This window comes from Oncorhynchus keta, chromosome 23, assembly GCF_023373465.1.
Source record: "Oncorhynchus keta strain PuntledgeMale-10-30-2019 chromosome 23, Oket_V2, whole genome shotgun sequence".
Taxonomy (NCBI): domain Eukaryota; kingdom Metazoa; phylum Chordata; class Actinopteri; order Salmoniformes; family Salmonidae; genus Oncorhynchus; species Oncorhynchus keta.
Window position 1 is genome coordinate 41,856,217 of NC_068443.1, and position 143,626 is coordinate 41,999,842.

Consider the following 143,626-nt stretch of genomic DNA (forward strand, 5'->3'; position numbering starts at 1 on the left):
TAATCATTTGGGTACAGAACTCTCAAGTTATGAACAGTCCATAACTCTACAAACACAACGAAGACCGCACCTTTTCACCGAAATAGTTATTTATTTGTACCTCCAATTTTTTAAAACTTTCAAATAGGGTACGTAGAACAATTGAATGTCAGCTGAGAAAAATAAAATGCTAATTATATCTAAAGAGACAATCTAATCAAATTGTTGGCCTATTTATCACAGGCGCTGAACCTACAACAGGATTAGACTTTACTGTCAAATGCTCATTTACAAGCTCTTTCCCAACGATGCAGAGTAAAAAAACAAAAAACACAAGAGGAATACAATACACAAGAATAAAGCTATACAGTACCTTTGTTACGTTACAGCCTTATTCTAACATAGATGTTTTTGTTATCCTCAGCAATCTACACACAATACCCCATAATGATAAAGGGAAAACAGGTTTTACAAATGTTTGCACATTTATTAAAACTTAAAAACAGAAACAACTTATTTACATAAGTATTCAGACCCTTTGCTATGAGACTCGAAATTGAGCTCAGGTGCATCCTGTTTCCATTGATCATCCTTGAGATGTTTCTACAACTTGATTGGAGTCCACCTGTGGTAAAGTCAATTGATTGGACATGATTTTGGAAAGGCACACATCTGTCTATATAAGGTCCTACAGTTGACAGTGCATGGTGGAGCTAAAACCAAGGCATGAGGTCGAAGCAATTTGTCCGTAGAGCGCCGAGACAGGATTGTGTTGAGGCACAGATCTGGGGAAGGGTACCAAATAATTTCTGCAGCATTGAAGGTCCCCAAGAACACAGTGGCTTCGATCAATCTTAAATGGAAGAAGTTTGGAACCACCATGACTCTTCCTAGAGCTGTCCGCCTGGCCAAACCGAGCAATCAGCAGAGAAGGGCCTTGGCCAGGGAGATGACAAAGAACCCGATGGTCAATCTGACAGCGCTTCAAAGTTGTTCTGTGGAGATGGGAGAACCTTCCAGAAGGACAACCATCTCTGAAGCACTCCACCAATCAGGCCTTTATGGTAGAGTGCCCAGACAGAAGCCACTCATCAGTAAATGGCATATGACCGCCTGCTTGGAGTTTGCTAAAAGGCACCTAAAGATTCTCAGACCATGAGAAACAAGATTATCTGGTTTGATGAAACCAAGATTGAACTCTTTGGCCTGAATGCCAAGCGTCACGTCTGGTGGAAACATAGCAGCATCCCTACAGTGAAGCATGGTGGTGGCAGAATCATGCTGTGGGGATGTTTTTCAGCAGCAGGGATTGGGAGACTAGTCAGGATCAAGAAAAGATGAAAGGAGCAGAGTTCAGAGAAATCCTTGATGAAAACTTGCTCCAGAGCTCTCTGGACATCAGACTGGGGGGCGAAGATTCACCTTCCAACCGGACAATGACCCCAATCACACAGCCAAGATGACGCAGGACTGGCTTCGGATACAAGTCTCTAAATGTCCTTGAGTGGCCCAGCCAGAGCCCGAACTTAAACCTGATCTAACATCTCTGGAGAGACCTGAAAATAACTGACAGAGCTTGAGAAGATCTGCAGAGAAGAATGGGAGAAACTCCTCACATACAGGTGTGCCAAGCTTGTAGCTTCATACCCAAGAAAAGAAGACTCGAGGCTGTAATCGCTGCCAAAGGTGCTTCAACAAAGTAATGAGTAAAGGGTCTGAGTAAAGGGTACTTATATGGAATATTTCATATTTACATTTTTATAAATTAGCAAACATTTCTAAGAAACAGTTTTTGCTTTGTGATTATGAGGTATTGTGTGTAGATTGATGAGGGGGGAAAAACTATTGAATCAATTTTAGAGTAAGGCTGTTACCTAACAAAATGTGGAAAAAGTCAAGGGGTCTGAATACTTTCCAAAGGTAGTACCAGTACCATATCAATGTGCAGGGGTATGAGGTTGATATGTAGGCAGAGATAAAGTGATGACCAGGATAGATAACAATAAGATTTTAAAAAGCAAAAAACAAAGTAGCAGGAGTGTACGTATATAATGAGTGTACGTATAAATGTGTGAAAGTGAGTGTGTGTGTGTTTTTGTCATCAGTATGCGTGTGTGTATAAGTGTGAGATGTTCAGTGTAAGTGTGTGTGGGGGTAGTCTCGTGACTGTGCATAGAGTCCGTGCAAAATAGAGACAATGCAGATAATCCGGGTCGCCCACTTGATTAGCTATTCAGCAGTCTTATAGTTTAGGGATGAAAGCTGTGTCGTAGACTGTTGGTCCTAGACCCTATGCTCTGGGACCACTTGCCTGATGGTAGCAGAGAGAACAGTCCATGACTTGGGTGGCTGACATATTTGGCAATTTTTCAGCCCTTCCTCTGACACTGCCTGATATGTACTGGGCCGTCCGCACCACCATCTGTCGCACCTTGCGGTCGATGACGGTGCAGTTGCCGTACCAAGCAGTGACGCAGCCAGTCAAGATGCTCTCGATGGTGCAGCTGTAGAATTTCTTGAGGATCTGAGGGCCCATGCCAAATCTTTTCAGCCTCCTGAGGGGGAAGAGGATGTTGTCGTTCCCTCTTCACGACTGTGCAGTTGTGTGTGGAGCATGTTAAGCTCTTATGATGTGGAAGCTAGGAACTTGAAGCTCTCAACCCGCTCCCACTACAGCGCCGTCGATGTGGATTTTGAGTAGAAATAGCCATGATATCGAACATGTTAACTTATGAACAATTTGGCCCGGGTAATTGTTGGCTGTGTTTTTGTTTGTTGTGATGTACCAAATGCCTTTTAAGTGTTACATTTACTGTTATAGGCTAGCCTTTCATATTTGCCTATACGTTTTTCAGTTGACACTATCAGAAAGTGTTTTGAACATTGAGAAAGAATGTTAATTAAAGTTGTGTCTTCCTTGCAAATGTGTCTTGTTTTTCACTGAAACCATAAGTACTGACTATCAAATAAGGGGGAGCACACTAACTGCAATAAATACAATTGGCAAGTATAATAGCATTGCAGGTTTTCAGTAAGAAGTGAGTCTTCCAACGCACAAATTGAAGAGAAGAGCTATGAGAAGCACCTGCCTGTCTGGTGCTGCAGACCAGGTCCATGATTGATGGAGGTGGTCCTCACTAGCACAGTTTACTGTAGTTTCACACCTAATCAAGCATTTGCTTTTGTAGCTTAATTATTTCCTTTACACAGTATATCTTAGTTAAAAAAAAAACACATTTAGCTAAATAAAGGGAGTTAGAAGTGCCCCGGGATTTTTAACACCAGCAATTTTTCACCAAGGAACCTTAATACATTGCAATAGCGTAGCTTTCCGAGTGGGTCCGTGCTATCTGGGAGTTAGCCGGGGGAACCATCTCTGTCCTTTTCACTATAGCGCGTCAGTGTAAAGAAGCCCAGACGGTGCCCTACTACCTGAACACAGAGGCCTGGGCCACAGATGGTGAGATAAGACCGGGTGTTTTTATTGAATAACCACCCCGTTATAAGACCTCTAAATGCAGGGAAGGTTTAAAGGAATGAATGTACAAGAAGATTGATAAGACTGATGCAAAGCTATACTGAGAATGGCAAAATTCGGGACACCCGCGGATAATGACCGCACCCCCAAAGGATGTAGGCAAACTGAAACTGGAGTGTGCCTACAGTGTATTTTCTTCATAATTTGGTCCATCTCTGACCTCTTCTCCTCCTTCTCCCAATATGCGGTCAGTGCTGGTCAGAGGGTCAACATGCTGCTGTGTGTGGTGGCACCTGACTCCAGCCTGGTGTACCAGAGGATGTGCGATGGCCTGCTGACCCCTGTACTAACCGTGGGCATCCAGGTCCAGGACCAGGGCCGCTGGCAGCACAGCAAGAGACGCCAGCAGGAGTGAACCGCAGAAGAACCAAAGTGGCTATGGAAGTGGCCACTGCGTTCTCATTATTCATTCTGCAATGAACCACAGGGGACAGGGACCGTTAGTAGATGGCTATGGTCTGGGAATGAACACTGCAGTGATCAGAAGTGAACCACAGGGGACAGGGACCGTTAGTAGATGGCTGTGGTCTGGGAATGAACACTGCAGTGATCAGAAGTGAACCACAGACTGAATGGCAGGCTGTGGTCTCGTAATGATGAACCAAAGTGCACCTGGGAGATTATTGTTGAGAATTTGCCAGTGTTTTCCCTACCTCAAATTTGTCAGGGAGGGCCTCCCTAGCCTAGCTTTCATTGCTCTCTACCTGAACTGTTTTTGGGAACCCGGGCATAGCAACTTTGATAGGGTCAACAGCTAGCCAACCAGACCTTTACATCAACAACATAGCTCAGGCAGTAGGAAGCTCTCTCATCCATTTATATGCAGATGATAGTCTTATACTCAACTGGCCACTCCCTGGATTTTGTGTTAAATGCTTTACAACAAAGCTTTCTTAGTGTCCAACAAGCTTTCTCTGCTCTTAACCTTGTTCTGAACACCTCCAAAACAAAGGCCATGTGGTTTGGTAAGAAGAATGCCCCTCTCCCCACAGTTGTGACTACTACCTCTGAGGGTTTAGAGCTTGAGGTCGTCACCTCATACAAGTCCTTGGGAGTATGGCTAGACGGTGCACTGTGCATCTCTAAGGACATATCCAAGCTGCAGGCTAAAGTTAAATCTCTACTTGGTTTCCTCTATCATAATCGCTCCTCTTTCACCCCAGCTGCCAAACTAACCCTGATTCAGATGACCATCCTAGATTACGGAGACGTAATTTATAGATCGGCAGGTAAGGGTGCTCTCGAGCGGCTCGATGTTCTTTACCATTCGGCCATCAGATTTTCCACCAATGCTCCTTATAGGTCACATCACCATACTCTATACTCTTCTATAAACTGGTCAGCTGTGTATACCCATCACATTCTGTTAAAGGTCCCCAAAGCGCACACATCCCTGGGTCGCTCGTCTTTTCAGTTTCGCTGCAGCTAGCGACTGGAAAGAGCTGCAACAAACTTAAACTGGACAGTTACCTCAATCTCTTCATTCAAAGACTCAATCATGGACACTCTTACTGACAAGTGTGGCTGTTTTGCGTGAAGTATTGTTGTCTCTACCTTCTTTCCCTTTGTGTTGTTTGTGCCCAATAATGTTTGTACCATGTTCTGCTCCTGCAATGTTGTGTTGCTCCCATGTTGTTTTGCTACCATGCTATGCTGTCGTCTTAGGTCTCTCTTTATGTAGTGTTGTGTTGCTCCCATGTTGTGTTGCTGCCATGCTATGTTGTTGTCTAAGGTCTCTTTATGTAGTGTTGTGTTGTCCCTCATGTCGTGATGTGTGTTTTGTCCTCTATTTTTTTTATTCCCCGTCCCCGCAGGAGGCCTTCTGCTTTCTGGTAGGTCGTTGTTGTAAATAAGAATTAGTTCTTTAACTGACTTACCTGGTTCAATAAAAGGTTCACTTTTAAAACATGTAATAAAAAGCCTACATAAAATATAAGACACTGAGGCTGCGAAATTATGAAATATGACGGAAATACTACGGCAGCCATAACCGCCGTCACAAGGTGCTACAGTCTCTGTGGGCCTGAGGGTTCGTTGTTTTAACTTCTCTGACAATTGACACATAATCGATCATCAAAGACACTGTGAAATGCAGTTGGACATTACCCCTGAGAGGATACATAAAGCTGTCTGGAATTGAATTAAATGTCCATACAGTACCTCCATTAAGCAACAGGTTAATGTAGCAGACTGCAGTAGGCCACTACCAAATGGCACCACTCAGAACATGTACAGTCCACTGGGAAAGACGAGCTAGAATAACTGTAACACGACGTTTTGTTGTGTGATGTCTCGCTACCCATTTACTTCGCATTTTTAAACTGTAGAGGGCAGCATTAAACCTACCGTGGATGCTTCATTTAGATCATTGCTACGCCATCATTTGACATTGACAGATACCGACTATAGTAACAAAAAAAAAACTTGGCTGTGCCTCTGCATCATTAGGTAATAGTAACACCACAAGAACTGTATGTGCAACCATTTTCTTGGACAAATTATATTACAGTGACCTGAAAACATTTCTTGTTTTTTATTTGACTATAATAAAATAAAAAACATTTGAACATGAAAAACAAGCACAGACAAATGACCATGACAACAAATGCAAAGACCATTGCATGATCTATGCTCCTAATACAGTATACTGCCTGTAGATTTAACACTGAGATGGTCTTGTTAACAGGTAAGAAGAACAGATAGTGACAGTAGGGTGCTAGGGAAATAACTGTGTGTGTGTACACACAAATGGGACAACAAAGCCTAATGAAGAGGTAGGCTCTCCTACAAAAGACAATGACTAGAACACTTCAACCCTGAGCATTAAAATTAAACAAGAATACCCTATGTGGTGAAGTAAGAAGACATAGATAAGACTATGAATCACATATGAACATACTGTAGAAAAGAAGATTCAAAAAGTGTATTGGAATGCAGGAAGTAAGTAACCCCGGTTTCCCCTCCAAGGGTGTGTTCATTGGGGTGGCACGCTTGGAAGGTTGCAGATAGATATACACTACATCGAGATAAGGATATAATGCAATGATAAGGAGCATCAGCAGCGGTATTCGTGTTTCTATCTGCAATGCTCAATGTTTCAGCCACCTGGATCGCATTCATTAGGGAACATTGTAGAAAAAAACATTTTGCTATGGAAAATGTCAACTGCCGCTTCTTATTCGAAGGCCCTCCCTGTTTCAGAACGTTTTCTTCCATTTGGTGCCCAATGAATACGACCCCTGGAATAATTCCCAGATTCGTTTTCCTCTGCTCTCCATTACCTCCACTGTTCATAATCCAATCAGAATCAGATAAGGATTGACAAATGTTCTTTGAGACTGATACCATCATGGTTATTGATCGTGGCTTTAGTCAATCCATGGGTTCAAAATGACTGGAATGCCAGTGTCTTTTAACGGACCACAGTCACAGAGTCGAGAGCAGCTGCTGTACTTCGTGTGCAGGGTAACCATGGCGACAGACTTTGAGAGTTGTTCAAAATTATACACCTGGTGCATGGAAGTGGTCCTTGCTCCTTTGGGGGCATTGTCGCAATGGACTCAAACATCTGTTACGGGGAGACGGTTGTAGATATAGACAGTGTGGTGAGCAAAGGTGCTTGAGGGTCAACGTGTCTCCCACTCCATCCACGAAATGGGCCAGTCCAAAAGGAGGAGGGGCCATTGGGTAAGGTATATGTGGTACAGTCTGTCCATGCCATTGGAAAAATCCAGTGGAGGCAAGTGGAGGATGGGCTCATTGTAATGGCTGGAATGACACCAGCCTCCAATGGACAAATCCTTCCTGTCAGGGGAGCAGATAGCGGACGTCAGCGCTATGTCATATCCTCTTCCTCTGAGCAGTAGTCCTGCCCCTGAAAAAGCAAAGCAGAAGATGCAGTTGTCCCCAGACACTGACCCCCAGACACTGACCCCCCCCACACACACACACACGCACGCATGATTTCAGCTCTGCCCCAGATCAGTTTGGCTCTCTTGCCAAACCCTAAGGTCATTGTCATGCTGAAGTTAACAGATCTGGAACTAGGCTCTCTCTCCTCACCTTTTCTATCTTCTCATCCAGCATCCTGAAGAACTCTTGCTGGCTCTCTGAAGAATGGATACTGTGGAGAAAGAAATGAGTCATTCACACTAAAGGGTTATGGTTAGTTGCATTTCAACTCCGTTAGTTCAGGGATGGAAAGGGACAACAAACACTGCATTAATTTGTGTCACGATGACAACAAAAATAGTTCAACTTACTGTGTCTTCCCATTGCCATTTGATCCTGTGTCATCTGTGCGTTGGACCCTAGTGAGCAGGGCAGTTTTCTCCTGAAACACACAGGGGGACATCATACATCACTGGCAGAATCATTTTGTAAGTGTACAGTATGTAGGTGTAGAGGTTTACCTTTGACTAACTTCCCTTACTGACTTTTGAGGGTTCATGAAAAAAAATATACAATTCTGGCAGTTCTCACCGTGCTGTCCTGGTTGCAGGTGTTCAGTCTGTCCTCTTCTCCATTGATATACTTGACCTTTTCCACTCCTTTTTTGTACTCGTCTGTAAAAAAAACAAAACAAAAACAAAACAGTGAGCTATCGGAGGATGTGGCGCTAGTACTACAACTGAACACATCCCTTTCAGTCCAACTCCTGATGCAGAAGCTAAACGCAGTGTAGGTGAGAACGGGTGGGTCTTATTAACGTTGGCAACCAAGTTGCAATAAAGACTTTCTAACTTTTTGACACGCGAGTGCCTTTATATTTCTGTTCTTATGCGATTGTTAACACTACCAGCGACATCCACTTCTTTTTTGCTTGTGACAATACATTTTTACTTGACAGCTCCATGCTTCGGATTAGAGCATGACTGGAATTAGAGCAGCCACTCCTGATATTCCCGATCCATTCAATTTAAATGTTGCCCAGCAACAGCCCCAAAACATCACTGCCTCTAGAGGAGATCTGCATGGAGGAATGGGCCAAAATACCAGCAACAGTGTGTGAAAACCTTGTGAAGATTTACAGAAAACGTTTGACCTCTGTCATTGCCAACAAAGGGTATATAACAAAGTATTGAGATAAACTTTTGTTATTGACCAAATACTTATTTTCCACCATAATTTGCAAATAAATTCATTAAAAATCCTACAATGTGATTTTCTGGATTATTTTTTCCTCATTTTGTCTGTCATAGTTGAAGTGTACCTATGATGACAATTACAGGCCTCTCATCTGTTTAAATGGGAGAACTTGCACATTTGGTGGCTGACTAAATACTTTTTTGCCCCACTGTACATGTTAACGGTCTTGGAACTGTGGATAGCATGCTTGGGACTGAATGGTTTAGATGTATGACTCTCCTCTCGGGCTACTCCCTGAGGTTGCTGCACTATCATTAGCAGCACCACCAGCCACTATTTAAGTAAAGCATGTGGGTAGGTATGCTAGTACTCAGTGTGTTGTAAACTCTGCAAAAAAGAAACATCCTCTCACTGCCAACTGAGTTTATTTTCAGCAAACTTGACATGTAAAAATATTTCTATATGAACATAACAAGATTCAACAACAGACATAAACTGAACAAGTTCCACAGACATGTGACTAATAGAAATTGAATAATGTGTCCCTAAACAAAGGGCAGGGGGTTAGTATCTGGTGTGGCCACCAGCTGCATTAAGTACTGCAGTGCATCTCCTCCTCATGGACTGCACCAGATTTGCCCATTCTTGCTGTGAGATGTTACCCCACTCTTCCACCAAGGCACCTGCAGGTTCCCGGACATTTCTGAGTGGAATGGCCCTAGCCCTCACCCTCCGATCCATCAGGTCCCAGATGTGCACAATAGGATTGAGATCCGGGTTCTTCGCTGGCCATGGCAGAACACTGTCATTCCTGTCTTGCAGGAAATCATGCACAGAACGAGCAGTATGGCTGGTGGCATTGCTGGAGGGTCATGTCAGGATGAGCCTGCAGGAAGGGTACCACATGAGGGAGGAGGATGTCTTCCCTGTAATGCACAGTGTTGAGATTGCCTGCAATGACAACAAGCTCAGTCCCATGATGCCGTGACACACCACCCCAGACCATGATGGACTCTCCACCTCCAAATCGATCTCGCTCCAGAGTACAGGTGTCGGTGTAACGCTCATTCCTTCTAAGAAAAATTGTGCGTTCCTAGTGTAACTCGGGCAGTTGTTGTTGCCATCCTTTACCTGCCATCCTGTAAAAACAAACCGACCAAAACAAAATAGTTTCATAACAACAAGTGTTTTACTGAGTCCTTTTTTACTGCTGTATGCTATGTTGGTCTCAGGTGTGATGTTCGGATGTACCGATCCTGTGCAGGGGTTGTTACACAAGGTCTGCCAGTGCGAGGACGATCAGCTGTTCGCCCTGTCTCCCTGTAGTGCTGTCGAAGGCGTCTCACAGTACTCATATTGCAATTTATTGCCCTGGCCACATCTGCAGTCCTCATGCTTCCTTGCAGCATGCCTAAGGTACTCTGGGAATTTTTATTTTGGTGTTTTTCAGAGTCAGTAGAAAGGCCTCTTTAGTGTCCTAGGTTTTCATAATTGTGACCTTAATTGCCTACCGTCTGTAAGCTGTTAGTGTCTTAACGACCGTTCCACAGGTGCATGTTTATGAATTGTTTATGGTTCATTGAACAAGCATGGGAAACAGTGTTAAAACCCTTTACAATGAAGATCTGTGAAGTTATTTCTATTTTTACGAATGATCTTTCAAAGACAGGTTCCTGAAAAAGGGACATTTTTTTTTTTTTGCTGACTTTGTCAAAACATTGCCAAAATGTGTACGAAATGTAACAAATGAAGCTAACATACCATTCAACATTCTATTTTTCCACACAAGCATATCTGTTTATTCCATTTGGACGACACTTTCATCCAAAGTGACTTACAGTCATCTGCGCATAACCCTACATTTTAAGTACAGGTGGCCCCATCGGGAATTGAACCCACAACCCGTAGCATGGTAAGCGCCATGCTCTAGCGAATGAGCCACACAGTAAAATATTGTCCCATATGAACGTTCTGCAAGTCTGAACATTCAAAACATTCTTTAACCCTCCAGAATAGGCCTGTACAGGTGAATGTGTACTGACCGGAAAGAAGGTCTCCATTGCTGTAGGCTTTACTGCGGCCCTCCTCACCACTTGGCACTGCCGACACCTGCTTGGCCGAGGTGCAGCCCATCTCCTTACCCGCTTTCCTCCTCACCCACGCACACCACAGGCTGACCTAGAGGAAGGAAGGGATGGAGAGAGGTTGGTTTGATAGGGAGAAGGAGATTTGAATGATATTAAGGATGAGGGGAGTATCTGACCTTGTGTCAGTGGCAACATGCCTAGAAGCATTCCACCCGAATGAACAATCCACCATCATTAATCTTTTTTACATTTGTTTTAATCATAAATATCTAAGAATAACGCACTGGCCAAGGCCTTTCACTAAGCCTGCCTAGTTTTGCGATGCGCAGTTGAGAACTACAATCACAACACACGATCGTACCAGCTGCACCTCACACAATAGGCCATTCAAAGGTGCTCGCGATGCCAATGGTGCCAAGGCACCGTATAATCTACTGCGAACCGGTTAGATTGTTGGGCACCAGCGAATGAGCGGGATGTGACAATTAGGACTATGCGTTCGTGACCCAATCAATTTACCGTCCAAGTATTGACATGGTAGACCGAGAGAGTATGCAAATAATAGCTTGCTGTGTGTGCTATTGAGGCATTGTTGTTGTTAGTCAAGAGCAGATACATTTTCATAGCATAAAGCCCTCGAATGGAGACTGGTCTGACGACCTGATTATTATTGGACAGACGGGTCTCTGGTTGAGCGCACTGATCTGATGAGCCGTGTCCAGCTGCGGTGTCAGCTGACCGATTGGACTGTCATCACGTTTCGATATTCTACTGTATTCTACTGATTTAGCGCGATGACATTAGAAAGCTATATGAAAATGTAGGCTGTGTTATCATCATGCTATTTCAGTGCATCGATGATGCTATCAATTGAGCTTTATTTATAGTCAGGCGGCTGGCAGCATCCATTGCTATTTCATTTAATAACAGAAAACTGAAAAAACGGCACCAATATTGACTCGAATATCATCGAAAAACTGAAGGCTGAATGTTTGCTATCGACTATAATAAAAGAAAATGCAATAGAGCACGGTTTCATTGCACAACGATCCAAGCAACATCCACAAACAAACAAAACGACTGGACCAATACAAATATCCAATGTTATTCAAAGTACAAACATTAGCAAATTTACCATTTTTTACAGGATCTGTCCATGGTTCTGCCTGTATTGGTTCTTGGAGTTTCGACAGGCTTCAAACGACAGGCGCCCGCATCGGGGACAGCATCTGCATCTCTCAATACACCGTCAGACATTAGCAATCGAGATGCTATCCGCCTGGCTCACTGTCGGGTCTGGAGAATTAGTGAAACTGATGACACAAATGGTTGTTTCTTGATGATTTTCAGATATTACCCAGAACATTTTTAAAAATGTAATCGAGCCTCATGAGACTTAACTATATTCTAATATTATGGCTGAAAAAACATTCACATAAAACATCTGACTTGTGTTTAGTTTCGGTGGAAAGAGCTGTGTGGGTCAAGAGAGTCCGTTTGAGGTTGCCAGTTTTCGAGCAGTGCAGAAAGTGTTATGCTGAAGCAGTGAGGAAATTAACCATGGTCATTCATTGTACCTCATAAATGGAACGGAAAATCCAGGAAGATTGATGAGGTAATAGCAGCAGCAGAGAAGCTTTCTTTGGGTGTCAGAGATTTTGGTGAAGAAGAACTACAGGAGGTTCTGAGAGGATCTGTTAGGGCCAAAAGAGTGGGAACGGGTGGTGGGTTTGTTGGGGGATAGTGGCGTTCATGTAAAGTTAGATGGTGGGGCCATTTCTTTTTCCCATTGCCCTTTTTTGTGAAATCTAGAGGGTACAATTTTCAACAAATGTGCAATTCACACTCCGACCTGTGACAGGCAGCTGGAAAACCACACTAAGAATAAGAAGAAAGTTTAGAGCATAGAGATAGATAGAGGGCTCGTCTTTGTATCTGTGCCATTATAATTTATGTGAGAGCATGGGCAGCGCCATTGAGGCTATCTCCATTTTAAAGTAGTCAATTTTCTTCTTCTCGATTCGCTGATCCCTTCATGTCCCGGTCGGGCATGACTCCAACAGGGTCACCAGGAGGGCTCAGCTAATGAAGTTGGACGTCTCACCCAGTTGACTACATTACAGTGGTGGAAGCACTCAATGGTCATGCTCATGCTAAAAAAGGACTTTGGCCACTACAGGCCTCTCTATCAGAGTTGCCGTCGGACCCAATTCCAGGGCGCAACAACAAGATCTTCCACTAGTTACCACAGCCACAAAGTAAAATGGGCCTACATATTAAAAATGTATGAAACCTAATATTATATTTTTGGTCTTAATTGAAGGTTAGGGCGAGGCATACGGTTAGCAGTGTGGTTAAGGTTAGGGTATGCTTCAAAATCACATTTTAAAAAGATAAATTGTAGAAATGGGCGGGGTTTATTTGTGGCTATGATAACTAGTGACGACCCCTCGCGCATTGAGGGGTTGTGTGTCTTGAGGGAAGGACACAGAGATATTGGAGAAATGTGAAAATACGAATCCAATTGCGCCATAAATTGAAAAACGTAACGCCTTAGCCAGAAGACGGTCGACCAATCGTGTCCAAGTTGTCATGCTGCGTCACCCAGTTGATAAACTAATCTTATCGCAATCACTTCTTGACGTCAGTGTATGAGTCGAGAAACCTGCATATTTTCCTAAAAGTACGTCATATCACGATTCCAAAGCTATACGATATTATATAGGACAATTTAATTATCTCACATCTCGGAAAAGATTTGTAATGTTGTAATTATTGTTGACGAAATGCATGCTTATGTTGGGTTTTTGAGTATGCGCCCAATTGACTCCCATTCACTCCCTGAAGGAGAGCTCTCCTCGTTCCAGAATGCACCGCGCGGGCAACGTACAGAAAAGAGTTATTAATACGATTCCAATCTCCCCAAAAGTATCTCTGGAGTACAGCTACGACCAGAAGTGACTTTTCGTAGCAGGTTAGGAGAGCATTTTAGCTAACCCTAACCTAAGTCTCCTAACCTGCTACGAAAAAGTAAATTCCGAAAAGTCTAAAATGTTCGACCTGCTAACTGGTTGTAGTTACACACGTGCCGCGTTCCAACGAATCAGCGAGTCGGAAATGGTGAACGCGGTGTCAGCACCCGCATCGAGCTACTCGGGCGTCAGATTTGACAGCAGAAGCCACGCAGCCAAGTTTATTTGAAGTGTTTACACAGCCAGCAAAAACCTACGACTCAAGTCTGTAGTGTGGATTGTAGAGGTTTCAATCAATATGGTTTTACTGACAATGATCGCTCGAGTAGCAGATGGTCTGCCGCTTGCTGCATCGATGCAAGAAGACGAGCAGGTTTGAATGAACCACATTCTCCTCCTAGCTAGCCTTGCTAACTTAACGGTTTACAAACTATTTAGCTAGCTAAATGACATAATATTCTGATGAATACTACTAACACTTATATTGCCTTGTTTTAGAGGCACTTCTATCATACATAGTGTAGGTGTTTTGTTTTAAAACTGAAAGAATGATTTCATAACCCTTTAGCTCTCCCTGTTTAGTCAGGAAGAGACTTGCAACATTACCAGAGCCAGGCTAAGCAGCTGTGCCGCAAACTAAATGCCCAGAGTCCCAATAGATGTACTCTGGAGGCTGGGGCCATGTCCTTCCAGTAAGTATGAGCTCTATGGAGTCTGTGTCATTGGTGCCGAGTTTCCATTCCTAACAAGGCAAAACTCGGGTTTAATACCACTTTAATAATGTTTACATATCCTACACTACTTATCTCATATGTGCATATACTGTATTTTAAACTATTGCATCTTGCCTATGCTGCATGGCAATTGCGCATCCATATTTATGTACCAATTATTTTTCAATCCCTTTACAGTATGTGTATAAGGTAGTCATTGTGAATTTGTTAGATTACTTGTTGGTTGTTACTGCACTGTCAGAACTAGAAGCACAAGCATTTGGCTACATTCACATTAACATCTGCTAACCATGTGTATGTGACCAGTAACATTTGATTTGGTTACGTGTTCAGGAAAAACTGTCTCAATAATGTGACTGTGACTAGTCTAGTCTGTGACTGGTCGGCCGCTGTGCTGTATGTAGAAATCTTAATCGGCCTATTTGAGAAACTAATGTATTAAGTGTTTCTCCCACTAATGGTTCACACCTGTGTTCGTCTCACCAGCTATGTAATAGAACATGGCGTGTGCTACTTGGCCTTGTGTGAAGCTGTGTTTCCCAGGAAACTGGTATTTGGGTACCTGGAAGACCTCCAAACACAATTCAATGAACAGCATGGAAAGAAAGTCCCCACAGTCTCCAGGCCGTACTCTTTCATTGAGTTTGGTGAGAACTTCTCTTTTCAATCATTAACATCCAATTCAAGACACCCTAGGCAAGCAAAACATATTTGAAGTAAGGGTGCATCATAGCTGATGTAAAAAAGACAACTAGAAAAGACTGGCAAAAGAAAATCCCAGTAGACATCCACCATATTGCATTTCCCCATCCCTTGTTTTTCAATTCGGCGCAAATGTGAGTAATGACGAGCGGATGCCACATTAGACTTGAGATGCACCCTAAACCAACACGTAGTCTTATTTGTCTATATTCCTTCCTCAGACGTGTACATCCAGAAGACAAAGAAGAACTACATTGACAGCAGGGCACGGAGGAACCTGGGCAGCATCAACACAGAACTGCAGGACGTCCAGCGTATCATGGTGGCAAACATTGAAGAGGTCCTGCGACGAGGAGAGGCCTTATCTGGTAATCATCATGCCCTGGCATCAAACCCGCCATAGACATAAAATACACCTAATTCATTTAAAGGGATGGTTCAGTCCAAAATCTACAGTACAGGTCAAAAGTTTGGACACCTACTCATTCAATGGATTTTCTTTATTTTTTTACTATGTTCTACATTGTAGAATAGTAAACTATGAAATGACGCATATACAACGTAGAAAATAGTAAAAATAAAGGAAAACCCCTTGAATGAGTAGGTGTCCAAACTTTTGACTGGGACTGTAAGTTTGTCAGATGTTGAACATTGAGCTGAGTCCATATTCAATGCTATCAGTTGTTGAACCACAATATCAATTAAGGTAAAACTGCAGGCCTCAATCCCAAATGAATGGACAAGATGGGCAAACATCTATTTCCATATTTTTAAGTGGTGCCTATCTTTCCCATTTAAGATCGAAGCTTGCATACAGTGCACTCAAAAAGTATTCAGACCCCTTCCCCTTTTCCACATTTTGTTAAGTTAGAACCTTATTCTAAAATGGATTAAATTAATAAAAATCTTAAATCTACACACAATACACCATAATGACAAAGCGAAAACAGGTTTAGAAGTAACTTATTTGTATAAGTATTCAGACCCTTTGCTATGATACTTGAAATTGAGCTAAGGTGCATCCTGTTTCAATTACTCATCCTTGAGATTTTTCTACAACTTGGGAGGCCACCTGTGGTAAATGTAATTGATTAGACATGATTTAGAAAGACACACCTGTCTATATAAAAGGTCCTACAGTTGACAATACATCAGAGCAAAAACCAAGCCGTGAGGTCTGTGTCAGGATTGTGTCGAGGCACAGATCTGGGAAGGGTACCAAAAAATGTATACAACATTGAAGGTCCCCTAGAACACAGTGGCCTCTATCATCCTTAAATGGAATAAGTTCGGAACCACGAATACTTGCTAGAGCAGGCCACCTGGCCAAACTGAGCATCGGGGGGAGAAGGGCCTTGGTCAGGGAAGTGATCAAGAACACGATGGTCACTGACAGAGCTCCGGAGTTCCTCTGTGGAGATGGGAGAACCTTCCAGAAGGACAACCATCTCTGCAGCACTCCACCAATCATACCTTTATGGTAGAGTGGCCAGACGGAAGCCACTCTTCAGTAAAAGGCACCCGAGAGCTTGCTTGGAGTTTGCCAAAATGTACCTAAAGGACTCTCAGACCATGAGAAATAAGATTCAGACCATGAGAAATAAGATTCTGGTCTGATGAAACCACAATGGAACTCTTGCACCTGAATGCCAAGTGTCACGTCTAGAGGAAACCTGGCACCATCCCTACGGTGAATCGTGGTGGTGGCAGCATCATCATGCTGTGGGGATGTTTTTCAGTGGCAGGGAAGATGAATGGCGCAAAGTATAGAGAGATCCTTGATGAAAACCTGCTCTAGAGCACTCAGGACCTCAGACTGGAGCAAAGCTTAACCTTCCAACAGGACAACAACCCTAAGCACACAGCCAAGACAACGCAGGAGTGGCTTTGGGAGTCTCAATGTCCTTGAGTGGCACAGCCAGAGCCTGGACTTGAACACGATCAAACATCTCTGGAGAGACCTGAAAATAGCTGTGCAGCAACACTCCCCATCCAACCTGACAAGAGCTTGAGGATCTGCAGAGGAGAATGGGAGAAACTCCCCAAATACAGGCGTACCAAGCTTGTAGCTTGATACCCAAAAAGACTTGAGGCTGTAAACGCTGTCAAAGGTTTTTCAACAAAAGTACAGAGTAAAGGGTCTGAACTTATCTAAATATGATACTTACATTTTTTTTTTTTGCATAAGTCTTAACCTGCTTTAGCTTTGACATTGTGGTATTGTGTGTAGATTGACAGGGGAATTTAAAAAAATCCATTTTCGAATAAGGCAGTAACGTAACAATGTGGGAAAAAGTCAAGGGGTCTGAATACACTCTAATACAGCTATTATTGGTCACACTAGTACTCAAATTTGATTAATATTTTTCCCTCCAGCTCTCGACACCAAAGCCAGCGATCTGTCCAGCCTTTCAAAGAAGTACCGCAGCGACGCCAAGTACCTCAACACCCGATCCATCTATGCCAAGATAGCAGCAGGGGCAGTCTTCTTCATTACGCTCATCGTCTATATGCGTTTCTGGTGGATCTAATTGGCATAAGGACTTTGAAGTTGGTGACAGTCTGAATTCCCATTTAAACTCGCTGGTACCTGTTAATTATAGGATGCCATATTGGTGGTTTCTGTTAACAGAAAAGCTTAAGTTCCCACATCGATGCCTTAGGGAGAGACCTTGTAAGTAGTGGATGGAACTGTGCCTTCTTCAGCTTTGTCATGTCTTGTACCTAGGGCACTGTTTGGTTAATAATGTCAAATGACCTGGATTTTAATTTGAAGCCTTTTCCAGAAAACAAAGCAATTGTCTGAGGATGGTGCTGGACCATCTGACAAAAATAAGGGGACAGATTGATGGAAAATGCTTTAAATCCAGATGACATGATTAACCAAACACAATTCTTCAACACCTGTATAAAGATACTGCCCTGTGGTTTGTAATGTGAGCAAAGTAGAGCTTTCTGAATTCGCAGTAGAGGTATAATCCCATTAGTTGGAATATAAAAGGGATTGAAAACTCAATAGTTTACATTATTCCGTTTAATTAGTTTTTTTTACAATGTCACTGAAGGACAATTCTATCTATATGCAAATGGTCTTAAGTGTGAAACAACCCTTTACCATGGCAAAAAAGTTGTATATTGTTTTCAAAGGTTACATAACTGTAAAAAAGGATTTGTTGAAATGTATATTTATCTTAATGTTTATAAAAAGTTGAACACTACATGTTGAAATAACACTCCTTCCCTCTTCAAAAAATAGTCCCATACACACTCAGTCAAACACACACCATGTTCAAACATGGGCTCACCCATACAAATGCTCATACTTCTTATGCACACACATGCAAGCCTCTGCACATTCCTCTTGTCCTTCCCATGGGCGATGAATACTGTAGGTCTATACCACAAGATCAAAGTCATCCCTCTGGAAAACAAAGGGCACCAATGAGACAGTCAGAATCCCCATTTGTACAACATGATTTACCATCTTATATCCAAACAAATATGCCTGGGACCTTTGAGCTATTCAAACAAACTGAACTTTGTCAGACTTCTTATCTTAGACCGTGGTCTCTCACCTCATCATTGTAGGTCATGACGTGCTGTTTGATCTTTGAAGAGTCAACCCATGTTACAAAGTCTTCCATATTTCTGATGAAATAAAACATTTAGGATTTGGGGGGGGCTGACAAGATGTCAGAAAGGAAGAAAAGTACCAAAAGTAGTCAGACAAAACCCTACACTTACCTAGTGACAAGGAAAGCTGCATCTGTGACAATCTCTGGTCCCACACGCACATCTAAGGTACAGTCAAGGCCACTAAGCACTACATAGATAATCCAACACAGAATAAAAATCTAATTGACATTTCAGTCTATGATCCCTACAAGAGGGTAAAAAAAAAACACCATTGCCACAGCATGCGCACAGGTGCTACATCACTAGTACTGTTACCATGTGAAGGATACGTCCCTGTTCGATGAAGGTGATGGCTGTCTTCAGGTTCTGAGCCATTCGTAAGCTTACCATTATGGTGGGTAGCCGCCTCCTGGAAATCAGAGAGATGGAGAATTGAGCCAGAGGTATTGCAAGCGATGGATAGAATGCAACATCTACTTTTACTGTTGTTATTGGGAGATGGAATGGGTTTGTTTATTCACCTGCAGAATGAAGAGGCGGTGACTTTCTCTGTAAGGGCCAGGTTCTGTTTGGTGGGGATCAGCCCAGTACCGTACCTTTAAGAGATGCAAAATGCTCGATACCATCATCACTCTGTAGTACGTGTGTGTTACCCACATTACTTTTAGAGGACAGACAGTTTCCTATGGGCGCAGGGGCCCGGGTTCGAATTCAGTTCCACTGATACTCACAGTTTCTCAAGTAGTTGACCTGTGCTGTGGGCTCTGAAGCCATCCTTCTCGTCCAGATCACGTATCTTCTGAGCAAGCTCTCTGATGTTACGGCTCAACTTATTGTACCTATGGATATAACGTCAGCAGATTGTGGCTAATCAAAACACACGGAGGCTGCTGAGTAGGGACAGTCTTCTAGGGGTTGTCAATGTGCTAAAAATGCCTCCACATAGAACAAATTTGAATACAATAGATGGAATAATATGGTTGGTTGTTTGCCCATATCGAAGCCATCATAATTAAACTAGAATGCTTTCTGTAGGTAGGCCATTTTAGAATTAGGAATAGTCACCCTTATTATACTATATACCAAATTAACAATAACGTCCGCATCAAAACCTAAACTGATTAACTTCAAACACATTTTACATATAGCTGGAGACAAAATAAAGGCCATAAAACTGCATACTCACTTGGTGTAGTCTTCTCTCTTCTCGATGTGATACCTCCGCAATACTTTCACCTCGTGCAGGTTGTTGTCTACCTCCCAGTTGATAAAGTCAACCTTCTTCAAAAGCTTCTGCTCATGAAATTTCAATTTTCGAACCATTTTGCCGTAATAATTTTGTGACTAGAAAACTAACATGTATTTACCAAGATACATTTACTTCCACGCTTTCCGGACCAAAAGGAAGCGCATGTTTTTCTTCTTCGGCGACCTGGTGCTGATTCGCAAACAAAGAGAATCATACCTCCAAAAATAAATTAATAAATTGTGTGATACCGCCATCTACTGCGCAGGAGTATGTACTTGTAACTGCACGTACATGTCGAACGCCGAACTCTTTATTAAGACAATGCAGAAACCCCAATCCGTGGACGAGTGAGTGCCCCATTTTCATTTGTGCCTAAATTTAAATAAAATAAAAGTTATCTGGCTAATTCAGCAGGCTGTGGTGTGATGTGAAATCGCTTGTTGAAATGCTGTCTTCTTTTTATTATTACTTAACATTAATAACGTGTTTGAGGTCCTTTGGTGTGCTTATCAATGCACAAGTACTCTTTTGCCCCACTCCTATCATTATAATAATTTTATTAATTCCAATGGTGTAAAGTGCTTAAGTAAAAATACTTTAATTAAGGTACTACTTATGTATTATTTTTGACTACGTGTACTTTTACTTCACTATATTCCTTAAGAAAATATTGTACTTTTTACTCCATACATTTTCCTTGACATCCAAAAGTACTAGTAAAAAAAATGGTCAAATTCACGCACTTATCAACAGAACATCCCTGGTCATCCCTACTGCCTCTGATCTGGCGGACTCACTAAACACACATGCTTCATTTGTAAAGGATGTCTAAATGTTGGACTGTGCCCCTGGCTATCCGTAAATAAAATGTAAAAAATACAAGAAATGGAGTTAGCCTGCCCGGGAGCAGATTATTTCTGAAGGATTTTTTATCATAGAAATGTACCTGGCTAAAAGTTGAGCCACTGTCTTGGTACCGGTTATCCCAATTTGAACTCAGAGTTGACCAAAGTTACCTCACAAACTCCTCAAACCACATATGTAGTACAGGGCTCTGGGAATAGACTTCAAGACAATGTAATATGTGAGAGACTCAACTACACTGCAGACCAGAAGAGGCTGGTGGGAGGATCTTTAGGAAGACGGGCGAATCGTAATGGCAGGAACGGAATACATGGTTTCCATATGTTTGATTTGTTTGTTACTGTTCCATTTACTCCATTCCAATCTTTACAATCATCCCTTCCTCCTATAGCTCCTCCCACAGTCTCCTCTGCTGCAGACAGACAGTTCATGTTATAGGGCCACTCCAGAGTGGCATACTATGAAGCAAGCTAGGTCTACTCAGTCTTTTATAAAGATAATCAGCTTCAGTTAGCTTCACATTCCAGATCAGGCTTCATCTGTACTATGACGGTGGATATTGCCACTAACTCTAGCAGGCTTGTAACTGCGCGTGCATGTCGCACATGGCTTGTTGAACGCCTAATACCCCGACTACACCGTCGCGAGCGTTGCAAAAATAAATGTAGGAATCTATGTTATTCAATTATTGCACCCACACTGCTCGCGCATCTGCTTTGCCAATGGTTAAAATAAAAGTCATTCCTATTTCTGATGCAGATCGCGCTGCAAGTCCTGCCTCTCCCATCTCCCCATTGGTTTATAGAAGCAGGTACCCACGTTCCATCTCCTCATTGGTTATACCCACGTGGGTGATTGAAATATGAACTTAGTTGCCGGTCGTCGTGGTAATACTATGAAAGTTTAGATGCCAATCACCATATAAGTTCAAAGATGAAAAAGCCTGGAAGGTGGAGAGATGAATAGAAACGATTCGGTTGACCGTTTTATTAATTGTCGGAGTAGAGGACCTTGTGCACTTCAGGTAAAATTACAACTCAATGTTTATATCCCAGGACAAATCAGCTAGCAACAGTAAGCAAGATAAATAGGACACAATAGCATGCAAGTACAAGCTAGTTAGCTAAATTGCCATAAATGTTTAATGCTTTTCGACCTGTCCCTAATTGAATATAATTGGTTCAGAGTTTGTTTTGATATTTTAACCTGCGTGTCGTGATCGCGTTTGGTGTGGGGGGACAAAATACATTTATGCACGATGGCGCACGAGCATTGCAAGTTTGGGTTATGTGTAAGTGGACTGTGCCTTTAAACAGCTTGGAAATGGCTTTAGAAGAAATGTCATGGCATTAGAAGCTTCTGATAGGCTAATTGACATAATTTGAGTCAATTGGAGGTGTACCTGTGGATGTATTTCAAGGCCTACCTTCACGTTCATCTGTACAAACAACAGTACGCAAGTATAAACAGCATGGGACCACGCATCCGTCATACCGCTCGGGAAGGAGACGCATTCTGTCTCCTAGAGATGAAAGTACTTTGGTGCGAACAGTGCAAATCAATCCCAGAACAACAGCAAAGGACCTTGCAAAGATGCTGGAGGAAATGGGTACAAAGTATCTATATCCACAGTAAAACGAGTCCTACATCAACATAACCTGAAAGGCCGCTCAGCAAGGAAGAAGCCACTGCTCCACAACCGCCATAAAAAAGCCAGACAACGGTTTGCAACTGCACATGGGGACTAAGATCATACTTTTTGGAGAAATGTCCTCTGGTCTGATGAAACAAAAATAGAACTGTTCGGCCATAATGACCATTGTTATATTTTGAGGAAAAAGGGGGAGGCTTGCAAGCCGAAGAACACCATCGCAACCGTGAAGCACGGGGGTGGCAGCATCATGTTGTGGGTGTGCTTTGCTGCAGGAGGGACTGGTGCACTTCACAAAATAGATGGCATCAACAAGCATTTCGCTACACTCGCATTAACATCTGCTAACCATGTGTATGTGACAAATACCATTTGATTTGATTTGAGGAAGAAAAATTATATGGATATATTGAAGCAACATCTCAAGACATCAGTTAAAGCTTGGTCGCAAATGGGTCTTCCAAATGGCCATTGACCCCAAGCATACTTCCAATGTTGTGACAAAATGGCTTAAGGCCAATCGAGTCAAGATTTTGGATTGGCAATCACAAAGACCTGACTTCAATCCTATAGAAGATTTGTGGGCAGAACTGAAAAAGCGTGTGTGAGCAAGGAGACCTATAAACCTGACTCAGTTACATCAGCTCTGTCAGGACGAATGAACCAAAATTCACCCAACTTATTGTGGGAAGCTTGCGGAAGGCTACCCAAAAAACGTTTGACCCAGGTTAAACAATTTAAAGGCAATGCTACTAAATGCTAATTGAGTGTATGTAAACTTCTGACCCACTGGGAATGTGATGAAAGAAATAAAAGCTGAAATAAATAATTCTCTACTATTATTCTGACATTTCATATTCTTAAAATAAAATGGTGATCCTAACTGACCTAAGACAGGACATTTTTAACACATTGCTGTTTAGGATTTTGATTGACAGGAGGATGAAGGAGTGCTTATATCTGTTCAGCTTACACAGAGGGACCCATGTTGCGTCTGCCTGAAGGGAAAAGCTGAAACTCTGGGTGGAGTACATGGGAGAGCTCTGATATTATTTTCTTAGCCTGTCTCCGATTGTTTGATCAAAGACAGTCTGCAGTGACTGGTGCTACCACACACCTTTCACCTTCATGGCTGTCAGGACCAAGGCCATTGATTTGTGATTTTAAGGTAACTGACAAGAACAGGAGCATGACCTTCTGTTTGACTCCAAAAGTCCTGAACCTATGTAGAAAATAACAGCGTTGATGGACCCTGGAGCATTTGTAAGACTGGACCTGAGTAATGTCCACATTATAGACCACCACAGGTCACCAACAGATATGGGGTCAAAAACCGTTTCCTCAGTTTGTTTGACCACTACACAAACCTCTGTATCTCTGACCTATACACAGTAGTGTCAGTCAGTGTCTATACATTAGACCAAGAATGGAAGTATCATCAGAAAACTGGACAATATAGTTGTCAGAGTGTCTACTTGTACATTAATTTGTATACAGTGTGAATAGGATGGGTGAACTCTCAGCCTTGCGGGGCACCCTAATGACCTTGGGGCTCAGACAGGGTCCTGTTGTTCAGAAATGAGTGATACCACCTGATGGTGTAGGGTTTGACTGACATCTGTCTGAGCTTACTGAGGAGGATGTGTGTGGCTGCAAGATCTTAGACGCCGAACTAAAATACACACATCGCAGTCGAGCAATAGGCCTCTCCAGATGTTGCATTTCAAAATGCACTACGCTGAGGATTGCTTCATCAGTGCCACGTTTTGTATTTGGACGCAAACGGATACAGGTCCAACTGTGTGTTTGGTCTGACTGAAGCTTGCTCACTGTGACCTTTTCAAGACACTTCATTACAATAGAGGTCAGAGCAACAGGTCTACGGTCTTCTTTGGGAGATCAAAGGCTTTTTGGGAAAGATGGGTGATGATTGGGAATGTACAGACCTCTGAAAGACAGGGACCCAGGCTAGTGTAAGTTCCTCAGCATAAAGCAGAGATGCAATTGGGTCCTGTTGCCAGTTTGCCTAAAGACTCTTGTGGTATCTATATGGGTTAAATTCTAACTTAGGGTCACAGCCATCAATAACAATGGTGTTGAGCATGTAAACACACTTGGCAGAGAAGTAAATATCAGTCAAACGTTATGTAGAAGTCATTACGTTAACTTGCCATTGTCTTTTCATCTGTTGTGTACAGTAGTTTTCTGGTGGGAGTCATATTAGTGATGGCTTTTATTGTTGACCCTTGTCCTTGAATACTCTTATTCTAAGCTGGGTTGCTGGCCAATTCCACAAGAGTAATAATACTGAGCCAAACACAATTTTATTGTCATCATCTGATTATAGTCAAATAAATGCCATGAGTTATAATAATTGGTAACACTTCCTTTTAAGCAGTCCTTATTACAGTGCAATTACATGTGTAATTACACTGTAACAAGTATTGTAGTTGACTGTAATGACTCATAGTTACAATGTAATAACATGTACCTGGTATTAGTTGCAGTCTGTAATTACAGAAATTACAGAAGGATCTTGCTAGCTCATGCGTTGATTTTATACGAGTCACCCCAGATGAGGATTAAGATACTATTGCCTAAGTACAATGTAATCACTAGTTGTAATTACTCATTAAAATGAAGTGTATCTTGCGGGGTACTTACTTGTAACTAAAAGGGATCTTATACCCATCCAGACATCCTGGCCCTCATTTTTTACATTTCTGGAAGCACCATCCAACTGTGAGAATAAACACACTAGTACACCATTGAGTACATGCAATATTCACATAAGTACAATGTAATTACTAGTTGTTACACAGGATTTAGCTAGTTCAAATGAAGTATATCTTGAGGGTACTTACTAGTAATTATAGTGTACCTGCAAAGTACGTTCTGAAAGCGCCATTCCAAGTGAAAAATAAAGACACTAGTACACCAGAGTACATTACATATCTACATAAGTACAATGTAGTTACTAGGTGTTACACTTCATTTTAACTAGCTAAATCCTGTGTATCTTGAGGAGTACTTACTTGTAATTAATGTGTACTTTACAGTACATTACCCATCCTCACAACCTGGCCCTCAATTTAAAGCTTATGGACGTGCCATCCAAGTGGGAGAATAAACACACTAGTACATCACAGAGCACATGTTATATCTGTATAAATACAATGTAGTTACTAGGTGTTACACAGGATTTAGCCATTTCAAAAGTATTCAGACCCCCTTGATTTTCCCCACATTTTCTTACATTACAGCCGTATTCTAAAATTGATGAAATAAAAACATGTCTCATCAATCTACACAAAAAATGTATCACAAATAAAAAAACAAAAATACCTTGTTTACACAAGTATTCAGACGCTTTACTATGAGACTCGAATTTGAGCTCAGGTGCAGGTGTCTGCAGCATTGAATGTCCCTGAGAACACAGGGGCCTCCATCATTCTTAAATGGAAGACGTTTGGAACCACCAAGACTCTTCCGAATGCTGGCTGTCCGGCCGAACTGAGCAATTGGTGGAGAAGGGACTTGGTCAGGGAGGTGACCAAGAACCTGTTGATCACTCTGAAAAAAAGCTCCTGAGTTCATCTGTGGAGATAGGAGAACCTTCCAGAAGGACAACCATCGTTGCAGCACTCCACCAATCAGGCTTTTATGGTAGAGTTTATGGTAGTGACCAGAGGCTAAATGATTCTCAGACCATGAGAAACAATATCCTCTGGTCTGATGAAACCAGGTTTGAACTGATGAAACCAAGATTGAGTCACGTCTAGAGGAAACCTGGCACTATCCCCACCACCATAGACGTTTACAACTGACCCAAGATAGACCGCACCTTGATGTTTCCAATGGGACACTTGTGACCCCCCCACACACACACACACACACTTTCAGACACTCCATGTAATTGCGGTCAGCCAGCTGGTCAAACAGATGACTGAAATGAACGAGTCACTCTGAAAAAAACGAATCATGCCTCTTGAGTCAGTAAAGAGACTCGTTCAAAAAGAACGAGTCACTCGCGTACAGCACATCACTAGTATAACCGTGTGCGCGTTGAAATCTACGTCCACCATATGACTTTTAACATTGCCCAACAACGGGCGAAATAGCGCGAAAAGGGTGTGTCCCCTGCTAGAGTTTGCGGACAAGCAATATTCACCATCGTAGAACGGATGAAGCCTGACCTGGAATGTGACGCTAACTGAAGCCGGATAGCTTCATAAAAGCCTGAGTACATCTAGCTCGTTTCGCAGTATACCACTCTGGTGTCGCTTTTTAAAATATTTTTTTAGGATAAAGTATTTTCAACCGACTTTACGTTTCCCCTGAAAAACGGATGAGGGAACTGAAACATGTTGATGGTTTGTGGAGGAAGGTTTCAGCCAGATGTGCAAAGAGAAATACTGAGAAAGAAACCCCACATTCCTGGAATGAACGTCTTGACATCAGCATCTCTGCCATTTAGACTATTTAATTCTGCCAGAAGTCTGTTAGACCAGTCGGAAGAGTGGGACAGTGAGAGAGAGAGTTATTTGAATAAATTGTCGTCATCATAAGTATCTCCCCCTGCTCACCTCTCCTACTACAGGTATGTTGCGACTCTATTCAAGTGTTTACTGTCATTCTCAACACGTGTGTATATGTCAAGATTCGCACGCCAGCAAGAAGCCTACTGTTGTATCTGCAACATGAGTACGGTTACATGCACACAGTAACACGATTATTGTGGTTAGTCAGATTAATATCATAGTTGGTTTGAAACGTTTACATGCTTTGCAAGAAGGACGATTTCCATAATAACCCTGTTTACATGGACACATCTAAAATCAGGCTACCTGATGGGACTTAAAAGGGGAATAGAAACAGGTATGGGTAGCGCCATCTTGAATTGCCATAATAAAGACTGATGTCAATGCATCAATTGGTAGGAGTGAGCAAAAATTGTGAGTTTTAGCATAGAGAATGAAACTGAATGCCGCCAACGGGAGGTGTCTCGCCTTTACTCATAGACTGTAAAAAAAAAAATTCAAATGTATGAAGCCATCGATGAAGTCACCCAATTGTTTCCTATCGGGATACTCAGTGGCCCATTTGAAGATCAGGAAGTGTCATTTTAGCAGGTCACCATCTTGTTATATGGAGAAGTTTTTGGAATCATCACATGCGCAGTTCTAGTTATAGGAAGTTATGTGGCAGGCCAGCTCAGTGCTCCCCCTCTCATTGAGCATCTCAAGTTGGCCGACTGAGGTACTGAAGGGCTGCCATTAGCAACTAAATTATTCTTTTAACGTAGTTTTATTTAACCTTTGTTTAACTTGGCAAGTCCGTTAAGAACAAATTGTTATTTACAATGACTAACTTAGTCTGTGTGTGATTTTAAAGTGATCGGTTCAAGGACATACATCTGGTGAAATAGAAGCAATTATTGTTACCATGATTGTGTTTGATGATTTGTTTTATATCCAAGAATATTGACCATGAAGATCACCATTTCCCCATTCACGATAATGGGGCATCCTGTTTTATGGAACAATGCCTGCAGTACCGCGGACTGCCTTCAACGTCAAAATCTTCGTGGTGAGGGCGCAGTTGCTCTCCCCTGCCTTTACTTTCAAAATACAGTCATCCCTGTATGAAGCTTTTTGCATCACATGACGCAAAATGTATCATACGGGAATGATTTCTCTATTTTGAAAGTTACATATCATGACAACTTGATTGCTGACAAGCAAAACATTTTTGAACTACGTCAACAATGGACTAATAGTTTTGGGGTGGAATTTTTCTTTAAGGGTTCCAGCTTTAAATGGTGTACGACAAATGTAATTCCAAATAATAATAAGGTACAAGATTTCAATCACATTAAATATCTAAATACTTACAGTGCATTAGGAAAGTATTCAGACCCCTTCCCCTTTTCAACATTTTGTTAGGTTACAGCCTTATCCTAAAATTGATTAAATAAATGTTTTTCCTCATCAATCTACACACAATACTCCATAATGACAAACCGAAAACAGGTTTTTAGACATTTTTACAAATGTATTAAAAATAAACAGAAATACCTTATTTACATAAGTATTCAGACCCTTTGCTATGACACTCAAAATTGAGCTCAGATGTATCCTGTTTCCACTGATCATCCTTGAGATGTTTCTACAACGTGATTGAAGTCCACCTGTAGTAAATTCAGTTGATTGGACATGATTTGGAAAGGCACTCCATCATTCTTAATAAGTGTAAGAAGTTTGGAACCACCAAGACTCTTCCTAGAGCTGTCTGCCCGGCCTAACTGAGAAATTGGGGGAGAAGGACCTTGGTCAGGGAGGTGACCAAGAACCCGAAGGTCACTCTGACAGAGCTCCAGAGATCCTCTGTGGAGATGGAGGCAACCATCTCTGCAGCACTCCACCAATCAGGCCTTTATGGAAGAGTGGCCAGACAGAAGCCACTCCTCAGTAAATGGCGAAAGGACTCCCAGACCATAGGAAACACAATTCCCTGGTCTGGTGAAGCATGGTGGTGGCAGCATCATGCTGTGGGGATGTTTTTCAGCGGTAGGGACTGGGATCAAGGGAAAGATGAACGGAGCAAAGTACAGAGAGACCCTTGATGAAAAACAACTCCAGAGCGCTCAGGATCTCAGACTGGGGTGAAGGTTCACCTTCCAACAGGACAACAACCCTAAGCACACAGCCAAGACAACGCAGGAGTGGCTTTGGGGCAAGTCTCTGAATGTCCTTGAGTGGCCGAGCCAGAGCCCGGACCTGAAAATAGCTGTGCAACGACGTTCCCCATCCATCCTGACAGAGCATGAGAGGATCCACAGAGGAGAATGGGAGAATCTCCCCAAATACAGGTGTGCCAAACTTGTAGCGTCAAACCGAATAGGACTCTAGGCTGTAATCGCTGCCAAAGGTGCTTCAGCAAAGTATTGAGAAAAGGGTCTGAATTTTTTTATTTAACCAGGCAAGTCAGTTAAGAAATTCTTATTTACAGTGACGGCCTAGGAACAGTGGGTTAACTGCCTTGTTTAGGGGCAGAACGACAGATTTTTACCTTGTCAACTCAGGGATTCGATCTAGCAACCTTTCACTTACTGACCCAATGCTCTAACCACCTGCAGACCTAAATAGTTATGTAAATGTGATATTTCAGTTTATACATTTGCAAAAATGTCTAAAAACCTGTTTTTGCTTTGTCATTATAGGGTATTGTGTAGGTTGTTGAAATCTATATTTTTAAATCCATTTTAGAAAAGGCTGTAACGTAACAAAATGTGTAAAAAGTCAAGGGGTCTGAATATTTTCCGAATGCACTGTACTTCAAAATGTTTGAAATGAATGAATACAGTATTTGAACCCAGGTCTGGTTCTTAAGAAGGCAGAGTGGTGTGTGTGTGTGTTAAGATGACTGTGTATGCATATGCGTGTGTGAAGGTCGGCTTTCTTGCAACCCAGTGCTTTGACATCCCTACACCCCTTCCCCTCCCCTTCCCGGTATACACACACAGAGAGGGATTATGTGGCCACTCCCCACTAGCAGCAGCTGGAGAGTGTCTACATAATGAGGCCACTGTGTTGTTGCCTCGTCACCACTCTGCTCTCTCACCGTTAGCCCGACTTGCTCTCTGCACCTACGTTACCTACTCACTAGTATTAGAGCATGTACACATTTATTTTCCATTTTATGCTACAAAGTAGACCTAACTAATATTTACTTCTGAAATTGCTGTTTCTCTCCCAGATGAAGTTCCAGTGGCTGTTGTGTGCAGTTAAACTGGAGATTACTTAGCCTACACAACTGGGCTTACTGAGAGTGAGGGTGAGACTTTACAAATAGTTGAGCACTCATTTCCATCGTTTGCATATACACTACATGGCCAAAGGTATGTGGATATGCCTTCATATTAGTTGCTCACGAGTGTAAAAAATTGGGCACACAGCCATGCAATCTCCATAGTCAAACATTGGCAGTAGAATGGCCCGTACTGAAGAGCTCATTGACTTTTTCAACGTGGCACCGGCATAGGATGCCACCTTTCCATCACGTCAGTTCTTCAAATTGCTGCCCTGCTAGATCTGCCCCGGTCAACTGTAAGGGCTGGTATTGTGGAAACGTCTAGGATCACCAACGGCTCAGCCATGAAGTGGTAGGCCACACAAGCTCACAGAACGTGGCCACCGAGTGCTGAAGAGCGTAGCGTGTGAAAATCGTATGTCCTCGGTTGCAACACTCACTACCGAGTTCCAAATTGGCTCTGGAAGCAACGTCAGCACAAGAACTGTTCGTCGGGAGCTCCATGAAATTGATTTTCATGGCCGAGGAGCTGCACACAAGCCTAAGATCACCATGCGCAATGCCAAGCATTGGTTGGTGTGGTGTAAAACTTGCCATCGTTGGACTCCTCCGGAGCAGAGAAATATGTTCTCTGGAGTGATGAATCACGCTTCACCATCTGGCAGTCCAACGGCTGAATCTGGGATTGGCGGATGCCAGGAGAATGCTACCTTCCCAAATGCATAGTGCCAACTGTAAAGTTTGGTGGAGAAGGAATAATGGTCTGGGGTTCCAGCTAGGAATAATGGTTTCATGGTTCAGGCTAGGCCCCTTAGCTCCAGTGAAGGGGACATAACTCTACAGCATACAATGACATTCTAGATGATCTGTGATTCCAACTTTGTGGCAAGTTTTGGGAAGGCCCTTTCCTGTTTCAGCATGACAATGCCCCCGTGCACAAATGGTTGCTAAGCTTTCGGTCGGTCGACCTTCATCAGAGCATCACATTTTTGCCCTTGAAATTAAGTTCCCTGAATGCACTCAAAAGAAACCCAACGCCTGACAATCTTGGTTGGTGACATTGTAGTGGTGGGTTGAGACAGGGGAGCCTGAAATAAACTAGGACTATGGGTAACAGAGTTAAAAACAGTGCCTGCCTGTGAGTGTGCTTACAGCTGGCCCAGTCAGCATGCGTAAACAACTTACAGTCCACGACTGGGGCCCTGCCCTTACAGGATTTTGACATAGCTCTTGCAACACCACTGAATATCCTTCTCCCATCCGGCTCACCAGTCACCGAGCGCTAAGCACATGGGAAGGAGTGGCAGCCTGCCTCTCTCTCCTCTGCTCAAATCTCTTCTCTAGCTGGCCAAGGTGACGCAGCTGACTTTACCTCCAGGAGCCACGTTGCCTCCTCAGCCGTCCTTCTATGGTTTGTCTTGTTTTATTGATTGGGGGTGGGGAAGGGGGTTGACGGAGGGTTATTAGCTCAGGAGTGGATGTTCCTAGGTGAGGCCAACCGTAGCCTAAGGTTATGAGTTGCTCAGGAAAGGTTTGGGGAGTTTTTTTGTGGGACAAGTTATAGCTCAAGACACACCGGTCGGATTGTCAAACATTTGCCTGCCGACAGTACTCTTCTGTGTTCACACAGCAAAGACCTGAAGTCGTCAGCCACTCAGCCGTGTTAGAATACTCCAAACCAGAAGGTGGTAGTACCTTTGTTTGGCGATGCAAGTCTGTGTGTGTTGCTTATGTTCTGGATTCCAATATTAGCTATTGCAGAGAATTATCAGGGACTGAACAATATGATATTATTATGATACTATATGTATTGCGGTTCAATACTGTGTTTTTATTGCGATTCGATGTTCCATACATTGCTCACCAAATGTCTGCTGCAGAGGGATAAGCGAGAGCCAAGATTGAGATTGAGAACAAGCTATGAAGGAAACATACTGAACTTTTGGTTCATGTACTGCCAACTAGCGCAGAAATAATATTTGGTATTGTCCATTCGATATATCGTCAAAAATAATATCCTGATATGTAACTGTATAGGTTTTTTTTTCTCCCCCCCCCCCCATCACAAATGTTAGCTAGCTGTGCTAATGTTGCTATTTTGTAGAAAGCCCTTGTTGATCGTAGCCAGATGGCCACAGCTAGATGTCTACCTAGCAAGGTGACAAAGAAACTATTTAATTCACTGTCACAGGAGTCGCTACAGCGCGATAGGACAAGGACATCCCTGCCGGCCAAACCCTCCCCTAACTCGGACGACGCTGGGCCAATTGTGCGTCGCTTTTTGGGTCTCCCGGTCGTGGCCGGCACGGGTCTCGAACCAGCATCTGTAGCAATGCAGTTTGCACTCCGATGCAGTGTCTTAACACCATGCCCAAACCGGCAACTTGATTCTGTCCCCCCCACACCAAATGCGATCACGACACGCAGGTTGAAATATCAAAACAAACACTGAACCAATTATATTAATTTGTGGACAGGTTGAAAAGCATTAAACATGTATGGCAATTTAGCTAGCTAGCTTGCTGTTGCTAGCTAATTTATCATGGGATATATAAAACGGTTAACCGAATCGTTTCTAGTCATCTCTCCTCCTTCCAGGATTTTTCTAAAAGCCGATGGGGAGAGAGAGGCAGGACTTGTATCGCGTTTGGTGTCACAAATAGAAGCAACTTCTATTTTAGCGCCTGGCAACGCAGATGCTCGTTGGCGTGCACAAGCAGTGTGGGTGCAATGATTGAATAACATGTATGTGCACATTTATTTTGCAGCGCTTGCGCACGCGACACGTCCAGTTTGGGTAGTGTGTTAGACCGCTGCATATGGTTCCATAGCTGATTTGGCTCAAACACATTAAGAAGGAAATAAATTCCATAAATTAACTTTTGACAAGGCACACCTGTTAATTGAAATTCATTCCAGGTGATTAACTGATGAAGCTGGTTGAGAGAATGCCAAGATTGTGCAAAGCTGTCATGAAGGCAAAGGGTGGCTACTTGAAGAATCTAAAATCCCAAATATATTTGGATATGTTTAACACATTTTTTGGTTACTACATGATACAATATGTGTTATTTCATCGTTTTGATGTCTTCACTATTATTCTACAATGTAGAACATAGTAAAAATAAAGATAAACCGTTGAACGAGTAGGTGTGTCCAAACTTGACGTTGATGGAGATGTCATTTTCCTGACACCACTCCCCCAGCGTCACCATTGTACCAGGGCCCTTATTTGTCTTCTATAGGTTTGAGAGATTTTGCCTTGTTGTCTGTTACCAAAAACCCACATCATTTTTGGATTTTTTTCAGGGAGGATAAAGAAAAGTTCAAACAAGTAACATATAAAGGTAGACCTACCAAATAGTTATGGTATTTTTACTGATCATTTGGTTTATGATCTATGAAGTGATTTAAAACTTGTAATAACAGAATGACCAAGAAATCGGTAACAGAATGACTGAATTGGCTACAATGGGAATTCATGGTAATCACAAATCGCCTTTGGTCACTTGCTACTGTCCTCCCTTCCATTGTATTACTGTTATGTCCAGCTCATAACTGTTCTCTTTCTGTTATGTGGTGGTCAAAGCAAGAGTGTGAGTCTGGACAACCCCTCCCCCTTTCTCTCTTCTCTTTCCCCAGTTAATGTCACCTCTCCCGGCTCTTATTGACACCTACCCATGGCTCTTATTGACACCTACCCATGGCTCTTATTGACACCTACCCATGGCTCTTATTGACACCTACCCATGACTCTTATTGACACCTACCCGTGGCTCTTATTGACACCTACCCGTGGCTCTTATTGACACCTACCCGTGGCTCTTATTGACACCTACCCGTGGCTCTTATTGACACCTACCCGTGGCTCTTATTGACACCTACCCGTGGCTCTTATTGACACCTACCCATGGCTCTTATTGACACCTACCCATGGCTCTTATTGACACCCACCCATGGCTCTTATTGACACCCACCCGTGGCTCTTATTGACACCTACCCGTGGCTCTTATTGACACCTACCCGTGGCTCTTATTGACACCTACCCGTGGCTCTTATTGACACCTACCCGTGGCTCTTATTGACACCTACCCGTGGCTCTTATTGACACCTACCCGTGGCTCTTATTGACACCTACCCATGGCTCTTATTGACACCTACCCATGGCTCTTATTGACACCTACCCATGGCTCTTATTGACACCTACCCATGGCTCTTATTGACACCTACCCATGGCTCTTATTGACACCTACCCGTGGCTCTTATTGACACCTACCCGTGGCTTTTATTGACACCTACCCATGGCTCTTATTGACATCTACCCATGGCTCTTATTGACACCTACCCATGGCTCTTATTGACACCTACCCGTGGCTTTTATTGACACCTACCCATGGCTCTTATTGACATCTACCCATGGCTCTTATTGACACCTACCCTTGGCTCTTATTGACACCTACCCGTGGCTCTTATTGACACCTACCCGTGGCTCTTATTGATAGCTACCCATGGCTCTTATTGACACCTACCCATGGCTCTTATTGACACCTACCCATGGCTCTTATTGACACCTACCCATGAGGCCCCCCCTTTGTTTTATGTAACCACCCCTCTCACCCACTGAGCACCAACTGACAAAGGAAAAGTTGACATTTTATCAGTCCAACTCTGAACCAATCATAGACATCCGTTTCTTAATTTTGGACAGCACTGTACTGTACTGAAATATGCTGTACTGTGATCTGTGAGACATATTTTCAATCTTAATTTGGAGTAGATATTTAAGAGTTTTTGGGAAAACATGGTCACGTAAAAAACTGAGGGAGATTTGACCGTCATTCTGTTACCAAACTTCACATCTGCATTGTTTTTTTTTTTTGTAAATGTGTTTGTGTAAAATGGGCAGTTGTATGGTTTAACTTTGCTATCAACGGTTCTTGTTTGGCATACATTTCTCGTAAAAAAAAAAAAAATCTTGAGTCTCAGTGTGTCATTCTGTTTCCGTGGAATTGCCCCGAAGTCTATCATTGTATTTATATAATTAAGTTCTAACTCTCAGTAGTTAATAGTTGAATGACTGTTTGTCTTTTTGGGGCTTTTGAACCACTGTACACAGATGAGACTGATTGTTATAGTACTTACTGTATGCATGTTTGAGTTGGCATGCCATGCATACTGGTATTTCAAGTATGCATGTGGTCTGTTTGTGTTTTGCCTACTCTGTTGTCATCGTCAAGCCAAACATAGCATGACAATTCCATAAGGAGTTGGAAAAAAGAGGAGAAACAGTCTGGCACCCAGGACAGTCTGTCCTCCATTTCTTATTTTTTTGGTGTTCACCATGTTTCTTGTGGGTTAGACTCCTCCACCGTTAATGCATATGTTTACTGTGTAAGGCCTAAATACAAGTGATTGTGCAATTTGGGTTGATGAACAATGTTCCCTGCGAATATGTATTTGGCAGCTTGACTTCTCAGCAACATTTTTCATTGGATATTGATGCATAAACCATACCGAGTCAAATCAATCAGTTGGTAGGTAGCACTTATCGAAACGAACAACACAGCTTCATAGTATTCCACCCAACTGCCTTAAACTCACTATAACATAAATTAGATTTTTGGTCATGCGTTAACAAAATCTTTTCGAAATGCTATGAAAATTCAGAACTTTTATTTATAATTACCAAGGGATCGCGTGTGTTAAATAGCCGCCTTCCAGCCTAACCCAGCCTGTGTCCTCACTGTCCTGTATGTGTGTCCCACAGCCTGTCTCACTGTCCATCTCTCCCACAGCCTAACCCAGGGTTGTCCCCCCTGACCTCGCCCCCTGGCTCTGAGGAGTCGTCCTGCCACGTCTCCATGTCGTTGCCCTCAGCCTCCCAGTCCCAGTCGCGGCTGAAGTACGTGTCCCTGGGAGTGCTGGTGCTGCAGACCACCTCGTTGGTGCTCACCATGAGGTACTCGCGCACGCTGCTGGGCGAGGGGCCGCGCTACCTAGCCTCCTCAGCCGTGGTTTCGGCCGAGCTGCTCAAGATCCTCACCTGCCTGCTGCTCGTCTTCTACGACCACAGTGGGTATAGTGATCGATCTGGCTGTCCGGCCGCCTGGCTTTCTGTCTGTGACACAGTGAATGGATAAACAATGACAACACAGAAAATACAGTCTCTTTGTCTATCTATAGGATCTATGCTACAGTCTCTTTGTCTATCTATCTCGTTCTTAGGATTCAGTGTATGGGTGTTAAATCTCTGTTTCTCTTCCTGTCAGGCTTCAGTGTTCGGGCATTGAATCGTGTGCTGAATGAAGAGATTCTCAACAAGCCCATGGAGACGTTGAAGCTGGCCATCCCATCAGGCATCTACACACTACAGAACAACCTGCTTTATGTCGCCCTGTCCAACCTGGATGCTGCTACCTACCAGGTGAGAGACGTGACGTGTGCGCGCTTGTGTGTAGCAACATGTATAAGGGGAACAAAAGTGGACCAAGAATGGCGCCCTGAGGGACTCCACACTGCATTTCTTGACCAGTTTTGACTGGCAGGAATTTAAATCGATATTGTCCCCAACCAGGTGACGTACCAGCTGAAAATCCTGACCACGGCCCTGTTCTCAGTGTCCATGCTCGGGAAGAGACTGGGGCTCTACCAGTGGCTATCTCTGCTCATCCTCATGACTGGTATCGCTCTCGTACAGGTGACAAGATTAAACACACCCCACAAGTCAATAACTTCTCATTCATACCAAATCTAATTGGTTGGTCTGTTTGGATGTGTTTTTGTCAGATTAGTCAAGTATTCACATTAGGGAGGCAGAAGTCTAAACTTTTCACAGGTTCACAGGTTTTTCCGAATCATTTGCATAAATCAGTGGTAACACGATCTCCATGAAAGGTTTCCAGGATTTTGCAACCATACTCCACATGCGCATCCTTGTTTGTGGATGTGACATACTGAATGTTGTTGATGTACTGTGTGTTTGTCTCCACAGTGGCCTACAGAGTCTCTGGGTGGGCCATCTTCGAAGCCTCTGTCTGCAGGCTCCCAGTTAGTCGGTGTGATAGCCGTACTAATAGCCTGCTTCTCCAGTGGCTTCGCTGGAGTCTACTTTGAGAAGATCCTCAAAGAAACTAAACAGAGTGTATGGGTCCGCAACATCCAGTTAGGTCAGCATCACTGAAATCTGTGTGTGTGTGTGTGTGTGTGTGTGTGTGTGTGTGTGTGTGTGTGTGTGTGTGTGTGTGTGTGTGTGTGTCCTTGTGCGCTCGCGCACACACACACACACACACACACACACACACAATCACCATATACACAGCTGATACTATTTATAATATTTATCCTGCTGCTCAGTCACTTCTACCTCTGATTACATCTACATACTATAACTACCTCAACTATCACCAGTATCCTTGCACATTGATATTGGTACTGGTATTGACCTTGTATATAGTGTATATTCTCATTTTTTTCTTGTTTGTATTTTACCTGACTTAGTATTATTGATTCTATGCTCTTTTTAAGACACTTTTCGATATCGTTTTTTTATATTGAATACTGCATTGTTGAGTAAGAGCTTGCAAGTAAGCATTTCACTGTACTGTTCTTCACCTGCTGCATCTTGGTCAGATGATTTAGACCCTTTAAGGTTGCTGCTCCTATCATCGCAAAGCCTATCTCCAGTTCGTCCTTTATTTAAAGGGGAAGATCAAGCTGATCCTAAATGTTATAGGCCTATTTCTATTTTGCCCTGTATGTCAAAAGTGTTGGAAAAACTTGTCAATAATCAACTGACTGGCTTTCTTGATGTCGATAGTAACCTCTCGGGTATGCAATCTGGTTTCCGCTCAGATTATGGATGTGTCACTGCAACTTTAAAGGTCCTCAATGATGTCACCATTGCCCTTGATTCTAAGCAAAATTGTGCTGCTATTTTTATTGACTTGGCCAAAGCTTTTGATACGGTAGACCATTCCATTCTTGTGCGCCGGCTAAGGAGTATTGGTGTCTCTGAGAGGACTTTGGCCTGGTTTGCTAACTACCTCTCTCAATGAGTGCAGTGTATAAAGTCAGAACATCTGCTGTCTCAGCCACTGCCTGTCACCAAGGGAGTAGCCCAAGGCTCAATCCTAGGCCCCACGCTCTTCTCAATTTATATCAACAACATAGCTCAGGCAGTAGGAAGCTCTCCATTTATATGCAGATGATACAGTCTTATACTCAGCTGGCCACTCCCTGGATTTTGTGTTAAATGCTCTACAACAAAGCTTTCTTAGTGTCCAACAAGCTTTCTCTGCCATTAACCTTGTTCTGAACACCTCCAAAACAAAGGTCATGTGGTTTGATAAAAAGAATTCCCCTCTTCCCACAGGTGTTATTGCTCCCTCTGAGGGTTTAGAGCTTGAGGTAGTCACCTCATACAAGTACTTGGGAGTATGGCTAGACGGTACACTGTCTTTCTCTCAGCACATATCAAAGCTGCAGGCTAAAGTTAAATCTCGACTTGGTTTCCTCTATAGTAATTGCTCCTCTTTCACCCAAGCTGCCAAACTAACCCTGATTCAGATGACCTTCCTACCCATGCTAGATTACGGAGACATAATTTATAGATTGGCAGGTAAGGATGCTCTCGAACAGCTAGATGTTCTTTACCATTCGGCCATCAGATTAGCCACCAACGCTCCTTATAGGACACGGCGCTGCACTCTACACTCCTCTGTAAACTGGTCAAATCTAATGTTATTGGTCACATACACATGGTTAGCAGATGTTAATGTGAGTGTAGCGAAATGCTTGTGCTTCTAGTTCCGACCATGCAGTAATATCTAACAAGTGATCTAACAATTTCACAACAACTACCTTATACACACAAGTGTAAAGGAATGTATAAGAGTATGTACATATAAATATATGGATGAGCGATGGCCGAACGGCATAGGCAAGATGCAGTAGATGGTATAGAGTACAGTATATACATATGAGATGAGTAATGTAGGGTATGTAAACATTATATAAAGTGACTCGTGATACATTTATTACATACAATTTTTTATTATTAAAGTGGCTAGAGATTTGAGTCAGTATGTTGGCAGCAGCCACTCAATGTTCGTGACGGCTGTCTAACAGTCTGATGGCCTTGAGATAGAAGCTATTTTTCAGTCTCTCGGTCCCAGCTTTGATGCACCTGTACTGACCTCACCTTGTGGATGATAGCGGGGTGAACAGGCAGTGGCTCGGGTGGTTGTTGTCCTTGATGATCTTTATGGCCTTCCTGTGACATCGGGTGGTGTAGGTGTCCCGGAGGGCAGGTAGTTTGCCCCCGGTGATGCATTGTGCAGACCTCACTACCCTCTGGAGAGCCTTACGGTTGTGGGCGGAGCAGTTGCCGTACCAGGCGGTGATACAGCCCAACAGTATGCTCTCGATTGTGCATCTATAAAAGTGTGTTTTTGGTCATCTCTGTATACCTGTCGCAAGACCCACTGGTTGATGCTTATTTATAAAACCCTCTTAGGCCTCACTCCTCCCTATCTGAGACATCTACTGCAACCCTCATCCTCCACATACAACACCCGTTCTGCCAGTCACATTCTGTAAAGGTCCCCAAAGCACACACATTCCTGGGTTGCTCCTCTTTTCAATTCACTGCAGCTAGTGACTGGAACGAGCTGCAACAAACACTCAAACTGGACAGTTTTATCTCTTCATTCAAAGACTCAATCATGGACGCTCTTACTGACAGTGGTGGCTGCTTTGTATGATGTATTGGTGTCTCTACCTTCTTGACCTTTGTGCTGTGGACTTTGCCCAGTAATGTTTGTACCATGTTTTTGTGCTGCTACAATGTTGTGTTGCTGCCATGTTGTTGTCATGTTGTGTTGCTACCATGCTGTGTTGTCATGTTTTGCGGCCTCATGCTGTCGTCTTAGGTCTCTCTTTATGTAGTGTTGTGTTGTCTCTCTTGTCATGATGTGTGTTTTGTCCTATATTTTTTATTTCATGTATTTTTAATCCCCCGTCCCCGCAGGAGGCCTTTTGGTAGGCCGTCATTGTAAATAAGAATTTGTTCTTAACTGACTTACCTAGTTAAGTAAAGGTTATATAAATAAATGCAAATAAAGTATCCTGTGCATGTGACAAATAAACGTTGATTTGTTCTCCCTCCCTCTCCTAGGTTTGTTTGGTCTGGTATTTGGTCTTATTGGAGTGTTTGTGTACGACGGAGAGAGAGTGAGGGAGTCCGGAGTGTTCCAAGGCTACAACTCACTCACCTGGACCGTTGTAGCCCTGCAGGTACTGTAAATATGCTTAAGTTATAGTTTCAAAAAGCGCATACATTTAATTATAACGTAGGCCAGGGGTCGACAATCTTTTTTTGTGTGGAGTGCCAATTTGCCAATTTATCCTACAAATTTCTAACGATCTGCGTGCCAGTTATGATTTTCATATGTGCATTACAACTAATTGTGTCTCTTGAATATCTAATTGCCCGAATAATGGAAGAATTCCATAGCTTGCTGAACAGAGGCGCGCTGTCCTTTAGCTCCACGGACTTAATCTTGGAACACAGATTCTCTTGGTGAGTGACGCAGTGGCATTTAACCACGGGGTGGCCAATCTTCTCTTCAATCAGCTTTGCGAATCCTTTGTTTCCCCACCATAGCGGGGGCACCATCAGTTGTAATAGCGAATGTGTTTTTAATATCGACAACCTCTCTCAAAATGATCGGTGAAGGCTCTTGCTACGTCTTCTCCTTCAGTAGTACCATGCATGGGTTTAAGACAAAGCAGCTCCTCACGTACCTGCTCAGAGTCACAGTGTCTTGCAACAACTGTCAGACGTGGAATGTCATTCACATCTACACTCTCATCAAGAGCCACACTAATCACAGGTGCATCTATTTAATATAACAACAAAAAACTCCCCAAATGGCTCAGGAGGCGAAGATCGAGTCATATGTTCTCTGAAACATGACCCCCCAAACCGTGATTCTTAATACCCGCCCGCTTAACCCGAAAGCCAGCCACAACAATGTGTCGGAGGAAACACAGTTCAACTGATGCCTGGGGTCAGCCTGCAAGCGCCCAGCCCACCACTAGGAGTCGCTAGAGCGCTTGATTTTTGACTGCATGTAGATTTGTAAACACACTGCTTTGCTTTTCATACCTGGACAACGCCCTTGTGATTCCTTCTGCCTTGTCCCCCTCAACCTTGACGTTTTTCCTCATGTCTCGTTTCAAAAGGATGGGGAACACACTTAATGCCCAACAAACAAGTTTTACAACAGACCGGTCCTTCAGTGCAACAAATCCATATTCCTTTGTCCAAGAAGCAATATATTTTTCTTTGCTGATGACATTTTGTGCCCTGAACTTTTCAAAATAACTAAAGAAGGCTTGCTAGTTGCTAGCAATGTGAAAATTAATCTCATCTTCAGCGCTGCCTTGGGATTTGAATTTGGCCGGAGAGGCGAGGTGGGTCGTCTTGCCTTGAACTAATAATATGAAACTCCTGCAAAATCATGAAAGCCCATTGGCTAATCAGGAATTACATACCTTGGGAACTACTACATTGCAGTGAATACCAATGCAATATCAAAACCATTGCATTCAATTTCAAATATTTTCTCCAGTTAAAAAAATAAACTGGCAAAAATAAGTGAGGAAAAAATATCTATACCACTGTTTTAATTTTGTGGGGTTGCTTGCCAAGCCTTGGTGTGCCAGGGCAAATACCGTCGCGTGCCAAGGCTGGCACGCTTGCCTTACGTTGCCGACCCCTGACGTAGCCCATACAAACCTGATTTACTGTAAACTGAGGTAAGCCAGCGTAAAAGGAAGTGAACCTCCTTATAAAAAATACCTTAACAACCTTTACTCTGCCTATTCTGACTATTCACTCTAGGTGTGTGTGCACACTTGTGTGTGTGTGAGAGAGAAAGCAAGAGTAAATGAGAAAGAGAGGCAAAGTAAGTGTATGTGTGTTCATGTATGAACGCCTATGTATTTGTGTGTATTTTTATGTGTGACTGGTTGTGTGTATTGTGTCTTCCATCAAACCCCATGTCCTTTTGTGTGTTTCCAGGCTCTGGGCGGGTTGGTCATAGCAGCAGTCATTAAGTATGCAGACAACATCCTGAAGGGCTTCGCCACGTCACTCTCCATCATCCTGTCGACACTCATATCCTACTTCTGCTTGAAGGACTTTGACCCTACCAGGTACACAAACACACTTTCATAAATCATTTGGCCAGGTCCATATTGGACTAAAGGTTCACGTCTCCACAGACTTCAGGGGTAAAATATAGATAATAATAATGAGAAGAAGAAACGATACAAATCAAGGACATTTTCACACATACCTGTATTTTCTAGATCCTGGAGCATTTGATACCCTGATCTGTGCTATGAAGCATATTTGAAACGCAAACAAATCCTGGCCTAAACCGATCCCTGTCCCTGCCCAATTTCCAGGACCAGAGTACCAGCAGTCCTTCAAGGCATCCGCACCAGGAAGCTGAATTCATATGTGAAAACGCCCTGATTATGCATCTCTGCCCATAGCTCTAACAACGTCTTCTTTCTCTCTCTCCCAGTGTGTTTTTCCTGGGAGCAATGCTGGTCATTGCTGCCACCTTCCTCTATGGCTATGAGGGCAAGAGGCCTGCCATCAACCACAGCAAAGTATAGAGGGTCTCCCCTCCACCACCCCACAGCCCAGGAACCCCAAAGAAGAGACACACGGAGCAAGATGGAGGGAGGAATATGTTGCCAAGAAGTGGTGCTGAGCAATTAACCAAAATGTCGGGTTATTTTTCAGTTTTAAAACAACTAATTGACCGACCTTAGTTCAATTATTTGAATTTCATTTCATTCCATTTTATTTTTTATTTCTTTGCTCAATACACACAATGCGCTGCAGTTTCTATAGAGATAAATAAGACCGTGGCAGAACTGTGCGATGTAGTAAGGAATTGTAGTTTCCAACAGGCCAATGTTCTTCATAGTTTAGTGCAGAAAACGTGATAATTAACTACAAAGACCATAATTCATTGCGCGGCTAGTTTTCTGGTCTGTTTCTTTTTACGCCAGCAACGTAAGAGACAGAGGGATGAGTGATCAAGAGTGCATACATCCGAGAGTAGTTGCTTCGTGAGGTATTGGTATTTTAGTGGTCATAAAAGCATGCCTTATTTACTTTGAAGATCTACAAAATAGAGATTTGTCAGAGAGCGTAGGCAGCAGCTCTATAGAGATGAGATGATGACTTAGAATGAAATAATAAAGTCATCAAATAAAACAAATGCAATATACACAACTAAAATATTTTATTAAAGTCATGTGAATAACTGATAGTTAATAAGCAATAATGTGCAGTCACTACCATCATAGGACTTTTTTATTTTATTTTTTATTTTTTAATATTCTGTGTTCCAGCATTCAACCCAGATAACATACCTGCTAAATATCTGTATGCAACCAATAACATTTGATTCGATGTAATGCATAGTGCATTTAATGTCTTTTTTTTTTTTTTTTTTTGAATTTTTCTTTGAAAATCTGAAACCAAAACGACCTCGAAAAGCAATAATCACTCAGAGCTTACTGAGCAGGTCCGCGTAGTCAAGGAGGAGCAGAACTCCAGGGAAAGGAGTCTAGGCGGAAGGAGTCGTAAGATGTTTCATGTACACAACAACAGGTGGGAGTCGCCTGGTTTCAAAACAAGGTTTTGGTTGTCCAATACTGGTACTAGTAGTCAAGATGGAGGTCATAGCATTTCTAAAGCTCTTTATTGAAATTCGAAGCGCTTTACGTTGCATGGGGTTAGTAATGCAACCACACTCTCCCATAGTGACGCCATCAAGTTCTTGATCGAACAGGCTCATGAATGTGACTCCTCCACAGTTCACACTTGTATTCACGTCACACACACACACACACACACACACACACACACACACACACACACACACACACACACGTCATGGAGCTGAAGACACTATGATGCCTATGCAGGGCATATGAAGGGTTATGCTCACATGTGACCTCTCACCTCAGGGGTGATAGAGCCAAACTCACCAAAGCACGGAATCATAGGAAAATGGATTTTACAGGGAACAACGAGAATTCATCGACGAATCCAAGAATTCACTGCCAACGTTACTGTTTTTTTAATGCTCTATTTAAAAAATATATTTGATCATGTATTTGGGGAGTAGTGGAATGGGAATTTGTAGTATGAATGTATTTTAGGGGTACTGATGGTCAGTAAGGGGGAGGACATTTAAATGAATGTAATGCCTCACAGGTTTACCGCCCCTCATTTGTTTTTGAGTGACAGCTCCACCTAGTGGGAACGTTGGGTTGTAGCACATTTACTGCAGAGGGGAGGGGTTGAGACCAATGACTGTAGAGATACTGGATGTCCTTTTATTGGGGACAAGGAAGAAAAAGATTAAAGGAAGGAATGCTTTAAACTTGCTGCTCATTGTCCGGCCATTCAGATCCAAAGAATTACACATCCAGTTGCTGATGTTTTTATTCAAAAATGGCCTGTTGTGCAAGATAAAATGAATAAATTAAGTGATCAAATGTAAAATAAGGGTTTAAACCGATGTTTTGTATATTGAAAGAGCTTGTATTGTGGACGTTGTTTCATCTAGGTATGAAATCCCAAAGCAGGATTGTTTGATGAGTAAAGAGGTAATAAATTGTTTGATGTTTCTCAACAACTGGGTCATATTCATGAGGCACTGAATGGAACAAAATGGGCGGAAACAGGGACAGACTGCCCGAACCCGTCCAATAAGAAATGCGTTGTGTGTTGGAAAAACATTTGGCTGTGGTGTGCCCTAATGAAGGCAATCCTGGTTCCTATCGAGCCCGAGATCACTGAATATGTTTGGTACCAATGCAAAAGTTCATAAACTGTTCATATAATATATTTTCATTTCATTGTGTATCTAACATGGAAATAGCTTCCATCTTACACAAGAAGGACAATTTGTGAACGTGGATAGAAAGAGACCCAATCAATGGCAGCTATTTTGGGGACACGACAAAGCCGCCATTGTGAACATTACCACCACCCTGTCTTTCCTGATCATGTATCCTTCTGTAGCTCAGTTGGTAGAGCATGGCGCTTGTAACGCCAGGGTAGTGGGTTCGATTCCCGGGACCACCCATACATAGAATGTATGCACACATGACTGTAAGTCGTTTTGGATAAAAGCGTCTGCTAAATGGCATATGTATGTATGTATGTATGTATATGTATGTATCCTTCTATCTCTCTCGGTCAACAGTCCCTCTGTGTTTGCATAGTCTTGAAGTGGAGATGAGGGATTGGAGGCATGCAGAGAGGGGAGAAAATGATGGGAGTGATGAAAGGGATGGACAGACAGATGGGAAGGTGACGACTGAAACTGGTGAGCAGCGCAGATGGAGCACGAGTCTTGTGACATTGTGTCATATGGCAGGGGCCCCTCTGAATGAACCCGCTTGCCCAGGCTATTGCCTTGATAGTGTACTGTGGCGCTATGGCCCAATCCCAAAATCAACCACTTGCCCCTAACACAAGGCACTTGGTGTAGATCTGAAACGATTGTATAGATAAGCAATATGGTTAGGGGCAAGCAGGTTGGATTGAGACATTGGACATCCATGTAGATACTCAACTCACAGCAGAAAACCCACACTGTTTAAACCTTTCTATGTGAGTGCATAGACATGGCACATTTAAATGAGACCACAATCAGCCCATTTAGTTTTAGACTTTTATGCCAAGTAGGTGCTCTTAATACAATCTGATGGATGGTTAAGTTTATCTTAAACTAACAGAAGATTCATATAATCTGATTTGCCTCATCACTGAAATATCTTAACAAAGTGTTCTTAAAAGTGTTCTATGTTAAAGGCTGTTACGTCCATAATTGGCTCTGAGGGAGTTTTCCAGCTTTCAGGATATCATGACCAATGTAAGAAGTTCCATTCCATGTCCTAAGTGTGATCAGCTGATACAAAATACTATTCTTATTCCAGTCAAAGACCGTTTTCTCTCTCATGCAATAAGACCTACTGTACGATAGGTTCTGTGTTCAGTCCACCTCAGTAGAACTCCGATAGCTCTGTTCCTTTCTTTCCAAAGGCAGATAGATAGAACTCTAGTACAGCACTGTGGCCGTCCAAAAACAGTCGGACTCAATCAAACGCTGATGCAGTGCTGAACCTGCCTCTGAAACCAGTCTAGCTCTATAGACTTCCGCTGTGTCAATTCCAATGCAGTCCAGTCCAGAGAAAAGACCTAAACTTTGTCACGATTTCTATCATCCATTGAACCCTGACAGTAGGTGCGAGTGAAGAGCTGCAGCTGCCATGTTTAATAAGGGAGATTCCCTTATCAAATTTCCCTAATTTCCCTCTCCTTCGATGGGCCACACTTCCTCATTACCATGAACTAATCACATTGTGTTTTCTCAGTCTTTACAACCTTATTTGGGCGGTATCACCACTAGGGGTGCCCCTCTGCGGGGCCTCCACATCAGCACTTGGGCGTCATTGGCATTGGGTCGTCCCAGGGCGTTGGGGGGTATTGGTTCCTGGTAGTTGAGAATATGGGGCTGCTCCTGGTGAGGACGGCCTACTAGGGAGGCCCGGGAGCCCAGGGGCATGTCAGGGTCCACGGCGAAGTCCACCCGCATCCGCCACCGCACAGTCTGCAGCACGATGCGCTCCTGGATAGTCCGAAACATAATAGTGAAGTTAACTATTATATAGCAACTTATATGTAATATGCTGCAACCCAAAGTGCTTTACAGTTAGCACTTAGAGCATTGCTTCACAATCTGTAGCCTTTATTTATTTTTTATTTTTTTTTCATTTCACCTTTATTTAAACAGGTAGGCAAGTTGAGAACAAGTTCTCATTTGCAACTGCGACCTGGCCAAGATAAAGCATAGCAGTGTGAACAGACAACACAGAGTTACACATGGAGTAAACAATTAACAAGTCAATTACACAGTAGAAAAAAAGGGGGAGTCTACATACAATGTGTGCAAAAGGCATGAGGTAGGCGAATAATTACAATTTTGCAGATTAACAGTGGAGTGATAAATGATCAGATGGTCATGTACAGGTAGAGATATTGGTGTGCAAAAGAGCAGAAAAGTAAATAAATAAAACAGTATGGGGATGAGGTAGGTGAAAATGGGTGGGCTATTTACCAATAGACTATATACAGCTGCAGCGATCGGTTAGCTGCTCAGATAGCTGATGTTTGAAGTTGGTGAGGGAGATAAGTCTCCAACTTCAGCGATTTTTGCAATTCGTTCCAGTCACATGCAGCAGAGTACTGGAACGAAAGGCGGCCAAATGAGGTGTTGGCTTTAGGGATGATCAATGAGATACACCTGCTGGAGCGCGTGCTACGGATGGGTGTTGCCATCGTGACCAGTGAACTGAGATAAGGCAGAGATTTACCTAGCATGGACTTGTAGATGACCTGGAGCCAGTGGGTCTGGCGAGGAATATGTAGCGAGGGCCAGCCGACTAGAGCATACAAGTCGCAGTGGTGGGTGGTATAAGGTGCTTTAGTGACAAAACGGATGGCACTGTGATAGACTGCATCCAGTTTGCTGAGTAGAGTGTTGGAAGCCATTTTGTAGATGACATCGCCGAAGTCGAGGATCGGTAGGATAGTCAGTTTTACTAGGGTAAGCTTGCCGGCGTGAGTGAAGGAGGCTTTGTTGCGGAATAGAAAGCCGACTCTTGATTTGATTTTCGATTGGAGATGTTTGATATGAGTCTGGAAGGAGAGTTTGCAGTCTAGCCAGACACCTAGGTACTTATAGATGTCCACATATTCAAGGTCGGAACCATCCAGGGTGGTGATGCTAGTCAGGCATGCGGGTGCAGGCAGCGATCGGTTGAAAAGCATGCATTCGGTTTTACTAGCGTTTAAGAGCAGTTGGAGGCCACGGAAGGAGTGTTCTATGGCATTGAAGCTCGTTTGGAGGTTAGATAGCACAGTGTCCAATGACGGGCCGAAAGTATATAGAATGGTGTCGTCTGCGTAGAGGTGGATCAGGGAATCGCCCGCAGCAAGAGCAACATCATTGATATATACAGAGAAAAGAGTCGGCCCGAGAATTGAACCCTGTGGCACCCCCATAGAGACTGCCAGAGGACCGGACAGCATGCCCTCCGATTTGACACACTGAACTCTGTCTGCAAAGTAACTGGTGAACCAGGCAAGGCAGTCATCCGAAAAACCGAGGCTACTGAGTCTGCCGATAAGAATATGGTGATTGACAGAGTCGAAGGCCTTGGCAAGGTCGATGAAGACGGCTGCACAGTACTGTCTTTTATCGATGGCGGTTATGATATCGTTTAGTACCTTGAGTGTGGCTGAGGTGCACCCGTGACCGGCTCGGAAACCAGATTGCACAGCGGAGAAGGTATGGTGGGATTCGAGATGGTCAGTGACCTGTTTGTTGACTTGGCTTTCGAAGACCTTAGATAGGCAGGGCAGGATGGATATAGGTCTGTAACAGTTTGGGTCCAGGGTGTCTCCCCCTTTGAAGAGGGGGATGACTGCGGCAGCTTTCCAATCCTTGGGGATCTCGGACGATATGAAAGGGAGGTTGAACAGGCTGGTAATAGGGGTTGCGACAATGGCGGCGGATAGTTTCAGAAATAGAGGGTCCAGATTGTCAAGCCCAGCTGATTTGTACGGCCCCAGGTTTTGGAGCTCTTTCAGAACATCTGCTATCTGGATTTGGGTAAAGGAGAACCTGGAGAGGCTTGGGCGAGGAGCTGCGGGGGGGGAGCTGTTGGCCGAGGTTGGAGTAGCCAGGCGGAAGGCATGGCTAGCCGTTGAGAAATGCTTATTGAAGTTTTCGATAATCATGGATTTATCGGTGGTGACCGTGTTACCTAGCCTCAGTGCAGTGGGCAGCTGGGAGGAGGTGCTCTTGTTCTCCATGGACTTCACAGTGTCCCAGAACTTTTTGGAGTTGGAGCTACAGGATGCAAACTTCTGCCTGAAGAAGCTGGCCTTAGCTTTCCTGACTGACTGCGTGTATTGGTTCCTGACTTCCCTGAACAGTTGCATATCACGGGGACTATTCGATGCTATATTGCAGTCCGCCACAGGATGTTTTTGTGCTGGTCTAGGGCAGTCAGGTCTGGAGTGAACCAAGGGCTGTATCTGTTCTTAGTTCTGCATTTTTTGAACGGAGCATGCTTATCTAAAATGGAGAGGAAGTTACTTTTAAAGAATGACCAGGCATCCTCAACTGACGGGATGAGGTCAATGTCCTTCCAGGATACCCGGGCCAGGTCGATTAGGAAGGCCTGCTCACAGAAGTGTTTTAGGGAGCGTTTGACAGTGATGAGGGGTGGCCGTTTGACTGCGGCTCCGTAGCGGATACAGGCAATGAGGCAGTGATCGCTGAGATCCTGGTTGAAGACAGCGGAGGTGTATTTGGAGGGCCAGTTGGTCAGGATGACGTCTATGAGGGTGCCCTTGTTTACAGAGTTAGGGTTGTACCTGGTGGGTTCCTTGATGATTTGTGTGAGATTGAGGGCATCTAGCTTAGATTGTAGGACTGCCGGGGTGTTAAGCATATCCCAGTTTAGGTCACCTAACAGAACAAACTCTGAAGCTAGATGGGAGACGATCAATTCACAAATGGTGTCCAGGGCACAGCTGGGAGCTGAGGGGGGTCGGTAGCAGACGGCAACAGTGAGAGACTTATTTCTGGAGAGAGTCATTTTCAAAATTAGTAGTTCGAACTGTTTGGGTATGGACCTGGAAAGTATGACATTACTTTGCAGGCTATCTCTGCAGTAGACTGCAACTCCTCCCCCTTTGGCAGTTCTATCTTGACGGAAGATGTTATAGTTGGGTATGGAAATCTCTGAATTTTTGGTGGCCTTCCTGAGCCAGGATTCAGACACAGCAAGGACATCAGGGTTAGCAGAGTGTGCTAAAGCAGTGAGTAAAACAAACTTAGGGAGGAGGCTTCTGATGTTGACATGCATGAAACCAAGGCTTTTTCGATCACAGAAGTCAACAAATGAGGGTGCCTGGGGACATGCAGGGCCTGGGTTTACCTCCACATCACCCGCGGAACAGAGAAGGAGTAGTATGAGGCTAAAGGCTATCAAAACTGGTCGCCTAGAGCGTTGGGGACAGAGAATAAGAGGAGCAGGTTTCGGGGCATGGTAGAATATATTCAGGGCATAATGCGCAGACAGGGGTATGGTGGGGTGCGGGTACAGCGGAGGTAAGCCCAGGCCCCGGGTGATGATGAGAGAGGTTGTATCTCTGGACATGCTGGTTGTAATGGGTGAGGTCACCGCATGTGTGGGAGGTGGGACAAAGGAGTTATCAGGGGTATGAAGAGTGGAACTAGGGGCTCCATTGTGAACTAAAACAATGATAACTAACCTGAACAACAGTATACAAGGCATATTGACATTTGAGAGAGACATACAGCGAGGCATACAGTAATCACAGGTGTTGAATTGAGAAAGCTAGCTAAAACAGTAGGTTAGACAGCAACAGCTAATCAGCTTGCACGACAACAGCAGGTAAAATGGCGTTGACTAGGCAACGGGGCCAACAGATAAAACAAACAAGCAGAATTGAGTACCGTGATTAATGGACAGTCCAGCGTGCATCAGCTATGTAGCCAAGTGATCAGAGTCCAGGGGCAGCGGTGGATGGGGCAGGGGGGCTGGACTGGCGAGTGTTATCCAGGTTAAAAAAACTAACAATGACTAAATAGCTTGTAGCTAGTTAGCTGGTTAGCTTCTGGAGGTTCTTGAGTGTGTTCTAAAAAATTTAAAATAATAGCGATTCCGTATCACATTGGGTGAGGCAGGTTTCCGGAAGGTATAAACAAATTAAAAATCAAAAAGAGAGTAAATATGGGTGTTTGGGACGCGGCGATGCAGACGGTTAGCAGGCCTGTGCTAGCGAGCTAACAGTTCGTAGATAGCTAGATAGCTAGTTGTGAAGATCCAGCTGAAAATTGTTCCGTTTGCGGTGGGAATCCGGGGAAGAATCCGGGGATGAAAAATAAATAGGTCCGTTATGCTCTGGTTAGAGTCGCGTTGTTCGAACTGGCGAGAGCTTTCCGGGCTGAAGGTTAGCTGATGGCCGGTTAGCTGAAGACTGCTAGCATGGCTGGTGGTTAGCTGGCTAGCTTCAGTTGAGCTTCAGTTGAGGGGTTCCGGTTCCGAAGTAAATATAAATACTTTAGGAAAAATAGCTACATTGGGTGAGGCGGGTTGCAGGAGAGTATTTGGAAGCTTAGGTTTAGCAAAAAGTTTTTAAAGAGATATGCGAAGAAAAATATGTAAAAAACGAAAAAGAAACGATATAAACAGGGGACACGACACGACAGGACGACTTACTGCTACGCCATCTTGGAACTACTTTGACCCCAAGGCTGTACATTTCTGTTCTTGTCTAGAATTAACACTGAACGACAACAAAAAAATGTACAGGGATTGTTCACTTCAAAATCACAGTTTGTCAGATGTTTTCAGACAAAAGTCAGACCTCAAGTATGTTGGGATGAGTCCACATTGCACACCATCCGTTGTGTCGCTCAAACTAGTTAGATGGGGCTCTTTACCATTCATTTGGGATTGAGGTACATATTGTTGGATCCACACAACAGATGGTGTGGGATGTGGATTTATCTTGAGATTAGATCACTTTAGAGGTCTGAAAACATCTGACAAACTTAGATTTTTCTAAGTTTAAGATAAAAAAACATACAATTTAACAGAGCAGTTCACAAAATCCAAGAAAGTCCATCTTCTGAAGCCTACCTTGGTGACAGAGTTGATGGCAACCAACCAGGTGATGAAGCTCTGGTCTCGGGTGATGTGTGACAGCATTGGTGTGTTGCTGTTGCTGATGGGAACGGCCCAGGTCACACTGGGGTAGAAGTTGTCGTTCATGCTGACTGTGAGGTGCGACGGTTTGGACGTGGGACCCGTAAGGGTGACCGTCTCAGTGGTGTTGCCGTACCATGGGTAGCTGACCCCGTCCGAGTCGCTGATGGCCTTGACCCGGCCCTCACGGAGCTCTGGTAACTCCCAGCTGGACCTGGGGTAGTGGACATGCAGAATGTCTTTAGTAATACACAAAACAATACAACAGAACATGATACATGTGCAAAGACCTCACTTAATGGGACTCTGTTTTTATAGTAGGCCATGCACGGCTAGAATTTCACCGGCGCTCGAAATTCACCAAGGTCTACAACTGATACAAACAGACAATATTACAGCTCACATGTGACAGACTAGGATTGTCTGGCCAAGTGACTCAAGACTATGTTAGCCCACTGAACTAAATCCTAGGCCAATACACTTAAGTGCTGTGGGCGTAGTGTGTGTGTGTCATAGAGAGAGAGAGAGATAGTGTGTGTCAGAGATTGAATGAGTGGCACTTCGAGATGACTGATGGTGGATCAACTCAGAACTTACATGCCAATGTCCCCATAAGTATTGTAGAACTCCATTTGTGTACAAGCCTGGATCCAACCCACCACCCAGGTCTCATTGCGGGGCACCGGAGGCATCACGATCCCTGCGGAGGCCCTGAAGTAAGGTGTCTTATACCGCAGCACTATGGGCGAGTTCTCCTCTATCACCGTTGGGCACTGGTCAATGGAGGCCGATACCTCGTAGACTACAATGTTCTCCCTTCTAATGCGAGGCTTGCAGGAGATGCTCTGTATACAGCCCATGGTGCTGGCAAATAGCAGAGTAAGCAGAACCAGAAGACGATACCTGACCAGTATGCACATCAGTCCCTCTCGGATTCCATCCAGCTTTTAAATCAATATCAATCTTTTCATTTACCCATCACTGATACGGTCAAATTACTGGGTTGAAGAAAACGAAATAGAGGCATCATTTTGAATACAGACATTGAGGCAACATTCGATATCAAATCAATACAGCAGCAGTTAAGCATTTTTCTGCACTGGGAAAACGGAACGTTAATGCGGTATGGAGAGTATGGAGAGTGAGTGTGGGGAAGGTACACTGAACAGCCCCCTGCAGCCTTCCCCGGTGTGACTGTTGTGTGCCGCACTGCCCTTGGTGCTTGTCCCCAGAAACTGCAATAGGTCCCCCTCCGGGATGCTGCTTACTCTCTACGAGCCCGAAGTCCCACTTCCTTTTCGAGTCCACGCGTCCGGCTGCAGGTCGGTGCCCTTTGCACCTGCTTCTTCGACTCAGCGTTGTCATGTCAGTGGCGACGGGGCAGCAGGTGTGTCAATGGGGTTGTTCGGGTGCCTTTGTTTGGATGGCTTGCATAGCCCTGTTATCTGTACGGTGCCCTCAAATGAGATAGTCTTGGTCGTCACAACAAGAAGACGTTATACAATGGCTCATATCCTACCTAAAAACCGACGATAGTAGGCTAAGTATAGCCTATAGGCTATATAAATCAACGAAACGGCGCTTGGCAGGCTATGGTGCCCTGTTGAGACAATAAATCGCCGTAGCGCTATTTCAACGTTTTCTTAATTCCATTCTTGGGATCAATGATGAGGGAAGCTCGCATCATGAATGGTGCATCATAAATGGTGAGAGAACGCAAAGAGAGATTCACAAACGTGCCCGCGACTAGGTGTGATACCCAGACGCCCAGACATCCCTAAAATGTTTTGGTGACACGAATCATCCATATATAATACCTCCGTCTCCCGATTGAGCATTATTGCTCCAACTCCCTCGCTTGGTAGAGCATCATTTCCTCGACAACGGTCGCTGTTCAGTTCGGCTAGGTGCTGATGCTGGGAGGATAAGACAGCGGCAACCACAGAGGGAGAGGCGTCATTAGACGCCTGTATTGAAAAGTTTACATAATGTGGGCGTGATTTACACCCATTGGACACTCCCCCATTTGTTGCCATTGGTTGGCCACGTCAAACGCGGAAGTGGTGTTGCTTTGGCGGACTTCCCACTGACACGCATCAACCGGGCATTCGATCTGTTCTTCATCGAACCGGGTTCACTTAGTGTATTGTTTGGTTTTGTCGGTTTATGATTTTCCATTTACTGAGAAGGTTATCAGCGAAGGTGCCGAGCGTTGTGTACAGGGCCGCATTGATCATGAAGCCGCAGGTTGTGTTCGTGTTGGGAGGGCCTGGGGCGGGGAAAGGGACCCAGTGTACCAGAATCGTTGAGGTAAGATGGCGAGAAAAGAACAATGAAAAGGACAAAGATAATTTGACAGGGCATTGAATTGTGTTGGGGGGGAAACACTAACAGATATGAGGGGTTTGTGCTCACTTTTGTTGGCTTCTGTCCACGCGAGACCAGCTAAATGGATCAACTTCCCTTTCTTGTCCTCAATGTCATCTACTTGTTATGTTAGCTAGCATAGCTATGCAAGACTACACTAGCTTTTTGTTGTTGTTATTGGTTGTTGAGTAAATTAGACCATGCCCATTTCTAGTTTTTCTTAAAAATGAACGCTTTCAGAATATTTAGTCAATTTTATCTGGAAAACTCATTGATCCTGCTTGGTAGTATACCCCTCAGGAGTCAGTGGGCTATGACTCACCAAGTGACAGAAGAGGCCTACTCCTTTTAGTCCAAAGACCTATTATGTTCAGAGGCGAATTGCCTCTGGCAGCCAAATACTCCATTTAAATGTGCTTCTCAATTGCAGTACATAGATACATAAAAAGCCCTCTACTTAGATATGACATCAAAAATTATTTCCCAGAGATAGAATGTACACTTTTAAGCGGTTTTAACAGTTGCAGCTGACACTTATTTTTCAGTTACAACGTGTTTGTGGGCGTCCTTCTTCCGTTACACACAGGTGTGCGGCGCCCGCAGAAAGCTAATTAGCAACTGTAGTCGCCTCCGTCTTCGGTGGGAGACGTGTTTACATTTTAGACCGAGCATTTTGGCATCGTCGGGGTGCTGTCCTCAGCCGGCAGACAGGTTCGTGAATGGACGGTATATACCGTCTCGGAATGGGCTAGCTCTATGTTCGTTGTGAAAGGCTTCTAGCTACATACACAGAGTAACCTATACACTGCTCTTGATGTCACACCCATGTGTAGTGTACATCTCATCAGTTCAGCTGTTTTGCAATTCACATTATGTAAAGTTCAGTTTATCTGCAATGCACCTGCTCTAAACCTCCAGCCAATGCCCTTGAACAAGTAGTCTTGAGAAATGAAGGCTGACGTGTATCTGAGTCTGGGTGGGGTTTTAGTCAAAAGATAAACTACTACTGCTATTCAGCTGTCTGACTGTTAACCCACTACACTGTAGCTCCCCATGGGCTTTCTTCTGTTTCCTGCATTTGCAAATGACTTTGTTTAGACCTATATTCAAACAGAGCTGGGCCACTTGTGTTTGCGCAAGCATCCTGTTCCAGCATGACGAAACCACACGCGTTCTTGAGCCAGCCACCCACTTATAAAGCCTGTCTTCATACAGCGAAATATAAAAATCCCTCCCCTTACTTTCAGTGTCAATGGAGCACAGCAGCATCATTTTAGACCAATAACCCACGATGCCTATGACAATGTTATTTTCTGTGTATTCTCTACTTAATGCATTGTTACAATTGGACTCCTTTTTATAAATGACATTAGTCCCAGACAATTGAATTCTCATATCCAATTGATTCCTATGGAAAGTAACATACTTTGTTAGTACAGAACAGGTATGTTTCTGTACTATTGTCCCACGTAAGCGGTTGGATCAGTGATTATTCTCAGAGTGTGTTGTTTTAGTAAAAGCTGGCATTAATTTGCGTTTTTCACAGAACTACAGTTACACTCACCTGTCTGCCGGAGACCTGCTGAGGGCCGAGCGAAGCCGAGAGGGGTCAGAGTTCGGACAGCTCATTGACAGTTACATCAAGGATGGCAAGATCGTCCCTGTCGAGATCACCATTAACTTACTCAGGAAGGTATGCACCAACTCCAGGTACCTATGGCTACAAGGTTTGTGTTGGCTGTTGACGTACAGTAAGTTAGGAATCAGAATTACTATTCGCTTAGGAAACATGGGGTAGAGCGTAGTAGCACTATACAGTCATTGTGGTCTGAGTAAGTCTTTCTCCCCCCTCTTACTGAAATAGTTTCTCTCATTGCTCCATGGGCTGAATTAATCCATACTCTAAAGAAATAGTTCACCTCAAAATATTTTTAATGTCAGATCTACAGGAAGGTCTACAGCTGGTGTGTAATAAAGACTCGCTGTGTTTAGACATACAAAAAAAAGTCTGCCTTTGATTTGGGGCAGAATGTCCCTTTTTTAACGTTCACTTTCCTTTGTCCTCAGGCCATGGAGGAAACCATGGAGACGGACGAGAAGAAGTTCCGCTTCCTCATCGACGGCTTCCCCCGAAATGAAGACAACCTCCAGGGGTGGACCACTGTCATGGAAGGGAAGGCTAACGTCAAATTTGTGCTTTTCTTCGACTGTACTAGTGAGGTAATAAAACGCCTTGGGGGGGGGGGGGATCTCCCAAGAGGAAGGGGAGGGGATGACATGGAAGGGGAAGGCATACCTCAGATATAAGCCACATTTGTGTTAATCCTAGTGTTAATGTCTTTATTGCTTAGCTGACAGTGTAATGTTTTATGCTGAGAGCTCTGTGTTTTTGCTTGTCTACAGGTCTGTATCGACCGATGTCTAGAAAGAGGGAAGAGCAGCGGACGCACCGATGACAACAGAGCGAGCCTGGAGAAAAGGTAGCGCCCAAACACTAAGGCTTTCAATGATCACTGACCATTGACCTCTTTCATATGAACTGGAACTCTCAAAAGGAGACACCGCTCTTGTTCATAAAAAAATAAAGGGTACTTACATTTCCTGGTTTCTAAAATGTTTGCCTGATTTCAGTTCATACAACACATAAGCAAAGTGTAGAGAATCATTGTACCATCTAAACCGCTGTGAAATATAGTTTTAGTCACCAAAAATACTGTATTTTCTGTAGTTGTAAGGTGTGATACAAAACTGAAAGTAATAAGACGTTAAAACAATTTACAGATGGGAAGCATAGAAATATTGCATATACAACAGATCTACCATTCATCAGACTATTTCAATGAGTGTGACAGATCTATAACGTGTATTTCTGTATGAAATCAGTCGGGTTGTACACTAAACGACATAATGGACCTTTTAATAATTAACTTTCTAGTGAAAAAAACATTGCTTTTGAGATTGCGATTTTTGTTTTTAGCTTGGCTGTATATACGTCATTGTGACCCCATTTTGGGTCTCTTCTGAGTCCTGGGTGCTGGTCAGGCATGTTTCTGAGCTTCCATTTCCTCCCCTGAAGGATCCAGACATACCTGCAGTCGACACGGCCTATCATCTCACTGTATGAGAAACAGGGCAAGGTGCGCACCGTGGATGCCTCGTGCGGTGTGGACGAGGTAAGCAAAGGAGTTTACAGCCATTGAAGGCACACAAGATGGGCAGTTGGAACACACTCATTAGTGCAAAGTTATTCACTCTTAATTTACATTGTAGTTTTGTGTTAATTCCCTCTGTCTTGAGTTTTTTTCTTTCCCTATTGCTTTTCTCTCTGTTCCCCTGCACCCTCCGGCAATCACACACTTGTCAAAAAAGACAATGTCTCTCTTGTTTTCTCTAATGCATCTCTTTCTCTCCCTCTCTGTTTCAGGTTTTTGACAACGTCAAAGCCATCCTGGACAAAGAGGGTTGAAATCCCCGCCAACTGCCAAAAACTGTAACATTCACAGTTACGTTTCGTTTGTCTTTGTATCAACTGCAGCAACACTATACTCAGTTTACATGTCCATTCAAATTACTTTTTACATAAAAAAAAAAAAACATTTTTTCTGTCAGTGCCGAGCTGCTCTTCCAAGGGTGTAATTGAATGTGTGAATAAGATGGGTAGTAAGATGCTCTACTGACCAACCGCACTGGGTTTCACTACGGTAGTTGTACACCAACTGACAAGCCTGTCATTGTAGTCGAGTGGCTTTGTATAGGGACAAGACTTATAGAATTGCTCTTAGCTTGGCGAGGCACTTATTTTTGTTGTCAAGCAGAGGCATATACAGTACTGTATGTTAAATTAATGTTGGTTTTTTTAATGATAAAATCTGCGTACACACCATTGTTAGCCGTTCCCTAAGCGAAAACGTGCATTTTCACCGACCAAGCACTTCTATGGACTAAATCAGAGCTCTCCAACCCTGTTCCTGGAGAGCTACCATCTCCTGTCCATTTTCACTCCAACCCCAGTTATAACTAACCTTATTCAGTTTATTAACCAGCTAATTAGATCAGGGTTGCACCCAGGTGGGGGTGCCAGGACCGAGTTGGGAAACCTTGTGTTACATTAGGGTTGGACTGAACCTACAGGACGGTAGAGCTCGAGGAACAGGTACTCAGAGATGAACATTGTCTTATGAACTTCCCCTGTGTACTAATAAAATATAGAAAGCACCAGTCTCATGTTGGAAGAAATATGAACAGCGGTCCTATAGGACCACAGGGAATCAAGTCACAGCAGCCATGATTGCAGTATTACAAATTTGTGGATTAAACTGGCATGGCAACGATAGTTGTTACTGCACATACGGTGTGGGACCAATTTTGAACTTAAACTTGTTAAATCAAGTTTAAACTTGGGACTATCTGCAAGTTTGTGTCACTGCGCATGAAAGAGTATTTGGTGTTCTCCCGAATGCTGAAATACGGACAGGTTTTGTCGCCCCATGTAGTGTGGCTGAAAATGTGAAGTCCAATGCTTACCTTGTTCTCCAACAAGGACATGGCTGTGTTATGTATGTGTCATTACAAAAGTGCACAAAGATCAGCTCCCGACAGTTAAGTTTCTGTTGTGTGTTATTTGTTAAATCTTTGATTATGCGACAAAGGATGAAGGACCAGTTTTGTCGAATCGGAGTATGTTGCCATGTAAAGTGGGAGAAATTGTCAAATACAAACAAACCAAATATACCCCCCCCCTCTGTGTCTGTCTGTGCTTTATTTCCTTTGACAGGTGAATACTTATAGAGCCACTCAAAACAGGTCATTCCAGCATTCACAGAAGGCCACACTATTTCAAGGGAACAGTCAACCTAAGAATCTAGACTTCGACAGGTGAACATTTACGGAGCCAGACAAACTCACCAGTAGTTCCAGTCAGACAGGTCACACTGTTTCAAGGGTGTCTCTCAACTGTTTTCTGATGGGTCCCTGAGACTAATGTGGCTAGTTCTACAGAGCTCAATATAATTGTTCCTCACTGAGATTTTGATATCTTTTGAACTATTTTATAATCTCTTCATTTTGTGCCTACCACAAGACTTGTACTAACGGTTGTTGTTGGTATAACTAGTTTGCCGTATCGGACCAAACTCCTTCGACGTTGTTTACATTACATTTATTTTATTTCATCCAAGCTTTCTGTCGGCTACCATGATAATAAATGTGCTTATATAATATATGCCATTTAGGAAGTTTTCGCTAAACTCCTGGTGTGTTATTGCTCAATTCAAGGGTGAGTGGTTATAGCCAGTTATAGTTACATTTTATTTATATATATTTTTTTAAACAGAATGCAATTGTGTTATTTAAGTGTACAAACAGCCATCATAGTAAGTATTATTTAACAATTTACAGTTCCACTGCAACACTACCTAACCATGTAACCACAATGGAAATACTGATGGGTACAGATAGGACTCACTTCCATGTCAGTCAACCCAATAAGCCAGCAGAGGGCAGACTGACATCACCAGTGATTCACTTGTTGAGAAATGTCACGTCGCCATTTTGACTTTATTTGTTATTCGAGTTTTTCATGTGAATTTCTCAATTAAAACGGGCAATCGGCAGTTGCTACAGTACATCCGTTTTTTGACTTAGTGCTATGTACCCATTGTTTCTTGAAGAATATAACTTATAAATGCCTCATAAGCTTAGTTTAATAGCCGTACCCTATCAGAACCCAACAAGCTTGTTTTTCTCCAATGTTTCTGAACAAAGTAAATGTAAAACAAAGACTAGAGCCTCGACATGGTTAAAACTAGCATTTTTTGATACCCTGGCTGGTCATGACTTGCATCCATAGCTCTGTCTATGATTTTGAGAGTGGTTACATTTCTTCAGCCCCATCCCACATTTGAGGGGAGCATGCTTTGTTATTGTTTCAACTGCTGATTGTCCCTTTAAACTCTCGCATTCACATCTTAAGCAATGAATTATACACAATCATCGAATTGTATCTTATCTGTGTTATGTGCTCAATGGAAAATGTCCATTGAATCATCGTATCTTCAAAGAGCACTAATAAACTAAATGTAATTATTTTATGTAAATACAAGTGCTTTTTCAACTCTGGCCTAATATTAAAACAAAATGTGTTGTCTGTCTATGACCAATGAGGACATTCAATATTGTTACACAATCATAAGTCAACTATAATGCCAAACTGTACCTGTTTCCTTTCACTACCTGTGTCATTCCTCGAATAGAGTGCCTTTCGGGCAGTGTCATTTTGTAAAAAATAACCATTTATTCACCTAATTTTGACATTGTCATTAACTTCATTCCACTTAATAACAACTTAATATTAAACATGCTTTTCCCATCTCAAAAGGTTCAATTAAGAAAAACTCAAATTAAAGTGACAGGGTTGACGATTTCACCTTAAATCAGCCATAAATTCCCTTGTAACAGGGGGAACGGAAGCTTGTGTGCAACAGGGATGGACAATTGAATGCAAGCTTCACAAAACATTTCTAGCCTACTTATCTATGGGTAACAGGGTTGACATGTTATGCTCGGCACACTCAGTTTTCCACCACAAAACAGAGAATTGCCAAAATTAGAATTACCACACTTAATTTGACACTCATTTGACTATTAGATGTTCAATGTTTCTTTTGGGAAGAAGAAAGATTTTTTTTTTTTACCTTAGAGTTGACCTTAAACTTGATTGACACATGTAAATTAATCACTAATCACATTTAAATAAATACAAATCTTCAGAATCTTTCCCAATGCAACAAAATAACTTTTCAATTATAAACTTTGGTTTGCCAAAATTGATTTTCTGTGAATGCACATTATTTAGTTTAATGAAATACACTGTGTAATAGAGATTTTAAAAGGTGAATTTAATGAGAAGGCTTTTATTCACCGAGAGGCTTGTATAGGAAGTCACATCAGTGGCTACAGATACACAGTGTCGCCAAAACATTATCAGTGTGACCTTTGCTCAGTCTGGCATCAAACTTGAACCATAACAGTCAACACTGGCAGACATTTGATACTGGCAGAAGAAACAGGTCAAAGGTAGAATATCAGTACAAACAAAAGAAACTACTTAAATATGGTTCTTAAACATACATGGTTAACCCGTCTCCCCACACATACTATCAAGTTTATGACATATCAATCCAGATCATGATAGGATGTGATATTTCCGAGACGTTCTCATTTGCATTGTCACATTGACAAATGATACCAAAAGACGCACTCGTGTTTTCATAACACATTCCTTTATTTCTATGTCACATAAAGCTCTGCAGTTTACAAAGACAAAATGTTGATAACGGTCCTGAGGACTTGTAGCTTGAGAGCTGGCGTATTTACAGCTTGTTGGCCTGAGACAAAAAGCAGACAAAACAAATACGGTAGAAAGTGCTGACGTAGGACTTTGCGGTAATGAACTGAATAGACAAAAAACAAAAAAACTTAGTGTAAGGCACCTTAAATACATTGCATATGTACCCGTGTCGGATAATATATTATTTTGACCAAATGACAGACGCAATAACAAACTTTCACTAGGTAGAAAGACAAAAGCGGCTGGTACCTTAGTAATTACAGACATATACTCTGCCAGCAGAGGGTAATCTGGATAGATATTACATTATATATATATATGTGTATTCACAATATACAATATATAAGAAACTACAAAGAACTGGATAATAAATTAGCTTATCTTCAGCTGAACATTCCCCAATATACTTTATCTATAATATAATTGTACCCCATGTATCAGTGTTTCTCATTCTCTAACAGTTTTGAGTGTCTTCTAAAAGAACACTGTCCTTCAATTGAAAACATTCAGCAAAAAAGTATTACACGATATAAGAATTCATATTCCAAAACTATAATTTTCTAAATGTACATTCCATCAGTACGTACCGGACTTCTATACAAACATAATGTAGAATGTCTATGAATTATACAATATGGTTCTATGTTCACATTTGGAGGGAAGCCATCTGCCATTTGCCAACAAACACAACAATCTCTGACAGTGTAGTACTAAGACGTACTGAGACGTACGGAGACGTACGGAGACGTACTGAGACGCTATGATGTGTTACTACAACCGTAAGACGGTTGTTTGCCAATCAAACTCCATCTTCCCAGTGTCCATTTAGCAGGCCTTGGCCAAGCCAACGAGCATGTCCGTGTTCGCCCGGCGGTACTGAGCCTTGGTGTTGGTGACCGCGCCGTGCTTCTGCCGGAGATGCAGCCTCAACTGGCTCTTGTGGCGAAAGTGGAGGTCACATTTTTCGCACTGAGGAAGAAAAGAATGGAACGCAATGATTCACTAATTCAATCAAACTGTCTGTCAACGGGTTCATTTATGCATTCAATGAAGGGTTAGCGGGAGGACAGAGGCTATAGCCGATATTCATTTAAGCTGATGCCCTGGCTTGTATATAGCGATACTCTGCTTATGCTATTGATAGACAGTCACAGGAAGCCAGGAAGGGATTGAGGAAGTGGACCAGTCCCAATTTAGCCAATACACACTGGGTCAAGTGAACGGAAAGATAAGGTGTTTACATGGTAGGGCTTTTCTCCTGTGTGGATGCGCAAGTGGCTCTTGAGGGTCTGAAGATGGCGGAAGTGTGTCCCACAGACCTCACAGGGATACGGCTTCTCCCCCGTATGTATCAGCACGTGGGCGCGGAGGTGCGCGACCTAGGAAGAAATTCCATAAGATATTTTAGATTTTGTCGGAGATAAATTCAAGTAAATATAAAATAATACATGAATTATATTACAATAACACATACAGTTTTGGACATAGCTGTCCTTCATGAGTGAATCACAGTTCATCGCTGTTTCCTCACCTGTATGAAGCGAGAGCCACATGTTTCACACTTGTATGGCTTTTCTCCTGAGTGGATTCGGGTGTGGGTCTTGAGGTTGGCCGGCCGGTTGAACTGAGCACCGCAGATGTTACAGCGGTACGGTTTCTCGCCTGGATTGCAAGAAGTATTTAAAAATAAACATGAAACACTGATACCATTCCAGGACCTTGTATGTGCGCTTGAGCACACAACACATTAGGAACGACTCTTTCCATGACAGACTGACCAGGTGAATCCTGGTGCATCGCACAGAGATGCACAAATACGATAAACCCTTGAAAATGGGCGAATCTCTCCTTTAAGATGTCTTACCGGTGTGGACAGTCTTGTGGCTGGCGAGGTTCCCTTTGTAACGGAAGGCAGCCTGGCACCGGTCACACTTGTATGGCTTGTCAGCATGGACCTGGAGCATGTGGCCTTTCAGGGAGTCCGCTTCTGCAAACTTTGAGTTGCAGAAGTTGCAACCATTCTCTACAACAGAAACATTGAGATTTAGTCAATGAAAAGTAGAACAGCATGAATGTAAATGTACTGCGTCAATGTTTATAGCACTGTCCCCACTAATTGAAGTACAGTACTCACCACCGCTTGAGTCGGAGTACTCAGAGTGCAGCTCATTGTCCTCCCCGCTGTAGGTGCCAGGGGAGCGGGGACAGACCATCAGGTGCTGAGGGGCATCTGTACCACAGGAGGAGCATCTCAGTTGGTTAATGTTGTGATGGCTGGCCTGTGGGACAAGGATCTCTTCTCCGTGCACACTGACCATCTCTGCAGCCTGCAGCTCCTTCATCGGTCCCTCTGATCCACTAGTCCTGTTAGAGCCCTGAGGAGTGGTGCAGTCCCCAGCCTCAGCGCTCCCTCCCTGGGCCTCATCATCGTCCTTCTCCCTGGAGGTCTGGTTCATCACGATGAACTTGTACTTCTTCCAGTTGCGGGCCTTGGGCTCCTGGGAGCAGCCAGAGGGCTGGGTCGCATTCCTGCTGCAGCCGCTGGACTCGGTGGGGGAGTTGGGCTGGCAGTCAGAGCGGAGGGGGCTCTGCGGGCTGCAGATCACACCTTTGCTGCAGCCTGGGGACAGGCTGAGGGAGTCTGGCTGGGGGGGCTGGATGCTGTCCTCCTCCATGGGGGAGGCCCCTCTGTGTTTAGGTCCCTGGAGCCCCATAAAGGGCCCAGACCGGCGGCTGGAGCAGGGGAGGGGGCGGAGGATCGTAACGGAGGAGGATGAGGACTGGGATGAAAGAGGGTGGTGGACGATGGTGGTGGCCTCTGTGCGATTCGCGGGAGAGAAGAGCTTCTGAGAGATGGAATCCCCTTTGTGGAAGTCACTGAAATTGAGGGCGTCTGGCAGCTTTCCGATGGGCATTGGGATGTGTTTTCCGTGGACGTGGTGGGAGCTACCCGAAGCATTGATACCAGTGAATACACTGGGGCAGTAGCTCCTCCGGTCTCTGAGGGGAGACATGGATGTGTGGCTGGGGCTGGTCGCCAACCCATCCAGAGCCCTGAAAGCAGGGAGGTCCTGAGAGAGACGCATCGGGCTAGTCAGTACCTCATCTCTCTGCAGAGTCACAGACTGCTCTCTAAAAGGACCAGGAAAGAAGGAGAAACACCCATTTAGTTCCAAACAGATACTATTCAGATGTGAATAAGTAAAAAAAATAAAAAATAATAGGGCCTGGAATATTCACAGACCCGACCAGGAAATGTTCCAGGCACTAGGAGGCTACCAACCAAGTATAAATGGACGAGCAATGATGTAAATGTTGTTTGTACCTGGACTTGATGAACCTGCGGCAGGTGTCCACCACATGTTCCATCTGGAGGTATGACGCTGTGTTCATGGTAACTAAAACCAGGCTGTCCTTCAGGGTCAGGGTGGAGGTGTACATGAAGTCCAGCAGGATGGCAAAACCATCAGGGTCCACCGTGGGGTCCAGGCTGATGGCACTCAGGTTACTCTTCAGGGGGTCGGTGAATATGGAGTAAAAGAGCCCACTATAAAACGGGAAAAAAATGTGAAAATCGCACGTTAGGATTGTGCCCTTTTCTCTCACAATGGCAGTCGCATAGCACAAGAAGGACGTTTGGCCGAAAAACACGTAGTTGGGCCTCGAACGTACCTGCAGGCCACGAGGACTGCCCTGTGAGCGCAGAAGCGCTGACCGTCAATCTGGATTGTGACATCCGTCAGGATATTTCTGCTGCGGAGGCGGTTGAAGTTGAGCAGAACATCACCGGCATGGCGGGTGAATTGAATACAGCCATCTGCCAATGAGGCCATGATGTCAGAATCTGGAGAAACATGGAAAAATACAGTATTGATAAAGGACCATCCGCCAAGCTCAGACTGTGAGAGTTGCTGATTAACGTAAACATAAAGTATGCAAAGCTGCTCTAGTCATATATTTGTCATATGTTATACGCTACATGACCAAAAGTATTTGGACAGCTGCTCGCAGAACATCTCTTTCCAAAAATCATGGGCATTAATATGAAGTTTGTCCCCCCTTTCCTCTAGATGTTGGAACATTGCTGCGGGGACTTGCTTCCACAGCCACAAGAGCATTAGTGAGGTCGGGCGATTAGGCCTGGCTTGCACAGGCGCATTGTCATTCTGAAACAGGAAAGGGCCTTCCCCAAATTGTTGCCACAAAGTTGGAAGCAGAGAATCGTCTAGAATGTAATTGTATGCTGTAGCATTAATATTTCCCTTCACTGGAACTAAGGGGCCTAGCCCGAAACATGAAAAACATCCCCAGACCATTATTCCTCCTCCACCACACTTTGCAGTTGGCACTATGCATTGGGGCAGGTAGCATTCTCCTGGCATCCGCCAAACCCAGCCTGATGGACTGCCAAGTGGTGAAGCGTGATTCCAGAGTCCACCACTCCAGCTGACACTTGACATTGCACATGGTGATCTTAGGTTTGTGTGCGACTGCTCAGCCATGGAAGCCCATTTCATGAAGCTTCCGAGTGCTACGCTTCCTTTCTGTGAGCTTGTGTGAACTACGACTTCACGGCTGAGCCGTTGTTGCTCCTAGCAGTTTCCACTTCACAATAACAGCTCTTACAGTTGACTAGGGCAGCTCTAGCAGGGCAGAAACTTGACGAACTGACTTGTTTTTAAGGTGGTATCCAATGATGGTGCCACGTTGAAAGTAACTGAGCTCTTCAGTAAGGCCATTCTACTGGCAATGCTTGTCTATAGAGATTGCATAGCGGTGTGCTGTTAGCAACTGGAGTGGCTGAAATAGCAGAATCCACTAATTGGAAGGGGTGTCCACATACTTCTGTATATATAGTGTATATGAGGACATACTGTAGCATCGTAATCCTATTACCATTGTAATCCTATTACCATTTAACTTGGTGTAGGCGGCACCATTTCAATGTCCAACGAAGTAAAAAGCATTGCTGGAAATGGGACCACGTCTGAGGGAGGCTACAGATCTAAAATACTATGTCAACTGTAGCTAACTCCGAGGCATTGAACTCATGTTAATGACATACAAATAGTGACAAGCCATGACTGTTGTGGAAAAGTAGACTTTATACAGGCTACAGTAAACAAGTTAGGCCATTTGCTGGTACCCAAATCTTACATATTGCTATTAGACATACCATAGATATGATTAACCCTTACAATAAACGTACAAATAAAATAGTTGTACATTTAGGAATTATGACCTTTATTTCACTGCAAATATTGTACTATACATTACTTAAGAAACACTTTAATAAAATACACATTTAAACCCCGTTTCCTATTTGATTTTGACCTATAGCCAAGCCCATAAATGCTGACGGCTCACGCTTGGAACATGTTTCGCATTTAGTACATTCCGTTTTGGGGTGCGCACAGATTAGGTTGCTTCTAAATACGCTTCCTGTTCTTCGATAGGCCTGTACGTGGAAAGCCAGCTTGTTTAACATATGACATTTAACACTGGTTATACCCAATTTATTTTAACTAGAAAAATAAACGATAAAAATTGGAATACGGCAATGCGAATAATAGGTTGTGGGATTTTTAGGAGTTTCAAATGCATGTACCCACAGGACTACACATTGCACAGAGGCTCCCACTGTAAATGTAGTACAAAACGAGTAGGCAGTTATTGATAATAACGGTCTATTAAAACAAATCAAGAATGTAGGCCTACATCAAAATATTGTTTGTTTTGTCTCAGCATTGAACGAAAAAGTATTCGACAGATCCTTAGTGGATATCTACCAGCGAAGTTAAACCAACATCAAGAGAGAGAAAAGTACAGTGCTCAAAGCTAAAATGTAGTACGCAGTGATCTAACAAGACAGACTCGCCCTGTTGCGCGAATTTTCTTGCTCTTAAGTTTACTGATATTTAACGACTATTAAAGATGCACTTTTTGATCATATCAAATTAATTTTATCTGGATTTTTTTTTGATAAATCAAAAACATTCTGACTACATAAACCCAAAACGAATATTTATGTACAGTAGGATAGGCTATAAAGGAACTAACTGCACATTCGGCGTAATATATTATCTCTCGATAATATCTAGATATTAGATTAACCAACATGCAAAAAAAAAGTGAGCATAATGTGGCAATACAGTTTCCCAATGGCAGAATGGACCAGGAACTTCCGACTGAATATCTGGCAAGCATGCTGCTTGAGCAGAGGAGATCCTAGACGATTTGACCATTAATCAAGTATAAACATCAGCAAGAAGTCTAGCAACTGCAGCCTAAGAGACCCTACTGTTCCCAAAACAAAAGAAAACATAAAACCATCTAAAGAATTTAAGTATTTCAAGTGTATCAATAGAGGTCAATGAGCCACAACGAATGTCTACCACTACAAGCAACTTCTAGCGTTATACTGTAAAATAATGAGGGGAAAAAATTCACCTTATAAAACTTTCCTGGAAACTTCGTGCATCACCAGTTCTGAGAATCAAGTTCTAAGAAACTCAAGGGTTTAATTCTCGGAATTCTACCAGTGGGCCATACCATTTCCAAATCAGTGGGGAGGGTACATGGTGTTGTGTGTGTCTTTTTATCGTCATTACACGACATATATTGGATATTCTATTTAGACCGTAAATTAGAGACGATATACTATTGATTAAGTTTAAAAAATAAACGGTGACATGGATTTTTAACTATGACAACTATTTCATTCTTGCTCTATTATACCTCTTTAGTGTAACTGTCCACATACAAGGTCACCTGACCATTCTATATAGACCTCGAAGAAAACGAGCTCGTTCACGAGGATGGACACGAGCAAGGTTTTGCGTAAAGAGATTTGATCTATAAATCAGGCGATAGGTAGGTGGGTTGCCTGTCATTAGATGCTTTGTTTTATTTTATTTTATGCGCAACCCTACCATTACTACTATTTGTTGCCGAACATGTTCAGACTACTTTTTGGAGACGTCTTCAGTTTCAGCTATCCACTTTGGATTGTAAAAACCTTTTTCCGTTCACTGTTGTGTGGAAGTAGGAGAAATTACATTCATTTTTGTATTGTGGGGGACAAAAACAGTTATAATCTTTTTGACGGAAACGCACGCTAGTTTCAGGAAATGGTAGCCTATAGCACCACAATGCCCAACGTTGTAGTCTAAGGTGGTTGAACTCTGTATTAGTAGTAATTTAATAGTAAGTATAGGCAAAAACATGTACAGAAATCTCCACCTACATATGCGTGAATAAAACTTTTGCGCAAGTGCTACAAAGGCAGCAATGGTTATGCGCTAACGTTATATGGCTATAGGCGAGGCGTCATGCGGAACCGCTCTGTATTGTTTATCTATTTATTACATTGTAATAAATTGTAATACACATGTTGGAATGGATTTACACTTGAACCCTATTTTATTTAACCTACTGTTACATGACTCGTTTACAATATCCCCTAGCACGCGCAGTCAATAAAGAGATTGGGACACGAAGATGAGATCATTCCTTTAGGGATAGCATACTGCCCGAGTAGGCTGCTTGAGACACAAAAGTAGGTGTGAACTTTTGCCTGTGTTTAGGCTATTCCATCGATGTAACTTAAAGGGGCAATCTGAAGTTGATACATCCATTTTTGGACTTGAAATTGATGATATGAACCCATTGATTCTTGAAGAATATAACTTATAAATGCCTAATGGGGTTAGTTCAACTGTCATACCCCATCAGGACCCCAAAATGTTTCACTCCAATGCTTGTAAAGTAAGTAAATGTAAAAAAATGTTTACGGTCAGTCCTTGCATACATTGCTCTGTCTATGAATTTTAGAGTGGTTACATTTCTCCAGCCCCATCCCCCAGCTTGTTACAAACACGGGTGGGGAATTCACTTTGTTATTGTTTCAACTGCTGATAGCTGCTTTATGTAGCCTAACCTATGAAGTGCAGGTGCCAGGCAAAATGTAGGCTAAACAAAACCTTAGGCCTACTTATGCTACATGACCAAAAGTATGTGGACACCTGCTCGTCGAACATCTCATTCCAAAATCATGGGAATTAATATGGAGTTGGTCCACCCTTTGTCGCTATAACAGCCTCCACTCTTCTGGGAAGGCTTTCCCCTAGATGTTGGAACATTGCTGCGGAGACTTGCTTCCATTCAGCTACAAGAGCATTAGTGAGGTCGGGCACTGATGTTGGGCGATTAGGCCTTGTTCGCAGTCAGTGTTCCAATTCATCCAACAGGTGTTCGATGGGGTTGAGGTCAGAGCTCTGTGCAGGCCAGTTAAGTTCTTCCACACCGATCTCGACAAACCATTTCTGTATGGACCTCACTTTGTGCACGGAGAAACAAAATGTCATTCTGAAACAGGAAAGGGCCTTCCCCAAAATGTTGCCGCAAAGTTTGAAGCAGAGAATCGTCTAGAGTGTCATTGTATGCTGTAGCATTAAGATTTCCCTTCACTGGAACTAAGGGGCCTAGCCCAAACTATGACAAACAGCCCCAGACAATTTGGCCATGGAATCCCATTTCATGAAGTTCCAGATGAACAGTTATTGTGCTGACATTGCTTCCAGAGGCAGTTTGGAACTTGGTAGCGAGTGTTGCAAACGAAGACAGATGATTTTTACGCACTACGCGCTTCAGCACTCGTCGGTCCTGTTCTGTGAACTTGTGTAGCCTGCCACTTCGTAGCTGAGCCATTGTTGCTCCTAGACGTTTCTACTTCACAATAACAGCACACAGTTGACCGGGGCAGCTCTAGCAGGGAAGACATTTTATGAATTGACTTGTTTGAAAGGTGGTAAGCTGTGACGGTGCTACATTGAAAGTCACTGAGCTCATCAGTAAGGCCATTCTACTGCCAATGTTTGTCTGTGGAGAAAGCATGGCTGTGTGCTCAATTTTATACACCTGTCAGCAACGGGTGTGGCTGAAATAGCTGAATCCACATATTTGAAGGGGTTTTCACATACACATACAAAAGTATCTAAAATAGGACAGCACTCCGGTGAATAAACTTAAATTAACAGTTATATTTCTGCACTAACGTTTGGGGAATGAGCCCTTCTTCAGCATGCATAAGACGCAATGGCAATCAATGTTACAACAATAATACAGGCCACACACAGGTGGGCATACTTACAGATTCACAAAGTCAGTAATGGCCCAATCAAAAGATCCCAGCAGAGGGAGCTGGGGGAGGGGCAAGAAAATCAAATACATACAAAATCTATACGCAAACACAAAATAAAGCCTAAATGTCAGTGGGGTATTTATAGCCTACAAAAAAATGACGACAAAAACAGTCCTCACCGAGACCTGCTGGGGCAAGAGTGCCCAAGCAGCCTATCCAATACATCTCTCTTTTGGAGAAGTAATTTATCCCCATCTCCTCCCCTATGTCTCACCTTCACCCTTCAATGACCATAAGGCACTTAGTTCATAATTCAGGCTTTTGAAATGCCTGGCAACAGGTGATTTTTCATTATGTTTGCAAATGGAGCTCTTATGCTCACAAATCCTTCTGAATTTCACGTTTGGTCTTACCCAGAAAATACAAGTTTCAGGAACACTTAAAGGAGATATACAACATCGGCCTATTTTGCCTAGTTAACTCTCCCATAGGGTTTTCTAGAATTCCCTGTTTAGTAGGCTACGATGTATACTTGAAATCAAGTAACATTGTGTGTGTGGGTGTGAGTGAGTGAGAGTTTCAGATAGGATCCAAAACATTTGGCAACATCAACAGTCTCATACTTGGCTAATTGCATTGGGTTCTGTTCTACAGCTCTCAATGATGGCTGTAGGCTCTAGTCAATATAGGCCAACTGCATCTGTAACAGTATAACTATAGACCGTCCCCTCACCCATACCCGGGCGTGAACCAGGGACCCTCTGCACACATCAACAACAGTCACCCACGAAGCATCGTTACCCATCGCTCCACAAAAGCCGAGCAAGGGGAACCACTACTTCAAGGTCTCAGAGCAAGTGACGTCAACGATTGAAACGCTGTTTGGCGCGCACCACCACTAACTAGCTAGCCGTTTCACATCTGTTCATCTCACCCAATACTCGAGTCTATCAGATGCAGGATCACCGGTTCAATCATTAGTAATCACTACATGCACAGTAGTTGACGTGATCACACATTTATTGTTGGCCAGGGTGTTTCAAGTCACAAGATTTAGTCCAGCGGATAAGACCCAAATATTATGTCCATTAGAAATGCTTTGATGATGAGGCCTTTCAGCCTTTACAAAAAGTAAATAAACGTCTAAACAAAGATGTCTAGCTTTAGTGCCATTCTAGATGTAACTTACTATAGTCAGTGGTGTAGTGGGCCAAAAAATATGAGGTCATCATTTCTCAGCCAACGTTTCCACCATATAAAGGCCTAACTAACTTCAAAATAGGCCATCATCTCTGCCAGTCGTGAATGATAATTATTCTCGTTTTTACAGGCGAAACGTCCAAGCTGCATCTGAATGCCAACCATAAACATTTGATCTCATTCAGTCTCATCCGAATATGCATTCAGATCTTCTTGAGGGATGTGAGTAAATGCACTTTGAGCAGCTGATGTGAACACGCTACAGACTAGCCTGCCTGTATTGTTTCCACCAGAGCACATTCAGCCTATGGCACACACTGTTTAGTTTTGGCTGCGTCATGAGAAGAAATCATGACCATTCAGCACAATCATCCTTAAATACTTATTAGAAATTACATGGTGTTTTTTTGGTCTTACAGTAACTTTAGAGTATGCTATTATATTCAGGCTGTTCTGCAGAATACTAATGAATCCTTCATTAAGCTCTGGCAGCACTACATCGCTGATTACACATCGGTTTCCAAAATGACCACCAACCAGTTCCATATTGGACAAGATTCATATGGTCGTATCTCCATAAATAGTTGGTACACAGACCAATGATGGCTTAAAATGTTTGAGGGTGTCTGGAGAACACAATACAATGGCCCAAGTATGTCATATCTATGTATCCTTTAGATATTAGTAGAAAACCGGTGAAGTGCCCAAAAATCTACCAACTGTCCTGATTCTTGAACATACTTTCATCCTAATTTTCTATATTTTTGTTCATTTAAACACCTAAAACTGTCAAATGGGTGTTCCATAAAGTCTACTAATTACAATGACATAAAATATAATATTCTGTGTGTTGTCAATTTCAAGAACTGTGACAAGAAACCTTCCCTGTGCTTACTTCCCTGTAGTTAAAAATGTGAAAATGGAACAACGGGACATGAAGCCATTTCAATATAACTTCTTTAATGGGGTGTGTGGGACACATACTAAGGCTACCATTATTTATTATGAAGCCATGTTTTGCTACATGTTATACACATCATTCTAATCCACAGATGACACAATATTTAGAAATCATTAGGAGGATGCTGAAATTTGATCCGCTGGACTATGGTCGAAATGAACTCAATATGACCCCGATTAAGGTCTTAACAGTACTTTATAATCAGAATTAATATCTATATTATCTGCAGGTATTTAGTATTAGAAAGTATATAGTATTAGTGTACCAAGTTTGATACTTGTATCATTTAATGAAACAATAATTGAACCTATCAGCTGGGCTAGCTGTTCTCTGATGTTCATCCTATTGGCCTCGTTGAGGTGGACGAACCAAGACTTGTCTTTGAAAAAGGCCATAACTAATCAATGTTACGATCATATAGCAATGTTCTCTCTCTCTAACCACACGTCCTCTAGATGCAAAGATTTTCAAATGTATGTAAGACAACAGCAACAACTGTGGACTATTTCATGTTATTAGATCACATTCATCGAACGTCGTTATCATTTTGAAATGTGTTAAATTTATTAGTGATGAAAGCTCTATTACATTTTCATTTGGACAACATACATTATTACGCATTATGACAGAATAATAGAAACAAGAATACAATCATGCTAAATGTAAATTATTGCAAAGTACTAGAATCAATCTATTCAGATAAGCAGATAGTACAAATATGTAAATGTTTTCCTATTGGGCTAAACACATTTTTAAAATAACCAGGCCAACCCCAAACAAAGATACAATACAATTGTGTTTTATCATAGATTTATGCTGTCTAGTTAAAGCCACTAACATTTTAGTCATTTAGCAGACACTCTTATCCAGAGCAAATTAGAGGAGCAATGAGGGTTAAAGTCTTGCTCAAGGGCACGTCAAAATATGTTTCATCTATTGACCTCACTCTAGTATCGCAGAGGTTTCATTTTTGGTCAAATCTTCTTTTCTTTTTAAACAGTCGAATGGGACTCCAAACATGTTTCCGCATTCTTTAAAACAGATTTAATATATGTTTCCATTCAAAGCCTTTGGCAAGAAGCTGCGTGCAACGTATGGCAGTGATGCAATTCTAGCCGTGAGTTATGAAACATTTGGAAAAGCACTCTCTGGGTTGTCAATTTTATTTGCATTCTAATCTATATTGTGATTCCGGAGTAGGCTAATCTAAGCCCAATGATGTGGTAAAACTGAGGAGGTGAAGGTAATGGTATAACCTTGTGAAAGGGGTATTTATTTACATAATGATGTAAAGAATAAACAATATGACTTACCATTTCATACCTGTAGTTAACTGTGTTTAAAAGCAACTAACAGCAAGTACTCATTGTTACTACATTATTGCTTAGTAAATAACAGACAAACACCAGCTGAAATTAGACTAAAATAAAACGCTACCCTGTAATATCTTAATTAAGGCATTTGAAGCTGGAACATCTCCAGCTGTTCTCAAGCCTACAGACTTAACAAAAGGTAAAGAGGTTTAGGTGACCATGGCAACTAAGAAGTCTATTTTAGGATGTGATGCCTAATCTGTAGGTCTGTCGTACTCGCTGTTATCTTCAGTAGTTGAAATATCATGCGGTGTAATCATCTTAGCGGCATCGTTCCGAGACTCGATGTACCCTTTGGTGTAAATTGAACACGGGAAAGAACAAGCCCACACACACACACAGCTTGTGGTAAATACTTACTTAAACAAAGACCAATTATCAGGTCTTCCCTGATGGAAAAACCACATGATTTCACGTGACATTTCCACATTTTGCACAAGTGAAATCATGTGTTTTTGGCACACTTCAGAAGTGTGCTCCAAAAATACGTTTTTAAATTATTTCATATGTGAAACTTCATGTGTGATATCATATGATTTCCCATAAATGAAATAATGTGATTCAACTTGTGAAAACCTGAAATGACACCATCAGCCATTGCTATTCATTTTGTGGTAGATTTCACAGTCATACAGTAATATAATAATGTATTCGTGTATTGCGACAGTGCTTTCTGGAAAGTATTCAGACCTCTTGACTTTTTCCACATTTTGTTATGTTACAACCTTATTCTAAGATTGATGAGGGGAAAAAATAATTTTAATCAATCTACACACAATACCCCGTCATGACAAAGAGAAAACAGGTTTAGAAATTTTTGCAAATTTATAAAAAAGGAAAAACAAGTTTTCAGACACTTTATTCAGCACTTTGTTGAAGCACCTTTGGCAGCGATTACAGACTCTTCTTGGGTATGACGCTACAAGCTTGGTACACCTGTATTTAGGGAGTTTCTCCCCTTCTCTGGAGATCCTCTCAAGCGCTGTCAGGTTGGATGGGGAGCGTCACTGCCTCTCCAGAGACGTTCGATCGGGTTCAAGCCCAGGCTCTGGCTGGGTCACTCAAGGACATTGTCCTGAAGCCACTCCTGCGTTGTCTTGGATGTGTGCTTAGGGCTGTTGCCCTGTTGGAAGGTGACCCTTCGCCCCCAGACTGAGATCCTGAATGCTCTGGTTCCAAACTACTTCCATTAAAGAATGGAGGAGACCACTGTGTTCTTGGAGACTTTCAATGCTGCAGAAATGTTTTGGTACCCTTCCCCAGAGCTGTGCCTCGACACAATCCTGTCTTGGCGCTCTACAGAAAATTCCTTCAAATTTTTATATATATATTTATATATATATATAAATATATATAGACAGGTGTGTGCCTTTAACAAATCATGTCCAATCAATTACATTCACCCCAGGTGGACTCCAATCAATGGATGATCAATGGAAACAGGATGCACCTGAGCTCAATTTCGAGTCTCAAAGCAAAGGGTCCGAAAACATATGTAAATAAGGTATTTCAGTTTTAATTTGGAATACATTTGCAAAAATGTCTAAAAAACTGTTTTCTCTTTGTCATTATGTGGTATTGTGTGTAGATTGATGAGGGGAACAAAATATTTAATCCATTTTAGAATAATGCACTTGGGTACTTTTTGGCCCATCCTGCAAATGAACTTGGCATGCCTCCCTTGCAATTGCATTTCAACTTTAGATGCTCTTACGGCACAAAATGGTAAAAAATTATAATAACAATAATAATTCCTGTAATCTTAGTGGAAACAACTTTTAATGGCATTTTTACAGCTGAACTATATTTTGTTACTAAATATACAACAACAAACTGGATTCAGGAAGTACACAAATATTCTAATTCTAATTCAATTATTTTCAATACCAGAAAAGTAGGAATTGCTCCTTTGTTTACTTTCTGAATTGACTGGGACATAAATGGAATTTCAGAATATGAGTGGGACTTGTCCATAGTTTATGCCTGCCCATAGCGTAATCCCACCGCTACCATGCGGCACTCTGTTCACATCAGAAAACCGCTCACCCACATGACGCCATACACGTGGTTTGTGGTTGTGAGGCCGGTTGGATGTACTGCCAAATTCTCTATAACGACATTGGAGGCAGCTTATGGAAGTGAAATTAACATTCAATTCAAGAGTGAACCAATCTGTGGGAAAAGCGACGATGCGCCTCGAATCCAACAAACCATGGCTTCCCTTAGAGGAAAAGACAAAAAAACTACTTTGAGATGCAAATGAAAGGAACGAACAGCTAAAGGATATTCAGGAAAACATAGCTAAAATGCTCTCAATGTTCACCAAAAGAAACAAACAAACAAACAGTTACAAACTAAACATTTTGATTTGTTCGAAAGGAAAGTAGAGTCTATCATGTCAGATATGCATATACAGGGCCGGCATGTGGACGAAGAGGACAACAAAATGCAAACTTTAGATGATGAATTGGACCAGCAAGAAAACAGAATGAGAATACAAAAAAATATATATATATTCTACCTACCGGAAGATGAGGCAAAAGGAGACCTTTCCAGTTACGCGATCAAGCTGCTATCGGAGGAGCTTGGCAGGGATGTATCACCGAAGGACCTGGAGAGATTCCATCAGATCAGTGTGAAACAGAAGAAAGCTAAATACCCCTTGCATGGTAATCTTTAAGATGTGGAACGATCAGACCAAAGTCAATATTCTGAAGGCACAGGAAGGAAAAGAGATTAAAATCCATGACCAGTCAATTTGATTCATCTAGGATCTGTCTGCTTAAGCTGAGGAAAAAATGTAAACAATTCATTCCGATTAGACAGTTACTGGAGGAAAAAAACATGGGTATGGTAGGGAACGCAGAGGATGGGGGAGAACTGGGAAGGGGTGGTGGAGAAGGATAGATTTGATTTGGGAGAGAGGAAGGACTTAATTAAACTACAATGTAATTTTATGAAATGTTTTTGTGACATGGTGAGAATGGAGAGGGGCTTTAGCCGGGGGATTGGGATGGGGTCTGTCACGTTCTGAGCTTAGTTCCTTTGTTATGTCTTTGTTTTAGTATGGTCAGGGCGTGAGTCAGGTGGGTTTGTCTATGTTGTGTTTTGCGTTTGGCCTGGTATGGTTCTCAGTCAGAGGCAGGTGTCGTTAGTTGTCTCTGATTGAGAATCATACATAGGTAGCCTTTTCCCACTTGTGCTTCATGGGTGTTTATTTTGTGTGTCTGTGTGTTCCACATGGAACTGTTTTGGTTTGTTATTTCACGTTGTTATTTTTGTATTTTGTCGTGTTCAGTTTGTTCTATTAAATATGGACACTTACCACGCTGCGCATTGGTCCTCCGATCCTTACTACTCCTCCTCGTTGGAGGAGGAGGAAGACAGCCGTTACAGAAACACCCACCACCAAAGGACCAAGCAGCGTGGTAACGGGCAGCAGCAGCGATCTCAGGACTCCTGGACATGGGAGGAGATTCTGGACGGCAAGGGACCCTGGGCACAGGCTGGAGAATATCGCCGCCCCAAGGCTGAGCTAGAGGCGGTGGTATGAGGAGGCAGCACGGCAGCGCGGCTAGAAGCCCGAGAGGCAGCCTCAAAAATGTATTCAGCTAGGTAGGGTTGGGCCTTCTCGGTGCTCGAGACCTCCAGTGCGCCTTCACGGTCCGGTCTATCCGGTGCCATCTCCACCCACCAGCCCTCTGGTGGCAGCTCCCCGCACCAGGCTGTCTCTCCGTCTCCTCCCTACAGGTACTCCCGCCTGTCCAGCGCCGTCGGACTCTTCCTCCTGCCCGGAGCCGTCCGTCAGCCAGGAGCCGCCTGAGCCATCCGTCAGCCAGGAGCCGCCGTCGCTGTCCGTCGCCGCCGGAGTCATCCTTTACTCCGGCACTGCCGGAGTCGTCCTTCACTCCGGCGCTGCCGGAGTCTCCCGCCTGTCCGGTGCTGCCGGAATCTCCTGTCCATTCCGGACCCATTGCTAGGGTCCCCAGTCCACGTCCTCCGCCACCGCGGACAGACACCCACCCAGACCCTCCCCTATAGGTTCAGGTTTTGCGGCCGGAGTCCGCACCTTGAGGGGGTGGTACTGTCACGTTCTGACCTTAGTTCATTTGTTATGTCTTTGTTGTTTTGCGTTTGGCTTGGTATGGTTCTCAATCAGAGGCAGGTGTCATTGTCTCTGATTGAGAATCATACTTAGGTAGCCTTTTCCCACTTGTGCTTCATGGGTGTTTATTTTGTGTGTCTGTGTGTTCCACATGGAACTGTTTTGGTTTGTTATTTCACGTTGTTATTTTTGTATTTTGTCGTGTTCAGTTTGTTCTATTAAATATGGACACTTACCACGCTGCGCATTGGTCCTCCGGTCCTTACTTACTACTCCTCGTCGTTGTCGTCGGAAGACAGCCGCTACAGGGTGATTGGCCTCCACTCATCCCATTTGTCACTCTCCCCAAGTAGATCTTCTTCCACTATACTTTAATTTAATTTCTAAGGTAATATAAACCCACCGCTGTACTCGAGTGGCAATCTTTGTCCAATGTATGTATAATGACATAATCCACTGTTTTTGAGGGGTACATTGAGAGAGGAGATGGAGATTAAAAGCACAAAAAAGGCATAGCGCCTCAAGTATAAACACATACTTTGCTTTATGTTTTTTGTGTGTTTTTGTTAAATGTCTCCTCAGGCCACATACCAGCTGTGGACACCTGAATATTATTACTCCCAACTACAAAAGACTATTCCTTTTTTTCCTCAAAGTAAGAAAAGCTATTCAATAATTGACTACATTGTCATTTCCAAAAAAGTAACTTAATTTACTGGATTCATAATAAAGTGATATCGGATTATTGTCCAGTATCATGCTTAATTGCACCAATAGAAAATACAATTTGGAGAATGAACAGAGCGCATCTTCAGGACCCGAAATGTACGAAAAAATCGAAACCTTTACCATTACAAATGTAGTCATAGAGGATAGAGAAAATCCGACCGTGATATAATCTGGGAGGCCTTTAAGGCACACATTAAGGGAATGATAATCTCATACTCAGCAAAAGCTACATCTGATTTAGAAATGAAAATGAAAGGAAAATAAATCACTATCTTATAAAAAGCCCATAAAACATCTTTACAAGGTAAAGAAGAAAATAAAATGGCTGAACTTGGAATAGTATATTTTACTTTTGAAGAGAGGCAACAATTACAGGTTAAACTCAATGGCAAATAAACTTGACAAATATCTTGTAGCTCTCACAAAACGAATACAATTAAACCAGTTATAGTTTTTAAAGATAAAGATACAAATGGAGTAATTACAAATAACAACATGATAAATTACAATTTTAACGGCTTCTATGAAAATGTATAGAAATCAGAATAAAACAACAGTTGGACAGATACTATAGCCTTCTTAGACTCAACAACCCTGAAGCAATTATCAGCAGACAAAAATAATGTGTTGGTAAAAGAGATCACCCAGAAATAAATATTTACTGTTAAAACATTTGCGCCGATAAAAGCAGCAGAAATGGTTTGCTTTCCCATAGAATTCTATTCAACATTTTGAGAAAAAAATTTGAACAAATGCCAACACATTGCTCAATTCAGTACTTCCTAGTTCCATGTATCAAACAGTTATTTCAGTTATATCTATCTATATAACAGTTATTTCAGTTAATCTGGAAAATCTGGAGAGTCCCCTACTGATTATAGACCCATGAGTTTACAATTAAACAATAACTAAGCTTATAAGCAATAGAATGGCAAGTCTTACCAGACTTGAAACATACTGTATCAATCAAAAAGGGTTTATTAAAAAGAAACGCTTACAAGCAAATACAAGAACATATTTCAGTTTAATACAATACGCAACAAAAACAAGATATAGATTTATCAATAAGGGCAGTTGATGCCGAAAAGGCGTTCGGCCGTCTTGATGCCCTTTTCTATTCAAGACATTGTAAGCTTTCAACTTTCCAGCTGAAACAATACATGTCATAAAAACATTATATAAATGCCCTAAAGCGAAAATAATACATTATCTCATGAAATTGGTTTAGAAAGGGGCACAAGACAGGGACCCAAACGTAGCACGTATCAGTATTGGTAAACATATAAACTTAACTTATTCAGAATACTCTAAAATCTCAGGTTAGAAACATAAGGTGGAAAAAAAAGAGACATAATGGCAATAGGAAAAATAATAACTCACCATCTACAGCCCTCAAACTCTTTTTCATTGCTCCCCTCTCATCAGGGTCTGATTTAGACTTGGGACACCAGGTAGATGCAATTAATTATCAGGTAGAACAAAAAAAACAGCAGGCTCGGGATCTCGTAGGGTAAGAGTTGAATACCCCGGATCTACAGCAATCCTTTAAGTGGACAACAACAAATATGAAATACTTAGAATGATTAATAAGCGACAACTAACCACAAATACACTATATATACACACAAAAGTATGTGGTCCAGCCACACCCGTTGCTGACATGTGTATGAAATCGAGCACACACGCAATCTCCATAGACAAACATTGTCAGCAGAATGGCCTTATTGAAGAGCTCAGTGACTTTCAATGTGGCACTGTCATAGGATGCCACCTTTCCAACAAGTCAGTTGGTCAAATTTCTGTCTTGCCGTCTCCCAGATGGCGCTGCGGTCTAAGGCCCTGCAGCACAGTGCTAGAGGCATCACTACAGACCCGGGTTTGATCCCAGGCTGTACACACTGACTTCGGTCGCCAGTTGTATGGTGTTTCCTCCGACACATTGGTGCGGCTGGCTACCGGGTTAAGCTAGGAGTGTGTGAAGAAGCAGTGCAGCTTGGCAGGGTCATGTTTCGGAGGATGCATGGCTCTCAACCTTCGCCTCTCCCTAGTCCATGCGGGAGTGTCAGCGATGGGACAAGACTAACTACCAATTGGATATCACGAAATTGGGGAGAAAAAGGGGTAAACAGTACAAAAGATCTGTCCTGCAAGAGCTGCCCCGGTCAACTGTAAGTGCTGGTATTGTGAAGTGGAAATGTCTAGGAGCAACAACGGCTCAGCCGCAAAGTGGTAGGCTACACAAGCTCACAGAAAGGGACCGCTGAGTGCTGGAGCGTGTAACGCGTAAAAATCGTCTGTCCTCAGTTGCAAAACTCACTACTGAGTTCCAAACTGCCTCTGGAAGCAGCATTAGCACAATAAATGTTTGTCCGGAGCTTCATGAAATGGGTTTCCATGGCCAAGCAGGCGCATACAAGCCTAAGATCATCATGCGCAATGCCAAGCGTTTGCTGGAGTGGTGTAAAGCTTTCCGCCATTGGACTGGAGCAGTGGAAATGTTCTCTGGAGTGATGAATCACGCTTCACCATCTGGCAGTCCGACCGATAAATCTGGATTTGGTGGATGCCAGGAGAACGCTACCTGCCCCAATGCATAGTGCCAACTAATGTTTGGTGGAGGAGGAATAAGGGTCTGGGGCTGTTTTCATGGTTCTGGCTAGGCCCCTTAGTTCCAGTGAAGGGAAATCTTAACGCTATAGCATACAATGACATTCTAGGTGATTCTGTAATTCCAACTTTGTGGCAACAGTTTGGGGAAGGAACTTTTCTTTTTCATCATGACAATGTCCCCATGCACAAAGCGAGGTCCATACAGAAATGCAGTGGTGACACGTCATTCAGGGCAGGTGTGTCTTTTTAAAATATATATTTTTACAATGATTGTTGCCTGTTTTACATGTTTTTGTTTTTATTTATTTTATTTGATATAATATGTTTATTATTTTACAATAAAAAAATAATAATAAAAAAGACAGCAATACTAACAATGACATTCATTGTACTGTTGAATGAGATGGCCAATTTAGAGGACAAAACAAAACTTAACTCACACATACACAAAATAAAACTAAATCCTATTAGGTGGTACATGTATAAGAAGACAGCATATAGTCATTACAAGCAGTGTAGTTAAGCCAAAAATAGATATTGAGTGGAGTACAGCACAGAGTAGCAGCAGATCGTCAACCCAGTTATGAAGCGGGACTAGACCATTTATCCAGTATCGGCTGCCATATTTCGTAAAACATTGGACTTCTATTGGAGGTATTGTATCGAATCTTTTCCATATGTATTACATTTTTTTAAATTATTATTATTATTATTATTATTATTTTTTTTACCTTTATTTAACCAGGCAAGTAAGTTAAGAACATATTCTTATTTTCAATGACAGCCTGGGAACAGTGGGTTAACTGCCTGTTCAGGGGCAGAACGACAGATTTGTACCTTGTCAGCTCGGGGGTTTGAACTCGCAACCCTCCGGTTACTAGTCCAACGCTCTAACCACTAGGCTACACTGCCTCCCTAAATCCCGTTACCACATTTCAAAGGTAGGTACAGTCTCCAGTTTCCAAAATTGCAATATGAGCCTTTTGGCTAATAGAGTACAAAGAGAGACAGCTTTCCCTTCGTGGTTATTCCCATCAACTGTACCAAACAGAGCGGTCAATGGGTCTGGGGCTAGAACTCTATCAAAGGCTCTAGATAAGTAATCAAAAATGAGAGCCCAGTAAACATGTAACTTAGGACATGTCCAGAATACGTGGGTCAACGTCCCCTCATCCTGCTTGCACCTCTCACACAGTGGTGAGGTGTCCGGGAATATTTTATGCAGTTTTACTTTTGAGTAATGTAACCTGTGCATCACCTTAAACTGTACAAGGTTGTGTCTGGCATTCACTGAACGGTGGTTTATATTCCTGAGAGCTTCCACCCAGTCCTCATCTGAGATTTCTGACCCAAGTTCTTGTTCCCAAGCCCTTTTAATGGTGTCTGTGGATACCTCTATGTGGGCCTGTAGCACGTCATACAGTCTAGAGACCGACCCTTTTGAATGGGGTTTGACAAGGATCAAGCTATCTAATGTAGGACTATTTGGCTTCATGCCATACTGTGGGATATGTGTCCTTACGAAATTCCTGATTTGGAGGTATCTGAAAAAATGTGTTGTTGGCATGTTGAACTTTCCCTGTAATTGTTGAAATGAAGCTAACTGACCATCTATGTATAGATGACCAATTGTTGTGAGCCCCTTCTCCCTCCACTGTGAAAACACCACATCATCCAATGCGGGGTGGAAAGCATGATTCAGGCAAATCGGGCTGTCAATGTATATTATGTTATGTTATTATATTATGTATACAGTGGGTATGTTAAGAAAATACCTCATCTGTTTCCAGATCCTAAGCGTATGACAAATGACTGGGTTAGAGTCATAAGTGGATTTTTTCACATATGATGGGCTATTAACAAGTGCAGGGAGTGAGGAACGTTGACAGGAGGCCTGCTCAATCCCAAGCCATGCAGGCATATCCTTCTGTCTCATCGCAGGTAAAACTTTCCCTCCAGAAAGACACAATGTTCAGATTAGCAGCCCAATAATACAGTTTAAAGTGAGGAAGGCCAAAGCCCCCCTCTATTTTGTACTTGCATAAATGCTTCTTTGACATTCTGGCTGCCTTGTTATCCCATAAAAATGGAGTTACTATTGAATCCAGTTGCTTAAAATAGCTTTGTGGTATGAAGTTGGGTAGACATTGGAAGAGGTAAAGAAACCTGGGTAGGACAACCATTTTAATAGCGTTTATACGACCAACCAAGGAGATAGGCAGAGTTTTCCAAAAATCTATATTTTGTTTAAGCTGATATATTTTCATGTCCCAATTCGCTTTCAATAGCTGATCAAGTTGTCTTGTCACTACAATGCCAAGGCTTGTGATTGCAGAAATTGCATATCCACAGGCCGTGATATTGGCATCAACTCACTTTTTTGCCAGTTTATCTTGTAGCCAGAGAAGGAGCCAAATGTGTTTATCAAGTTAAGTAAGGGTGGAATAGAAGTTTTAGGCTTGGACAAAAACAAAAGAACATCGTCTGCATATAGGGAAATTTTGTGCTGTGTGTCCTTTATTTTAACAGAAGCTATATCGGCACATGCCCGAATGCAAGTAGCAAGGGGTTCCATGGCTATAGCGAAGAGAGCAGGCGAATGAGGGCACCCCTGTCGGCACCCCTTGAACAAGCGGAATGACTGCAACATTTCTTGATTGGTTACCACGGACGCCATTGGGTGTGCATAAATCATTCTTATCCAATTAATAAATTGCTTTCCGAACCCGAAGTGCTCCAGAACCGACATCATATACTTCCACTCAATCCGATCAAACGCCTTCTCTGCATCAAGAGCTATTACCACGGCCTCAACCTTATGATCGTGATACATTACGTTGAAAAGAAGTCTCAAATTGTAGTATATATGTCGGCCCGGGATAAAAACCTGTCTGGTCAGGGTGTATGATGTCAGAAATATATGTTTTCAATCGGTTTGCCAATATCTTTGTCAACACCTTGTTTTCTATGGGGAGTAACGACACGGGGCGATAAGACGACATCTCCATGGAATCTCTATCTTTTTTCAAGATCAGTGCTATTTGTAGCCTCATACAGTGTTTGCGGGAGTTTGGCATTTTCTTTGGATTGTTTAAACATTCGCAGCATAAGTGGAGATAGAATTCTATAAGAAGTACTGCAGTCTATTACATATCCATCGGGCCCAGGGGCCTTGCTGTTTGGAAATTATGCTATTGCTGTGTTAATTTCCTCCAAAGTTATCCCTGCATCGAGTGCAGAAGCTGCCCTGTCTAGTTTAGGAAGTTCACATTCAGCGAGAAAGCGTTCCATAGCTTGTGGATCAGTAGCATCGCATTTTGATTGGTATAGCTCTGAGTAAAACTGTGCAAAGCATTTATTAATATCCTGCGGATCTGTTACTATTTTACCCTTCTTGTGTTTTATTTTGGGAATAGCTCTAGATGCCTGTACATGCCTTAGCTGTCTTGCTAATAATTTATGTGGTTTGTCACCCAGTTCAAAATAACTTTGTTGCGTTCTAGCATTGTAGCATTGTTGTATTCATATTTTAACTTTGTGATCTTCTCAAGGACTGTATACGAGGAATTCGTCCTAAAAACGTTCTCCTGTTCCCCTAACTCTCTTTCAATTTCTCTCAGCCTAGTATTGGCGCGTTTCTTCCTCTCTGATGTATAAGAAATAATGTAACCTCTAATCACAGCCTTTAGAGATTCCCAAAGGGTGGAGTTGTCAACATCCCCAGTGTCGTTAGTTCCAAGGAAAAAGGCAATCTGCTCCTTCAAATACTGACAAAAAGCCTCATCTTTCAGCAGGTATGCGACTAAGCGCCACGGTCGCCGACCTCTCGACATATTGTGGAGTTTCAGCACCATGGACACAGGAGAGTGGTCCGTAATTAGAATAGGGTGATAGGTAACCGACTCAGCTGCTGAAATTAGTTTGGAGTCCAACAAAAAATAGTCAATTCTGGAATATGATTTATGAACTGATGAAAAGAAAGAGTAATCCCTGTCTGTTGGGTACGTCAGTCTCCAAATATCGACAATGTTAAGGTTTGTCATCAATGTATTTAGACAGACACTGGCATTTGATTGTGGAAGTGACCTTGATAGCTGTTTATCTAAAAGAGGATCTAACGTACAGTTAAAGTCCCCTCCAACAATAACACTTGTATCCGAGATATTTGGTATGTCCTTAAATACCCTTTGAAAAAATAATGGATCATCGAAGTTGGGTCCATATAAATTGGCCAAGGTTACTGGTTTCGAATTCAGTGTACCAGCCACAATAATATACCGACCATTAGGATCTGAAATCGAGGATGAGTAAACAAACGGAATGTTTTTCCTTATCAGGATTGCTACCCCTCTCGCTTTTGCATCAAAGTTAGACTGGTATATCTGATCGATCCAGCCGACTCGTAGCTTGGCGGAGCGTTTAATGAGTTTCTTGAAGAAGCACTATGTCAGCACCCAGTGATTTAAGATGAGAAAAAACCTTAGCTCGTTTCACCACATGCCCTAAGCCATTACAGTTCCAGCTGACTATCTTTATTCCACCTGGTCTACTCTGTGCTCTGTCACTATGTGGCATTTCTTATTTTAGAGCAAATTGTTGCTGTCATACAAAACTCAGAAGAAAAACGTCCCGCCGTGCGGGAGCTTGTCGTGCCACCTGTACTAATAATAAACGTGAACATAAAACACATCCCCCATCCCCCCTCCCGTCCCTTTACTGAGTGACTTCCCCAAACGAAGCACTCCTTGGCTAACACACAAACCTTAGGGTGTCTAGACATACAGCTTGAACTAACTCGTCGTCTATAGATGCTCCGCATGTACGCTAATATTAAATAACACTTAACTCTCACGTTTAGGGGTGAGTGGCGCTAAAACATGATGTGCCAAACAATGCTATAATAGCCACAACATCTCACCAATCATAAGTCCCAAATTCTGATCTTCTAATCGAAAAGACATAGTCCGCTGAAATCCCAAACCCATTCCTGGCCTATATTTGGTCATTTAGCTGACACAGCCGTTCTGTATCCTCAGCCAGGGACCGCTTTCTGTATCCTCAGCCAGGGACCTTGCTTGTCAAGAACAGATCGGCCTCTTTTGGGTTGTCAAACGTACCTGTTGATCCTTCGACTGTCACCTTAAACCGGGCTGGGAAGAGGAATCCATATCGGATGTTGGCCGCCCTGCATTTGTTGCGTACCTCATCATACTCTTTCCGTTGGTTCCTCACCTCCAAGGTAAGATCTGGGTAGAAAGACACCCTGGCTCTGTTGAAGTTAAGGGGGAACTTTTGACTAGCCAGCTTGAGGATGAGATCCCTGGTCTGGGGATAGTGCAGCCGTACAATGAATGGCCTTGGTGGCCCGCCCTTGGCCGGCTTCGTTGCCTGAGATCTGTGTGCGCGGTCGATCAGGATGGCCGTTTTGAAATGTTCACTCCCCAGCAGGGCCGGTATCAGCTCCGAGACACATTCAGTGGGTTTCCCTTTCTCAGTGTCCTCCTGGATGCCACATATTCGGATGTTCTGGCGTCTTGAATACGACTCGAGCATTTCCAGTCAGGCTTTCAGGGTTTTGTTGTCATTTTTGAACGTTGCGCACTGTTTCTCTATGTCCTGTAGCCTGGCCTCGTGATCGACTATCGTCTGCTCAACTATCTTCTGCTCAACCTCATGCACCCTTCTCTGAGTTGCCTTCACAGTTTCGGCCAAAGTCCCAATACTCTTTGAGATATCAGCCAACCTTGTGTCCACCTTCTTGCTTAGTGAGTTTATGGCAGCCAGTATGTCACTTTGCGTAGGCTCTGTGGGGAACTCTTGGAAGCTAGCCTCTTCAGCTAACTCCTCGTGGGTTGGCGACGTTGAAATTGGTTCGTTGTCTATCTCATTCAAATTATCTTGTTTAGCGCTCCCTTTTCTGGTGCCTTTTCCCTTTGTCATATTTGTTTGAAGTTATAGGTCGTGAGACGTTAAGATAAATTCTAATTTGTTTCAAAAAGGAGCAGAGCTCTAGCAAAGCACGTCTACTCCATAGCACGCTCTCTAGCGCCCCCCTGTTTTACATGTTATTTTGGCATTGATACGTGTCACAAATCAGTTTGCAAACAATGTAAAAAAAACAACAACATTGAGTTAATAAAGCTGTAATCTTCTCTAGTTGTGCCGTGATTGGCTCAGTGTTCTGTCACTCATGGGTACACTACGTCACCGCAAAATCAACAGGGAGCTAGAAAGTTCAAGCCCCCTTGGGCGCTGCCAAAAAATATACATTAGAAATGCCCATCCAAGAAGGTTCAAGGTCATTGGCTACAAATAAAATAACTTCAAATCACGTTATATCTACCGTAGCTAGCAAGCTAGGCAAGCAGTCATCATCATGAATCATGTAGACAATCTACTGGCAAATTCTTTTCAATCCTTGTCATATGAAGAGAAATTATAGATAAAAGTGTATATGTGTTCATTGGACAAACATTACACAACAAGTTGAAAATGACAAATTAAGCAATGAGTGGTTTGGAAGGATTCAGTGGCTAACTGCAAGCGTTGCAAAGCGATCCCTATTTTGCTTCCCCTGCCTGCTATTTGGTGGAAAAATGTGTGTGGTCCAAGTTTGTGTTTAAAGGTCTCTTTTCCAAGCTTAAAAGGAAAATCATGCACAGGCAACACCATGGGCCAGAAAATGTTCAATACATTGGCCATGCTGTCAATACAGCATGACTTCTGCCATATTCAAAACAATTGGAAACTCGGAACTGAGAAATCTCAGGCTTCAGTGAGTTCAAGACACCTGGGAACTCTGGAAAAAAATGAGCTCCGACTGGGAAAATACATTTTGAACAGTCATCCAATTCCAATATTGTAAGAGCTTTCATTGTCTGCTTATATGCCCACTTTATTTATCCTACAGTTCTGACTTAGTGTACAGGGAGAATACTGTAAGAATGGTCCTTGTTCTGAATTCTGTTGCTGTACATTTCAAAGTGCTGAGCAAATAGTTGTATTGACTACGTCCGTCTTAGCTCGCTCATTAATGTCAATCGAATTTACGGATTGCCACTTATCCGCTTCTCATCCCTTGACATAGTTTGTGCATCTCAATTGTCAGTAGAAACCACATTTGTTAAAAAGGCAGTAAATGAGGCTGAATGAACTGTTTACCTGCCAGACAAGGCTCCGCTGATAGCCAGTTGTAGCGGTGGTAAGGATTCACTCCTTGGTGCTGAAAAGAAAGCTTTGCTGTTGGGACAGCTTGATGTAGGCCCTAACAGTTTGTGGGCACTGTGTCACCGTTATAGTGCAATTCATGTATTGTTTAGTATTGTGTTGTGTCGTGGGTTTGCTGGAATGCATCTAAAACCTTAGATTTTTTTTTGCCTCACCAAGATTAACATGCTTAAATCACCACTGCAGAAATAGTTTGTGGAGATCGGTGTGGAAGAACTTGACTGGCCTGCACAGAGCCCTGAACACCTTTGGGATGAATTGGAATGATGACTGCGAGCCAGACCTAATCGCCCAACATCAGTGCCCAACCTCACTAATGCTCGTGGCTGAATGGAAGCAGGTCCCTGCAGCAATGTTCCAGCATCTAGTGGAAAGCCTTCCCATAAGTGTGGAGGATGTTATCGCAGCAAAGGCGGGACCACTCCATATTAATCCTCATGATTTCGGAGTGAGATGTTTGAAGAGCAGGTGTCCACATACTTTCGTATATTAAGATACTTGCGTATATTAAGATAACTATATTCCATTGCTCAACTATATGAAAGCAGATCTAATTAAATGGAACAATCTTCCCATAAATCTTACAGGTAACATAAACCTCATTGGCATGGCTCCTAAAGGCTGGATTTAACCTTCCCGACTTGAAATTGTATCAACTCGCTACCCAAGACTTTTACTTGCAACATATAGTTAAATGTATTAAAGAGGAACAATGGGTACATATTGAAGATGCGCATGCTCATCCCCAGAACCTGTTTATGTGTCTATTGTTAAAGGATAAACCTAAGAACATTAATGACTTCATAGTTAAGGACACTATAACAATATGGAAGAATATGAAACGTATTCTACAAGAACCTACAGTGGGGCAAAAAAGTATTTAGTCAGCCACCAATTGTGCAAGTTCTCCCACTTAAAAAGATGAGAGAGGTCTGTAATTTTCATCATACACTTCAACTATGACAGACAAAATGAGATTTTTTTCTCCAGAAAATCACATTATAGGATTTTTTATGAATTTATTTGCAAATTATGGTGGAAAATAAGTATTTGGTCACCTACAAACAAGCAAGATTTCTGGCTCTCACAGAACTGTAACTTCTTCTTTGAGAGGCTCCTCTGTCCTTCACTCGTTACCTGTATTAATGGCACCTGTTTGAACTTGTTATCAGTATAAAAGACACCTGTCCACAACCTCAAACAGTCACACTCCAAACTCCACTATGGCCAAGACCAAAGAGCTGTCAAAGGACACCAGAAACAAAATTGTAGACCTAAATGTGGTTATTGTGGTAATTACCTTAGTAGGTTACGTCAGAGGTCAGCATGTGTGAGAAGTCGGATTTCAGGGATGAGAGACACGTTTCCCAATAGTAATAACGAGTTGGAGGACCATTCAAGTGGATTTTTCCCAGTCGTATGTGGTAAATCCCCACTTGGTTACAAATGCAGCATTAGGTACAATTGTTACTGCACTTTGAAATGTAGGTAGGGCCAGCAATGTACTGGCGGGGGCTCATTAGCATATTTTGGGGTATGGTCTAAAATATTTTGTTTTGTGCTATCCATTAGTGGAAATGTTGTACCAATTTAAGTTGTTTGATTGTTCTGTTAATTAAGGTTGAGCATATTTTTTGACATTGCCAGTTCCTTTGTCTTTGTACGAACTTGTAACAATCAAGAGTGGCACGTTCATTTTCCAGACTCTTAATTGCAGCTTGTTCACAGGAAGAGCATTTTCAATAACCTACTGTCAACAACTGGGCTATTGTAAAACTCACAGTAACTTACTGTAGCTAATCCATCACACTCACTTACCTGAATTTCTGGTAGGAATGTGAGTATTACAATTACATTGTGATTAGCTATAAATTAAACATAAAATGGTTCTTTGGTATCACATGCACCAACCTTAATGTTTTATGAACAGAGCACATTAACTGGGGGAACATTCCCACTGATGTGAGACCAAAAAGAGCTAGCTGAAAGCAAAGGCTCGAATAAGCCATGCTTGCAATCTTCTGATTGGCAGCATACTGTAACAGTGACTATCAGCAAGTGATGTGTATGTTGTAAACATAAGCGTCAGTGAAGGCACAGTATGTTACTAGCAAGTGTGTCCTGTAGGTTACTGATATGATTTTGCCAGAAAGTTAATGTGACTTTTACAATGAGTTACTAACAAGTAGTTTCCAGTTAAGAGAGGACTGAAAAAATTCATCCCTCCATCAAAAGGTTAAAACTCTTATGGGCCTCCTCAGAATGACCTTCTTGATCCAAATCAGTCAGTGGTCATTCAAGGCACTGCATCACGCAGTGTTAACTAACTCTCTCTCCTCTGCTCTCATCCTTCTAGATTCTGGGTTTGAACCATCAGTCCATGCATCTGCGCGGCCCAGCTTGGATTGGTCCTACCTGACAGGGCTCCTACCAGGTGGCATGGGGGCCACGCGCTCTCACCAAGGGCTCTGTTCTAGGCCCCCATTCTCGCTATACACCAAGTCTGGGTCATAACCTTGGTCTCTCCTATCATTGGCAGACGACACACAATTAATCTTCTCCTTTCCCCCTTCTTGACCAGGTGGTCGCATCTCTGCATGTCTGGGATATCAGTGTGTCTCATCAAGCTGAACTCAGCAAACTCCTCCCGGGGAAGGACTGCCCGTTCCATGGCCAGTTGCAACTCCAGTGTCCTCCTCCCAGCGCTAAGAACATGGATCCTGGACAACAGGTAACATACGGTGTTTCCTGTAGGTTCATGCTCTACAACACATTGCCTCACACAGGAAGCGCGCTGGCTTCAGGCAGGTTGTATGGAGATTGCCTGTGCCATTAAGAACTCATCCAGTGCGGCGTCTGGTTGTGTTGTGTTCTCCACTGGCTTCCAGGACGCATGGCTCTCGACCTTCGACTCTCCCGAGTCCGCAGGAGTGTACCTCCAGGCCCTGATCAGGCCCTACACCCAAACAAGGGCACTGCGTTCATCCACCTCTGGCCTGCTCGCCTCCCTACCACTGAGGAAGTACAGTTCCCGCTCAGCCCAGTCAAAAGACTGTGGAACAAACTACAATCAATTCCGGAGACACCTGAAACCCCACCTCTTCAAGGAATAAAAGGGGTAAAAAATACAAAAGATTTTTCTGTTTTTTCATTGTTTGCACAATTTGTATGTTATAAGAAAATGCTAAATGACTTAAATGTAAATGTAAATTCACAGTGCAGCTCATTACTGACATATTCTCGTACACCATTTGCAGAGCAGACAGTGTCAAAGGAGGTGCTCTACTGGCAGAATAACCATCAACCACTTAAACTGCTACTCCACCCCTACTGACTATAGGCAAAAATACACATATATTTGACCATGCCCCCAAATATGCTGATGAGCCTCACCGGTACATTGCCCCCACCTATCAAAGCGCAATGATAATCATACCTTAAATTCAAAATATTGGGCAGAAACATGTCCCGTTATACCTACAAGGTACCAAGCTGTACGGTGTAAGTTCATATACAGTTGAAGTCGGAAGTTAACATACATTTAGGTTGGAGTCATTAAAACTCATTTTTCAACCACTCCACAAATTTCTTGTTAACAAACTATAGTTTTGGCAAGTCGGTTAGGACATCTTCTTTGTGCATGACAACAATTGTTTACAGACAGATTATTTCACTTATTATTCACTGTATCACAATTCCAGTGGGTCAGAATTTGACATACACTAAGTTGACTGTGCCTTTAAACAGCTTGGAAAATTCCAGAAAATTATGTCATGGCTTTAGAAGCTTCTGATAGGGATAATTGACACCATTTGAGTCAATTGGAGGTGTACCTGTGGATGTATTTCAAGGTCTACCGTCAAACTCAGTGCCTCTGCTTGACATCATGGGAAAATCAAAAGAAATCAGCCAAGATCTCAGAAAACAAATTGTAGACCTCCACAAGGCTGGTTTATCCTTGGGAGCAATTTCCAAACGCCTGAAGGTACCACATTCATCTGTACAAACAATAGTACGCAAGTATAAACACCATGGGACCACGCAGCCGTCATACCACTCAGGAAGGAGACGTGTTCTGAACGTACTTTGGTGTGAAAAGTGAAAATCAATCCCAGACCAACATCAAAGGAACTTGTGAAGATGCTGGAGGAAACCGGTACAAAGAATCTATATCCACAGTAAAATGAGTCCTATATCGACATAACCTGAAAGGCCACTCAGCAAGAAAGAAGCCACTGCTCCACAACCGCCATAAAAAAGCCTGACTCCGGTTTGCAACTGCACATGGGGACAAAGATTGTACTTTTTGGAGAAATATCCTCTGGTCTGATGAAACAAAAAGAGAACTGTTTGGCCATAATGACCATCGTTATGTTGGAGGAAAAAGGGGGGCCTTGCAGGCCGAAGGACACCATCCCAACCGTGAAGCATGGGGGTGGCAGCATCATGTTGTGGAAGTGCTTTGCTGCAGAAGGGACTGGCACACTTCACAAAACAGTTGGCATCATGAGGCAGGAAAATGATGTGGATATATTGAAGCAACATCTCAAGACATCAGCCAGGAAGATAAAGCTTGGTTGCAAATGGATCTTCTAAATGGACAATGACCCCAAACAGACTTCCAAAGTTGTGGCAAAATGGCTTAAGGACAACAAAGTCAAGGTATTGGAGTGGCCATCACAAAGCCCTGACCTCAATCCTATAGAACATTTGTGGGCAGAACTGAAAAAGTGTGTGCGAGCAAGGAGGCCTACAAACCTGACTCAGTTACACTAGCTCTGTCAGGAGGAATGGGCCAAAATTCACCCAACTTATTGTGGGGAACTTGTGGAAGGCTACCCAAAACGTTTGACCCAAGTTAAACAATTTAAAGGCAATGTTACCAAATACTAATTGAGTGTATGTAAAATTCTGACCCACTGGGTCTGAAATAAATAATTTTCTCTACTATTATTCAGACATTTCACATTCTTAAAATAAAGTGGTGATCCTAACTGACCTAAGACAGGGAATTGTTACTAGGACTTAAATGTCAGGAATTGTGAAAAACTGAGTATAAAATGTATTTGGCTAAGGTGTATGTAAACTTCCGACTTCAACCGTATGTACCTGTGAAGTGTACCTTTGACGTTTTTGTCCCCCAGGTTACAACACTGTAGTGCACACTGCCCATAACCTTCTTTTTTGACAGTTTATGAACTCGGTGGCACTGCAGAAACATCGATACACTCCTAGTCAAAAGGTTGCACGTTGAAATCCCCAAATCATGATTCTATCCTCTACGTCAAGTGTCCTTGAGCACTGGCGATTCAGCGCCACATTTTCATTTGTGCCGAGGGTCAAAATGACAGCCAAGTTATCTAGCAAACTCAGCAGGCTATGGCGTGAAATAGGCTTGTTGAAGTGGCGTCTTTATTTGATTACTTATCGTTAATAACGTCTTAATCAATGCACAAGCACCTTTTTTGCCTATCCTATTGATAAAATAATTGCAATTGTCATACACAAGTTTTACCGTGCGTGAAGTTTCAAATGCATTCTGCCATCACAAAATGTAAAATGTGATAGGTACTTTAACATTCATGTTTTTTTCAATACAAAACAACATTTGATTAATAAACTATTTAAAATCAGTCCTCTTCCTCAAATGAAGGGGATGATGACGGGACCTTTGCGAGGGGGAGGGAATCTGACAATTGGAGTTAGCCCTGAGTTTGTCTGCCCGGGAAGAGGTTAGCTCTGAACGATTCTTTGCCATAGAAATTTACCTGGCTAAAAGGTGAGCCACTTTTGTGGTACCTGTAATCCGGAGTTAAACGCAGAGTTGACCAAAGTTACCCTCGCTAACTCCTCGACCCACACACGGTAGTATAGGGCTCAGCTCCGTCACCGCAGATAGTGTGAAGGTAAGAAGTCCATTTGAAAGTGATATCTTGTTTAATTCTCTTGATAAAATCGTACCTCAAGAAGCCACAAAGTTGATCCGTTTCTTTTTAATTGGTAATGCTTCTTTTTTGACCTAATATTATATTTCAGATATTTAGATAAGGACCAGAAAGTATACATTGTTAACATGCCAAATAACAATTAAGTCCTACTTTAAACTGGGCTGTAAAAAAAGCTTTTAAATGTCGGGGATTTATAGTAAAATAAATAAAGGGCAACGGCCACACAAAAAACATTATAATAGTGTATCATTACGCCGAATGCGCAACGTCCTTTGTTCAACTGTCTTTAACAGTTACTATAGCCACAAAAAAAGATATGGGAAAGATATAAACTCAGCAAGAAAAGAAACGCCCTCTCACTGTCAGTGAACATAAGATTCAACAACTAAGACGTAAACTGAACAAGTTCCACAGACATGTGACGAACAGAAATGGAATAATGTGTCCCTGAACAGTTCTTGCTGAGTTCTTGCTGAGATGTTACCTCACTCTTCCACCAGGCCACCTGCAAGTTCCTGGACATTTCTGGGGGGAAATGGTCCTAGCTCTCACCCTTCGATCCAACAGGTCCCAGACGTGCTCAATGGGATTGAGATCCGGGCTTGTCGCTGGCCATGGCAGAACACTGACATTCCTGTCTTACAGGAAATCACGCACAGAACGAGCAGTATGGCCGGTGGCATTGTCATGCTGGAGAGTCATGTCAGGATGAGCCTGCAGGAAGGGTACCACATGAGGGAGGAGGACGTCTTCCCTGTAACGCACAGCGTTGAGATTGCCTGCAATGAAAACAAGCTCAGTCCGATGATGCTGTGACACATCGCCCCTGACCATGACGGACCCTCCACCTCCAAATCGATCCCGCTCCAGAGTACAGGCCTCGGTGTTATGCTCATTCCTTCAACGATAAACGTGAATCCGACCATCACCCTTGGTGAGACAAAACCGCCAGTGATGTCTGCCTTACAACAGTCCTACAAGCCCCCAGTCCAGCCTCTCTCAGCCTATTTGTGGACAGTCTGAGCACTGATGAAGGGATTGTACGTTCCTGGTGTAACTCTGGTAGTTGTTGTTTCCATCCTGTACCTGTCCCGCAGGTGTGATGTTTGGATGTACCGATCCTGTGCAGGTGTTGATACACGTGGTCTGCCACTGCGAGGACGATCAGCTGTCCGTCCTGTCTCCCTGCAGCGCTGTCTTACATTTACATTTACATTTAAGTCATTTAGCAGACGCTCTTATCCAGAGCGACTTACAATTAATTGTCTTACATTTACATTTACATTTAAGTCATTTAGCAGACGCTCTTATCCAGAGCGACTTACAATTAATTGTCTTAGGCGTCTCACTGTACGGACATTGCAATTTATTGCACTGGCCACATCGGCAGTCCTCATGCCTCCTTGCAGCATGCCTAAGGCACATTCACGCAGATTAGCAGGGACCATGGGCATCTTTCTTTTGGTGTTTTTCAGAGTCAGTAGAAAGGCCTCTTTAGTGTCCTAAGTTTTTATAACTGTGACCTTAATTGCCTACCATCTGTAAGCTGTTAGTGTCTGAACAACCGTTCCAAAGGTGCATGTTCATGAATTGTTTATGGGTCATTGAACAAGCATGGGAAACAGTGTTTAAACCCTTTACAATGAAGATCTGTGAAGTTATTTGGATTTGCAAAGAATATTGTAGTGTGTAGATTGATGAGGGAGAAAAACTATTTATTCCACTTTAGAATAAGGCTATAACGTAACAGAATTTGGAAAAAGTCAAGGGGTCTGAATACTTTCCAATTGCACTGTATTTTATAATTGCCAGTGGAAAACCACCAGGGGTGTTTCCAATGCGTTGATGAGGGTGGAATGTGACTGGCGCAATCTAGCATGGCTCTCCCGTAATTCAAGTCACTTAAAGCAGCCTGACATATGGTAAAACAGCCTAAAGACCAGAGACCAACGCAACTTGGACTTTTATCACTTGTATTTGTAGGAATATATGCCAGCGATATGTGTTGGCCATAAGTGAAGGTTCTTCTAGAGTGGAGGGTGACAGTAGGGTGACAAATCAACTTCAAAGCAGGTATGCGATTGTGTCTCTGAGGTGTATTTTTTAAATGTTTTTATTTTACCTTTATTTTACTCGGCAAGTCAGTTAAGAACAAATTCTTATTTTCAATGATGGCCTAGGAACAGTGGGTTAACTGCCTGTTCAGGGGCAGAACGACAGATTTTGTACCTCTTCAGCTCGGGGATTTGAATTTGCAACCTTCCTTGTTACTAGTCCAACGCTCTAACCACTCGGCTACCCTGCCGCACACAAACAAGACGAGGAGCAACCGATACATTCTTGGTCATAAGTTGCTCACGGTATTCAACTATGGCCAGGATTCAAATCAGTTCAGCAATAACCTGCGACAAGCGGCAAATGCATAACATATCATTGCGGCGTTATACCTATTACGGACATTGCCGTTGGATGCACCGAGTTGCATTAGTAGAAATCTCATGCAGCCGTGTTGCAAGTGTGAACATTGGAATGTGTGATGTCACCTACACTTCGATCAGGCTGATGTACAGTGTCTTCAGAAAGTATTCATCCACATTTTGTTGTGTTTCAGCTTCAACTCAAAATGGATGATGAAATACACATGTATATTTTTTCTTACTCATCCACACACAACACCCCATAATGACAAAGTGAAAACGTGTTTTTGAAATGTTTGCAAATGTGTTGAAAAATAAATACATCAATATCTAATGTACATAAGTATTCACACCCCGGAGTCAATACATGTTAGAATCACCTTTGGCAGTGATTACAGCTGTGAGTCTTTCTGGGTACATTTCTAAGAGATTGCAAACTTGGACTGTACAATATTTGGCCATTATTATTTTCAGATTTCTTCAAGCTCTGTCAAATTGGTTGCTGATCATATCCAGACAACCCTTTTCAAGTCTTGCTATAGATTTTCAAGCAGATTTGCACTGAAACAGAAAACACAACATAAAAACATTAGGATACTGAAAACAATTGCTAAACAAATATATTTTTTCATTTTGGCACCTTAAAATGTCGACTCAGAGGCTAATGGGAGGGTTTGACTTTGGAAAAACGGGGTCAGCTTTTACAAAGTTGCATTGATGTTTTCAGCAAGGAAACACTGTTTCTGCCTTGTGTACAATGAGTGTACAAAACATTAAGAACACCTGCTCTTTCCATGACAGACTGACCAGGTGAATCCAGGTGAAAGCTATGATCCCTTATTGATGTCACTTGTTAAATCCACTTCAATCAGTGTTGACAAAGTGGAGGAGTCAGATTAAAGAAGGATGTTTAAGCCTTGAGACAATTTAGACATGGATTGTCTATGTGTGCCATTCAGAGATATTACAAAACCTTTGAACGGGCTACGGCAGTAGGTGCCAGGCGCACCGGTTTGTGTGACGAGCTGCAACGTTGCTGGGTTTTTCCACACGCAACAGTTTTCCGTGGTCCACCACCCAAAGGTGGACCGCCAACTTGACACAACTGTGGGAAGCATTGGAGTCAACATGGGCCAGGATCCCTGTGGAAGGCTTTCGACACATTGTAAAGTCCATGCCCCAACAAATTAAGGCTGTTATGAGGGCAACTCAATATAACTGGCCGTATATCAAACGCCTGAGGTGCCGCCTAGCTTTTATAAAACGGTCACTAACATATTAAACATTTCTATTCTGTATTGATGCATTGAATTCGCAGCTTACTAAATTCTTCCCCTTAGTTGCAAGTCATCATGTGCCCCAAGTAGACACAATGTTAATTGAAAGTTACTTAAAGGGGAAGTTCAGTATTTAACGTTATGTTAGATCGTTATTCACACTGAAAGTATTCAATGGTCAGCTGTAATCCATGGTTTGGTTCTTTAAAAAGCCACTACAAATTTCAGCCAATTTCAACTAAATGCTGGCTAAGATTCAATGGGAGTCATGCAGCCTATGTTAAAAACATCATGGATAAATCAACTGAAAATCAACTCAATTATTTGATTTAATGTTACTTAAAAATGTCAGGATTTGGCCAGGGTTGTTCCGGTTTTTGGTCACTTGATGCCCCCATTGTGCCTTTTGACCTTTTGTTTTCCCTTGATCCCCATTATTATTTGCACCTGTGCCTCGTTTCCCCTGATTGTATTTAAACCCTTTGTTTTCTTCAGTTCTTTGCTCTGTGTTTGTATGTTAGCACCCAGCCCTAGTACTCTGTGAACTCTTGTTGATCCCGGTGGACTCTCTTGTGGAATTCTGTTTTTTGTTCTTGTTTGTTTTTGAGTATCTTTTGAGGCTTTTTGTGCTATACCTTCCACCTTGTGGATTTACCTTTTTTGTCTTGGAGGATTACCTTTGTTCTTGTGGAATTCCTTTTGAGGTTGTGGAGTTACATGTTTTCCTGAAGAACTTCACTTTTTACTTCATTAAATACACCGTCTCAAGTATGGCTGTGTCTGCCTCATCTTCTGGGTTCTGGCGACTATTCGTGGCTCAGTTGGTTAAGTGACTGTTTCTCACTCCGGAGACCCGAGTTCGTAACCGGGTCCTGACAAAAAAGGTGATTTGTCTCCTTTTTTAAACATGTGCCGCATGCCCCTTTCACTTGCATTGATTGTTATCTAGCGGTAGCTAAAGTTAGCTGACGTTTGCCACCAGTAGGCCTTTAGAGTTGGTTTTGCATGTTTACAGACAAAAATACATGCACCTTCTTGCTAGCTTTTCCAAAAAAGAGGCTTTAAAGTGATCCCAATCAACAGGTTGTTACCAGAGTTTAGAATAGCCTTTGCTTAACCTAATAATAATAATAATAATAATAAAGGTCTGTAATAAATAAAAAATAAAAATGAGAAAAGTGATTAACTGAATTCCCGATGTGCCCGATCTGCCCAGAATCACTTTCCCCTGTAATTATTCTTTCACGTTTCCAAATGAGTTATTAATAGTTTGCAAATTTTTTCAAGTGGTACCAGGGGGAATTCCCGACGAGTCTTGTGAGGCATGTGAGGGTCACCTTTACAGAGGGGTCATAATATTAACGTGTAGCCCAAACTGTTCGGACGCTACAGACAATTTTGAAGATCCTTCCCATAAGCAGTGCACAAGATGGCTGTCACAGGATGTCCAATCTTACGTCAATCCCCAGATCAGCAGTTGGTTTCCACTCAATGATACCAGATTAACTTGGCCTACTCACAGTTGCCTCACATGACACTCACCAAGATATCAAGTTATCCCATCCATTGACCTTGACTTAAATGCAGATGCAGTTGCTGCATCTGTTTTCTTTACTTATGGATTAATTATATATACCCATTGAGTCAAAAAATAGGCACAAAATGACATCTAAGTGCCCAAAAAACACAGAACAAATAAACAAAAGTATAGCACATGAACATACATCATTAACAATAAACAATTACACACTCGGGTATGTGACTCGGGTGGTTGTTATCTTTGATTATCTTTTTGACCTTCCTGTGACACCGGGAGGTGTAGGTGTCCCGGAGGGCAGGTAGTTTGCCCCCGGTGATGCATTGTGCAGACCTCACTACCCTCTGGAGAGCCTTACGGTTGTGAGCGGTGCAGTTGCCGTACCAGGCGGTGATACAGCCCGACAGGATGCTCTCGATTGTGCATCTGTAAAAGTTTGTGAGTGTTTTTGGTTTCAAGACAAATTTCTTCAGCTTCCTGAAATCTTGTGTTATTACATACAGCCGGGAGGAACTATTGGATATAAGAGCAACGTCAACTTACCAACATTATGACCAGGAATACAACTTTCCTAAAGCGGATCCTCTGTTTGGTCCACCACCCAGGACAATGGATCGGATCCCAGCAGGCGACCCAAAACAATGGTGCCGCAGAAGGGGCAGACGGAGCGGTCTTCTGGACAGGCTCCGTAGACGGACACATCACCCACCGCTCCAGAGTATACTACTCGCCAATGTCCAGTCTCTTGACAACAAGGTAGACAGAAAACCGAGCAAGGGTTGCTTTCCAGAGAGACATCAGAGATTGTAACATTCTCTGTTTCACGGAAACATTGCTCACTCGGAATACGTTATCAGAGTCAGTACAGCCACCTGGTTTCTTCATGCATTGAGCTGACAGAAACAAACATCTCTCTGGTAAGAAGAAGGGCAGGGGTGTATGCCTTATGATTAACGAGTCATGGTGTGATCATAACAACATACAGGAACTCAAGTCCTTTTGTTCACCTGACCTAGAATTCCTTACAATCAAATGCCGACCGCATTATCTACCAAGAGAATTCTCTTCGATTATAATCACAGTCGTGTATATCCCCCCCAAGCAGACACCTCAACGGCCCTGAAAGAACTTAATTGAACTCTATGTAAACTGGAAACTACATATCCTGAGGCTGCATTTATTGTAGCTGGGGATAATAACAAGGCTAATCTGAAAACAAGGCTCCCTCATCTTTATCAGCATATCGAATGCGGCCAAAAGTGCTTCTACAAATTATTGACTGTGAATACTCATGTAAATGATATATTTCTGTATTTCATTTTTCATTCTTTAATGACCTCAGAGTCAGGACACCCGTTTAACGTCCCATCCAAAAGACAGCACCCTACACAGGGCAGTGTCCCCAATCACTGCCCTGGGGCATTGGGATATTTTTTTAGACCAGAGGAAAGAGTGCCTCCTACTGGCTCTCCAACACCACTTCCAGCAGCATCTGGTCTCCCATCCAGGGACTGACCAGGACCAACCCTGCTTAGCTTCAGAAGCAGGGTGGTATGCTGCTGGGTAAAATTATAAAATGTATTAAATCGTTTTAAACTCCTTATTAATCTACACACAATACCCATAATGATAAAGCAAAAACATATTTTTAGAAATGTTTGAAAATGTATTAAACTGAAATATCACATTTACATAAGTATTCAGACCCTTTACTCAGTGCTTTGTTAAAGGACCTTTGGCAGCGATTATAGCCTCTAGTCTTCTTGGGTACAAACTAGATACACCTGTATTTATGGAGTTTCTCCCATTCTTCTCTGCAGATCCTCTCAAGCTCTGTTAGATTTGATGCGGAGTGCTGCTGCACAGCTATTTTCAGGTCTCTTCAGAGATGTTCGATCGGGTTCAAGTCCGGGCTCTGGCTGGGCCACTCAAGGACATTCAGAGACTTGTCCCAAAGCCACTCCTGCATTGTCTTGGCTCTGTGCTTGGGGTCGTTGTCCTGTTGGAAAGTGAACCTTGGCCCCAGTCTGAGGTCCTGAGAGCTCTGGAGCAGGTTTTCATCAAGGATCTCTATTCATCTTTGCCTCGATCCTGACTAACCTCCCAGTCCCTGCCGCTGAAATACATCCCCACAGCATGATGCTGCCACTCATCATGCTTCACCATAGGGATGGTGCCAGATTTCCTCCCGACGTGGCGCTTGGCATTCAGACCAAAGCGTTCAATCTTGGTTTCATCAGACTAGAGAATCTTGCTTCTTTAGGTGCCTTTTGGCAAACTCCAAGCGGGCTGTCATGTGCATTTTACTGAGGAGTGGCTTCCGTCTGGCCACACTACCATAAAGGCCTTTTTGGTAGTGCCGCAGAGAGGTTGTCCTTCTGGATGGTTCTCCCATCTCCACAGAGGAACTCTTGAGCTCTGTCAGAGTGACCATCGGGTTCTTGGTCACCTCCCTGACCAAGGCCCTTCTCCGCCGATTACTCAGTTTGCCCAAGTGGCCAGCTCTAGGAAGAGTCTTGGTGGTTCCAAACGTCTTCCATTTTAGAATGATGGAGGCCACTGTGTTCTTGGGGACCTTTAATGCTGTATAAATTCCTCAGATTTGTGCCTCGACACAATCCTGTCTTGGAGCTTTATAGACAATTCCTTCAACCTCATGGCTTGGTTTTTGCCTTGACATGAACTGTCAACGGTGGGACCTTATATAGACAGGTGTGTGCCTTTCCAAATCATGTTCAATCAATTTAAATTTACCACAGGTAGACTCCAGACTCCAATCAAGTTGTAGAAACATCTCAAAGATGCTTAATGAAAACAGGTTGCACCTGAGGTCAATTTCAAGTCTCATAGCAAAGGGTCTGAATACTTATGTAAATAAGATATTTGATTTATTTTTAATACATTTGTAAAAATGTTTTTTTTTCTTTTCGCTTTGTCATTATGGGGTATTTTGTGTCGATTGCTGAGGGAAACAAAATAAAGTTATCCATTTTAGAATAAGGCTGTAACGTAACAAAATGTGGAAAAAGTCAAGGGGTCTGAATACTTTCCGAAGGCACTGTAAATATAATGTGTGGTGGGGGGCGCAATCTTACAATGTTACAGTCTATTCCAAAAGCCTGAGCCTCTTATGGAGACAGTAGAACTGTCATCAATGCATGCTTCAGTATTCCCCCTTCTCTCTAGGACCATTCATGTGCCCAAGCCCCATAGGTGTATCGAAAGGATCCCACTCTGGTCAGAGACAAGAACTCACCCATATATGGGAAAATTCTGGGCTCCTGACAGGGACAATATGATCTTTGTGCCTCTAACTTTCTCACTCATTATTCACAATTCATTCTGGATAATCCATAATCATGGTAGCCTTCACATTAATATTGAAGTGTTCACAAACATATTCTATTCTCATAAACAATAAAAGGTGACTCCAAAATGACACAATACATGATTTAAGAATCATTTTTAAAATCGGGCCCAAAATAATTTGAAACACAACCAAAGCAAACTGCCCATGCATCCAACTTGTTGTCACAAGCGCGATGTAATCATGCTAGGAATATGGGACCAAATACAACACTTCTGACTACTTTAAGGGGCTTTGTCGTCGTTTCAACTGCTAATTACAGATTAACATGGCGTTTCATAGCAATTCATTTGAACAGTATTCGAAGTTGTCCATATTTGATATGACCCAGTAATGTCATTGTAGAATGAACGCCTTCGCCAAGGTAAAACAACCGCAGCAACACAACACCCCAACGGCCACATACTTCACAAACTGGAGCGAACTGAAACATCCCGTCATTATGCTGACGACATATCTGTGGGTTGCCAATATGTCTAGTTCAAATGCAACGCAGCTTTGTCCCCAGGATTTCTCTCTTCTCACTCAAAAGGCCACAACACAAGTACCTATAATCAGAGCTAATGAGACCAGGTGTTAGACCATATGTCTAGACCATATGTTAGACCATCAACCATGTATTAAAACCAACAGTCAATTAAATGTTTCCCACGGTATTAAGTAATTTCATGCTGTAGTTTAGACTTCGTGCTTTAAAGGGGAACTGAATGCAAGAAACAACATATCTGGTTCAAAACGGACTACGTGGCATCGATATGAGTTTGTTCCAGTGTCAAAATTGACTAAGTGTAAGTAGGACATTTGTCATAAAGTCAGTATATTCCAAAACAGAGCTTTGTGAGATTTGTGGACTAAAGTCGTCACGATTTACATGGGGTTGGGTTTTTGATTTCGATCATTCCCACGAACATGGTATTGCATGGAGAAACAGCCGTGCTGATTGCGCTCTATAATTTTGACTTTGTGGTAACTAGTGACAACCTTTTTAATGCTGTTTTTTGTTTACACTTAATTTACAGTAGCACCAAGAACTGACTAAGTGCTTTATGATATACAACATGTAGGCAAAATATAATTTTCTTAAAAAGTGAGGAAATACGTTTTAATAAAGGTCTCTAAACCCATTAATACAGTTAAACAAGTTACAAACCAGATGGTTACAGTCAGATCACAAATGTACATACAAAATCAAACCAAATCACAAAGTTCAGGGTTTCTAAAGCATTACGGTTGATTGTGACATGGGCTAAGCACAATTTACAATCAAATTTGCGAGTAAGAGCCTTTAGTAAATGAGGCCCTGATCATCCTGAATCTGTATTTTGCCCCACAAATAACCCCTTGTTTCCCCCATTCATCATAAAGCTACCTCTGTCGTCTGATTTCACCCCCAGCTAAATCAGTTGGGCCTTGGTTTACAAGCATACGTCTACCGTGTGACAGCTGTTGGACAGAGCATGCTAGAGTCATGGACGGAATACATGGCCTTGTGCCGTTTATCGAGCTCCGTGAGCAAGTATCAGTTTACATAAACAAACCATGTTTGAGCACACAAATACAGGTTAGTGTTCATGTCAACGTAGGTTTCCATCTGAGAGTCTTTCCCCAGTAACCTGAGACAATTCAGTGTGAAAGCTTGTGTGAATCAATTTGTTTGGATAAGGAGGCCTGGTAGTTTTACAATGTTACATTTTGTCAATTGTTCTCACTGATATGTTTCTTCAAAGATGAAAACATTTTGGAAGTCTAGGAACTTATCAATAGGGCCATTGCACAACGTGCACCCCCTTCATGTGGCCTATAATCTCCTGACAAAGTTGTCAAATACGTTGCTGTAACATACAGCTCATCATGTACACTATGTTTCCAGGTTGGTGAAGGTATATCATTCTGACATGATGGGCTCAAGATGAAATCCAAACACTTTGGGAAACATATAGAAAATATTGGATATTTTCATTACTCAGTTGGAATAAGGTGTGTTTGATCCCTCTTGAAACCAGCCAATGCTAATGCACCCCGAAACATGTTGTGGCTCAACAACCTGGCCTCAGAGCCATACGGAGCATACTTTACGTATTTCTGTGCAAAGCTGTCATCAATGCATCAGGGTGGCTACTTTGAAGAATCTAACATATATTTTGTTATGTTTAACACTTTTTTTGGTTACTACATGATTCCATATGTGTCATTTCATAGTTTTGATGTCTTCACTATTATTCTACAATGTAGAAAATAGTCAAACGAAAAGAAACCTTTCAATGAGTAGGTGTCCAAAGTTTTGACTGGTAACTGTTTATTATACTAAATGGATTGTCACAGATTTATGTACAGAAAAATACAAATTGCCCTGAGCCCACGTTGGGGTAAAGGTGATGGACAATGTGAACAAGAACACTATATTTCCCTTGTGGTCTTGTCAATCAGTAGAATCACCATCTTCTGTGGCTCAGTTGGTAGAGCATGGCGCTTGTAACGCCAGGGTTGTGGGTTCGATTCCCGGGACCACCCATACGTAGAATGTATGCACACATGACTGTAAGTCGCTTTGGATAAAAGCGTCAGCTAAATGGCATATATTATTATTATTATTATTATTATTCTCAAAGTGAGCCAAACAAGCAAACAGAGGTTAGCAATTAAAGTGGAAGAGAATTGAGACAGAAACAAACACGGGCCGGTGAGAGTGTAAAATATGACTGAAATCATTGATTCCCCATGTGTTTTTCTGTTGCTCATAAAGAAAAATGAGATTTCAGTCCTGGGGGTGTGGTTCGATGTGGGTATGTTATCATACCCTGGCAGTTACTGTTGTTGGTTACTCTTGAGACATCGTAGCAAAAGCATAGCCACTAGCCTACCACTAGCCTACCACTTCCTCAAAATAGTCAGAATGATTCTATTCTATTTCTCAAATGTGCTCGAAAACTGGTAGTGCATTGCAGACTATTGAGCAAGCTGTGAAACTATCCTAAATAACACACAAGCTACTCGCTGTTTATCAGTGCCCAAAATCCAACACTATAACAGCTTATTGTGAAATAGACACAAATGTATTATTTTTTTATTTTTTTTATTTCACCTTTATTTAACCAGGTAGGCTAGTTGAGAACAAATTCTCATTTGCAACTGCGACCTGGCCAAGATAAAGCATAGCAGTGTGAACAGACAACACAGAGTTACACATGGAGTAAACAATTAACAAGTAAATAACACAGTAGAAAAAAAGGGGAGTCTATATACAATGTGTGCAAAAGGCATGAGGAGGTAGGCTAAGCTAGGAGGCTAATGTTAGCTAGGCTACGGGTTAGAGTTTAAGGTTGAGTTAACGTTAGCTAGCATGTTAGCTAACCATAACTCTAGCCTTAGACTTAGATGGTGTCATGATGTTGCCCTGTTGGTGAGGTTTATGACCCCCATAAATACCTTTCCCCCTTTTCTCTCTCTACTCTACAGAATGGACTATTGGAAAGCCCTTTGCTACCACAGAGAAAGTATGGCAACATCAAAAGGTTGGGAATGGAACAATATTTCGGGAATCCAACCAGTTGAAAGTATCCGTTTGGTACTTAAAGAATATGATGTCAGATCAGTTGTCATCTGAGAAATTATTACTGATGATAGGATGACATAAACTGTATCTTGGAAAGTCTACACATCAGATTCCCATGGAATTGTTGTGCAATTTAAATGTTTAAATATGAAACTATTTGTCAAAAGATTAAATGTAATTTTAGTATTTAAAATTAGAGAATTGTTTTCATAAGTAAAATATGCTCAGTGGCCACGCCCACGTGAATAGGCATTGGTTGGAAATGATGACCCAACCCCTTTCCTATAAGAGACCCGTAACCCAAATCACAGCGAACTAAGCCAATCTCAGCGTGAGCTCTAATTGCACGACTACAACCTAACAAAATTAATATTGTGTTCCCGATGACGTGGGGACTGATATCCATACGTTTAGAAGGGAGAATTTCAATGTGGAGGTGACAATCGCCACGCTGGAAGGATGAATTTCGACTAAACCAGCCAGAATCGAGCATGAGCTTATAGTATGGTAACTTGGTATGAATTTTGAACTCTTATTCACTAAAGAAGTGATACATCCTAGACGTCGAGTTATCAGCAGCAGCTGTAAACGTGCGTGGCCTAGGAAAGGTTGGACAATCTCTTCAGACAACAGGGTACTACAAAATATCCGTTCGACCACAAGACGACAGGGTACTACAACGTATCGGCCCAGAAATATTCTTCAAAGGACAAGGGAGATCTCTGCTGGGCAACCCAGCCTTCCATCTACGACCAATCTATTGAAGAGCAGCTCAGAGTAAATATTTCTTGCATTTTCCTTTTCCAAATGGGCGTTTTTTTAGAATGCATAAGATTCTGTATTTACGATGGCTTTGCTGCATAAGTTCCGATAGAGACTCAAACCTTTTCTTCCTCAGTCTTCCCGCGCTTTCATTTAAACCCAACCACCTTTCTTTGTGTAAACAGCCGTCATATCGGTTTTGTCCGCTAGGGATGTTTTATTTAATGACATAATTAGTAAATAATGTATGATCCATCCTGTGTATATATAATTGTGTGTGATTATTTAGTAAATAAATCATTAAACCAAATTTTGTATTGCTGATTCAACTTGTTAGCCAGGGTTCGTGAAGAATTTTACGACGTTCATGTCACGCCTTGGTCTTAGTATTTTGTGTTTTCTTTAATTATTTGTTCCGGCCAGGGTGTGACATGGGTTTATTGCGTTGTCGTATAGTTTTTTTTGTAGGCATTGGGATTGTGGCTGATTAGGGGTGTGTCTAGCATAGGCTTGGCTGCCTGAGGCGGTTCTCAATCAGAGTCAGGTGATTCTCGTTGTCTCTGATTGGGAACCATATTTAGGTAGCCTGGGTTTCACTGTGTATTTTGTGGGTGATTGTTCCTGTCTCTGTGTTAGTTATTCACCAGACAGGCTGTATAGGTTCACACGTTCCGTTTGTTGTTTTTGTATATTTCTAAGTTATTTCATGTATCGCTATTCTACATTAAAGAACATGAGTAACCACCACGCTGCATTTTGGTCCGACTCTCCTTCAACAGACGAACGCCGTTACAGTTCAGATGAGACTGAATAAGGTGATTAATAATTGACTGTTATTGATATAAAATATTACCAGGTCTTTAAGAGTTTATTCGGAAGACAACAGCTCTATAAACATTTGTCCGTGGTGCCCCGACTTCCTAGTTAATTACATTTACATGATTAGTTTAATCAGGTCATATCAATTACAGAGAATTGATTTTATAAAATAGCATGTCATATAATTTAATCCATAGTAAAGACATGCTAGCTATTTAAAACCCTCCAAGGACACTAGCCTGTAATTAAAAAAAAACCTTGGAATGACCCATATACATTTGACGTGGAAATGCCCTTTTCCCTTCCATAAATGTTTCGGACCAGTAATGTTTTACTTTCAGATTCTTGTGGGGCTTGTGGGCGTCATACGGCTGGACACGAGATGCTCACAAATGGGTTTAAAAAAGTGGAATATTCATAAGTGTCAGTTGGGACAGACCCAGCGCCGGGATAAAGTCACTAATGGGGGCAGTTGAAGTCAGCGACACCATAGAGTACTTTTGAAGTTACAGGTAAACTACAGATTTCACAACAATCTTTATCAGCACAACGGACAACACCCTACACAGTAAAGCGAGGCAGTTTTGGTAATGAATATAGGCCAAAAGATAGATGGGGTAATTCACCAATTACTAAACAGCCTATGTGAATGCAACCAAAATAATGGAACTAAATCTAGCCTAGTCATTCATGCAACCTAGCCTAGTATACTGAGTAGCAGTTTGGTTTAAAATACCAACAAATGTGAATGCGAATGAATGCAAACAGAACAACAGTGGAACCAAATAGTAGGCCTACTCAACAAAATATCAGATCGATAAAAGGCACGACAATCCATATTTAAGCTGGTTACATTAACGGTGAACAAACACAGCAAACAAAAGGGTGAACGGGGATCCAAATAACCAAAACACAGCCTACTACATTGAGATGGAGCCATGCACAGCTGTCTTGCCAAATAAATAGGTCTATAGGCCCACTTCAAACACGTTGTTGTCACGACTTCTGCCGAAGTCGTTGCCTCTCCTTGTTCGGGCGGTGCTCGGCATTCGACGTCACCGGTCTTCTAGCCATCATTGATCCATTTTTCATTTTCCATTGGTTTTGTCTTGTCTTCCCACACACCTGTTTTCAATCCCATTCATTACCTGTTGTGTATTTAACCCTCTGTTTCCCCTCATGTCTTTGTCAGAGATTGTTTATTGTCAGTGTAGTGTTTTTGTTGTATAGGTGCGCGACGGGTCTTCGTACCCATATTTGTTAATATTCTTTTTCCTGTTTAGTGTTATGGAGCATGTTACTAGGACATTATTAAAAGACTCCATTTTACACTCCGTTTGACTCTCCTGCGCCTGACTTCCCTGCCAACTATACACATATGCCTGACAGTTGTGATATCGCACAATACCCTTCTGTGGCTCAAATTCGAACACGTTTCCAATACATACTGTTCCATTTACAACCACGAAAACCATAACAGATTGTATCCATTTCTATGATGAAACATACCGATATGTACCGATATACCTAGGGGTGTCATTTGGTTTGTTGCAATGGAATTATTATATTCTGCTTATATCGCAATATACCACGAAAAAACATAACAGTCTATTACTTTTGACCAAGAAGTGACAGGTTGGTGTGAAATCTCAGCGGTGCTCTATCTGCACCATGGACACGCCCTACAAACGAAAGCAAAATATTGCTAAAAAAAAAAACAACCAGCGGGACTGTTTCTTACCTTTTCAGAAGAGCCACATTTACATGCCTTTAAAAACAGCCGAAACTAGTAACAAAAACACTATTCCTTGTGCTTCTATCTGTAGCATGTGCAAAACTGTATAGCCTTTATTGTCCACCTCAGGTTTAGCTCTAAATACATCGAGTCATTGCATGCATAGGCAATGAGAAAAGAGAGAGAAGCTAAGGCCTAGAGAGAGAAGAGAGAGAAGCTAAGGCCTAGAGAGAGAAGAGAGAGAAGCTAAGGCCTAGAGAGAGAAGAGAGAGAAGCTAAGGCCTAGAGAGAGAAGAGAGAGAAGCTAAGGCCTAGAGAGAGAAGAGAGAGAAGCTAAGGCCTAGAGAGAGAAGAGAGAGAAGCTAAGGCCTAGAGAGAGAAGAGAGAGAAGCTAAGGCCTAGAGAGAGAAGAGAGAGAAGCTAAGGCCTAGAGAGAGAAGATAGAGAAGCTAAGGCCTAGAGAGAGGGGAGATATATGCTGGTGGCATGCTACGACCCCGACATTAATTTCTTTATACATGCCTTATAAAGGAGTAGAATAATGTTCATTTGTACATTTTCTATTAGAATATGCTTTTATTAAAATTAAGCATTATATTGTTAGGTTATAGGCCTAAACCATTCTTCAACACCTCAAGTTCAAGTGTCGGAGTCATTTGGAGCACCTGTGCACACTGCCTTCATACAAGTCATTCACAGAGCTTTATGTAAGAAGTGTAATAGACTACTGAGATGGTATTGAAGTTATCGTCTTGTGATGTTGCGATATAAATATTTTAATGTGCAACCAAATCCAGTGATTGTCATGCATACTGGGTAGACAATTATCCCATTGTTGTTATATTGTACTGTTAAAATAGGGCACCAGAATTTCAGATTTTTTGGGGGGTTCAATAGATATAAATATGCCTGCATCTTTATGTGCCCTAATATCATAGGCACATTTATTTGGGGCTAATTTACCACCTGAGTAAGTGGAAACTCAAAATACATTAGCTAGATCACTAACTCCTAAGAAAAGACCCACTCATAGTAGCGATCTATAAATCAAACAGTACATTTTTTTATTTAACCTTTATTTAGCTAGGCAAGTAAGTAAAGAACCATTTTTTTTATTTACAATGACAAACTACCAAGATGCAAAAGGCCCCATGAGGGGACAGGGACTGGGATTTAAAAAAAAAAAGTAGGACAAAAAAACACATCAGGATGAGACACGACACCACAACACTACATAAAGAGAGACTCTTAAGACAACACAGAATGGTAGCAACACAAGAACACGGCAGCAACACAACATGATAAGCAGCACAAACATTGCGCACAGACAACAAAAATGGGCATAAAGGTAGAGACAACAGTACATCATACAAAGCAGCCACAACTGTCAGTAAGAGTGTCTATGATTGAGTCTTTGAAGAGATTGAGGTAAAACAGTCCAGTTTTAATGTTTTTTTTGCAGCTGGTTCCAGTCACTAGCTGCAGCGAACTGAAAAGAGGGACCCGGGGATGTGTGCGCTTTGGGGACCTTTAACAGAATGTGACTGGCAGAACGGATGTTGTATGTGGAGGATAAGGGGTATCTCAGATAGGCCTTAGGCCTCATTCCACCCTAAGAGGGTTTTGTAAATAAGCATCAACCAGTAGTGGGTCTTGTGTCAGGTATACAGAGATGACCAGTTTACAGAGGAGTATAGAGTGCAGTGATGTGTCATATAAGGAGAATTGGTGGCAAATCTTATGGCCGAATATTAAAGCACATCTAGCCGCTTAAGAGCACTCTTACCTGCCGATCTATAAATTACTTCTCTGTAATCTAGCATGGGCAGGATGGTCATCTGAATCAGGGTTAGTTTGGCAGCTTGGGTGAGAGAGGAGCGATTATGATAGAGGAAACCAAGTCTAGATGTGACCTTAGCCTGCAGCTTGGATATGTCCTTAGAGATGCACAGTGCCCCGTCCAGCCATACTCCCAAGTACTCCCGAGAGGGGCATTCTTACCAAACCACATGACCTTTGTTTTGGAGGTGTTCAGAACAAGGTTCAAAAGCTTTGGCCATTTAAAGTCCAAAAAAACATTGCAGTTTTACTGTAGCCTACCATCCAATGAGGCCTATGCGCTTTTTACACGCTCCATATCTCAAAGCCATATCAAATATCTTTCTGTAGGTATAAAAAGTATACCTACAGAAAGCTGAGAACATCCTCTCTCCATCTGCGACAACAGGATTCCCAGCAATTGGATTTTAAAATGTTATATACAAATCAGAACACTTTTCTCCCAGAGCATTTTTTTTTGCCCTGGGAAAGGAGAGTGGCTCTCTAAACACAGCAGAAGGCCCAGGCGAAACAGATACAGGGGCAGGCTGGCAGACACTTTCATAACAGGAATCATAATGATAGTGCTCTTTACTGTTGGACCAAATCATGGTTTCAGCCTCCTAGCCTCACCGTCTAGCCATACTCCCAGGTACTTGTATGAGGTGACTACCTCAAGCTCTAAACCCTCAGAGGTAGCAATAACACCTGTGGGAAGAGGGGCATTCTTCTTTCCAAACCACGTGACCTTTGTTTTGGAGGTGTTCAGAACAAGGTTAAGGGCAGAGAAAGCTTGTTGGACACTAAGAAAGCTTTGTTGTAGAGCGTTTAACACAAAATCATGGGAGGGGCCAGCTGAGTCTAAGACCATCATCTGCATATAAATGGATGAGAGAGCTTCCTACTAGAGGTCAACCGATTAATCGGAAAGGCCGATTACATTGCACTCCACTAGGAGACTGAGTGGCAGGCTGACTACCTGTTATGCGAGTGCAGCAAGGAGCCAAGGTAAGTTGCTAGCAAGGAGCCAAGGTAAGTTGCGAGCTAGCATTAAACTTATCTTAGAAAAGTCAATCTTAACATAATCACTAGTTATCATCAACCATGTGTAGTTATTACTAGTTTATATAGCTTGTCCTGCGTTGCATATAATCGATGCGGTACCTGTTAATTTATCATTGAATCACAGCCTACTTCAACAAACGGGTGATGATTTAACAAGTGCATTTGCGAAAAAAAGAACTGTCGTTGCACCAATGTGTACCTAACCATAAACATCAATGCCTTTCTTAAAATCAATACAAAAGTATATATTTTTAAACCTGTATATTTATTTAATATTGCCTGCTAACATGAATTTCTCTAACTAGGGAAATTGTGTCACTTCTCTTGCATTCTGTGCAAGCAGAGTCAGGGTATATGCAGCAGTTTGGGCCGCCTAGCTCGTTGCGAACTGTGTGAAGACCATTTCTTCCTAACTCCTAAAGACCATAATTAATTTGCCAGAATTTTACATAATTATGACATAACATTTAAGGTTGTGCAATGTAACAGCAATATTTAGACTTACAGACTTAAAAATACAGAACGGTTCCGTATTTCACTGAAAGAATAATTGTTTTGTTTTTCGAAATTATAGTTTCCGGATTTGACCATATTAATGACCTAAGACTCGTATTTCTGTGTGTTATTATAATTAAGTCTATGATTTGATATTTGATAGAGCAGTCTGATGGTAGGCAGCAGCAGGCTTGTAAGCATGAATTCAAACAGCACTTTCCTGCGTTTGCCAGCAGCTCTTTCCTGTGCTTCAAGCATTATTGCTGTTTATGACTTCAAGCCTATCAACTCCCAAGATTAGGCTGGCAATACTATAGTGCCTATAAGAACATCCAATAGTCAAAGGTATATGAAATACAAATGGTATGGAGAGAAATCTTCCTATAATAACTACAACCTAAAACTGTTTGACCAAATCATGGTTTCAGCCTCCTAAAAAAAATAGGACGTTTTAGTGAGGTGAATGGATGCGCAGCACACACGATCCAACCAATATTTGTTTTACTCCCACAGCCAGGTGTCAAAGGGTCGCAAAACGTGACTAAATGATCGCAGTCTAGAGCCTTGTAGGCTTTTCACTCCAGGCTCAAACCTTTGTTTTACTTGAATGAAAAAGGCATCCATCCGTCACAATCAACAGTAGCCACGGCCAAGGTTCCACTTTCACTTTTCCTTTCCTCAGCACCAGGGAAGCCCTGGACAATTTGGCCTGCTATAATTGTATTTAATCTGGTTTTTCCATTTATTTTATCTGCCAAAAGCCAGAAATGACCGGCTAACGGAAACCCTGCGCCCCAGTGGAATTCCATAGGCCCCCTACACACACCACTGTGTGCTATGTCCATTGTGCTGACACAGAGCAGTGGAGAAACAGATTTTGTGCCAACCTGTCACTCAATCATTTAATTTTTTTTGCTAATTTTATAAAAGGACATTAAACTAAAACTGAGATGGCAAGAGTTTCAACTGAGGGGATCCGGGTACGAGTTGGGATTCAAGTAAGTGGGCATTGTCTCAGTTGATTCTCATTTTGCCCAAAACGGTGGAGGACTCAGTGCTTGACTTGGGCAGGAAGTCATAGAACTGAATACTGACACCTCAATTTCTACTGCTCGACTTCCTGCTACTCTTATAGAGTATTAGCTAATCGGTATTATGGAGTTCTTGCACCTAAATGTAAACAGTACCGACACCCAAAATGAGTAGGCTTACTGGGCTTCCACCCATTTCAGTCCAAGTCAAGCACTGGGCAGACTGGAGTGATCGCTATCAAACACATCTGACAGGTGGCCACTCCATAAAGGGTTAGGGGTCAAGTGTTCTTTCAACATAACATTGGTGATGTGTTATGTAAACAAGTCCGTGGCACTGCGTAACGTGGACAGGTCTTTCTAACTAGCTAGGTATCAATCCAATTGGCGCTAAGATTCTCATGCGGATATTCCAAAATCAGCATAAAGAAAATATGCATGTTTTCCCCCCACCAGTGGCGTATTTCCACCGAATGGACTTGTTGTTGATTTTTTTAAAATCAGTGCGTGATGACGTAGTGCTAAAAAAAAAATGTACTTCTTCGCTTAAGTTCTCGTGCACCTGTGTTTCCATCACATTTTCAACTCTACCACAAAAACTGTTGCGTAAAATAACAAATGTACCTACTCTGGTTGACACGTGTGCTCTTGCCAATAGCTCGCAGATACAGTGCGGGTAGGCTAGTCTACATGAGGTTATTATGGATAAGAGTGAGAATATTTTTATTTGTCAAATGGCAGCCAAGCATCTACAGTTACATCATGTCACCGTGCACTTTCACCGGCCTGTGAAGTTCCTCATAAATTATTTAATCTGTAGCCAAATAAACTGTATGGTTTATTAGACCATGAAGGAGTTTCCACTGGCATTTCTCACATAATTATTTTCACAAACAAAAAAAATAACCCACCACATCGAACAAACAAATTGTCTGTCAGCATTTATAGAATTTCATGTTGTTTCCATCAGCCCAGTCATGTAGGTACAATTACGTCAGGTAATTAATCTGCATTTAATTGTTGGATGGAAACGTGGTTACTGTCTGTTCTGCCGTAGCATTGGATAGAACACAATCAGCACTGCTGTTTCTCTGATAATTATCCCTACATGTTACAATCCCAAGTGGGCATGCTCAAAACCCAACCCCATGTAAACCGTGACAAACTCAGTTACAAAATTGAGTTATGACAAGTTATCTTCCTTACACTTTGTCAATTTTGGCACTGGAATAAATATTTCAGACTAATATTGATCCCGCATGTAATGCTCCGGGTGTCGTGGGTGTGGAGTCAAATGCAGGAGACAGAGTTCAATGCTGTGCGTCTTTTAATAGCACCAACGCACCACAGGGTGCTCACAAAAGTTACGTTCCCAACCACAGGGAATCAAAAAGTACAATGGAAAAAAATCACGACTAGGCACTAACACGTACCTCTACAACAGAGCCGAAGGTTACATAGAAATAATCCCGCACAACAACCAGGCGGGCTGGCTGTCTAATAAGGACAAACTAATTAAACATGAACAGGTGCTACCACTAAACATACAAGGAGGGGGAGGAAAAACAATCAGTGGCAGCTAATAGGCCGGTGACGACGACCGCCGAGCGCCACCCGGCCGGGAAGGGGAAACACCCTCGGTCGGACTCGTGACAGTACCCCCCCCCCTGACGCGCGGCTCCCGCAGCGCGCCGACACCGGCCTCGAGGTCGCCCCGGAGGACGAGGTGCAGGGCGATCCGGATGGAGGCGATGGAAATCCCTCAACATGGATGGATCCAAGATGTTCCCCACCGGTACCCAGCACCTCTCCTCCGGACCGTACCCCTCCCAGTCCACGAGGTACTGCAGGCCCCTCACCTGGCGTCTTGAGTCCAGAATGGCCCGGATCGTGTACGCCGGGGACCCCTCGATGTCCAGAGGGGGGGGGAGGGACCTCCGGTACCTCACTGTCCTGCAGGGGACCAGCTACCACCGGCCTGAGGAGAGACACATGAAACGAGGGGTTAATACGATCATAGGAAGGGAGTTGTAATCGATAACACACCTCGTTTATTCTCCTCAGGACTTTAAAGAGCCCTACACACTGCAGACCCAGCTTCCGGCAGGGCAAGCGGAGAGGTAGGTTTCGGGTCGAAAGCCAGACCCTGTCCCCCGGTACAAACACGGGGCCTCACTGCGGTGGCGGTCAGCACTCCTCTTCTGCCGTCCACTCGCTTGTCGTAGAGATTCCTGGACGGCCCTCCAGGTCTCCTTGGAGCGCTGTACCCATTCCTCCACCTCAGGAGCCTCGGTCTGGCTCGGATGCCATGGTGCCAGGACCGGCTGGTACCCCAACACACACTGAAAAGGGGACACGTTAGTAGAGGAGTGGCGTAGTGAGTTCTGAGCCATTTCAGCCCAGGGAATGTATCGTGCCCACTCCCCTGGCCGATCCTGGCAATACGACCGCAGAAACCTACCCACCTCCTGGTTCATTCCCTCCACCTGCCCATTACTCTCGGGGTGATAACCGGAGGTCAGGCTGACAGAGACCCCCAAGCGTTCCATGAACGCTCTCCATACCCGAGACGTGAATTGGGGGCCCCGATCAGAAACGATGTCCTCCGGCACCCCGTAGTGCCGAAAGACATGGGTAAATAATGCCTCCGCAGTCTGTAGGGCTGTAGGGATACCGGGCAATGGGAGGAGACGGCAGGACTTAGAGAACCGATCCACAATCACTAGAACCGTGGTGTTCCCCTGAGATGGCGGAAGATCGGTCAGGAAATCTATGGACAGATGTGACCATGGCCGCTGTGGAACGGGGAGGGGTTGTAGCTTCCCTCTAGGAAGGTGCCTAGGAGCCTTACTCTGAGCGCACACTGAACAGGAGGAGACATAACTCTTAACGTCCTTAGCCAACGTAGGCCACAAATACCTCCCCTGAAGGCTCCCCACTGTCCTCATCACCCCAGGGTGACCTGAGGAGGGTAGGACGTGAGCCCACCGAATCAGTTTGTCCCGAACACCAAGCGGCACGTACCTTCGCCCCGCTGGACACTGAGGAGGCGCGGGTTCAGCCCGTAACGCCCGCTCGATGTCCGAGTCCACCTCCCATACCACTGGGGCTACCAGCTTTGAGGCGGGAAGGATGGGAGTAGGTTCGGTGGACCCATCCTCCGTGTCGTAAAGGCGGGACAGTGCGTCAGCCTTCACGTTCTGGGAGCCCGGTCTATAAGACAAAGTAAACCGGAACCGGGTGAAGAATATGGCCCACCTTGCCTGAAGTGGGTTAAGTCTCCTAGCTGCCCGAATATACTCCAGATTCTGGTGGTCGGTCCAGATGAGAAAAGGGTGCTTAGCCCCCTCAAGCCAGTGTCTCCACACCTTCAGAGCTCTAACCACCGCTAGCAACTCCCGGTCCCCCACATCATAGTTACGCTCCGCTGGGCTGAGCTTCCTTGAGAAGAAAGCGCAGGGGCGGAGTTTTGGTGGTGTACCCGAGCGCTGTGATAGGACGGCACCCACCCCAGCCTCGGACGCATCCACCTCCACTATGAATGCTAGAGAGGGGTCCGGATGCGCCAACACGGGCGCATCAGTGAACAGCGCCTTCAACTTGTTGAATGCTCTGTCCGCCTCTGCTGACCACTGCAACCGCACCGGGCCCCCCTTCAGCAGTGAGGTGATGGGAGCTGCTATCTGGCCAAAACCCCGGATAAACCCCCGGTAATAGTTGGCAAAACCCAAAAACCGCTGCACCTCCTTTACCGTGGTTGGAGTCGGCCAATTACGCACGGCCCTAATGCGGTCACCCTCCATCACTACCCCCGAGGTGGAAATGCGATATCCCAGAAAAGAGACGTCTCGTTTAGAGAACACGCATTTCTCAGCCTTGACGTATAGGTCATGCTCCAGCAGTCTACCAAGCACTTTGCGCACCAGAGACACATGCGCGGTGTGAGTGGCCGAGTAGATCAGAATGTCACCGATATAAACAACCACTCCCTGCCCGCACAGGTCCCTGAGAATCTCGTCTACAAAGGATTGGAAAACGGCTGGAGCATTTTTTAACCCATACGGCATGACGAGGTACTCATAGTGGCCGGATGTAGTACTAAATGCGGTTTTCCACTCGTCTCCCTTCCGAATACGCACCAGACTATACGCGCTCCTGAGATCCAGTTTTGTGAAGAACTGCGCTCCGTGGAACGATTCCACTGCCGTAGCGATGAGAGGTAGAGGGTAACTATACCCCACTGTGATGGCGTTTAGACCTCTATAATCAAATCAAATCAAATCAAATCAAATTTATTTATATAGCCCTTCGTACATCAGCTGATATCTCAAAGTGCTGTACAGAAACCCAGCCTAAAACCCCAAACAGCAAACAATGCAGGTGTAAAAGCACGGTGGCTAGGAAAAACTCCCTAGAAAGGCCAAAACCTAGGAAGAAACCTAGAGAGGAACCGGGCTATGTGGGGTGGCCAGTCCTCTTCTGGCTGTGCCGGGTAGAGATTATAACAGAACATGACCAAGATGTTCAAATGTTCATAAATGACCAGCATGGTCGAATAATAATAAGGTAGAACAGTTGAAACTGGAGCAGCAGCACAGTCAGGTGGACTGGGGACAGCAAGGAGCCATCATGTCAGGTAGTCCTGGGGCACGGTCCTAGGGCTCAGGTCCTCCGAGAGAGAGAAAGAAAGAGAGAATTAGAGAGAGCATATGTGGGGTGGCCAGTCCTCTTCTGGCTGTGCCGGGTGGAGATTATAACAATTATAACAGAACGTGGCCAAGATGTTCAAATGTTCATAAATGACCAGCATGGTTGAATAATAGTAAGGCAGAACAGTTGAAACTGGAGCAGGAGCATGGCCAGGTGGACTGGGGACAGCAAGGAGTCCTCATGTCAGGTAATCCTGGGACATGGTCCTAGGGCCCAGGCCAGTTGAAACTGGAGCAGCAGCATGGCCAGGTGGACTGGGGACAGCAAGGAGTCATCATGTCAGGTAGTCCTGGGGCATGGTCCTAGGGCTCAGGTCCTCCGAGAGAGAGAAAGAAAGAGAGAAGGAGAGAATTAGAGAACGCACACTTAGATTCACACAGGACACCGAATAGGACAGGAGAAGTACTCCAGATATAACAAACTGACCCTAGCCCCCCGACACATAAACTACTGCAGCATAAATACTGGAGGCTGAGACAGGAGGGGTCAGGAGACACTGTGGCCCCATCCGAGGACACCCCCGGACAGGGCCAAACAGGAAGGATATAACCCCACCCACTTTGCCAAAGCACAGCCCCCACACCACTAGAGGGATATCTTCAACCACCAACCATCCTGAGACAAGGCCGAGAATAGCCCACAAAGATCTCCGCCACGGTACAACCCAAGGGGGGGGCAACCCAGACAGGCCGACCACAACAGTGGATCAACCCACCCAGGTGACGCACCCCCAGGGACGGCACGAGAGAGCCCCAGCAAGCCAGTGACTCAGCCCCAGTAACAGGGTTAGAGGCAGAGAATCCCAGTGGAAAGAGGGGAACCGGCCAGGCAGAGACAGCAAGGGCGGTTCGTTGCTCCAGAGCCTTTCCGTTCACCTTCCCACTCCTGGGCCAGACTACACTCAATCATATGACCCACTGAAGAGATGAGTCTTCAGTAAAGACTTAAAGGTTGAGACCGAGTTTGCGTCTCTGACATGGGTAGGCAGACCGTTCCATAAAAATGGAGCTCTATAGGAGAAAGCCCTGCCTCCAGCTGTTTGCTTAGAAATTCTAGGGACAATTAGGAGGCCTGCGTCTTGTGACCGTAGCGTACGTGTAGGTATGTACGGCAGGACCAAATCAGAGAGGTAGGTAGGAGCAAGCCCATGTAATGCTTTGTAGGTTAGCAGTAAAACCTTGAAATCAGCCCTTGCTTTGACAGGAAGCCAGTGTAGAGAGGCTAGCACTGGAGTAATATGATCAAATTTTTTGGTTCTAGTCAGGATTCTAGCAGCCGTATTTAGCACTAACTGAAGTTTATTTAGTGCTTTATCCAGGTAGCCGGAAAATAGAGCATTGCAGTAGTCTAACCTAGAAGTGACAAAAGCATGGATTAATTTTTCTGCATCATTTTTGGACAGAAAGTTTCTGATTTTTGCAATGTTACGTAGATGGAAAAAAGCTGTCCTCGAAATGGTCTTGATATGTTCTTCAAAAGAGAGATCAGGGTCCAGAGTAACGCCGAGGTCCTTCACAGTTTTATTTGAGACGACTGTACAACCATTAAGATTAATTGTCAGATTCAACAGAAGATCTCTTTGTTTCTTGGGACCTAGAACAAGCATCTCTGTTTTGTCCGAGTTTAATAGTAGAAAGTTTGCAGCCATCCACTTCCTTATGTCTGAAACACATGCTTCTAGCGAGGGCAATTTTGGGGCTTCACCATGTTTCATTGAAATGTACAGCTGTGTGTCATCCGCATAGCAGTGAAAGTTTACATTATGTTTTCGAATAACATCCCCAAGAGGTAAAATATATAGTGAAAACAATAGTGGTCCTAAAACAGAACCTTGAGGAACATCGAAATTTACAGTTGATTTGTCAGAGGGCAAACCATTCACAGAGACAAACTGATATCTTTCCGACAGATAAGACCTAAACCAGGCCAGAACATGTCCGTGTAGACCAATTTGGGTTTCCAATCTCTCCAAAAGAATGTGGTGATCGATGGTATCAAAAGCAGCACTAAGGTCTAGGAGCACGAGGACAGATGCAGAGCCTCGGTCCGATGCCATTAAAATGTAATTTACCACCTTCACAAGTGCAGTCTCAGTGCTATAATCGATACACGGACGCAAACCTCCCTCCTTTTTCCTCACAAAAAAGAAACTCGAGGAGACGGGTGAAATGGAGGGCCGAATGTACCCCTGTCCCAGCGACTCCGTGACATATGTCTCCATTGCCAACGTCTCCTGCTGGGACAGCGGGTACACGTGACTCTTGGGAAGCGCAGCGTCTACCTCGAGATCTATCGTACAATCCCTTCCCGGTCCATAAGGTGTTAATTTAGTCGCTTTCACTTTACTGAAAGCGATTGCCAAATCGGCATACTCGGGGGGAATGCACACCGTGGAACCCTGGTCTGGACTCTCCACCGACGTGGCACCGATGGAAACACCCAAACACCTTCCAGAACACTCCTCTGACCACCCCTGGAGAACCCCCTGTCTCCACGAAATTTTAGGATTGTGCCGGGCCAGCCAGGGAGTCCCCAGCACCACTGGAATCGCAGGCGAATCAATAATAAAAAAACTGATACGCTCCCTATGATTCCCCTGCGTCACCATGTCCAGTGGGACCGTGGTCTCCCTGACCATCCCTGACCCTAATGGCCGGCTATCTAGGGAGTGCACGGGGAAAGGAGAATCTATCGGCACCCGCGGAACCCCTAACTTAAGGACGAGTCCGCGATCCATAAAGTTCCCAGCTGCGCCTGAATCGACTAGCGCACTATGCTGGGAAGAGGGAAAAAAGTGAAGGAAAGAGGTTAAGACAAACATGTGGCCAACAAGGGGTTCTGGGTGAGTTTGATGCTGACTCACCTGGGGTGACCGAGAAGCGTTCCGCCTGCCATCTCTACTCCCAGACGGAGCCCCCCAGCACCGATCAGACGTGTGTCCTCTCCGACCACAGTTGGTGCAGGGAAGGCCTCCTCCTCCGGTACCCCTCGGTGTAGCCCCTCCCAACTCCATAGGAATGGGAGCGGAGGGGCTGGGTGGTGGAACGCACAGAACCCTCTCTGAACGCCCGCGGGCAGCCAGCAGATTATCCAGTCGAATGGACATGTCGATCAGCTGATCCAGTGACAGAGTGGTGTCCCGACACGCTAACTCCCGGCGGACGTCCTCTCGGAGACTACACCTGTAGTGGTCCATAAGGGCCCTGTCGTTCCACCCAGATCCGGCTGCCAAGGTCCGGAACTCCAGCGCGTAATCCTGGGCGCTCCTCCTCTCCTGCCTGAGATGAAATAGTCGTTCTCCCACCGCTCGGCCGTCTAGAGGGTGATCAAACACGGCACGGAAGCGGCAGGAAAACTCTGTGTAGTGCTCCCGCGCTGAGTCTGGGCCATTCCAGACTGCGTTCGCCCACTCCAGAGCACGACCCGTGAGGCAGGAGATGAGGACACTCACCCTCTCTGCTCCTGAGGGAGTGGGTCTGATGGTGGCCAGGTATAGCTCCAGCTGAAGCAGAAACCCCTGGCAACCCGCCGCCGCTCCATCATAAGCCCTCGGTAGCGTCAGACGGAGGGTGCTGGAGTCGGGAGATGGGGAGTCCGGAACCGTGGGTGCCGAAGGTGGAGAGAGGAGACCACTCCTCTCCCATTTGTCCATTCTCTCCATCACTTGATCCATCGCGGATCCGTTCCGATGGAGGACGGTGGTGTGGTGGAGAACCCGTTCCTCCATCGATGGGAGAGGGTTGGCTGCTGCTCATGCTGACTCCATTCAATCTGATAGGTGCGGGATTCTGTAATGCTCCGGGTGTCGTGGGGGTGGAGTCAAATGCAGGAGACAGAGTTCAATGCTGTGCGTCTTTTAATAGCACCAACGCACCACAGGGTGCTCACAAAAGTTACGTTCCCAACCACAGGGAATCAAAAAGTACAATGTAAAAAAATCACGACTAGGCACTAACACGTACCTCTACAACAGAGCCGAAGGTTACATTGAAATAATCCCGCACAACAACCAGGCGGGCCGGCTGTCTAATAAAGACAAACTAATTACATTTACATTACATTTACATTTAAGTCATTTAGCAGACGCTCTTATCCAGAGCGACTTACAAATTGGTGCATTCACCTTATTATTAAACATGAACAGGTGCTACCACTAAACATACAAGGAGGGGGAGGAAAAACAATCAGTGGCAGCTAATAGGCCGTTGACGACGACCGCCGAGCGCCACCCGCCCGGGAAGGGGAAACACCCTCGGTCGGACTCGTGACACCGCAGACCATTTTGAACCAGAGAAGTTGGTTCTTGCATTAAGTTGCTCTTTAAAGCACTGCCATTGTCCATTCATTCATTTTGTACATTGTTGTGAATATTTTCCAGATGTAATTTGATGATAAGGTTACTGTGAATGAAGTCTGTCCTCAAGCAAGACCACTAAGCTGCTTGATGGGATGAGATCAGAAGTGCCAACAGGGAAGCCAAGTCAGGATTTCACCAGGAAGTGGAAAAGTGTATCTGTCACTTGACCCCATGAACTAGATAGGCTAAGTGCAACGCCACCTGTGATCTCAGCATTAGACTGGCCATTGACCTATGAAAGGCTGATAATTGATCCCATTTCAGTGAGCCAGTGGAATACGGTATCCATGCTCCACATGTTTCAAGATGAACTGGCTTTGCACTACGAAAGTAATATAGCCTGCCAGGGTACATGCCAGCCTACATAGATGTAGACCAGGGATGGGCAACTTTAAAAGGGGTGGGAGCCACGAAACATCTGCACTCATCATGAGGGGCTGCGTACCCTCATCCATACTCACATATGCAGTCAGAACCAGCCGTAGCATTTTGGAGACCCAAAGTGAAATCTTGACAGAGGAGATCTTTTTTTTCCTTCTTAAATTTTTTTATTTATTTTTTTATTTCCTGCAATTCTACTCATTTACCCATTGGGAAGAGAGAAGAATTAGTAGTTTTACCACTGTTTGCCTGCAATTCTATCCAAATGAGTCTGTTTGCACATTTTGCCATAGGGTGAAGAGAAATGTTTGTAGTTTTTAATATGATATCTGAGTGAGAGTGACTAACAAAAACAATGGGGCCCTCCGGTCGACCATGAATACTACACGTTTAGATGGCTGGCTAGACTAATTTACCAATCAATTTTTTGCTGACATGGGCTAATTGAGTCACTGTCAGTGACTGACATAAGAGAAAAACTGCTGATGCACAACCACATTTCATGTTGCACCTTGTGTAGACCCAGACTGAGTTCCAAATGTATTTATTTATTCTTTGGGGAAATTGATCCTCGGACCTACAAAACAGGGTCCCGCCAGTTGCCAATCCCTAATGTAGAATGTAGACGTGGACTGGGGGAGGAATGCTGGGCTCAGACGAGTAGGACTGACCTCAGCTTGTTTCTTAACACAACTAGACTATGTGCAGCGCAGAACACAATTAGCAGGGCATATGAGCTTGATATTAATTTTGGTTTCAAACCAGTTTAATTTTTTTTTGTTTATATCACTGACAAGTGACAACATACTGAAATAGGAAAACATGTTTGTTGATACACTTACGTTCGTTGCATTCACTCTCAAGTTTTCAGAAGAGTGATTTTTCACAAGGACACACATGTTCATGCCACATGACAGCGCTGTCCCATGTCCCCCGACCCAGAGCGTCAGCCATTCACCAGACTGCATTTTGATCCCCCATACCTAAGCCCCTTAACCACGCCTTAAGGCCATTGTAATACTTAACGGCATTACAACGGCTACTGCCAACTGCTGTTTTATAGTTGTCACAAAATGTGCCGATAGAGGATCAATGTGCAAGTTGGACTTGAATGCACATATTCAAGTGGTCAGGATGTCACAATAAATCAATGAATGTTTCTATAATTCAATGCTACTACACGAAGTGTTATGAGATAAACATGGCCTTTGGATTTTCACTATAACACTTTCACTCATAACTTCCATCTCATAACACTATTGGAATCTTTAGGGTACGCCCGGTATCCACAACAAGACCATTGTTTGGTATTATCGTATAACCGAAGGGTATGCTGTGCCCTACCATTATAATGCAGTACACTTCACAGTGCCAAATTGACATGAAACAATTTCAGATTTCAGTGAGATTACTGCGATTCTCTTTTCTATGAGTGAAAAGAGAGTTGCAATCGATGAAGTACCAGGCTACTAAACGTCTAAGAATGTAGTTCACTCTACTACTCACATAATGTAAGCAGGTCAGGGCTTTGGCAGTCGGAATACCGTACATACTGTAAGCAGGTCAGGGCTTTGGCAGTCGGAATACCGTACATAGTGGTCATTCCACAAGCATGGAGAGAATGACTGGGGAGGCTAAACAGATGGGTGTAGCTACAGTTGTGTTAAAGTATGTTAGAAAATATGGCTGTTCGAGTGTCTTGAACGAATGTGATTTATCGTTAAATATCGTGTTTTCACAAGGGAAAACAACTTATTTTCACAAAGCTCCTTTGTTTTTGAGGGCTCCTGCAGATTAGACCCTAAATTAAAGCTAGAATCCTTAATTGGAACAATAACAAAGCTACACCCCGCCTGTGTTTTGGTGAGTGCTGCGGGATGGGCCTGGAGAAATGTAAGCACTCAAATTCATAGCTATGGATGCAAGGATTGTCCATCCATGATATCAACATTATAGTTAATCACGTTGAGACTGTACAGTGTTTCTTTACTAACATTGGAGTAAAACTAGCTTGTACTTTGGGTTCTGTTGGGGTATGACAGTTGAAATAAGCTCACAAGGAATTTGTAAGTTACATTCTTCAAGAAGCGGTCAAAAGTTTTAGAACACCTACTCATTCAAGGGTTTTTCTTTATATTTACTATTTTCTACATTGTATAATAATAGAGATTACATAAAAACTATGAAATTACACATATGGAATCATGTAGAAACCAAAAAATATAATTTTATATTTGAGATTCTTCAAAGTAGCCACCCTTTGCTTTGATGACAGCTTTGCACACGCTTGGCATTCTCTCAACCAGCTTCACGAGGTAGTCACCTGGAATGCATTTCAATTAACAGGTGTGCCTCGTTAAGTTAATTAGTGGAATTTCTTTCCTTCTTAATGCGTTTGAGCCAATCAGTTGTGTTGTGACAAGGTAGGGGGGTATACAGAAGATAGCCCTATTTGATAAAATACCAAGTCCATATTATGGCAAGAACAACTAAAATAAGCAAAGAGAAATGACAGTCCATCATTACTTTAAGACATGAAGGTCAGTCAATCCAGAAAATTTCAAGAATTCTTAAAGTTTCATCAAGTGCAGTTGCAAAAACCATCAAGTGCTGTAATGAAACTGATTCTCATGAGGACCACCACAGGAAAGGAAAACCCAGAGTTACCTCTGCTGCAGAGGATAAATTCCTTAGAGTTACAAGCCTCAGAAATTGCAGCTCAAATAAATGCTTCAGAGTTCAAGTAACAGACACATCTCAACATCGAATGTTCAGAGGAGACTGCATGAATCAGGCCTTCATGGTCGAATTGCTGCAAAGAAACCACTACTAAAGGACACCAATAATAAGAGCCAAGAAACACGAGCAATTAGACTGGTTGAAATCAGTCCTTTGGTCTGTTGAGTCCAAATTGGAGGTTTATGGTTTCAATCGCCGTGTCTTTGTGAGACGCGGTGTGGGTGAACGGATGATCTCCACATGTGTAGTTCCCACCGTGAAGCATGGAGGAGGAGGTGTTATGGTGTGGGGGTGCTTTTCTGCTGACACTGTCTGTGATTTATTTAGAATTTAAGTCACATTTAACCAGCATGGCAACCACAGCATTATGCAGCGATAGGCCATCCCATCTGGTTTGGGCTTAGTGGGACTATCATATGTTTTTCAACAGCACAATGACCCAACACACCTCCAGGCTGTGTAAGGGATATTTTACCAAGAAGGAGAGTGATGGAGTGCTGCATCAGATGACCTGGCCTCCACAATCCCCCACCCTCAACCAAATTGAGATGGTTTGGGATGAGTCGGACCGCAGAGTGAAGGAAAAGCAACCAACAAGTGCACAGCATGTGTGGACTCCTTCAAGACTGTTGGAAAAGCATTCTAGGTGAAGCTGGTTGAGAGAATACCAAAAGTGTGCAAAGCTGTCATCAAGGCAAAGGGTGGCTATTTGAAGAATCTCAAACATATCATGTTTTTAAAATTTGTTTAACACTTTTTTTTGTTTTTTTGTTTAATTTACCTCAGAAATAAATCTATAGTTTGGTTATAATGTAAATATAACAACTGTTGAAAACAGGCGGCAGGTAGCCTAGAGGTTAGCGTGTTGGGCCAGTAAACGAAAGGTCGCCGTTTCGAATACCTGAGCCGACAAGCCGAAATATCTGCCGATGTTCCCTTGAGTGAGATATGTAAGCCTAATTTTCTCCAGGGGCGCTGTACTACAATGACTGACTCAGTAAACCCACACATTTTCACTGTGCCTATCCGATGTACTGTATGTGACAATCCAACTTTTTTTTGTTACATCACTCAGGCTGCCATTTCACACCTTTTTATAAACTAAACAACTGATTGTCCTGAACGGGATTATCCAGCTATTACTGTCATCTTGAAAGATTACCCCGCCTCCCTCGGTCTCTGTTTGCCCATTGGATGTCTCTCCACTGGGGATTTATGCTGCTTTGTTTGGATTGGCTTTTTCTTATGTTCTAGAGAGGCTGAGCTGGAAAAAGGCAACAGGCGACTGTTATGACCCTTCATCATGCCTGTCCCTAGGGGTAGGACACTCGTTTGGTTCTTTGATTGTTTCCAGTGTGACGTGAGTTAAGCAAAAATTGAGATATCCTTTCGGATAAATCATATGACAACATGGCCCCTATTGAGTTTAACTTTGGGAAGTGCAGAAGATTGAATCACTGTAAGTGGTTTGAACTGATCAAAATGTGACCGTCTAATATCTGTGGCCTTTCACGCATTTTATATCAGGTTCTTCCTCGTTAGTGAACCGCTTATGTAATCGCTCGCTTTTAGAGCACTGTGTTCCTTAAAGTGGCTATGGCAAATTCACGTAAATGGTCATGCATTTTGACCTAATTCATCTAATCAAGCAATGAATAGGAAAACTGTGTCCCGCACGAAGGCATCATTTAACAGTTGACTCAATGTATGACAATGATGGGTGGATTTAGTCACTGAATGATCCAAATCTAATGTTCTGTGAGTTGGAGAGCGAGTGAATGAATTAGGGACAAAGAGCATTGCTGAGGCGAGCTAAGGGGATAAATTACAAGCTGTAAGGCACAGTGGCTTGTAATCAGGCTTAGAAGAGCGTAATTTAGGAAACAATTGGGGTTTCAGTACACAGATTGACTAATGATAATGATGAACCAGTTTAAACTAAAGGATTATATTCTAGTTTGATGTCAAGACAAAGGAAGCTGTGCAAATAGGTTGATCTCAGGTCGTCATCTGGTGACCTCTTGATTTGTATTTTTATTAGGATCCCCATTAGCCGACGCCAATGGCAACAGCTAGTCTTACTGTGGTCTGACGAATAACAAAAACACACAGACAAAATACTTGACATACATTTTAAAACATTAACATGTAGTGTGTGTCCAGAACAAACTCAAGGATACATACAGTACTATACAGAGCCATGAGTGCATGGGAACTCCCTTCCATCTCATATAGCGCAAGTGAACAGAGAACTTGGTTTTTTTTTTAAATAAAAAATAAAGCAACACCTCAAGGCACATCGCCTCTCCCCCATGTGACCTGTGTGTGTGCATCTATCAGTTACACACAACAAGTAGGTCACATGGGGGAGAGGCGATGTGCCGTGAGGTGTTGCTTTATTAGGGTTTTTTGAGACCACGTTCTGTTCACTTGGTGGCTGGTGACATGTTTGGTGGGGTAAGTGTGCGGTGAGTAAGTTGACTATGCAAAAAAGGTGGAATTTCCAACATTGTTTCTTATTTTTTTTTTTAAAAGAAGTGACGCAGTCAGTCTTTCCTCAATTCTTAGCTACGAGAGACTGGTATGCATAGTATAAATATTAACCTTCTGATTACAGCGAAGAGCACTTTCTGTTATGTCCGATTCTCGTTGCACTAAAACAAACATTTCTTCACCACGTGCGAGGATTGAAGAACTTGGTTGCCACAGCATGGCTCACAAAGGACTGCACTGTACCCGAGCATAAATGTTCACAATCTCTCTCCTTTTCATCATGAACTTTCCCACTCTCACAGTAGCTTCCTGTTTATTGAACTGTCTCTTACGTAACTTCAGTAACCCTTTACATGTGCTTCTAAGCCACACAGGCCCAGCCAGTCTATAAGGGTGATTTATGAGTTGGTAAACTATCACTCAGATCACCCCACAGCAGAAGGTCAGTCAACTAATGCCTTTGGAGCGCTTTTTAACCTAATGGGTCGGTAGGTTTCTGAAAAACTATTTTAGCTATTTGGTGGTCGTGGCCGCCAATTTAGCTAGGCTTTAGACTGTAGACTGCAAGTAACAACAGCAGAGGGATTCTTATGTTTTCAACAAACCTGTGTGAAAAATGTGCCCCGTCAGAGGTTTTTGAAAATTGATAGCTGTTCCAATGAGTGTCATGGTTTATGTAAACACTACAGTTGTATCCCGTTTCACAAAGCACAAGTTGGTGCTGCTGTTGCATTCAAAGTGAATGGTTTGAACGTTCAATGGGGTGGCGGTGGAGTAAAAAGAAAAGGCGAGATGTAGGCAAACGTTGACGTGGGGGTGCCTTTCACGTGTCTCAACGGTCAAAGGATCAAATTCCATGCCAATCTCTGGTTTCACAAGACACATGCTGCCAAAATAGCTCAACGGTAACCCAACCCCCGCAGTCTAGGAGCGGGCTGGAAGGGGAGAGAAGAGAAGACATGTCAGCAGGCTTGTTTCAGGTCCCTACCACAGCACACAAATGGCTCCCTCCTGGGGCTTGTATTTGAAAGCTGTAGGTGACAGGATTTTCACTTACTACCCTTGTCTGGTCTGCTTGAACCTATTACAGATAAGCACATTAAAGTAATGTAATTTTGCTTTGTAAGGTATTGAATGCCACGCATTGAAGTGAGGGATGACCCTATTTGTAGTATGGATATAGTACATTTTCTGTCTAGGAAATTGGACAGACATGTAGAAAAATGATAGCTTTACACATTCCACATTGAACCTCGTTTCACTATATTTTAAGTGGTATTTGGTAACACTGAAAACAAGTACAAAAGAATGAATGTTAACCTTCAAAAACACTATAGTACCGGAGTCTGGTCAAATGGTAACGCTCTCAACCCCAGACCACCATTGGCAATAGGGGTTTGAGCATCGGCAACTGTCTGTGCCCTTACTGCCTGTGACTCCTTTCATTGTCTATCCCCCTTTTCTGACTGTCCTGTCATGAAAAAAGTACAATTACAAAATAATATTCTTTCTCCTTAAAACAAATATGTAAAATGAAACTATTATGATAAGGGGGGGTGAGTGTTAGGACATAGACACGCTACCATGATACACTTCCACACTCCATCCCCAGGTGGCAGCAGCAACCGGGTATTGGTGATGAGCCAAGCCTTCATTGGCACACAGGTGTTGCCAGTTAAGGGGATTGTCAGTCAGTGTCCCAGTTGCAAAAGCTGTGGGGCTGCTGGTTCTCTTTGGTAGCCATGAGTAGGGCTGTTACAGTGAGCGTATTACCACCACACCGGCAGTCATGACCACAGTCAAATTCCATGTGACCGTTGAGTCACCGGTAACTAGGCTTCTCGAAAACTGCGCTCTGATGGTCGTTAGTAGGCTACCCAACTTGCTAACTGCCAGTCGCTAATGGCCTGGTATTCAGCGCTCCATTGTCCCTCTAATCACTCTGACGTCAATGCAAATGCTGTCTAAAATCACATCAAACACTTCATGAGAGCCCTGGCACTCAGAGTTTCAGCGTAATAGGATCACAGGGAGAGTCAGCTCCTCATAGCTGGTTGATGCATGGAATGAAATAAGTGTTCCTATAAGCCCATGTTAAGCCACATTTCTATAGGCTATGCAATTGTGTCAGAAAACAGACTTTTGATGGCCTCTATTAAAAAGAAGAGGATCCCATCAGCTTTCTATAGGCTAGGCCTACTATATTTACTTCTCAACTTCGCTAATATTAAGCACATTGCTTTACAACCAGAGTAGCCTACCTGGCTGGCATGAAAATTGACCATGGGAAAAGCACCCTCCATTCACAGTTCAAGTGCATACGGATGACATGTCATTTTTTTCCCCCCCTGAACCGGTTCCGACATGTTCATTTTAATTTTCCATTCTATATCAAAACTCATTTTACACATGTAATATATGTAAAGACAAGATTACATTGAGAGTAGTCTGACGGGTGAGAATATTATCACTTGATGCCCAGCGTGTGCAGTCTAAGGCAAGAAACAGAATATGCATTTTTCTTGCTTCTTTTTCAAATCATAGTCATATAGCCTAGCCCATAGGCCTATATGTTTCATGAGGTTTTTATCTCAACTAAAGTGGCCAAATAACTAAGCGTAGCCTATATATAGGACCCCTGGAACTAACCCAAAGGCCGACAGATGGTGATATTGAGTGGCGTCATCTTACCGTCTAAATGCATTGTATGCAGCCGGCAATACATCTGTATCCCTCATTCTCCAGTCAGGCTGCACAAGCTTCAAGGTCCTCATTAACTTAATTTAATGGCAAGAAGGCAAAAAAATATTTAAAAAATTTGGAAAATACTCATACAGCATTTCCCAACAACATACTACCACCACATCCTTTGTAACATAGACACGTGGAGTCAGGTGCGTTTAATAATAACAAAGATGGCACGTGCAAAACAATCATAGCATCCAGTCAAGAAAACTAAACCATTACTGCCTGAGGAGTGATGCTAGGGAGTGCTAGATAAAGGGGAAGTAATCAGGGTAGTGATGAAGTCCAGGTGTGCACAATGAGGGTTGCCAGGTGTGCGTCATGATGGGTTGCCAGGACCGGTGGTTAGTAAACCTGTGACGTCGAGCACCGGAGCGGGGGAGCAGGAGAAGACATGAAATCATTTCTATTTTATTTGGCTAAGTTCAATTGTATTCTTCTTACTATAAAATAATGCCACGGGAAATATAAGCAAATCTTGACTGCTAAATGAACTAGTGTAGCCCATAGCCATATAGTATAGCCAGATCAGGGCAGCTCAGAATATATTATTCTGTTCTTCTGAAATAGGCTATGTTTTCTTAATTTCTTCGTGTCTCTTTAGACCTGCCTAAAATAAATAATGGATTTATTGTGAAGCGTAGGCGATATTAAATGTGTTTATTCGACTTTTTCAAATGTCGATGTTCCAAAGGTCCGCGTTAGTGGCTTCTGGCTAAGCGTGGAGGCCCGCAGATGCTAAATGTGTTTATGTTAATTAACGCTCAATTATCATGAGACATGATGTATCATGAGGTAAGTTATTCGCATGACAATGACCGGCTGACAAAATATCATGACCGCCACAGCCCTAGCCATTAGGCCTTTCGTTTGTTTTGGAGGTTTTAGTTTGGGTGTGCCTTTGGTATTTTGTCCTTTTTGTACATACAGGATATTTATGCTTCGTCACCATCTGAACAAACAATAATCTGCTCGGACTGGCCGACCAAGAGGTCAAGAAGGAGCTGGCCCTTGAATTAAGGTAAGATGGCTGTGTCCTGGGTAGCCTACATACATTCAATGCTTAGTCGCACCCGCTTTACCTCCCACTTGTAATGCACACATCAAATCAGATTACATACCATGTAGCTAGGCCTAAGACCCTTAGACATAATGAGTGCAGCAAAAATCAGTAGGTCAGTTATTGGTTTCGTAACGCAACAGTTCATTCAAGCACTACAGCTACTGTAAATGTGTGTTAGTTTTCCACAACCCCAGGGTCTACCCCACAGTTGGCCCATGGATATAGATGGCCCATGTCCGGGTTCCACGTTTAAAAAAAATAATGATTTCACCGTTATTTAACCAGGTAGGCTACTGCGACCTGGCCAAGATAAAGCAAAGCAAATCGACACATACAAACAACACAGAGTTACACATGGAATAAACAAAACATAGTCAATAATACAGTAGAACAAAATAAAACAAAAAGTCTATATACAGTGAGTGCAAATGAGGTAAGATAATGGTGTTAAGGCAATAAATAGGCCATGGTGGCGAAGTAATTACAATATGGCAATTAAAACACTGGAATGGTAGATGTGCAGAAGATGAATGTGCAAGTAGAGATACTGGGGTGCAAAGGAGCAAGATAAATAAGTAAATACAGTATGGGGATGAGGTAGGTAGATAGATGGGCTGTTTACAGATGCGCTATGTACAGGTGCAGTGATCTGTGAGCTGTTCTGACAGCTGGTGCTTAAAGCTAGTGAGGGAGATATGAGTCTCCAGCTTCAGAGACTTTTGCAGTTCGTTCCAGTCATTGGCAGCAGAGAACTGGAAGGAAAGACGACCAAAGGAGGAATTGGCTTTGGGGGTGACCAGTGAGATATACCTGCTGGAGTGCGTGCTACAAGTGGGTGCTGCTATGGTGACCAGTGAGCTGATATAAGGTGGGGCTTTACCAAGCAGAGACTTGTAGATAACCTGTAGCCAGTGGGTTTGGCGACGAGTATGAAGCAAGGGCCAACCAACGAGAGCATACAGGTAGCAATGGTGGGTAGTGTATGGAGGGGCAATTTTATAGATGACATCACCGAAGTCGAGGATTGGTAGGATGGTCAGTTTTACGAGGGTAAGTTTGGCAGCATAAGTGAAGGATGCTTTGTTGCAATGTTGGAAGCCAATTCTAAATTTCATTTTGGATTGGAGATGCTTAATGTGAGTCTGGAAGGAGAGTTTACAGTCTAACCAGACACCTAGGTATTTATAGTTGTCCACGTATTCTAAGCCAGAGCTGTCCAGAGTAGTGATGCTGGACGGGGGAGCAGGTGCAGGCAGTGATCGGTTGAATAGCATGCATTTCGTTTTACTTGCGTTTAAGAGCAGTTGGAGGCCACAGAAGGAGAGTTGTATGGCATTGAAGCTCGTCTGGAGGTTAGTTAACAGAGTGTCCAAGAGGGGCCAGAGGTATACAGAATGGTGTCGTCTGCGTAGAGGTGTCATCTGCGTAGAGGTGTATCAGAGATTCACCAGGAGCAAGAGCAACATCATTGATGTAAACAGAGAAGAGAGTCGGCCCGAGGATTGAACCCTGTGGCACCCCCATAGAGACTGCCAGAGGTCCGGACAACAGGTTCTCCGATTTGACACACTGAACTCTACCAGAGAAGTAGTTGTTAAACCAGACGAGGCAATCATTTGAGAAACCAAGGCTGTCGAGTCTGCCAATAAGAATGTTGTGATTGACAGAGTCGAAAGCCTTGGCCAGGTCGAGGAATACGGCTGCACAGTAATGTCTCTTATCGATGGCGGTTATGATGTCGTTTAGAACCTTGAGTGTGGCTGAGGTGCACCCATGACCAACTCTGAAACCAGATTGCATGGCGGAGAAGGTACGGTGGGGTTCGAAAGGGTCGGTAATCTGTTTGTTAACTTTACTTTTGAAGACCTTAGAAAGACAGGGTAGGTCTGTAGCAGCTTGGGAGTGTCACCCCCTTTGAAGAGGGGGATGACTGCGGCTGCTTTCCAATCTTTGGGAATCTCAGACAATACGAAAGAGAGGTTGAACAGGCTAGTAATAGGGGGTTGCAACAATTTCGGCAGATAATTTTAGAAAGAGATTGTCCAGACTGTCTTGCTCGGCTGATTTGTAGTGGTCCAGATTTTGCAGCTCTTTCAGAACATCAGCTATCTGAATTTGGGTAAAGGAGAAATGGTGGGGGCTTTGGCGGGTTGCTGTGGAGGGTGCCGGGTAGTTGACCGGGGTAGGGGTAGACAGGTGGAAAGCATGGCCAGCCGTAGAGAAATGCTTATTGAAATTCTCAATTATAGTGGATTTATCAGCGGTGACAGTGTTTCCTAGCCTCAGAGCAGTGGGCAGCTGGGAGGAAGTGCTCTTATTCTCCATGGACTTTACAGTGGCCCAGAACTTTTTTGAGTTAGTACTACAGGATGCAAATTTCTGTTTGAAAAAGCTAGCCTTAGCTTTCCTAACTGCGTGTGTATATTTGTTCCTAACTTCCCTGAAAAGTTGCATATCACGGGGGCTGTTCGATGCTAATGCAGAACGCCACAGGATGTTTTTGTGCTGGTCAAGGGCAGACAGGTCTGGAGTAAATCAAGGACTATATCTATTCCTAGTTCTAAGTTTTTTGAATGGGGCATGCTTATTTAAGATGGCGAGGAAGGCACATTTAAAGAATAGCCAGGCATCATCTACTGATGGGATGAGGTCAATGTCATTCCAGGATACCCCGGCCAGGTCGATTAGAAAGGCCTGCTCGCTGAAGTGTTTTAGAGGGCGTTTGACAGTGATGAGGGGTGGTCGTTTGTTCGCAGATCCATTACTGATGCAGGCAATGAGGCAGTAATCGCTGAGATCTTGATTGAAAACAGCAGATGTGTATTTGGAGGGCGAGTTAGTTAGGATGACATCTATGAGGGTGCCCATGTTTACGGATTTGGAGTTGTACCTGGTAGGTTCATTGATAATTTGTGTGAGATTGAGGGCATCAAGCTTGGATTGTAGGATGGCCGGGGTGTTAAGCATGTCCCAGTTTAGGTCACCTAGTAGCAGGAGCTCAGAAGATAGATGGGGGGGCAATCAATTCACATATGGTATCGAGGGCACAGCTGGGGACAGAGGGAGATCTATAGCAAGCGGCAACAGTGAGAGACTTGTTTCTGGAAAGGTTCATTTTTTGAAGTAAAAGCTTGAATTGTCTGGGTACAGACTTAGCCTGCAGAGTTCTGCATTACTATCTATCTTTGCAGTAGATTGCAACACCGCCCCCTTTGGCAGTTCTATCTTGACGGAAAATGTTATAGTTAGCGATGGAGATTTCAGGGTTTTTGGTGGTTTTCCTAAACAAGGATTCAGACACGGCTAAGACATCCGGGTTAGCAGAGTGTGCTAAAGCAGTGAGTAAGACAAACTTAGGGAGTAGGCTTCTAATGTTAACATGCAGGAAACCAAGGCTTTTACGGTTACAAAAGTCAACAAATGAGAGCACCTGGGGAGTGGGAGTGGAGCTAGTTACTACAGGACCTGGATTAACCTCTACATTACCAGAAGAATAGAGGAGAAGTAGGATAAGGGTACGGCTAAATGCTATAAGAACTGTCCGTCTAGCACGTTCGGAACAGAGAGTAAAAGGAGCAGGTTTCTGGGCATGATAGCATAGATTCAAGGCATAGTGTACAGACAAAGGTAAGGTAGGATGTGAGTACATTGGAGGTAAACCTAGGCATTGAGTAATGATGAGAGAGATATAGTCTCTAGAGACGTTTAAACCCGGTGATGTCATTGCATATGTAGGAGGTGGGACAACATGGTTGGTTAAGGCATATTGAGCAGGGCTAGAGGCTCTACAGTAAAATAAGGCAGTAATCACTAACTAGGACAGTAATGGACGAGTCATATTGATATGAGAGAGAGTCATGCATAGCCAAGTGAACATATGGGTCCAGTGAGTGGTTGGGCTGACTGGGGGACACGGCGATTCAGACAGTTAGCAGGCTGATGCTAACAGTTAGTAGGCCAGGGCTAAACAAGCTAGCAGTTAGCAGACCGGGTTAGCAAGCAGTTAGCAGGGGCTAGCAGTTAGCAGACCGGGGCAGGCAAGCTAGCAGTTAGTAGACCGGGGCTAGCAAGTTAGCCTTTGGGGGACGTCGCGATGGGGGTAAGTCTGTTTTTGCCTCTTCGTGCGGTGACGTCGTGGAGTTAGTAGGGTTCCAAGTAGCTCTAGGTAGCTAGCAGGCCTAGCCGGTTAGCAGAATGGGCCTTCAGCGGGCGTAGCTGGCTTCCGGTTGAAGCTCGCATCCGCTACAAGACCATGGTGCTTGCCTACGGAGCTGTGAGGGGAACGGCACCTCAGTACCTCCAGGCTCTGATCAGGCCCTACACCCAAACAAGCGCACTACGTTCATCCACCTCTGGCCTGCTCGCCTCCCTACCACTGAGGAAGTACAGTTCCCGCTCAGCCCAGTCAAAACTGTTCGCTGCTCTGGCCCCCCAATGGTGGAACAAACTCCCTCACGACGCCAGGACAGCGGAGTCAATCACCACCTTCCGGAGACACCTGAAACCCCACCTCTTTAAGAAATACCTTGGATAGGATAAGTAATCCTTCTCACCCCCCTTTAAGATTTAGATGCACTATTGTAAAGTGACTGTTCTACTGGATGTCATAAGGTGAATGCACCAATTTGTAAGTCGCTCTGGATAAGAGCGTCTGCTAAATGACTTAAATGTAATGTAAATGTAGCGCCTGAGGGGCCTGTTGGAATCCTCGGGCAGATTATGTCGGTATTCCAGTCATAGAGGAACGGTGGTGTTCCATGCCCAGTACCGGCAGTAGAAGGGGTCCGGATATTGTAGCACAGTAGTGAGCCGGGAGATGGGTCTAGCATGGGCTAGCCCCAGGCTAGTTGGTGCTAGCTCCGGAACCGAAACGTTAGCCAGGAGTAGTCAAACCGGGTTGCGGTTACCTAGCTGTGATGATTCAGATGAAAAGGTTCAGAGTTTGTGGTAGGAATTCGGGGATATGGAGAGAAAAATAGGTCCGGTATGCTCTGGTTTGAAGCGCGTTGTACGAACTGGCGAGAGCTTTCCGAGCTAAAGGTTAGCTGATGACCGCTAGCAGTGGTTAGCTGATTGATAGCTGGTAGCTAGTTAACTAGCTAGCTTCAGTTGAGGTAATCCGGTTCACATACAGGCCACAGTCAGGAGGATCTTACGGGAGATCTGGGTGGATTCCCAGAGCTGGGAACATTCCTTCCAGGCCTACTGTAGAGGAGGCTCAGAGTCATACCATCTCCTCTGCTCAGGACTCCTTCGCTTGGCCGCTAGCCAGCCAAAGATGAGTACAATCAAAGTGAGGGGATAAACTGGAAAGGGCTGTGTGTGCTCGTGTCTGTCTGTGTACGCGCACGTGTATGCACCCTCATATTGCAATACATCCCCACAGTATTGCAATGAGAGCAAGAGAGGATATAGAGGTCAACTAGGTCAGGATTTCACGTACTGTTGTTGCTTTATTATTACACTACTATAAGTATATTTTTTACATATACAGTTGAAAACATAAACTTATTTATCTTACAACTGGTTTTTCAAAGTCCAATTATTGATCATATCTGACACGGTTACGTGTCAAAAATGTCCCCTTTCCAGTTGGAAAATGTACAGGCTGGCCCACTGGCCGGTTGGTTTTACCACTCGAGGCAATAAGCAAGACGTTTATGTACAATAGTGGAAAGTGGAAAGACTCCAAATGTCTCTAAGGATTCACTCAAGAACTATACCAGAACAGATTTTGATGGTCGGCTCAGCGTTTTTGCTCTAAGTATAGAAGTTATTCAGGCAGACCTGAGGCGTCAAGGACAAAAATAAACAGCTCTCTGGACCACAAACTACATTATGTACAGTCTCCATATAATTCGCATGAGATGTATTTTTTATTACAAACGTCATTAAAAGGCAGGAAATGTAACCCCCATGTATTTCCTGTAAAGGGATCAGTTGCGTACACAGCACAGCAGCCCTTGCTGTAGCTGGGCACTGTTCCCATGGGAACACTGCTCACACTGTGATTGGAAACAAGTTACACAACATGGGCACTCCTCTTTCACTGTTACAATCCCCATTCACTATTCACTATCACTCATAGTCATTATGAGACCTCTTGATCTTAGTCTCGTCACATCTGAATGACCACACACCTTTAGGTCTCACCTATAGTTTATAATTTGGGCTCCCGAGTGGCACGGCAGTGCTAGAGGCGTCACTAAAGACACCCTGGTTTGATTCCAGGCTGTATCACAACCAGCCATGAATGGGAGTCACATAGGGCGGCTCACAATTGGCCCAGTGTCGTCCGGGTTTGGCCTGTGTAGGCCGTCATTGTAAATAAGAATTTGTTCTTAACGGACTTGCCGAGTTAAATAAAGATCAAATAAAATAAAGCAGAATGACTGATTATCCCTTAAAAGTCCAGCCACACCTTCAAAATCTAGTTTGCCTCCTCAGCAACTCTAACCAGCCTAACTAGGACGGAGAAGATATGCATACTATCAACACCCCCATATCCACCATATCCAACTCATATCCAAGGCTATTTTTATTTTGCACATAGCAATGCAAAGGGTTCCTACAGGTAACCGACAAACTAAAGGAAACAACACAAATGGTCTTAATAGGGCGTTGGGCCAACATGAGCCGCCAGAACAGCTTCAATGCACCTTGGCAAAGTTTCTGGATCTCTATTGGAGGGACGCGACACCATTCTTCTTGGTGTCTTGTTGATGGGGGTGGAAAACGCTGTGTATGGCACCGCGCTCCTGAAGTGTTAAAATGGGTTGACATCTGGTGACACACACACACACTTAAACCCCCCTATGCTCATTTGAGACCCCTCTTTCAAAGTCAGAGATCTCTTCTGTTAGCCATAGTAGCCAAAATAATGATGGGATGTTAATGATGGGATGTTAATTGCTTAATTAACTCAGGAACCATACCTGTGTGGAAGCATCTGCTTTCGATATACTTTGTATCCCTAATTTACTCAAGTGTTTCCTTTATTTTGGCAGTTACAGGTATATATCAGGAGAGTTCTATCTGACATATGATGTAAACGCTCTACTAACACAGAGATATGACAGTATTTTAACTACCCGTAACATTATACTGGCACATTGAACTTGGTAGATATGGAGTGCATTGTGACCAACACTTCTGACTTTTATGAGTTCACACTGTGAGGCCTGTCTTCTGAAAGTAAACCGTACAATTAATTTGGATTGGGATGCCTCCTCTGGCTTCCCAGTCCAGCAATGCTGCGTTGCCAGCCCCCTTTGATTTTTCCATAGAGATGAATCACATTGAGCCGCACACTTAGTGACCCGTGGGTTTATTGCCTGAGATGGGCCTTGGCAACAGAAGCTCTCTGGGGTTTCCAGTTGATGCTGAGAAGGGGCTCAGGCTCAATAGTCACCGGCTGTTCACCTGCACACTCTCTTCTGATCACCGCTGCCGCTCTCAGCAAGGAAGGGACAAACAAAGACAATGTTAGGGTAGCAGCCTGCAATTTATTCATGTCAGCAGACAGAGACCAAGAAGACCAGCATGTTACAGGGAAATGATCACAGAAAATTACCTATTCCCCGCTGGTAGCGACAAATACAGCTCTCCAAACAAGCTTTGCATACTTACCCAATCTTTGACCACGCTGGTTTCCCTTTTTGTCAGGTATCTGAGAGAGCACATACGGAGGCAGATGGCGGGAAAGCCACAGGTAGCGAGAGGTTGTATTGTGTGGGCTCCAAAGTGGCGCAGCGGTCTAAGACACTGCACCTCAGTGCTAGAGGTGTCACTACGGACCCTGGTTTGATTCCAGGCTGTAACCCAACCGGCTGTGATTGGGAGTCCCATAGAGTGGCGCACAATTGGCCCAGGGTTTGGACGTGGTAGGCCGTCATTGTCAGTAAGAATGTGGTCTTAACTGACTTGCCTAGTTAAATCTAAATAAAATACTGTTACACTTCACAATGAAACAATGTCTACTGCCGTTCACAATTGGCTTCCTCTAATTCCCCTCTTCCCCTTTCTGTCCCCCCTCTCGACGTGCCTCTGAGTGCTGCACGGTACGCCTACGTCGCCTGTAAATTAAGTCAGTTGGAAACATCGTCCACATTCCGCACAGCGTGAACTTAGCTGGCCCCACGAGCTTCCTGCCGCCACAGCGCCTCTAAACTCATTGGAATTGACATATTTCTATTGCCCATTAACCCTTTCCTGCCCGAGGAAAGCTAAATGTTTACATTCCATAATCTACACATGATTTCTGTTATGGAAAGCGGAACCTTGGGCAAATCAACGTACCACGTTTGGCTCATGTAACGGTTTTCTTGACTTGAAGGAGAGGCGGACCAAAGCGCAGCGTGGTTATTTTGATTCATGTTTAATAAAGCACTTCACATGAACGAAGAAGAAGAAGAAGAAGAAGAAGAAGAAGAAGAAGAAGAAGAAGAAGAAGAAGAAGAAGAAGAAGAAGAAGAAGAAGAAGAAGAAGAAGAAGAAGAAGAAGAAGAAGAAGAAGAAGAAGAAGAAGAAGAAGAAGAAGAAGAAGAAGAAGAAGAAGAAGAAGAAGAAGAAGAAGAAGAAGAAGAAGAAGAAGAAACATGAAAACCCAAACCAGCCCTATCTGGTGCAAACACAGAGACAGGAACAATCACCCACAAACACACAGTGAAACCCAGGCTACCTAAGTATGATTCTCAATCAGAGACAACTAATGACACCTGCCTCTGATTGAGAACCATACTAGGCCGAAACATAGAAATACCCAAATCATAGAAAAACAAACATAGACTGCCCACCCCAACTCACGCCCTGACCATACTAAATAATGACAAAACAAAGGAAATAAAGGTCAGAACGTGACAGCTCATCTATCTGTACGCGTTGTGCTGTTATCTTGAGCACGGTAGTAGTGGCAGTAGTCCCACAAACAGGGTGCTTGAATAGCACTTTATCTAAAAACAGAATGCCATGGCAGCCTGTCATGACACATTCTCAAGATATAACTCTTATGTCATATGACTCTTCTGTAACAAGTAGAATGTCCATAGCCAGGTTGCACCTGCTGTCTTTTGTTGGAGCACTCTTTGAAATCTTATTTCATGGTTTCACTAAAGATTTTCCTTTTAAATTTCTGGCATGAATAATCACAATTTGTGCTCCAGGTGCACTTTCCCGACTCGACCCAAGAACCAATGTAGATAGATTCTAATCATACACGGTATCTATTCATAAAAATAAGCCTACCTCTTTGGTTTTCTGTGTCCCGTCATAGGAGCCATGTGCTAGCGGGGCTCATTTAATTAATTCCATCACGGCATGGCGGGAAACCGTCCCATGTTTCTAGGATAAAAGAAGTTCTCCGTGTTAACAAGGAACCCCGTTGTTAAAACAAGCACATTATATTATTTTAGTATACTGTTACTGTAGTATACTCTGACGAGATGAGAGAGAGAGAGAGAGAGACACACACTATTGCTCGCACACACACAAACCCAGGGACATACACACGCACGCACGCGAGCACGCACACACACACGCCGTGCCGAATGGACAGAGACAATAACATCCCTGCTGAGGTAAATAATCACAGTTCAAGGGATAATGGATGACACGCGTGTTGCCATGGTAACCCATTCTCAGTTGGTGTACAGCGTGATCCCGTAGCTTTGTTCAGGTCAGTGGAATGTGTGATGCTGTTGGGAAGGAGACGGGAATATTATGGACATGCTGTTTACTGGAGATGCTGCTGTTCACATTGTTTCCCAGCTAGCACATTTGGTTCCCTGGAAGTTGTGGGCATGTATGTTTTTCGCTTCACATTGTTTGTGAAACGAGCTTTTGAAACATTCTGAGAACATCAGTGAAAATGTCATTCGGTTGTGGGGAGGTTCTGAGAATGTTTTACTCTGGTTCCTTGAAAGTGTCCCTGGGAGTTTTTATTCATGCTCTGAGAACTGAAAATGATAGGTTATTTTTTAATATATGTATATATATTTATAACTTCCTTTTATGTTTCAATAAGACGTGTA

At 43.2% G+C, this 143,626-nt stretch overlaps 7 protein-coding genes and 1 long non-coding RNA gene across 14 annotated transcripts; 4 read left to right on the top strand and 4 right to left on the bottom strand.

Annotated features, from left to right (window-relative positions):
- Nucleotides 1-7,061: 7,061 nt before the first annotated feature.
- Nucleotides 7,062-12,468, bottom strand: LOC118402352 (uncharacterized protein C1orf21 homolog). 3 transcript variants are annotated; one of them, XM_052477237.1, is made up of 7 exons: nt 12,270-12,468; nt 11,828-11,988; nt 10,648-10,783; nt 8,000-8,082; nt 7,780-7,850; nt 7,580-7,640; nt 7,062-7,391 (listed from the first exon to the last, which is right to left on the bottom strand). In XM_052477237.1, the coding sequence occupies exons 2-7, from the start codon at nt 11,828-11,830 to the stop codon at nt 7,353-7,355; spliced, it is 393 nt and encodes a 130-aa protein (XP_052333197.1). In that variant the 5' UTR covers nt 11,831-11,988; nt 12,270-12,468; the 3' UTR covers nt 7,062-7,352. The 3 variants fall into 3 exon arrangements, with proteins under 3 accessions (XP_052333197.1, XP_035656394.1, XP_052333198.1); XM_035800501.2 differs by lacking the exon at nt 12,270-12,468 and having other exon boundaries at nt 11,828-12,207; XM_052477238.1 differs by lacking the exons at nt 11,828-11,988; nt 12,270-12,468 and adding an exon at nt 10,869-11,429.
- A 736-nt stretch (nt 12,469-13,204) lies between these two features.
- On the top strand, nt 13,205-18,318 carry LOC118402354 (vesicle-trafficking protein SEC22b-B-like). The gene is made up of 5 exons (XM_035800504.2): nt 13,205-14,037; nt 14,247-14,356; nt 14,885-15,045; nt 15,322-15,468; nt 17,477-18,318. Exons 1-5 carry the CDS (start codon nt 13,963-13,965, stop codon nt 17,629-17,631), a joined length of 648 nt encoding a protein of 215 aa, XP_035656397.1. The 5' UTR covers nt 13,205-13,962; the 3' UTR covers nt 17,632-18,318.
- imp3 (IMP U3 small nucleolar ribonucleoprotein 3) lies at nt 18,282-20,167 on the bottom strand. Its single transcript, XM_035800505.2, has 7 exons — nt 19,923-20,167; nt 19,468-19,575; nt 19,258-19,332; nt 19,066-19,145; nt 18,845-18,896; nt 18,676-18,748; nt 18,282-18,521 (listed from the first exon to the last, which is right to left on the bottom strand). Exons 1-7 carry the CDS (start codon nt 20,057-20,059, stop codon nt 18,495-18,497), a joined length of 552 nt encoding a protein of 183 aa, XP_035656398.1. The 5' UTR covers nt 20,060-20,167; the 3' UTR covers nt 18,282-18,494.
- A 6,335-nt stretch (nt 20,168-26,502) lies between these two features.
- Nucleotides 26,503-45,044, top strand: LOC118402356 (UDP-N-acetylglucosamine transporter-like). 3 transcript variants are annotated; one of them, XM_035800507.2, is made up of 8 exons: nt 26,503-27,100; nt 36,108-36,384; nt 36,582-36,736; nt 36,887-37,009; nt 37,304-37,478; nt 40,487-40,605; nt 42,398-42,531; nt 42,909-45,044. In XM_035800507.2, exons 2-8 carry the CDS (start codon nt 36,174-36,176, stop codon nt 43,000-43,002), a joined length of 1,011 nt encoding a protein of 336 aa, XP_035656400.1. In that variant the 5' UTR covers nt 26,503-27,100; nt 36,108-36,173; the 3' UTR covers nt 43,003-45,044. The 3 variants fall into 3 exon arrangements, with proteins under 3 accessions (XP_035656400.1, XP_035656399.1, XP_052333199.1); XM_035800506.2 differs by lacking the exon at nt 26,503-27,100 and adding an exon at nt 31,563-31,723; XM_052477239.1 differs by lacking the exon at nt 26,503-27,100 and adding an exon at nt 31,824-31,997.
- A 983-nt stretch (nt 45,045-46,027) lies between these two features.
- LOC118402358 (protein FAM78B-like) lies at nt 46,028-54,168 on the bottom strand. The gene is made up of 3 exons (XM_035800508.2): nt 52,822-54,168; nt 52,159-52,438; nt 46,028-47,045 (listed from the first exon to the last, which is right to left on the bottom strand). The coding sequence occupies exons 1-3, from the start codon at nt 53,142-53,144 to the stop codon at nt 46,803-46,805; spliced, it is 846 nt and encodes a 281-aa protein (XP_035656401.1). The 5' UTR covers nt 53,145-54,168; the 3' UTR covers nt 46,028-46,802.
- Nucleotides 54,169-54,275: 107 nt separating this feature from the next.
- LOC118402359 (UMP-CMP kinase) lies at nt 54,276-59,327 on the top strand. Its single transcript, XM_035800509.2, has 6 exons — nt 54,276-54,534; nt 56,138-56,284; nt 56,659-56,811; nt 56,995-57,071; nt 57,668-57,764; nt 58,016-59,327. The coding sequence occupies exons 1-6, from the start codon at nt 54,391-54,393 to the stop codon at nt 58,055-58,057; spliced, it is 660 nt and encodes a 219-aa protein (XP_035656402.1). The 5' UTR covers nt 54,276-54,390; the 3' UTR covers nt 58,058-59,327.
- A 2,525-nt stretch (nt 59,328-61,852) lies between these two features.
- Nucleotides 61,853-68,470, bottom strand: LOC118402360 (B-cell lymphoma 6 protein-like). 3 transcript variants are annotated; one of them, XM_035800510.1, is made up of 8 exons: nt 68,390-68,470; nt 65,612-65,783; nt 65,265-65,486; nt 64,074-65,071; nt 63,804-63,962; nt 63,471-63,601; nt 63,181-63,318; nt 61,853-62,908 (listed from the first exon to the last, which is right to left on the bottom strand). In XM_035800510.1, the coding sequence occupies exons 2-8, from the start codon at nt 65,770-65,772 to the stop codon at nt 62,765-62,767; spliced, it is 1,953 nt and encodes a 650-aa protein (XP_035656403.1). In that variant the 5' UTR covers nt 65,773-65,783; nt 68,390-68,470; the 3' UTR covers nt 61,853-62,764. The 3 variants fall into 3 exon arrangements, with proteins under 3 accessions (XP_035656403.1, XP_035656405.1, XP_052333200.1); XM_035800512.2 differs by lacking the exon at nt 68,390-68,470 and adding an exon at nt 66,853-68,358; XM_052477240.1 differs by lacking the exon at nt 68,390-68,470 and having other exon boundaries at nt 65,612-68,358.
- Nucleotides 68,471-68,751: 281 nt separating this feature from the next.
- LOC118402361 (uncharacterized) lies at nt 68,752-108,886 on the top strand. Its single transcript, XR_004829473.2, has 3 exons — nt 68,752-68,812; nt 72,412-72,503; nt 107,289-108,886. It is a non-coding gene; the product is annotated as an uncharacterized LOC118402361 (long non-coding RNA).
- Nucleotides 108,887-143,626: the final 34,740 nt, after the last annotated feature.

Bases quoted from the DNA above. Each gene is read 5' to 3' on its own strand.
- LOC118402352 (XM_052477237.1), bottom strand. The intron at 8,083-10,647 runs GTCAGTACACAT...TTTTTTTTACAG, and splicing joins CAATGGAGACCTTCTTTCCG to ACGAGTACAAAAAAGGAGTG. The intron at 7,641-7,779 runs GTAAGTTGAACT...CTTTCTCCACAG, and splicing joins AATGGCAATGGGAAGACACA to TATCCATTCTTCAGAGAGCC.
- LOC118402354 (XM_035800504.2), top strand. From the start codon at position 13,963: ATGGTTTTACTGACAATGATCGCTCGAGTAGCAGATGGTCTGCCGCTT. The intron at 14,357-14,884 runs GTAAGTATGAGC...TCGTCTCACCAG, and splicing joins GCTGGGGCCATGTCCTTCCA to CTATGTAATAGAACATGGCG. The intron at 15,469-17,476 runs GTAATCATCATG...TTTTCCCTCCAG, and splicing joins ACGAGGAGAGGCCTTATCTG to CTCTCGACACCAAAGCCAGC.
- imp3 (XM_035800505.2), bottom strand. From the start codon at position 20,059: ATGGTTCGAAAATTGAAATTTCATGAGCAGAAGCTTTTGAAGAAGGTT. The intron at 19,333-19,467 runs GTGAGTATCAGT...CATCTCTTAAAG, and splicing joins GGTCAACTACTTGAGAAACT to GTACGGTACTGGGCTGATCC. The intron at 18,522-18,675 runs GTGAGAGACCAC...TTTGTTTTCCAG, and splicing joins TCATGACCTACAATGATGAG to AGGGATGACTTTGATCTTGT.
- LOC118402356 (XM_035800506.2), top strand. The intron at 36,385-36,581 runs GTGGGTATAGTG...TCTTCCTGTCAG, and splicing joins GCTCGTCTTCTACGACCACA to GCTTCAGTGTTCGGGCATTG. The intron at 36,737-36,886 runs GTGAGAGACGTG...GTCCCCAACCAG, and splicing joins TGGATGCTGCTACCTACCAG to GTGACGTACCAGCTGAAAAT.
- LOC118402358 (XM_035800508.2), bottom strand. From the start codon at position 53,144: ATGTGCATACTGGTCAGGTATCGTCTTCTGGTTCTGCTTACTCTGCTA. The intron at 52,439-52,821 runs GTAAGTTCTGAG...CCACTACCCCAG, and splicing joins ACTTATGGGGACATTGGCAT to GTCCAGCTGGGAGTTACCAG. The intron at 47,046-52,158 runs GTAGGCTTCAGA...CGGACTATCCAG, and splicing joins CCATCAACTCTGTCACCAAG to GAGCGCATCGTGCTGCAGAC.
- LOC118402359 (XM_035800509.2), top strand. From the start codon at position 54,391: ATGATTTTCCATTTACTGAGAAGGTTATCAGCGAAGGTGCCGAGCGTT. The intron at 54,535-56,137 runs GTAAGATGGCGA...CGTTTTTCACAG, and splicing joins AGTGTACCAGAATCGTTGAG to AACTACAGTTACACTCACCT. The intron at 56,285-56,658 runs GTATGCACCAAC...CTTTGTCCTCAG, and splicing joins CCATTAACTTACTCAGGAAG to GCCATGGAGGAAACCATGGA.
- LOC118402360 (XM_035800510.1), bottom strand. From the start codon at position 65,772: ATGGCCTCATTGGCAGATGGCTGTATTCAATTCACCCGCCATGCCGGT. The intron at 63,963-64,073 runs GTGAGTACTGTA...TTTCTGTTGTAG, and splicing joins GTACTCCGACTCAAGCGGTG to AGAATGGTTGCAACTTCTGC. The intron at 63,319-63,470 runs GTGAGGAAACAG...ATTTCTTCCTAG, and splicing joins GTGGCTCTCGCTTCATACAG to GTCGCGCACCTCCGCGCCCA.